The 138483-nt window shown below is 39.6% G+C and overlaps 9 protein-coding genes and 2 non-coding genes across 22 annotated transcripts in view; 5 read left to right on the top strand and 6 right to left on the bottom strand.

Moving 5' to 3' along the window:
* lars2 (leucyl-tRNA synthetase 2, mitochondrial) overlaps nt 1–13427 on the top strand; it is a 38042-nt gene extending 24615 nt beyond the window's left edge. For all 5 annotated transcript variants that reach the window (XM_027002105.2, XM_027002114.2, XM_027002095.2 and 2 more), the window contains 12 exons: nt 1–99; nt 661–776; nt 1257–1540; nt 4473–4571; nt 5713–5850; nt 6063–6166; nt 6736–6918; nt 7332–7501; nt 8669–8746; nt 9333–9444; nt 10967–11094; nt 12986–13427. The exon at nt 1–99 is cut by the window's left edge and continues 6 nt beyond it. In XM_027002105.2, the coding sequence (XP_026857906.2) occupies nt 1–99; nt 661–776; nt 1257–1540; nt 4473–4571; nt 5713–5850; nt 6063–6166; nt 6736–6918; nt 7332–7501; nt 8669–8746; nt 9333–9444; nt 10967–11094; nt 12986–13198 (1724 nt within the window). In that variant the 3' untranslated portion in view covers nt 13199–13427. The remainder of the gene's footprint in view (nt 100–660; nt 777–1256; nt 1541–4472; nt 4572–5712; nt 5851–6062; nt 6167–6735; nt 6919–7331; nt 7502–8668; nt 8747–9332; nt 9445–10966; nt 11095–12985) is intronic.
* Nucleotides 13428–17546: 4119 nt separating this feature from the next.
* On the top strand, nt 17547–37497 carry limd1a (LIM domains containing 1a). The gene is made up of 9 exons (XM_027001733.2): nt 17547–17940; nt 18149–19439; nt 24424–24525; nt 30643–30710; nt 31121–31183; nt 32033–32163; nt 33769–33820; nt 35582–35650; nt 36471–37497. The coding sequence occupies exons 2-9, from the start codon at nt 18191–18193 to the stop codon at nt 36585–36587; spliced, it is 1851 nt and encodes a 616-aa protein (XP_026857534.2). The 5' UTR covers nt 17547–17940; nt 18149–18190; the 3' UTR covers nt 36588–37497.
* Nucleotides 37498–37881: 384 nt separating this feature from the next.
* trnar-acg lies at nt 37882–37954 on the bottom strand. The gene has a single exon. It is a non-coding gene; the product is annotated as a tRNA-Arg (tRNA).
* Nucleotides 37955–38735: 781 nt separating this feature from the next.
* Nucleotides 38736–38808, bottom strand: trnar-acg. Its single transcript has one exon. It is a non-coding gene; the product is annotated as a tRNA-Arg (tRNA).
* A 463-nt stretch (nt 38809–39271) lies between these two features.
* echdc1 (enoyl CoA hydratase domain containing 1) lies at nt 39272–43901 on the bottom strand. The gene is made up of 5 exons (XM_027001556.2): nt 43367–43901; nt 43152–43294; nt 40097–40149; nt 39932–40012; nt 39272–39853 (listed from the first exon to the last, which is right to left on the bottom strand). The coding sequence occupies exons 1-5, from the start codon at nt 43593–43595 to the stop codon at nt 39445–39447; spliced, it is 915 nt and encodes a 304-aa protein (XP_026857357.2). The 5' UTR covers nt 43596–43901; the 3' UTR covers nt 39272–39444.
* Nucleotides 43902–45079: 1178 nt separating this feature from the next.
* soga3a (SOGA family member 3a) lies at nt 45080–55413 on the bottom strand. Of its 2 annotated transcripts, none has more exons than XM_027002254.2 (7): nt 55221–55413; nt 53145–53312; nt 50282–50533; nt 48731–49198; nt 48476–48555; nt 46772–48371; nt 45080–45882 (listed from the first exon to the last, which is right to left on the bottom strand). In XM_027002254.2, exons 2-7 carry the CDS (start codon nt 53247–53249, stop codon nt 45670–45672), a joined length of 2718 nt encoding a protein of 905 aa, XP_026858055.2. In that variant the 5' UTR covers nt 53250–53312; nt 55221–55413; the 3' UTR covers nt 45080–45669. The 2 variants fall into 2 exon arrangements, with proteins under 2 accessions (XP_026858055.2, XP_026858047.2); XM_027002246.2 differs by lacking the exon at nt 55221–55413 and adding an exon at nt 53405–55191.
* Nucleotides 55413–60042, bottom strand: LOC113572576 (protein SOGA3). Its single transcript, XM_027002262.2, has 7 exons — nt 59956–60042; nt 58242–58986; nt 57928–58152; nt 57533–57691; nt 57142–57213; nt 55785–56972; nt 55413–55543 (listed from the first exon to the last, which is right to left on the bottom strand). Exons 2-7 carry the CDS (start codon nt 58941–58943, stop codon nt 55433–55435), a joined length of 2457 nt encoding a protein of 818 aa, XP_026858063.1. The 5' UTR covers nt 58944–58986; nt 59956–60042; the 3' UTR covers nt 55413–55432.
* A 2557-nt stretch (nt 60043–62599) lies between these two features.
* Nucleotides 62600–69274, bottom strand: elovl4a (ELOVL fatty acid elongase 4a). Of its 3 annotated transcripts, none has more exons than XM_027002882.2 (7): nt 69022–69274; nt 67932–68022; nt 66409–66596; nt 66158–66238; nt 65487–65658; nt 64884–65011; nt 62600–64181 (listed from the first exon to the last, which is right to left on the bottom strand). In XM_027002882.2, exons 2-7 carry the CDS (start codon nt 67996–67998, stop codon nt 63870–63872), a joined length of 948 nt encoding a protein of 315 aa, XP_026858683.2. In that variant the 5' UTR covers nt 67999–68022; nt 69022–69274; the 3' UTR covers nt 62600–63869. The 3 variants fall into 3 exon arrangements, with proteins under 3 accessions (XP_026858683.2, XP_026858701.2, XP_026858692.2); XM_027002900.2 differs by having other exon boundaries at nt 67932–68014; XM_027002891.2 differs by lacking the exon at nt 69022–69274 and adding an exon at nt 68378–69002.
* A 614-nt stretch (nt 69275–69888) lies between these two features.
* dctn3 (dynactin 3 (p22)) lies at nt 69889–72880 on the top strand. The gene is made up of 7 exons (XM_027002808.2): nt 69889–70025; nt 70593–70677; nt 70761–70847; nt 71605–71688; nt 71978–72036; nt 72173–72232; nt 72486–72880. Exons 1-7 carry the CDS (start codon nt 69930–69932, stop codon nt 72570–72572), a joined length of 558 nt encoding a protein of 185 aa, XP_026858609.1. The 5' UTR covers nt 69889–69929; the 3' UTR covers nt 72573–72880.
* Nucleotides 72881–73604: 724 nt separating this feature from the next.
* ttk (ttk protein kinase) lies at nt 73605–81963 on the top strand. Of its 3 annotated transcripts, XM_027002787.2 has the most exons (25): nt 73605–74766; nt 75285–75374; nt 75545–75767; nt 75892–75998; nt 76227–76370; nt 76552–76666; nt 76766–76844; nt 76932–77032; nt 77134–77230; nt 77359–77464; nt 77587–77809; nt 77907–78013; nt 78155–78298; nt 78404–78555; nt 78919–79058; nt 79147–79249; nt 79532–79624; nt 79734–79891; nt 80062–80213; nt 80322–80446; nt 80529–80603; nt 80805–80981; nt 81090–81186; nt 81335–81417; nt 81578–81963. In XM_027002787.2, exons 2-25 carry the CDS (start codon nt 75287–75289, stop codon nt 81659–81661), a joined length of 2973 nt encoding a protein of 990 aa, XP_026858588.2. In that variant the 5' UTR covers nt 73605–74766; nt 75285–75286; the 3' UTR covers nt 81662–81963. The 3 variants fall into 3 exon arrangements, with proteins under 3 accessions (XP_026858588.2, XP_026858578.2, XP_026858597.2); XM_027002777.2 differs by having other exon boundaries at nt 73605–75374; XM_027002796.2 differs by lacking the exon at nt 76552–76666 and having other exon boundaries at nt 73605–75374; nt 76741–76844.
* A 706-nt stretch (nt 81964–82669) lies between these two features.
* On the top strand, nt 82670–129536 carry bckdhb (branched chain keto acid dehydrogenase E1 subunit beta). 3 transcript variants are annotated; one of them, XM_027002217.2, is made up of 11 exons: nt 82670–82876; nt 83553–83630; nt 85562–85630; nt 87754–87887; nt 89085–89240; nt 92607–92715; nt 94779–94876; nt 97013–97123; nt 117569–117655; nt 123161–123308; nt 126507–129536. In XM_027002217.2, the coding sequence occupies exons 1-10, from the start codon at nt 82678–82680 to the stop codon at nt 123299–123301; spliced, it is 1182 nt and encodes a 393-aa protein (XP_026858018.2). In that variant the 5' UTR covers nt 82670–82677; the 3' UTR covers nt 123302–123308; nt 126507–129536. The 3 variants fall into 3 exon arrangements, with proteins under 3 accessions (XP_026858018.2, XP_026858027.2, XP_026858038.2); XM_027002226.2 differs by having other exon boundaries at nt 126453–129536; XM_027002237.2 differs by lacking the exon at nt 126507–129536 and adding an exon at nt 125170–125749.
* The last annotated feature ends 8947 nt before the right edge of the window (nt 129537–138483 follow it).

Genomic DNA, 138483 nt, shown 5'->3' with positions numbered 1-138483 from the left:
TCACTGAGGTCACAGCCCTCAACATGTTCACCGGCCAGGAGATTCCAGTGGTCATTTCTGCTAAGGCAGAGTTTCAGGGACACCTGGATAGTGTGATTGGTGAGTGTTTTCGTGTGTCCAAGACTTCACTTTAGAGATGGAGATTACTTTTATTTCAAGTTATCCAATCTCGCTGCACTAAACCATTAAAAGAACACACAATAAGAATGATAATTAAGAACATTAGTAAAAAAACAAACAACAAAATAAGGATAAACAGTAGAACAAAAGATAAAAGAAACACTTGAATGTGTGTGTGTGGATGTGTGTGTGCGTTTGGATGTGTTTGCATGTGTGTGAGTGTGGAGTGTTATCCTTGTTATCGGTATTTGTGTTCTCACAGCACAGAGGCAAACATGTCACGGGTTTCTCATTACACCATTTCCCAGCATGCCCGGCTTTGTTTCAACTGGATCTCTTGCTCGTCTCCCTCGAGAACTGTTTGCACAGCTCCTGTGTGCCTGAATCACTTTAATCATGTAGTTTTTGTGTAAAGCTGTGTGTGTATGTGCGTGCGTATGTGCATGTGTATGTGCGTGTGTGCACACGCACATGCGTGTGCACCCGCATGTGTGTGTATGTGTGTGCGCGTGTGTGTGTCTTTGTGTCTGTGTGATGCAGGCATCCCTGACAGCAGTGAAGAGGACGCATGTGTGGCCAAGGCTCTGGGTGTGAGCTGGAACCCAGTGCTGAAGGCTGAGGAAAACGGCGCTCACACTCTAATCAACTCTTCTGAAGTACACACTGCTCACATACACCATGTCCCAAGAGAGGCATCTTCCCACTCACATATCGACACATACAAACACAGCCACTCCTCCTTGTTGTCCTGAGGTCCATGTGCACTCAGTCACAGTCACACACACCATCACAACCTTTCATACACCCACTCAAAAGAAGGTCACAGGTGCAGTTGTTGCCCATGCTATAGGACATAGTATTTGGCAAAAAGGTGCTTCACAAAGTTTCATATTTTTTTTATTGCCTGGGAATGATTTTGTAGAAGGTTTCATATGGAGCAGACAGGCAGGATTTGGCCTTTCCTGACTGGAGACAGTTGTGAGATTATCTTTATGAATGCTTTAAGTACCCTAAACTATCCTATCCGCCATAGACAGGAGTCTGGTGCTATCAGCCATCAGCAGAGAGCTTTGCAGTGCTCAGTCCAAAGAATTCAGTTCTACACATTAGTAATCTACAGTACGTCTGCTCTGTAGTTCACAGGTCAGAAGCGAGAAGAGGCCTTCAGTTCCATTACTCAAAAAGCCAGAGAAAAGAATCTTGGTGGTTACCTCACCAGTTCAAAGCTGAGGGACTGGTTGATCTCGAGACAACGGTACTGGGGTACGCCCATTCCCATAGTGCACTGCAAGTCGTGTGGCCCTGTGGCGGTTCCTGTGGAGGACTTGCCAGTCATGCTGCCCAAAGTGCCCTCCCTGAGTGGAAGGAGGGCATCACCCCTGCAAGCTGCCCACGAGTGGAAGGACTGCCCATGTCCCAGGTAAAGCTCTACTCCCATGGCTCACTGTAAACATGCCCTCACATCTAGCATTTTTTTTTCTTTTCTGTCATCTTTGTGGTTGATTAAGACTTTTGAAGTTGAGTTTTGGACAGCTGCTGGCCTTTTGGCACCTTGGACCAAGAAAGTGAAAGGACAGGGGTGTCCCACACAACCTTGCCACTTTTTCTCCCTCTACATCTCCGTGTACATCCTTCTTGTTTTTAGTCTCTTTCATGTGCATGTATGAAGATTTCTGCTAGTGTGCTTGGCCTCAGACCAAGGTCAACCACAGCCACCACTAAGCCACAGTTCAGAAGGCTGTGTGGTGATATGAATGGAGATTGGGTTAATAGACCACGAAACATACTTATGCAATATGTGTTGGATCTGCAACTTGCTGGGATATACTAGAATTGCTTTTTAAAATAACTGTTTGAGACCCTAAAGAGATGAAAACCAGTCTATGGGGGCTTAGCCTACCTCTACTTCAGACAGAATATGCACTAAAGATTCACTAATCACGCTTAAGATGTTCTCTCACGGTTTTTCTTTTTAGCCATTTTCTCTTTATGGCATTCAACATCTTCTGACCAAACATTAAAAAGAGAACATGGCAAAATGTCCTGTCTGTTCTGAGAGAGTGAGAGAAAAAGAGCGTGAGAGAGAGAGGAGAGCTTTCTGACTCATCTTAGACACATCCCACACCACCCTCCCAAGTGCTACTCAGCTTTAAATTGAACCAGTGCATGTCTTTTAGAAACTGTTCATTTTGAAACAAGTCCTTGTTTGACACTACTGTGTCATTAAACTAAGACACTTTTTAAAAAGTTTCTGCTATTGAAGTCCCTTGATTCCTGTAATGATGACCAGCCTGGAATGTCTCTTATCTGGTCAGGGTATGATGGTGACAGTTTGAGGAAAATCACTTTGGTGTTCAAACTCATCCTCTCACATACGATAAGGCGAGCGTTGGAGCAAATAGATGTTGGATGAAAGATTGAGTGAGAGATGGGCCTTATCAGCCAAGTCCTTGAAAGTGGCTAAAACAAAGCTGGAAGTCATTTCGTGAGCAGCGATATTGTCTGTTCTCAATGTTAGCAGTCAGAGAACAAAATGAAAGCTAGAGACCATTCTTCGTAGAATTCCCAGTGCTGCCATGTCCATTGGGAAATTGGTGGCATGTCCATGACACTGAGCAGGTTTCTGAATGACTACCATCAAATCTTTGAGTTAAAGCCATGACTTACAGATATCAGCATTTATAGTCAAGCAGGCAAGCAGTCAGCCTTGTTGAGGTCATTGTACATGTGCTCAGCAGTCTAGGAGCAACTCATCACTTCAGATTGCCATAATGACTTTGAAAATGATTCAAGCAAACCCGACGGAGCCAAATCTGGCTCACTTCAGAGAAGTACCATTCTCTCCGAGTGCCAGCAGTGTGGGCAGACATTACACATACACACACAAATGTTTAAGCCTCCTCTACAGTAGTAATGTTATCTCTCATCTGCTCGCTGGACATATAACAGGCTTAATCATGGCCAGGTACCAACAGAGTACTTCAACGTCTGATCTGTATGCAGTGAATCTGCTGAGCTCAGACATGAATTGGAGACCACTTCCACATTCAGAGGAGCTTAATGAGAAAGAATGGCTTGGAGATGCCAAAATCCACCCTTGTTACATCAAGAATATGACCCCCCCACACCCCCCACAGATTCTCCATCCTCTGTGTGATGCATCAGCCACTGCAGTGAACCACTTCATTATGGCTTGTATTGGGGATTTTCATCCTCTTAAATGGCACCTAGCTTTCAAAGAATTAACCTGCTACACCTTAGGCTAGTTGCTAGGCAACACAGGCGCTAGGTTTGTCTTGTGAGTGGTGGAGCGGGTAGAAGCTTGTGTGAGCACAAGGGGCACCGAGCTGATTGCCGGCACTGGGCTTGCCTCTCCACCCCCTGGGGGGGTCTGGCTCCGGGCTCGAGTCTGCCCTTTAAGCTGCACATGCGACAATAACGGCCAAAACCCCTTGGTCGTATACTTTTGTGTGTGCGGGGAGGTGTCATTAAATTGCTAGAGGGACTTCTGTCGATGATGATCAGCTGTCTAAATTCCAAAAGGCTTGTTGCTGAGAAAGTGAAGCAGACACAGATGCTTATGAGGTCTGTCTGTATGTGTGAGTGCATGTGTGTGTGACTCTTTAGCACTCTTTATCTCAAGCTGTGCCAATGTTTGGTTTGGGTGAAAGAGGCAGACCGTGACACTCCAGTTTAAACACACAGGCATGTACACACAGTAGGGGGAGTGTGAGGGGACGGTGGGAGCGTGGAGGCAGAGGGAGCTGCTGTTACTAGCGGCAGAACATCTCCAACCCACGCACAGGGCCAGCAACCCAGCAGCCCACGCACACAGCCAGCATGGCAGAGCAGGACCAGCCCAGTGAGACCTGCTATAGGAACCCAGGCTGCTGGCATTTCATATGTTGCAGCTACTTACAGGTCTCCCTGATTACACATTATGCATTTTTTTTATTCATGGTCTTTAATATGACTGCAGTGTAAACCATCAGGGACACTTGCTTTGACAGAGCGTATTTAATAATATATTTAATCAGGTGGAGGGACCGAGTGAAAAGACCGTGAAGCTGGTTTAACACGAATCGCTTTGGTGATGCAGTGTCCTCCCTGGGAAAGGCGGCAGTGGAAGCTGCATGTCTCTCGGACCAGTGGGAGGGTGGGAGTGCTCCTCGGGACACTGCTCTTGTCCCAGATTCCTTGCTTTTTCTTCGGTTGTGAGATATCGTGTTGCTTCCTGATGTGCTGATAGATCTTTTAGTGGTTGATATTTTGGACATGTTCAGTTGAGAGTCTTGTTTCTCTAGTTTGTCTCTATTAAAGTCCTGCCTTCTCACTTTCCATTTCCTTGTCAGGTGCAAAGGTCCTGCTCAGAGAGAGACAGACACCATGGACACGTTTGTGGATTCAGCTTGGTACTATTTCAGATACACAGACCCGCACAACCAGCTGAGGTAATGTGGATAGTCTGTGAGTTCTTTATCAAATCCATTTTTCCTCACTTCCTTCCTCTCCTGCCTAGATGGAATGCATCTGCATTTGTGAGGTTTATAAGAGAGAAGCAGAACACCTGAGAGACTGCTAGTCCATCTGTCGAGGGCAGTTTGGGTAAAGAGCAGATATTAAAATCATTGATATCGTTATTGTTTTGTTCCTGTAATTTCCTGTATCCAAGCACTCACTAGGCATACAGTCTACCACCCACATTCTCTCTCTCCCCCCCCCCCCCCCCCTCATTTGCTCTTTCTATCTCACTCCTTCTCCCTCTCTCTGTACCCCCCAGCCCATGATGCACACACATACACAATGTTCTGGCAGTGGAGATTATAATCTGTCAGCAGGCACCTCATAGTGAAGCAGAGATCTTGACAAAAGAGATTAATTTGCCAACAGCAGGGCTTCTCCCCCAGCCGTGACCTGAGAACACAGGCACAAGCATGCTGCTATGCCCAGCATGGGCAGCGTATCTTGCAGTGGGAAGAGCAATTATGCTGTTTGCGGTGAGCGGCTGGTACAGGGCCCCGAGGCTCAGCATTGAGGCTCAGCGTTAAGGCCGGTTAGAGCTGCAGTGTCACTGTCTCAGCGTCCAGGCACAGACAGGCTGCAGGGGGCCGGGCCAGGGTAACCGTACAGCGCTCCTGAGGAAACAGCAACACTCCCCGTGTAGATATGTGAACACACATGTCTGCTTATCCCAACATATCAACTAGGAAACATTGTGGTTATTACCAGATCATCTTAAAATCATTGGGTTGCTGGTTGCTTAAATGCCCATAATGATGGATATTTATTTGAGGCAATTTAATGTCCACCAGCAACAGTATGAGCAGATAAACATGAAAACTTTGAACGTCTCCATCTACCTGATATTTTCAGGTCAATGGATTTCAATACGAACTCTTTCAAAGAGTGGAGAGGCACACCTATAGTGCATGCAGCACACAACTACTAACCCAGCATTAGCCCGCTGTCTGAATGCCATGTAAAAATATGCCTGTGCAATGGTGCCCCCTAGTGGCAGTTACTATCTGCACTAAGAGCACTGTAACTCTGTGCCGTGCCTCAGACAGGCTGACCCTGCCCTCTGCCCTGCAGGCCTTTCCAGCGTTCTCTGGCTGACCACTGGATGCCTGTGGATGTTTATATAGGCGGGAAAGAGCATGCAGTCATGCATCTTTATTATGCCCGCTTCCTCAGCCACTTCTGCAAGGACCAGGGCTTGGTCTCAAACAGGTGCACCACACACACTCGCACTCATGCACACACTCACCCTCTTGTCATGTGACATTATATGATTGGCTGACCATAAGATAAAATCAACTTTAACTCCTAGTAATAATAACTCTTAATAGTAGAAGTAATAACTCTTAGTAATATTGTGTGAAACCTAGAAGTGTGTGCTTTCTTTCTTAGTTTCTGTATTCACTCAGTCTTTCCTCCTGAAGGGAGCCCTTCAAGAAGCTGCTGGTGCAGGGCCTCATAAAGGGCCAGACCTTCAGAGTAGCTGAAGGTGGACAACATCTGAGGAGAGACGAGGTTGATTTCACAGGTGTGTGTGAGAGAATGTGAGCGTGAGTTTTTCGGAGTTGTTAGCATTACATCTCCTACAGTTCCAAGTGTGTAAGCTTAGGCAGTTACGCCCTGTCTGTTGCTGTGGTGGAAAAAAGATTATGCTTCCCACTGCCACTCAACAGCAGTCAGCTTAGTCATAGAAACCACAAGACAAATGCTCTAGAAATCTATCTTTCCATCTCTTTTTCTGTCTGTCTGTTTCTCCCTCCCTCTCTCTTATGAGTATTGGACATTACATGGTTTTATTGTTACCAGGCAACCAGGTAAACAGGGAATTTATGGCTAGACTGTGTATTATGGGTATCAAAGGGAATCTTTTTTTTTTATTGGTTCTGTGTCATGGAGCAAAGAGACGACTTGATTGTGTATGTGTGTGTTTGTATGCATGGTTAAGTCAATAGTTTCCACATTTATTGGATTCTTGGACTGTCCCATTTTTGAAGAAGCGTGTCAGAACAGACTAGATGGCCCTTTCACGCACCCAGCACTCCTTTCCCTGCAGCTCACCATCCTGTCTCTCCTTCCCACATGCTCCCCCTCTCTCAGGCCCCGAGCCCGTCCAGCGGGGCACTGGCAGGCAGGTAAAGGTGACCTGGGAGAAGATGAGCAAGTCCAAACACAACGGCCTGGACCCTCGCGAGGTGGTGCAGCAGTACGGCACCGACACCATGCGCCTCTACGTCCTCTACGCAGCCCCGCCAGAGCAGGACATCCTGTGGGATGTGAAGAGTGAGCGCTCAGAGCAGTTTGCCTGCCTTTAGTTTCATATTTAATGGGTAAAAACAGGAGATGGACTATGGTGGCAGGTTCTGAACTAGTGTTAAAGAGCAAGTTTTCTCCTGCATATTGACAGAACACCACTCCTGAAGTAACTTATACATGGTTGCAGGTCTGTGTAAATTTAAGATAAAAAGCCTTTATTAAGAAATTTACAGCATTATGTATTTCTGAAACTAGGAGAGACTGTACATACTTAATAGCTGTACACTCTCTACAGTCCTTTATTTGCAATTCACATAGCTAGCAAAGATCATGTGTCCTCAAAGCAAGGCATGTTGCATTGATCATGTATCTGCTCAAGCAGACTGTGTGTTATGGGTTTGTGTTTGTGTGTGTGTGTGTGTGCGCGCGGATGTGTGCAGCGGATGCAATCCCTGGCGTGCTCCGCTGGCAAGCTCGTCTGTGGGGGCTGGTCACTAAGTTAAGAGAGGCTCGTCAGGGTGGCGAGACACCCAACCCCTTGACCCTCAATAAGAAAGAGAGCTCGGAGGCCCGGAGGATCTGGGAATACACGAATAAGGCCATTGCACAGGTTTGTGGCTCCTGATTGCAGTAGTAACTATGGCCATGATGAACTTGGCTGTGTCATAAAATAGCCTAAAGCACCCTTTGACCAGATGGTGTCGCCATTGTGAGGACCCCAGATCAGTGTTCTATTTTTTATTTCATGCTTTTGTTTTTCCAGAATTGAGAGCTTTTGTTATTGTTGGGTTTTTTTTTGTTTTTGTGTGTGTGTGTGTGTTTGTGTGTGTGTATTTGGGGGGTTGAGTGGGGGCTTCACAACTTGCCATTACACTAATGCTCTGTTATTAACCATTAGAACACTAAAGACATTCTTTGCTGGCATATTTCATACTTTCAGTACCAGGTGTAGTCCCATTCTCTCCCAGTGTCTCTCCCCAGTGTCCCACTTTATTCTTGGTCTATGATCAGTAACCTGAGCATTCTGTTGCCTCCGGGAACAACAGAGAGAAGTGATGTTAAATCGAGTAGCCAATGTTTTAGTGCACTATAAATATCCCCTTCCTGCATCTGGTACCCAAGGGTGTGATTGATTCGGCCAGGGGCCCGGGCTAGTTGAGGGCCTTCTGCCTTGCGGTGGCTCCACCCCGCAACCACAAAGCCACAGTAGCTCTTTGATCCTCAGCCTGGAAAAGCCTTTGTCATAAGCCATGGCCTTTCTCCCAGAGGCCCTCTGTGGGCACCTGTGGAACCCTCTGGCAGCAACCCGCCTTAGAGCAGGCACCCGTCTGCATTCAGATCATGGCAAACCCTACTTCTACTCCTCCGCCTGAATATGAAAATGGAGCCCTCACATTCTGCTTTCTTCTCAGCTGGATTAAAGGAGGAATGTTCACATTCTTTGATCCCTTTCATTAGCAGAAATGTTGCTAGAAGGGGAGCATAACCAAAGCATAGAGGAATTACATGTGCCAGGCCATCGAGTAGCGCATACTCCATTTAATCTTTTTTTTTTTTTTTTTTTTTTTTTTAACAAAATGTCAGCTATAACCTTTTTTGTACACATCCTGTGTCTTATACAAGCACCTTAAGTGTCCATCAGTCTCTCCAGGCATTTAATGCAAAAGTTGGAGGCATAAGAGAAGAAATGGAGTAAGTGAGAAGAGTGCATCATGAGAGAGACTAATGATGTACAGATCCAACTGAATAGTACTTATCTGGAGTGTTTGGTCATCAGGTAACCAGTCATTTCACAGAGGACTTCCTGTTGAATGCGGCGATCTCACAGCTGATGGGTCTGACCAACACACTCTCAGTGAGTCAACAGCGCATACACCGCCTCTGTATACAGCACTGAACCCATACTAAACCCATATCAGTAACTAATTCATTCACATAGCATTTACCTGGCATTAAGCTGTATTTGTTAGGAATACACTGTTGCCAGTGCTAACGCTGTAACAATTGTGTTTAACAACATCAGAATAATGCAGATTAACAATTTTTTTTATTTTATTGGTTTTACACAAGAATGATCACAAGTGGACAAATAAGTGCAAATATATAATCTGTGCCCTTAGCCACTATGCTTTGGACTGTGGCATATATTTGAAATAAATATGAACATTAATATATGCAATTAAACAGGAATAGTTGCATTTATTATAGGTATTGATAAAGAATATTGGCTTTATTTGATCTTGCATATACCTTGTGGATAATTTAGCATTATTTGACATGCAGGTCTTCAGTTGGATTTCTCCAGCTCTGTAGCAATTTCTATAGCTGTGCAGCCGTATTCTGCATGTCAGTGCCACACAGTGCAAATGCTTCATTAGCTGATCACCTGAGCCCCTCATTCTGATCTCTGTTCCTGCATGGATGTTTGCCACGGGATGCAGCAAGCCTCACCTCGTGTGGTCCTGCACAGTGTGGCGTTTGAACAGGCCCTCGCCACTCTCTGCCTCTTAACTGCCCCCATGGCTCCTCACCTGGCCTCCGAGCTCTGGGCAGGTACGTGGGACTCCACATCTAGTATTTGGGATGTCATTGGAAAGGGACAGATATCAACAAATATCTGGAGATTTTGGACAGTACCCAACTGTAATTGTCAAAAACGTTTAAGCAGTATCTCGCTACACCTTCTGCATTTGACTGATGCTCTTATCCAGAGCAACTTAGACATTTATGAGGATGATAGTACATGTGCTCCCTAGTAGTTGAACCCATGACTTTGGTGTTACTAGCACCATGCTCTTCATGCTCTACCAGCTACAATCTGCAAAAGACTGTGAATAATACCCATCACTATGCAGGAATACCCAGTGTATACCTGTAGTTTGGATTTTAATTGAAGGTTTTGGATGGGCACCACAGGGAGGAGTAGTGGATTCTTTTTTTTTTTCAGGCCATGTGGCAGCCCATCTAGTCCAGAAATATACACAAACACAGGCGTGCACACCCCCCCCCCAACACGCTGCTGATGTAATAACACAAGTCATGTGAATCTGAGAACATGTATCTATCTAAAGAGATAGTAAGAATTCAAATGCAGTGCTCTAGATTTCCAGAGAAACAGGACAGAGGTCTTTCATCAATTGTGCCTTAGCATGCTTCCAGTTCCTATTAGTGGACTCACCACGGCTGAACAGTAACAAAGAAAAGGGGGTTGGCAGTCAGGCATAGCACCATTTAAAAGTGAAAATGTGTTGGTCAAGAGTTAAGAGTTGTAGAAAACACCGGAAGAAACAGAGGAAGCAACTGTCCAGCACTTAATCACATCCAGCTATTGTCAAATGCACACACTATTCAAATGTGCTGTGTGGACAGAAGACCTGAGCACCTCTCTCTCTGCCCAGGCACGTCCTCAAGCTGATAACCACAGTCAACAGACAGGAAGTGTGTGTGAAGGGATGTGCATGTGTGTGTTTGCACATGTTAAAGCTGGGCTAGGCAAAGCATGAACACGAGGAACATAGTGTGAGCCGCACCTTTGCTTGACATCCCCCCCCCCCCCCACCCCCAACATGGTCACACGCAAGAATACAAGCACAAAGGCCTGCCGGAAATGAACATCCTTCCTGAAGGCATGTGGGGGTCACACAGAGGATTCTAATTTTACTAAGTCCCTGGGGAAATGTTCTTGCCTGAGGACATATGGGTGTTTTTATTGTAATTCAAATCACAGGCAGCATCCATACAGGCCTGTGAAATGTCAGTTTAAACCAGAGGTCCAGTCTTACCCACAAAAGGGACACTGTGCCTAAAGGTTTTGCTCCATCCAAGATGGAGCACACATCATACAACTAAAGACAGACCAGTTGATTAAATAGGTGAAATCAGGTGTGCTCTTTGTTTTGTAATGAAAACCTGCAGCCCTTTGGGGATAGCACTGACCAATCCCCATTTAAAAGATTCGGTTCGATAGTGCTATCAATACCTTCTCTCTCTCTTTCTCTCTCTCTCTCTCTCTCTCTCTCTCTCTCTCTCTCTCTCTCTCTCTCTCTCTCTCTCTCTCTCTCTCTCTCTCTCTCAGGGCTATCTCAGGTTCAGAGCCCTCTCACTGCTTCCTTCTCGAGGAGTGGTGATGTGCTCCAGCAACCTTGGCCCAGCGTGGATCCGGAGTACCTCCAAACCCCAGACACACTGGAGGTGTCTGTACGGGTGAGACGCTCTAACAGCTTATATTATGGCACAACCCTACATCTGCAGTGCCTGGGATGCCAGTGCACTGTGCCCTGCACTGTTAGTCATAGGCAAATGGTTTAAGATTACAGCACACCATGTTGTTTTACAGATCCTTTCTTCTCTGTGCTGTAGTGTAATATATGTGTGTTAAGGAGCAGTGACAGGAGTCATCCCCAGGCTGCTCACTCGGAATGATGTGCTGTCACCAATGCCCCTCTTCATCAGCACTCCTCTCTAGCATCTCTTTGCATGAGGTCTGGAGCACAAATATGGGAAATCCACTAGATTGGCTGCTGGAATGCAGGAAGTGAATGTGTCTCCTCCTAACAAGACTGTCTCTTCTTATAGCATGTGTGTAATTAATCCTTCTGATGAAGGGGTTTTGGTTTAATGTGACTGGTGAACAGCAATTAGAGGCTGTTTTGAATGCTCTGGGAGGCAGATGAGTGAATTCCTCTACCCAAGAGTGTGTGTGTGTGTGTGTGTGTGTGTGTGTGTGTGTGTGTGTGTGTGTGTGTGTGTGTGTGTGTGTGTGTGTGTGTGTGTGTGTGTGTGTGTGTGTGTGTACGTGCATGTGAATGGATAGCCTGGATGTCTGCCTGGCCAGTGAAATCTATCTGTAGAGGCTGGGTCAATGAGTCAGCTGCACAGAGATCAAAGTCATCCTTGGAGACTGTAAAAGGAATCAGAGATATGCTTACCCATGACCTTTTAACCTTTCCTTAATTTACATCCTTCACCAGGTTGCTCTTTAAAGGAGGGGAGACGGCATTACATACAGCTGGTACAAATAAGTAAATAAGTAAATCAATCGGTCGACCTGTAATTCCAGATAAGATTAATGGGTTCTGAAATGTAGCAACCAAGTGTGTACCCAAATTGGACCAATCCACACAGTGGAATATTATACATGTAGGCATTATTGCAGGACTCTCTCACACACACACACACACACACACACACATTCTCTAACAAAACTCCAAACCTAAGGATCAGTTTCAAAGCTAGACTGTAACCAGTTACATATTTCTTTTTCTAAATTTTGTGGTGCCCCCTTGAGCAGTTTGGATGTTGTATTAGCACACACAAAAGACATAAGGAGAGCAGAGCATGAGAGACAGCACCTGCCTTCCATCAACTGTGTTTCTCCCTGCTCCACTAAGCATGGGATCGCCCTCTTGCTCTCTCGCTCTCTGTCAGAGAGCCCCCACTGCGAGTCTAAGTGAAGTGTGTATCCAGGGATTGGCCTTATAAAAGGCTTGGTCTCTCCTGTGGTTTCTAATGCATGGCACCATGCAGCTGAGGTGCCCTCCACCCGTGGTCTCTGCCACGCTGGTACCTACAGGGAGGGATGAGTTGCCATCCTGGGCTGCGGTATATGCTGTGGTATTCTGGGAATCTACTGCCTAGTAGCAGAGGTTAAAGAATTCCAACACCCATAATGACAGGGTGGAGCTTGTGTGACTAAATCTAACATGTACTTATATGTACACACACAAGGCAGTTTTTATCAAAATTCAAGTAGTTGCACACAACCATGTTTACACACAAATGATCTTGGCAGATGTAGAGGCACGAAACGCACTGGCAGAACATGGGCCCATTCGTTTACACACAAGAGCTTCGATTGAGAATGTTTTTGTTTGAAGGACTGGAGACTTGTGTTTACCTGGAAGATGAAGTAAAAAGAGCTCCTTATCGGTGGGCCAAAACATAAATGTAATTGTTTCTGATACGGTTAGAATTGTAGGCTTTAGTGCTGCTGGTTTTGACCATTTTTGCCTTGCTGGGCTTTTCTGCTCAATAATAATTGTATATCCTGCTTTATTTTAATGATTAATCTAAGATTTCTCTTTTTCCTCTTCAGATTAACAACAAGGCATACGGGACTGTTACCGTGCCACGGCAGGTGGCTCAGGACTCTGAGAAGGTGCGTGAGCTGGTGCTGGACAGTCCTTTGGGTGCCCGCCTTCTCGCTGACCGCATCATTAAGAAAGCCATCCTCTCCCCAAGGACTGCCCTCATCAACTTCCTGGTGGAAGACACGGGGCACGGTTCTGGTGCTTCAGTGGTCAAATGAACTGTCAGTCAAAAGCTACAACTGAGAAGCTGTGGCTTTCAAAATGAAGAGCAGAAATGAAACAGATCGTGCACACACTGACTTTACTGACTTACATATTTTACATTGTTTTCCATTTGTCCGATGATGTATTTAAACTGAAAGTGAAATTGGCTTTTTAGTATCTTGCTAAATGACAGGGAGTCTTTGAGAAGTGATGACAAATATTAAACTCCAAGCTGGACTTTGCTCTTTGTCTCTCCTTCTCTGTTGTCATTTCTAACAATAACCCATTGGGCTTAGGCAGTCATGTTCCAGGCTGTTTCTGCACGCCCAGCCTGATGCACTGCCACTGCCCCACAGGCTAGCGGTCCTCCCACCATCCCCTGCCCTGCTTTAAAGAGGTGCACAGTCTGTTCTACTCACACACGGCAGGTACATTCCCGCTGGCACTTGGAACTAAATGCAGAGCCTTGCAGCAATCACCAGCCTGTAGGTGACTCATTCTGTCCTGGTTGGATTGTTCTGTTTAGTTCTGTATGTTCTGTTTAGTGGATACAGGCTGTAAATTGTCCTTTTCCACATGTTTTCAAAGGCACAGAAGTAATGATACCTATGAGAATACCCACTGGGCTGAAAGCGAAAACTATACCGATTCAGTGTTGCTCATATACTGTGTCCCAGAATGCTATCTGGAGAACACTGTTGAAAACAGCATTGTCAAGGTCCATTTAACTTTCAAAGCATCTCGATTCAAGTGTCAAATTATTCAGAACTGATATTGAAATTTCAAGCTGTTTTTCCACATCGGAGGCAAATGGTCTGCTCTTACACAAGAGGTATTTGAATAGAATGTACTGATTGCTTTGGCTTTTGAATCAGCTGAGTTCCTGTTTGTGAGCTTTGGAAAAGTCTATCAGCAGTTCCTTTTTAGGGCTGGCAGCAGAGAGAGCTCAGTCATCACACTGCAGCACCTGTGCAGTTCACCAGCCCTCTCTCCCTGGCCCAGCCCTGGCCAGGGGGCCAGCAGGCACCAGTGGGAACGAGCATCATGCTGAAGCCATGCCTGACGAATTGCTTGACTTCATTAATAGTGTTGTAGGGTCATTCACTTAGCTCTTGGCCAGGAAAAAGAAAAACAAAAGCTGAGTAAAGACATAAAGCCCTGCTTTCAACTTAGCAGAGGAGTTGAACCTCCTGGGTATTGAAGTCCCAAGAGGACTCCAAAATTTAACAGTGGGTCTATTGTTTGAGAATGTTTCTTAACAAAGCCAGGCATCATTCTCTGACTTCACATAACTTACTCAGACCATCAGATCGCCAGGCTCTGAAATCTCTCCCTTCCCCCACTGTGTCATGGAAGCATTATAGTGACTCACTGAGTTATACTGCTGAATAATAGCAATAAAAGTGTAACCCGTTTACATTCCTCATATGTGCTGACTCTTGTCTGTGAATATGTTCTCGCAAAACCCAGTAATCTGACACAGCCAGTAGCAGATATTCTTTTAGTGCTGCTTATTATATCCTGTCCTTAGACTGTAATGTATTTGTGTGTTGTCATCTCTATTTCCATAGAGGAAGTGTTTTCTTTCCCTTTTTCGCCTTTTGCTGTTAAAATTTGCTGAATCTCAAGGTCCTATTTTTATGTATGTTAATCTAGTATTCAAGGTGGAGTACTGTTTCTGCATCAGTTTTTTGTTTTTGACATACTTCATGAGCAATATCGATATGTACTGAGCTGATCTGATACTAGAACAGAACTCCAGTATAAGTCCAGTATCAGTATTGACATATATGTCAATGAAATGATCTTCCTCTGAGTTGAATTCTTAAACAGCTGGCCTTTTGACTTGTCAATGCAGTTGTGTCATATGACTGTGGTTTCAAAGATTCACAATTCATGGTAGACATCTGCTTCAGTCACTTGTATGCTACCTTGTATTTAAAAACATAAGCACGTGTTGTAGGCAAAGCTAGCATATTGGAGCACAGGATGTTTGAAACTGCAAGGCAGTGGCATTGTAGGACTAGGTTTGGGGAATGCTAATATGTCAATAGTTTAGCCTTTTAAGCATCATTTTGACACAGTGTCAGTTATGACATGGAACAGATGTGCTCTTTCCAGTGATGCCATTGGTTTTTGTAGGCATTTATCTGGTTGATTGGCAATGATTAGGTTCCACATCCATGACATTAGATGAATTCATTTAAATAGAAAACACATGAACCCATGGCAGTGTTAGAGGCTTTGTGGAAAAGCATAGATTCGCATCTACTATACCCATTGTAGAAATCCAAGTCTGGGTTACTGCTACATGACTGTGCTTGTTATCCAGGCTCAGTGCGAAGCGGACTGTTTCATTAACCTAAACCATTTCCTCTGCTCCAGTGGTTGTCTGCTTTCTTTCTTGCAGATGTGTTTAACAGCATTAGCGCCTTTTAAAGTTGAGGCCCCAGACTCAACACAGAGGAAAAATCAACACAGGACAAAATGGCAGCAGGAAGAGGCATATTTGCAAGCAACAAATGTACATTTATAAATATGTACATGTACATATACATATGTAAACTAGGTTAAAAAATAAATAAATAAAGTAAAACATGTGAAGCATATATATGCGTACAACTTTGACGTAGCTATTTTAAAAATCACATCAATATGAATGAACCTACCTAATAATACCTTCTCTCTGTGCTTTTACAGTGGTAGCTCCAGTGCAAGTGAAGCAGTGCCCATGCTGGGCCTCCTGCTTGCGGTAGTTTGAGCATGTGTTTTTATCATACACAGGCATTCCTCTCCGCATTCACTCAGCAGATAGGGCTTCTGGAATGTGTGGCTTGCAGCTGCAGTGGTGTGTGTGTGTGTTCCCAAAATGCATCATGCAAAGCTCTGCTGATAATGGGGGCATGTAGGCCGTTGCAGTTACCTGACACCTGGCTCTCCTTCTCATGCAGTCATGCACTGGTTCATTTGGGATTCTGTGACGTCCTGTTTGCACAACTGCGCTCTCTCCTGGGTCAGTTTCTCTTGTGTGGTGTCTGAAATCTGATGTGGAACTTCTCCAGTAGAGATGTAGTATGCTAATGTGAAATTATATAGTGTTGTAATTCAACTACATACATCTACAGTCTACATACGCCTCATTTGTGGAATGATGTTTGTACTTTATAAATGATGAATAGAAAATATTTGAACAGTTTCTTTTAATGGATAACTCTGTGTTTGTAGTAGTTTTGAGATTTCAGGTATGTGTTCTGTTACCGTGGCTACAGGTGGAATAGTCTGAAGCACTTAACAACTACTAGTCTTGCTCTTTAAAGGGGAAAAAATATTTTTGTGTTTTTTGAGGCATTGATTGTGTCCACAATACAACTGAGTGTGGGGAAAAATACAGGATGATGGAGCTACATCTAAGTTGAGTAATTTAGCTGTCCCATACAACATATTTGATATTTTATTTCTCAGTGGGAGAACATAACGAAAACGAGGCACTATCACAAAAGCCATCTCAAAGAAAACTGAATGTTTGTGACATCACAGTGACTAAATCATTATGCTGCTTTTGTTGTGCTACCAACACTAAAAACACACATGAAAATTACACCCATATCATAAGTGTTTTTTTTAAGTTATTTATTTAATTACACCGAATTAACACTTTACTTCCAGTATCTCTGGCAGAACTATCCGTAATTACACAGGCATTTTATTTTTATTTTTTTCTACAGCATTAATTATATTTTCTTTGTATTTCACAAGCAGGCAGCTTATGCAAACTTTGACAATTTCCTAGCATTTAAATACTAGGAAAATTTGTTTCCAAGTTATAACGAATGTTATTTTTATTTTAATTTACCGTACATAGGGACGTAAATTTGTAAACATAAAAGAACGATGAGGCAGAGGCCATATAAAGATGTGAGGGGTCAATGAAGTGAACTATAACTAGGAAGCGTTTCTCTCCGTCTTATGATGTCCAGTCAACATAATTACACACGCTGGACCCAAGCCTAGATTCATCACGATAAACCAGAGAGCCGGGGGAGGGGGAGGCTGACGGAGTTAACTGGACGACGTCTAGCAGAAATGTTACAGTTGTTGTTACAGTTAACTTAGATTTATCTGAACTAATTTACGTTACGTTTACCCGAGTCACTTGTTATGTCCAAAGATAACTTGACAGTAAAAGATTTGTTGTATATTCGTGTGGGTTGTACGTGTGTAACGGGGTGAGGCTAGGATATTTTTAAAATGGCTTTTAACCGCTATAAACAGTACGCTGTGCTATACGTGGACAATATTCATTTCAGCGTTGGTGTAAAGGTCTGCCTTGTTCTAAGAACAGCCGCCTGTCATATTTAGGTTACTGTGTCTTTAAATAAAAAACCAACGCGAGTTGCGTGGTAGATTGAATATAGTTTAAGCGTCCTGGTTGCTGTTAAGCCTCTGTATGAAAATTGTCGGCGGTAGTGCAAGAAGCTAGAGCGTTTGAAGTATTAGACAAATTTACTAACTAATACTCCCAGATAGTTTGTTAAGAAGTTGTACAAAACTTTGAAGAGGAGATCTCGAACTGCGCGCCTCAAGGTTTGGAAAGAGGACAAGCTGTTCACGCTTCACGCTCCTCAACGGCGCGTGCAGCATCCTGCTGTAAGCACAACTGAAGAGAAGTCGCCGGATTCTTCTATCATTTCGTTGGCTTTTTTTTTGCACAGGACTCTTTCTCGACTTTGTGGTTGTAAAGTATTTGATTTTTAAGGTAATACATCGTTTTCTGACTTTTCCACGCGGCTTATAGTTGGGTACATCACAGAATCTGAATTTTTACTATATGTAAATATTTCTCCTCGGACTTACCTGTGCTTTTAACCTTCCGTTTTAACTTTCTTCAATGGCAAAAGTAAGGATTTTGAATTGACTTCTTTCTAACAGCCTAATCAGGATTTGTCGTGTTCTCAAATATATAGGTTACGCTCATTTGACATTGAACTTTGAGTACATTCGTCAACATGGACAAATACGAAGATTTGGGGCTTGAAGCAAGTAAATTTATTGAGGATCTCAATATGTACGAGGCGTCGAAGGACGGATTATTCCGAATTAAGAGGGACGCGGGCAATAATCCTGATTTTGAGGAAACTAGGAGACTGTTTGCGTCCAAAATGACGAGAATTCACATGCAGAAGCATCAAGAAGAGATGGTAAACAGTCTGGCAGCAAGCCTAAATGGAGGCCACTTGAAAGTGTCAGACAACACATTTCACACCAAAGACAGACCACCTATCAATAACTACAAACAGGGGTTTGAAGCAGCAGCTAAGCCACCCATACTCTCGGGGCCTATGCCAGGCACAGCCAGTGTTCATCAGTATTCATTTTCTGAAGGACAAAAACATCATCCAGCCACCCAACATGATGCTCCCAGCAGCAGGGGCTATAGATATGGGAACAGTTATGATGACAAAGAGCGTTTGGATTCCTACCATCACCCAACTGTCAACACTGGAAACATGTACAACCATGCTCCCCTGCCTTTTCATGCTGTCCCCCCCTCCAGCTCTTCTGCTGCTTGGGCCTCTAGGAGTGATCTTCCATGTCAGGCATCATCATCATCTTCCTCCCTTAGCAACAGTCCAAGTCCAAGTGCACCTGGAGCCAACCACAACCGGGGAATTACTCCTCCACCTCACCAGAGCTCACCATCCCAATCCTTCCCCAGTTGTGGGAAGCATGACTCTGTCTCACCATCCCCTGTGGGTACCCGCAGGGCCTGCGTGGCTGACTCCTACCAGCCTCCTCTTCTTCCTCCTCCTCCTCCTTCTTCTCCACCTCATGTGAGCACCACTCAGCACTTCCAGCCCATCTCAGCTCAGAGGCCCGTCCCTGGGAACCCTTGCCACAATGGGCTAACACAAAGCATTGGCTCCAGTTCTTGTGTCCAGGTTACCCCAGCAGCACACAGCCAGCCAGAGCCGCATCAGCCGGAAGCCTTTCCCCCAGCTGTGGGTCAGATGCAGGGTCATAGTCAGGGGCAGGGGAGTCTTGCAGAGGCAGACAGCCACGCAATCCCTTCCCCTCAGTTAGCTGCTGCAGAGCCGGTTGGGAGTGAAGCCCCCAGCCCCCCACGGGTGCTCAAACTGCCATGCCAGACTCTCCATATACAGACAGAGCACAGGCCATCTGCAGCTGAAATAAAATTAGAAGCTCTAACTGAACGTCTGGAAAAGGAGATGGCCCAGCCTAAAGCTGACTACTTCGGTAAGACCAGTGTGATCACTCCCAGTGTTGTGGGGTTTTTCTTCTACTAATATTTTTCTCCTAAGTAATTTTTGAAAAGGAATGGTTACATATCAACCCACGGATTGAAAAATATGCTGGTTGTTTCCACTTGACCTTCACTTATTTGTGAGTGTGTGTCTGTGTGTCTCAGCAGCTGAGAGAGAGAGAGAAGTGATTCAGGCATTGACCAGATTGAGAGTGGTATAGTCAAGTGTGTGTGTGTGTGTGTGTGTGTGTGTGTGTGTGTGTGTGTGTGTGTGTGTGTGTGTGTGTGTGTGTGTGTGTGTGAGAGAGAGACAGTTAAGCCATTTCTTCCTGCCTAAAGTCTGTCTCCAGCCTACGGAATCATGGCTCAGGTTCAGTGTTAATCATTGTCTAATTTGTTTCATCATCCTTCCTCAGTATCTTGCTTTTTTTTTCCCTCTGACCTTTGGAATAAACAATATGTAATAAGCCTTTTTAATAAAGATGGCTTCTTATTACAAGTATGACACAGACCCAATGCCATAGATAAATGGCTTTAACCTTTATAAATCTCCAAAAAGGTGACCACTTTTTATTAAAAAAGTTTGATGTTTTGGATATTTTGCCCATTAGTCTTGTTTGAATTTCCTGTATGGCCTGCTCCATGATGTCCAATGATGTTATTTAATATGTTACACTTTTTAAAAATAGACTTTGGTTAGTCATGTAACAAAAATAGGCCCTCATGAGCTCCTCTACATTTTCATGGAAACAGATAATGATTATGATAAGATAATGATAAGTGTAATTCATCACATAGATGTATCACGATGCCCACAATAAAATTAAGTAGGCATTAGGCAGCTGTTAAAAACAGCCTGTGAGAACGAGCATGTGGAGTGCTCATGCATCCCACCAACAGATGACATTTTCAGGGCGGGGACCAGATTGGAGTCATCATATCCCCACTTAGCAAACTGACAGTATCACCACACTTCCATTTCCTATTTCTAAATGTCTCTTGTAAATGTTTCAGTTTGCTTCCTAGATATCTTGTCACTGCCAAACCGCAGAAACTAGGGTTTGAATCCTTTTGTTGTTTGTAAATCTACTTACTTCATATATTTTTGTCTCCATAATGGTGTTCTGTTTTTTTATCTTGTATTTTTAAGGAAAAAAAACAAAAGCATTCCAGAAACACTGCACTCCCAAACGGTCCTCAATTTAAGGTTTTGTTTAAGAGATGTCCAGAGATGGTTACATACTACTGCAGAGTCCTGCTTCTTGGTTAATGTCAGTGAGAGCAGATGTAATCAAACATGTTAACCTAAGTTTCTGAGGTTGAACCTCTAGCAAGAGAATAGCAAAGTAGCATCAGAGGCATGATGTCATTCTCACTCAGGTCCTCCTGACCCATGACGTTTTCCATGAGACTATAACTCCTTCTTCGATTCACACAGCATCTGGCATGAAGATGAACTGAATTATGAAAGATTTTAGCCTTGTAAGTGCATAAGCATATTTGAAGGCTGGCCGTGCTTTTCATGAAGCTCTGTTTCTCCACCAGGGAGTAGGTGAGCATTGAGCTTCGGGTCTTTGGCACTGTGGAAGTGTGAAGAGGGCACTGGCGTCAGCCACCACACTGAGCTCTTGTCTCGCTGCACAGGAAACTCTTACAATACAGAGCAGTCAAGAAATCTGTGGTTCTTTTGATGAAACAACTCCAACTTTTACAGAAAGGGATTAGCCTATTAGAAAAGTATCCTGTTTTGTTTTACTTCCCCTCCCCCTCCAAAAAACATTTTTAATCTCAGCTACACATGTGATCTTTCACACAGAAGCTTTCATATGGGTTATTTCCACCCATGCAGCGTGTGCTTCTGTGATTGGCAAGCCCTGGAGCAGAGGTTCTGGGAAAAGGAAGAAGGAGCCAAACTGCTGCACCAGGGGGACATTGAGGAATGTCTGGAAAACTGGCTCTGGAATTTATGGAGGGCTCGGGCCAGGGACAGAAGATGATGATAAACAGGGATGAGCTATAGTGGAGCCCAAGTGTGAGACTCTCCCTGCTGACGTCCAAGTGGAGAGCTATTGTGATCTTTCCTCTGTCTGGAGTGCCTTAAGCATGCAAGCCCCTCCCTGCCAGTCCCTTTTGTTTTGGGAGAGACAGTGGATGAGATATGAGGTGGGGGAGCGGGGAGCAGGAATAGGAGGGGACCGGTGGAGTGGCTCCTGGCTGCACGTGTAATGCAGCAGATGCAGACAATGGTGCTGGTGTGTTCAGGGTGTTTTGATTAAGGATTACTTAATCTGCCTGTCTACTGAGTGGTTTTATCCTAATTATTCCTCAGGTGTCTTGGCTTTTTCTCTTAATGTTTGAGTTTCAGTTAAATTAAGCTTTACGGCACATGCGTGCATATGCTTGTATATGTATGTACACTATATATGGTCATTATTGTTCTCCAAGTGTTTGATTTTATTAATCTGCTAGAATAAATTATGTCCGCTAGAGCTGAAGATGTGTATGACCACTGTACCACTGTAGGTAGCGGATGATGCCAAATGTTCCAATAGATCAATGAAAAGTACTGGATTTCATTAACAACTTTGTTCCTCCTAGGGAAGGTGCCATATAGCCATTCCGAACTGAGAGTGCTGACTGGAAGCATATTGATTTTGTTTGGCCAGTCTGGTGGAAGCAATATGTACAGCCTTCTAGAGCCTTAGATTGCCTGAGAAAGGCCTATATACTGGACTGGTGATTGTCATGCATTCCTATGGCAGGTTCCTCTAGGCACCTGTCTGATATGCAAGTGTCAGTGTAGATCACTGCAATCCAAGGCTGTCCAAATCTTTCTCTGCCTTACAGCAGGACATGGACTGAAGACATCCTCTTATTGAGAGATAGTGCCGAGATTTCATTAAACAGGAAGTTGTTTTTCATTCTAGGAAATTAGTATGCGACGGCTGGGCAAAGTCTTGCCAATGTAAAATTGACCATGAGAAATGAACGGTCTTGGTGCTCAGTGAATTTCTAACTGCCTTTGTGTAGTCACACAAAAAAAGATAGCAACATAGCTTTAACTGACTTTAACAGCATATTTACTTAACAAATGTATCACCTGGATGGAATAATGTATGTCTTAGTAATTTAAAAGTATAAATGTCATACACTGAGAAAGGATGTTTAGCACCACCACAACTGCACTTGCTGCAGTTTCCTTTGGGATCAATAAAGTGCTATCTGTCCTACATACACTTGACTTTTTAAAGTAATACTGGTAAATTTTGTGGAGTTTTGAAACGTTTGGACATAAGGCTTTCGATATGCAAGTGGTAGTATGCTGCAGTTGGCGTGTAAGTTTTAGGGGTGGTTGGATCCTTTAAGTTCTCCCTTTTAGTGTGTGCTTCGAGGGAGTAGGCTGCGGTCAGGCGCCTGATGATTGCTGGATACCAGAAGGAACAGAGGGCGCTTTGTGAGTGTCCAGCCTGGCCATGTTGTGCTCCTCTTCCTGTGAGGGGAGCTTGCTGTGGTTAATGCTGTTAGCTCAGGGCAACTCTGCTAATTGTGTTGATCTTTTTTGCTCTTGGCACACTTGCCACGCAGACCTACACTCCGAGCTAAGGGTCTACAAAACTCTTGTTAGTTCTTCTTGTCATTCCAAAGGCACTCAGGTCTTGCAAGCCAAGTTCCATTCATGCTGTTGACTGCAGTCTTTTAAAATGTTATATTACTGTGTTAAGGGGCTGATCATTTGTGTCTAAATGGCAGTTAATGCCCACACAGGGCCACCCAGGAAAAAGGATCTAAAAATGCACAGTGCTCTTCGTGGGATCACAGGTGCATTGAATTACCATTTCAAATCAGTTTTGCATTGTCAATAACAATGTGCATTGTAACCCACAGGAGAGTCATTCTCTTTACTGCTTCATTATCACAGCCAGTGCCACCACTGCTTTTTCTGGGCTCCCTGCAGTGGTTGCCTGTCAATTCCAAGAACACTGAGAGTGGTGCATTATGAAGGACTCTATTTCTCATTGCTCTTTTGGATGGTTTCACTGTGCACTGAGTGACAGTCATTACTATGACTGGGCCATAATTATGTCTGTGCTTCCGTTCGATGCTGGTCCGCCGTCGCTGTGGAGGAGGGGTGGGGGAAGTTGCAGGGACGAAAGCATCAACTGTAATCAGGGGTGTGTTGCGTTGGTGAAGCTCCATGCTTCCCCTGCCTGTGCTCTGGCAGTAAACATGACAGGAAATGTCACAACACACAAGTCCTTCACACTGCCCCTCTTTATATTGGATTATAGTACAAGACCACCCCGCGCTCTCTATCTGTCTGTCTCGCTGTCTTTGCTTTTCTTTTTTGAATTTCACTCTCTGCTTATTTGTACTCTGTATCTAATAGTGAGAGAGAGAGAGAGAGAGTGTGTGTGTGTGTTTCTCTAGCATGTTTGGCACAGTTAGCTGGGAACACATCATAGACTGATTGCACTGGTCACAGGGCAAAATTCTGAGCTTGTTTGCCAACCCAAGCACCCGAAATGCATTCAGTTTCCATCTATAACCACACAGCGTGTTCCCATTCTGCTCTGCTTCTCACCTCTCCTTACTCTCTCCTCCTTCTTTGTTTTGATTTAATACCCTATATTATATTCCATGACATGAATATATTTGTTTTTAGCTTGGAACACATAAGCATTGATTTGTGGTGCATGCAAAAATGTATCCTAAATATTGCTGGAAAAAGTACACTAAACTACAATAACGCCTCCATGTGTGGTGCCAGTTGTTGCATCCCAGGAGAGGCTCGGTGTTAATAGGACATGCTGTACCCCACACCCTGCAGCCCAGTAGGGCTGCGTTGTTCGGTGCTGGCTATGTGGTATGGAACCCACAGTTCTCCAGATGCTGGTCTGCAGCTCGTATCACTGCTTTGTGCCCTGGATGTGGTCAGTACTTTTCTTTTTATGACTCCGGTGTTCTGCTCCTCTGCAGGCAGCTGTGTGAAGTGCAGTAAGGCTGTGTATGGATCTAGCCAGGCCTGCCAGGCCATGGGAAGCCTCTACCATGACAGTTGCTTCACCTGCAGCGCCTGCAGTAAGTACATACTTATCCAGACACCTCTCTCCCTCTCTCCACCTCACTGGGGATAATGGTACTAGGTGTGGTGTTTACTTACACTTCCCATTTTCCATTATGGATGGGAATGGATACCTATTTAAATTAAATTAGGCTACGGTCTGTTCTGTATTATTTATTCTAAATTAATTGTAATTAAAAGAAATGCAACAAATTATATAATGCTAAATTAAATTAAATGTGTTGCATATTTGTTTTTATGACACCACTGTCATTTATTAGCATTCATTTCACATCCCCTGTCTCCATGAATCATGGGAGGCCTTGGCTAAGGCTACTCATAGAGGCTCCATGTCACAGGACAGCGGGCAGAATAGTGGAGTGATGCATGGCTGGGATTCTTTCACTAACACTAGAGATTCAGTAACATGGAATAAAGCTTGACCTACTCCTTTAGAGATGGAAACACTGAGTCCAAAGAGCACCATCTGTAACTTCAGCCCCAAATGCCCGTGACTAGCACATGCAGTTGTAGTTGGATAGCAACTTTTCAAAACATTCTTTCAGCAGTTCCTTTTCTGACACAGAGGAGAGACAGAGGCTGCCTGCTAGAACAGCTCATAAGACACGAACTGTGCAGCCCTCTAGGAAAACAGTGGCAAATAAGTTAGCCAAACAGCTTCCAGTACCTGCATATGTTCCCAATCTAAAGCTGTTTCAAATTCATTTTGTATTCATTCCATTAACATGATACCTCAGTACTTATCCATCAGTTCTTGCAGACACTCATCCTTTGTGCTCTTTTTAGTAAAAAAGCACCCATCTCTGTTTTCCACCAGCCTTCTCACATTCTTGTCTCCCTTGGCCTCGTGTGAGCATGGTGAAGTGGTCGCACTCACTATTTGGTTTCAGGGTGTGTCTGTGTTTAAGCAGTGCCAGGAAGGTGTAAAAAGTGGGGGGGGGGGGCATAGAGGAGGGGCCATGGTTTGCTGAGTGGAGTTGCACTGCAGAATATGTGTTTGGTAAGTAGTATAGATGTTGATATTGTGTTTGGGTTAGGTTATTATGTTGTTTAACCATCGTTTAACATTCGGAATATAACATCAGTTTGATCAGCTTTCAATGACACAGCTACAAATTTACAATGGGACAATGTCACACACAGTACTGTTGTGTGTGTGTGTGTGTGTGTGTGTGTGTGTGTGTGTATATGTGTGTGTGTGCATGTGTGTTTGTGAGTGAGGAAATTGGCGGTCAGAATTTGATTGGTGTTAGGGTTTCAGGGTTAATCTGTGTGTTGGCTGTAATGTTTGTAGGGCTAAGCACTCCTGCTGGCTGGAGGCATGTGGCCAGGTGTAGCTGGGACCATATGTGTGATTTCACACAGCGTACCCATCCTCTAATCAAATCACCCTTTGGGCTTGGCAGCCAGTCACAAAGTAGGGCCTAATAATTCTTCAAATTGAAAGTTGGCAGGGCATTTCTAAGCTTCTCACCTGCATGACTGGTGCTCTCTGGTATGCCTCTAATTAAAATTTTGCCCCTAATTACTTGGGTAAACACAGAGGCTCGCAGATGTCTGCTGTTAGCTATTAGAGAATACCAACAGGCCAGACCTTTAGCCTGAGCCATCACTCACTGGGATACCTCAGAACCAGTTCCTGTGTGGCTCTGTGTGTGGCCCTTCAAGAGGTCTCGTGCTTTGTGTGTGTGCTGTTTAAGTATCCATGTCCACCTGAGTTCACTGTTTCTAAGCTTCTGGTGGTGGTAAGAATGCACAATGTAGCTTCACTTCAGAACTTGGGGGTAGCAGAGTGGAGGACAGAGACGTGAGTGAACCCAGGGGAGGGGGGGGCTCTGAACCCAAGGGAGAGGGGGGCTCTGAACCCAGGGGAAAAGGTTGTAAAGGAATGCAGCCAATAAGTGGGGTCCCTACTCCATGGGTGGGATAAGCAGATAGAAGCGTGCTTGGTGTGTTATGTCAGCTGGGACCCAGGGGGGAGGGAGACCCAGAAGTGTATTACAGGGTTGGCAAAGGGGTCTGATCTCCTGACAATGATGTATGCACAAGCAGAAGCACACGTTAGACCTGTCAACAGGGATCAGAAATTACATATACATTTTTCTTTTTAAGTTCGATAATGGGTTCCATTTCATTGTTAGCATCATGCAATATATCTATTGCTTGTAGCCTCGTTGTATTGTCTGTGGTTCTTTAATTATTTTATTATTTCAAATTGTACTGTAATCTCATTTGTGTTGTATTCATGTGCACAGTGAATACAACTGAATGAAATAAATTAAATATGTTTTACAAATGATAGGTTAAACAAAAATTGTTAACCATCCATTTGAAAAAGCTAGAAGTTTTAGTGAGAATTCTAAGTTTTAACTCAAATGTTAAAATGTTAAGCTATAACCTATAATACAGAAAGCATTTTAAAGACAGAAGTGTAAGATGTTCATTCTAATAAGGCATTTTAATATGTAACTAGATTTTGCATGACAGGTTCGGTCTGAGGTATGCAGCATCTAGTTTACCACAAACTTTCCACAACCATGTACAGTACAACAATCTAAAACTTCCGGTCTCTACATCTAATGCAGCACATTCAATTGTGTTGCTACTTTGTTGGACAGAGTCTTGTTTTATGGCCTTATGTTTGGTCTAGAAATAGTATACTCAGTAAGTTCCATTAAAAAAGTAAAGCATTGAGAGAATCAGTAGTAGCATGACAAGTATTGACAAGGAATTAAGTATCAGCAAGTGATAGAGGGACATCTGAGATATTAAAGCGTTACTTTCTAAATATACCAGGTGGCAGAACCAGGACAGGAAATAATTAAGTACTAGCCACTGGTTACAGCAATATTCTTTTAATGTCTGTTTTTACCCACAGCTGTAGTTTGTCTCATTCAGAGTACTTTTGAGAAGGTGCTTCAGACCTGGCCAATGAAACAAATTACATAGGTAAAGGGCTGTATATCTACCTGTTGACAAGCTTTGGATACTCTAAAGTGCCCATTTTGGCTTTGCTTGATATTCTTTATAGGCTTACTGTTTGCTCTTCGAATTTGGCAGTTGTTAAATCAGGCCTCAGCACCAATTAAAGCGCTCTGTATCTGAGCCCTTCTCTGCACCCTTCAGTCAGGCTATGGCACCCTGCAGCAGGAAGCCAGCAGTTTGACTTTCAGCTTCTCAAGAAAATTAGATATACTTAGTAAAAATTTGTAAATGGTTTGGAATGATCTGGTTCTTGGCAAGAATAACTCCTTAAATGTAATGTTCATCTAAGTCATTTAGCAAACAGCTTATGCTCTATTTTATATTGTCATACAATTGCTGAGTAATTCAAAATAAACATATATTTACAAAATAAACAAGGTCAATGATGGAAGAAAAGGATAATAACCTCTAATGCATTACAGTTAAGTCAGGTGTGGCTTTAACCTATACAATATACAGTTTGGCTATATAACCTTCACAACCCAACTTTGTTCATGTTCAGTACAGCTCAGTAAAAAAAGGTATTTAATTTATTGAATTTACCAGTGGAAGAGATTCGGCACTGTTTCTACTTCTAGGCAGTAGGCAAAGATCAGTGCAAAGGCTTTGGCGCACCACAGAACTCTCAACCAAGTTCCAAAGATCCCGCAAATTACACAACTACTCCCCACAAAAGTAACAGAACAAATGAAAAATAAATCCTTTGCTCAAACACCATTTTCCACAGCACCATTGGAGCAGTGTTATATGGACAGATAAGTCAAAAGATAAATATTCGGTTAAAATGTACTCATTGCTATATGTATGGAGATAAAACTGCATACCAAGGCCTAAACCACTCTAAGAAGGATGGTAGTGGTAGTGTACAGGTGTGGGGTAGCTTTGCTGGCTCAGGACCCTGACAGGAGTAATTATATACAGGATAGGATGTCAAATATCCTGTGCCAAACCATTAGATTCACTTCACACTTCTTAAAAGCAACCACAAAATCACAACTTCCCAGTGAAACACTGTGGTATTATCTTGAACAGTCCATTCCAGAAAGTTTTCTCAAACCTGAAGTGCAGTTTTTGTGAGCGGAATGGCCAAAAATGCATCCATTACTGTGCAGCACTGAAATCTTCTGTTAGAGCCTATTGACACTAAAGAATGTTCTGATAATTACTTAATATAACACCTCCTATTTATTTTCTAACAATGACATTAATTATTTCAACCATTTGTTCATTAAAGATATGTCACTGTAAAGGCTTGTTATTAAGACCATTATTCAAGATTCAGTACTCATTACAATACATTACCAGGTTGTTAACAATTACCCTCAGAATGATTGAGAGAGAAAATATGAAAAACACAGACATAAAGCACAACATAAAAAAATTAACAGCAAACAAGGAATGAATGTGGAATGGAAATGGCGTGGACTGGGCATGCTTGGCATTCCAGTCTTTTATTTTTTTTCCTGCATGAATTAAACATTGCACCATGTTTTCATCTTTTAAGGAAAAGGGGATCAAGATTCAAAGTCTCCAGTTCTGAGAAAAAATATAGTGTATTTGGAATCAACCCATGACATCTTGCTGTGTCAAACTACCAGAATGTCACATAATGCTACCAGAATGCAACCAAATGCTTCCAGAATGTCACATAAGGCTTTAGGCTTTGGATTTTCATTACCCATGTGGATTCTACAGCTAGGAAAAAGGTCTTCATCCTTTAATTTGTGTTTCATGATTTCAAACCCAGCCTTGACTGCCTTTTTCATGATGACAGACAGAGGGGAGTGTGAGGAACAAGAGCGGTGCATCCAGTCCTTAGTCATTTATCCTCCTGTTATAAGAAAATTAGAACAACAGGTTTCAGAAGGGGAAACATTTCTCACTTCTAAGAAATCTGATGTGTGGATAAACCATTTCAGTAGTAGGAAAGAGATGATACTGCCAGAGAAAGAGCAAGGCTGAAACGGGCTGCTGTTGTCAAAAATAATAATACCAGGACAGCCAGAAGGGTACTGGCTGGGTACTGAATCTGGTCAGATGAATTCAGCTTCATTTTCTCATTAACTTGTTCCTGTGGGATTCCAAGATCCATGCTGAATATCTTTAGCAGCTGCGCGGCTGAAGCCTTTTAACATCTTTGCATATATAAATCTGCTGAGAAAATATTCCATTGAAATCTGGCTTGCCTACTGCAGTGTGATGTGTGGTGATGTTAATCTACCATGAAGGCAGTCTTTACATTGCTTTGTGAACATGTGGTGGTGGCTGACTGATGCTTTTCTGTATTTGTTAACATTCTGCATGATTCAGACTTCAAGACCTACAGTGGAATGAATCTCCCCAAAAGAAATGTACCAGCAAATCTTTCGAGGCTGATTTTTCTTAGTTATGTAAGGGTTAACTATATTACTCTGTACCCCTGCCTTACAAAATGTGTGGAATGTTCCCCTTTCCTGTGGGACAGGGGCTGTGTGAATGGGAGGGGTGTGCGTGCGCGCGCGCGTGCGTGCGTGCCTGCCTGTATGTGTGCTTATGGAAGAGGGTGGGCCAAAAAAGACCCAATTCAGGCAGGAAGTGCTCCCAGTAAACTCTACCCTATGGAGTGATGGAAACCAGTGTCAGCCTGAGTTCCATATGGTTTCTTACCTTGTGCCGTGTGCCTGTATTCTTAAATCTAATAAACAGCCCGTTTAACCATTAAATACATATGGTATAGAGCATACAAAATTTTAAAGAAATTGCACAACGATAAGTGAATGTCTTGTATTATAAATGCAGAATAAGGCCAGAAAAAAACCTTTAGAATTACAAAGTGTATAATTTTAATATAGCTATGTGTAATGAAATGCATTAAACAATATTTTCCAACCTTAAATTTACCTCTGATGTATACAATCTGGTATTTATATTCAAATGATTTGCATTTGAATTTGTAATGGAAGTATTCATATTTTTATCTCCCAGTAAATTTCCCTTGTCAAATATAGATTTTTTTTGTCTTGCAGGGATGAACAGGAGCAGGTGTAATGGGAAAGGGTTTAAGAGCTTTAGTGTATGCTCTAACTGAGGCTAGCTCGGGTGCTGCTGCACAGATTTTCATTTGTCTGGGTTGTCTACCTTGGCTGCAGGTCGTAGGCTCAGGGGGAAAGCATTTTATTACGTCTGTGGGAAGGTGTTTTGTGAAGAGGACTTCCTGGTAAGCCATCTACCACTTTCAGTGTTTATGTAGCCACGTATGAGCCCGTGTGGACCTCCTTAGTTGTGTATACTATTGAAGTTTATATACTACCAGTATGTTTTGGTCTGCTGCATAGTCCTCAGACATTTGTTAGCATCTATGCAATTGTTAAACATTTCTGATTGATTTTGGTTTTAACTAGCCATCACATTTTTATAGTTATTACATGAGATTTCATTATGAAAACAAAATTCTTCCCAAAGTGTTGGTTTAAGGGTACCCATTTTTATTTGTTCAAAGTAGGGAGGTGGGGGTGTTAGTTATGTTTTTAGTCAGGTGAAACATTAGTGCTTCTGATATGATTAGCACAGGAGAAACATGAAAAATATACTGAGAAAGCCCTACTCTGCTCTCTTTGACCATAACAGTACTCTGGCTTCCAGCAGTCAGCTGACAAATGCAACGCATGTGGTCACCTGATCATGGACATGGTGAGTCCAGTACATTGTGTGCAGTACCAACGTCCAGTGATGGACAGTGGGACAGGTGGATCCAAAACAAATGATAAGAATAGTGCATGCTACTGAAGAGGTAGGGGTTCTTCTGTAGGGAGGTGCAGGTCCAATAATATCCTCACACATCACTACTGAATCAAGCAGTTATGTACACACACTCACATTTATGTATTTTGTTTGGATAGTTGTAAAAGAGTTTTGATTAGAGACTGGTTTATGATAACCATGTCTTTAACTGGGTGTTGGGAATTCACATTTTTAGCTGGATGGTTATAATGCCCAAATAATGCCCAACTGGCATTATTTGGCATTCCATTAGACATGCTTTTACACAAAACTATACCTCAGTTTCCCTGGAGAGACATCTGGAAACAGAGGAAATGGTTCTTTCTATGATGGGTTCAGAGATGCACACCACACAAAAATGCACACAGAGGAAACGAACACAAAGTTAGGGTGAGAACACAGTATCATGTCCACATCCATTCAGAATGGAGCCTATGCTGTGGATTCCTCATCTTATGAATCTTCAGAGCCACTGCAGATATTTGGAGGGAATGTTCCACTCTGACAGTGTGAAGATACAGTGCAGTGCAGCCTGCTCTGTGTGCACTGTTAGCACTTACTGTAAAAGCCAATATTTGGAGAAAGTCAAAATAGTTAATTTAAATAGTTTAATAATAGGTATAAATTAGGCTTATTTATGGGTATAAATGACAGTGCAACATATGCCACAATGAAGTGGGAAAGTGTGGCCAGATATGTCACCTTTACTGGCCGTGCTGGGGTATGTTTACATAGTAGTAACATGGAGCTGGTTGTCAGATCCTGCAGGCACTGGGTAAGTCCTACCACCCAGGCTGCTTCCGCTGTGTCATCTGCAATGAGAGCCTGGACGGCGTGCCCTTCACAGTGGACACGGAGAACAAGATCTACTGTGTCAGAGACTATCACAGGTGGGTGTGTGTGGCCATGCATAAGTTTGCTATAATGTGTGTGTGTGTGTGTGTGTGTGTGTGTGTGTGTGTGTGTGTGTGTGTGTGTGAGAGAGAGAGAGAGAGAGAGAGAGATATTTAACCTTCTCCACACACACAACACAAAGTTCTCTTTTGCAAGAGTGCATCAAGGTTCAACTGTGAATATAGTGACAAGTTACTTTGTTTGATAGCCTAAAAACCTTCGTGCTTGGTTCTGAATGCTAATGTTACCACTTCCTTAATTAACTGCCTTCTATTCAGCTAAAAGCCACTGTCTCAGCAGTCTGTTGTGTGACTGCTGGTTCCTATGAGCTACTGATCTGTTTGGTGCCTGTACAAATCTTCACTTCTTCTAGGAAAGCTTGCTGGTATTTAGAGAGGGGTGCTATATTAATATGAACAATAAGAGGTCTAAGGGTTTAACCAGCTGTTTCCCACTTTTACCTACAAGTTTGCCTGATGTTCAACTATAGGTGTGTAAGTGACTGTATGTGAGTAGTGATCTTTATACCCTCTAGCCCCCATGGTGCTACCCTCACTGTGTTCTTGCGCTCCCATAAAGATAGAGAAACACTTGGAGACTCTGCCCCCTGCAGTGTTCCCACTACATCCCTATTATGGCACCAGAGATTGGTGGGCCCAGATCATAGCCCTGCACCAGGAACAGGCTGTGATAAGCCAGATGTGACTCATTTGTGTTACATTTCGGATTTTCTTTGGAAGGATTGTTTGAAAGAAGAGAAATGCAAATAAGACAAGGGGCAAGTGGCACAATTCCTTTACCAGGGTTGAGCTCAATTTCTTCTCAACAGCTAAAAACATAAAAAGAAATACACTGAAATAATTCATAAGGAACAATAATAAATTGTCACAGGAGGATATTGGATATTTGGTGAGAAGTTCCATTTATTGACTTGACCTAGAAGTAGATCCTATTTTCACAAATCCAAAAGCTCTTAGATCTAGACTTGGCAATCGGCTGTCACATTATTCCATAATCTTGGAAAGATTATTGTACAAGGTTTAAAGATGGTAGCAAAACAAACTGAAAGGAGATTTAAGAGCCCTAAAGCTCTTTAATTTGTTTAAAAAGATGGGCTGCCCTGACCAGAGCTATACTGTTTCAATGTGCTTTCATTTTGCCTATTTTAGTATAATATTCCTAGTTTTCAAAAGAAGAACGGGAAGTGTGTGTGTGTGTGTGTGTGTGTGTGTGTGTGTGTGTGTGTGTGTGTGTGTGTGTGTGTGTGTGTGTTAGTGTCTAATGTTCATTCATTTATATGTGTGAGTATTGTCCATTCCTCCTGAAGAAGTTAGTGTGATTTTTAAAATCTCAGGCAGTCAGGCAGCAGCCCTTTGTAGAGAAACCCCAGCAGTGGGCCAGAGCTTTTCCTGCGCTCATTCACTCCCGAGACAGGGGAACAGCCAACACATCTGCAGCTTGGCGCAGCACCTCCCGTCTCTGGCATTCTAGGAGCCATACCCAAACCACGTTTTAGCTCTGAATTTTCTTTAAAAGGAATCTGCCACAGTGAGAATGTGACAGAAAGATCATCCCATATGTTTCTCTAATCTTATTCATAGGGTCCTTGCACCTAAATGCGCAGCATGCAGTCAGCCAATCCTACCCTCTGAGGTAAGCCCCATAACATTGTACATTTAAGGATACATAGGTTTTTTTTTTAAACCTTTTTTAATCCTTGCCACTGTGGACAGTTTACCTCAGCCACAAAAAGACAACTGTCCACAGCATGGTGTGGAATCTGTGGCTCTCAGGTGTGCAGCTCTTAGCATGTGTAAAAGTTAGACTGCGTAGAATGTGTGTTAGACTGTGTAAACTGTGTTACACTGTGTAGTAATGGTCATCATCATTGTGTTAAACTACAGCATTGATTTGTCTTATATTGCTCTACCTCTCTATCAAAGATGACTGCTATTCTGAAACAGACTCTTACCTCTTAACCTCTCTGAAGTCATGCTCCAGAGTCTGAAGAGGGGACAGGTGGCTGGACACGTGGCCAGTGACTCTAGATGCAATCCAATCATCCTAGTAGTTCTCTGAGAAGAGATTACACATGGAATTTGGCAATTTTAAGGGAGATTCCCAACCGTAGGGAGTGAAAATTTTGAAGGGAACTTTAAACTGCACAGGGAGTAGTGTATAACGGTATTTCACTATGCAGGAATTTGACATGAAACTTTATCCAGTTATTGCATGTCTCATGAAGATCTTCTGGTGAGTCCATCTTGATGAATGGCTGTTTATAGCAGCAAATAAACAGAAAGATGCAGGCATTTTCTTTTGTGTATGGATGCTGTTAATATTTTAGAACTTTTTGCTGAAAACTGTCAAAGATATGGTAATATCCTATTCAGCAAGTTTTCCAAATCAGCCAGAAAATTATTTTAGCTTGTTAACTTTTACCTAGTCAGCTCATGCTATCATGAGTTAAATATTAGCTATAGCAAGCTGTCTAGCCAACATCAAGCAGATATTCATTTGCAAAAAACAGGGACAATGTTACATAGATACAGTTCAGTAGTTGTAGAGGGAAACAAAAAACACGTCTTATTGCCAGACATTATGAATGAAGGGATTTAATCAGCTGCAGGTCTCTTGACCCACATCATGTGATTAGTGTGTAGGGAAAATGAGGGCACTACCGAAATAGAATATAGCATCTTTGTCAGTTTCTACTTCACTTTATGCAGACTCTCATTTGCATTTAATTGCATTCGCAGCACTTGTCACAATAACACCAGATGTCCTGTATCGGCGCCATGTATTTTTCTAACTGCCCATTAATGTTAAGATATTTGGAATGCTGGTAGGCTACCAACCAAAAACGACAGACTTATAATTGTGTACTGTAATATTTATTAGTTAAATGGCCCATTAATAAAGCTTAAACAGCTTTTTAATATTGAGTGAGATGAGCTCACTTTCGTGCACTTGGAGGTGAGGTCTTCAAAGGAAGAACTGAGGGAAAGCTTTGCTCCTTACAGTCTTAGTATCACCCACCCCCCTTTTATCCCCACCAGACCATAAATAAAGATGACCTGTGAGGAATGCCCCCTTCCTGAGAGCCCCAGGGGCTAGAATGGAGAGCAGGGGCAGATACCTGTTGAGAGCATGAGAGCACTGAGCAAACTTGAATGGAATTTCACATCCCCGACCAAATGCCCAGAGCATTAGCAAAGGGTTTGATTGTGTTTGGGCAAGTAAGAAACTCTTTATTTCTGCATATGTTCTGGACACCCAGGGGGTTATAAATAAGAGCATTAGTCTCCCTTTTACACACTTTTCCAAGCTTCCAAAGTTACCCACAAAAGAAGGTTGTGACTGTGTGTGTCAAAGAGCAGGGAGTGCCATTTTACTGCTTCCTTGTACTTTCAGGGGTCTGATGAAACTATTCGAGTGGTCTCCATGGACAAAGACTATCATGTGGAATGCTATCATTGTGAGGTGAGTTTTATTTAAGGAGTAAACATCAAAAATATCAGTGCACTGAACCAAGTTGACACCAACCAAATATTATGTCCCAGGTTAATCACCGGCTAGGCCTGATTTGCTCAATTTCTCTATGCATGTGGTCAAAATAAAAATTGTGGTCAAAATAATAAATTTTTGTGCCATAACTTAAAAACAAATTTTCAATAATCAATCTTGTCGATATTGCACTCAGTACAAAAAGAGCTGAGCACATGCTAGTGTCTTGTGTCATATTTCTGTCACCTTTGCCACAGCTTAAATGCCCCCTAGACATACCAAAGCTTGACTGATAGCTGTTGGTCAAATAGATCCACATAATCAAAGGCCACTGAACTTGCCACATGTTTGCTTAAGTATGCCTATCTAATCTTTACACTGTAGTGGCAGCTTTAAACATATTGCTAGAGCTCTCATGTACTGTGATCTTCATTCAGCTGCTTACACTGCATTCACTAGGTGAATTTAACCTTAATTCAAGGAAACGTCTCCTTCTGGGAATCTCTCATTAAAGTTTGCAACCACCTGAAGGAAAAATATATAGTTCGGCAAGTCAGGTATACAGCCAGCTAAAAATCCTTGCTTGCAAGTATGAAAGCAGTCACATGAGGTTTGTTAAAAGAATGATACTTCTTCTCTTTATTGGTTTAAATCATATTCATACAGTTAGTAGAACATTCTGGCTGTTGTACAAGTTTTTTTTCTTTTCTTAATCCTTTAACTATGAACAGACATAACAGGAATCTTGGCTTAAAACTAGTCTTGTCACTCAAGCCTGTGGGACCCTTCTGTGCAGGACTGTCAGATGGAGCTGAATGATGAAGAAGGACATCGCTGTTACCCACTGGATGGGCAACTACTGTGCCATGCATGCCACCTCAAACACATTGAGCCAGTCTGCCCCTCAATCTGACACCAGAATGTCTGGATATTTGCTGCCCCCTTGTGGGAATCAAGAAACATCAGCAATGCCAAAAGCTCATGCCTAAAAACTTACCAGCACAATCTAAATTGTATGATTTAAGAATGAATCTTGAGTTACCCCAAGGATCATGTGTGTATGTGTGTCCTTGGATATTTAATATGTAGCCTAATTATTTTGTTTGACATATTTTAAGGACCTTTCATAAATTATTTTTGTGTAAGAATGTCAGATGTACTATCTTTCATATTTGTCTGATGACTCATTCTTCATTCTGCTGCGATTCTGTCAGTCCTTCCTTTCACACATCCTTGCATATCATGGGGAGAAAATGTGTCCAGAGTGATAGCGGCTGGGTAACCACGGTACTTTCATATGACCAAAACATACAATGAAGTATACAATGAAAGGCTGATTTATGAAATCAATAATGCATAAAGATTTTAGCAAGGATTTTAGCAAACTCCAGAGCCATAAGAACCGTTCCTCGCAGCTCTTGAATTAACTTGTAGTTTTGTATGTAAATTCACGAAAGTGAAAAGCTAATTACTGAGTTTAATGATGTAATGCATCTGCTTAGTTTGGATATTTTGCAGAACAACACCTTTATTGCTTATAATGTGCAAGTGGCACAGAGTGACCAAAATAAATGGAAGGCTCACTATGGATCACCATTCTGCATAAAGTGTCAAATACATCAATCTACTATTATTATTTTTCTCTACATTCTTGTTACATAAAATTATCCTATGGTGATTGGACCATAAGTGTAATAGAATGCTAACATACAGTATGTATTTTATTTCTCAGTCAAATACACTCTTTAGAAATGTCTGCTTGATGAACAAAACCTTGGATTTTATCTTGTCCTTTTACAGTATATAAACTGGTATTAATCTCAGTAGTACTTAAGTTACTGGATGAGAGTATGGTTTAGCATATACTTTGATTTATTTTTTTTTTATTGGTTTCAAAATTATGTGCTAGATTTTCTTTATCTCCCTTTTCCATCATAGTTTAACCGATTTATCAAAAACACAAGAATGAATATTTCATTCCGCAGTAACGTGAGATACACGTTGTTTAGTTCCGTTATTCAGGACATCACAGAACACTGGGTGATTCAATTAATGCGTTTCTTTTTATGTTCTTTATGCACTGTAGGGTTTTCTTGACCATCTAATTGTTAATCAAATAAGCAGAGCTTAGTTTAAAACTATAAATAAAGGCCATGTTATCCCAGTGATGGTGCCAAGAAATGAAACCCAGAAGTGGGAAAAGTTTGCGAGCCAGCCAGGAGTCGAACCTAGAATCTTCTGATCCGTAGTCAGACGCGTTATCCATTGCGCCACTGGCCCGGTATGGTATTGTCGCTGAATTTAGTCAATTTTAGCTACAGAGGCGTTACCTGTAGATGTCACTGTTTAACAATTATTTTACTAATTTCTATATTAATGCCATTTTCTTTTTTGATATTAAGATTTTACTGTTTACACTAAGCAAAATGTAAACTTGCTTTACAGATGATACAGTGTTTCATTTTGAAAAGGAACTGAAGAGAACAGAAACGAAGAGGTAGGCTTTGCCGACAAAGCCAAAAATGGACCAGCCCCTTCATACATGAGGTCAATAGTCAAAGCCCGATCCGTACTTCGAGTACTTCGAACCTCAAGTCCAGCTCAGCTTGGAATACCGTGCTTCAGGTCTCATGGAAAATAAGCATCGAGGCTATTCTCTGTCCTGGCTCCAAGATGGTGGAATGAGCTCCCATTTGCTGTGCAGACGTCAGAGTCACTTGCAGGCTGAAGACCATATTGACTGATTAATTTGGTACTTATTGTAGGGTATTGTTTATTACAATGATGTTGATTAACGATCTAGCACTTATTGTTTATTACACTTATTGTTTATTACACTTATTGTTTAAAAGAGACCTTATGTATTTTGTAGCAGTATTTCTACAGTATTCTAGTTCATTGGTATCTTGGACTCTAACCTACTCTACTGGCTAGAATTTTGGTATTTTGGACTCTAAACTACTCTACTGGTTAGGATGTATTCCTTGAGTAAATGACAAAGCACTTATTTAAGTCGTTGTGGATAAGGGCGCCTGCTAAACGCCGTAAATGTAAAAAGACACGAGCCAGCCAGGAGTCGAACCTAGAATCTTCTGATCCGTAGTCAGACGCGTTATCCATTGCGCCACTGGCCCAGTGCTTGTTTGATAACACCTAATGTCAGTTGTGAAGTGGAACGATAAATGGTACTATATGTCTGCATTATATTTGTATACAGATTTCAAAATGTCCAATAATCGCAATAATAACAAATTTCTATGAGTAAATGACAAATCTATTTCGTAAATTGCTCTGGATTAACATCTTCTGCCAAAAACCGTAAATGTAGCTAAAACACAACAAAAAAAGATTCTTTGCACTTTCCAAAGCTTCTGAAGTTAACCAGATACGAGGCTATCAATCATGCAACTAGCTAACCTAACTAGCTAGCAGTTAGGTTACCTACTTTCCCCGTTTGCTACTGAGTGCAATGATTACAAAATCGACCAGGAAAGTTTTAGCTAAGATTATTCTTCTCAGCAATCATCCAATCGCTGTCTATTGGCACATATTTTGCACGTGTCTGCTTTTCTGAGTAGACTTTAAAAAAAACTAACGTTGTTATTACTTCAGTTTATTAAGCCAGATGCACAAAAATAATTTGTTACTATCATTCTACAATTTGATAAGTTTTATGTAGCTTTCCATATTCCTTTTCTTTTCTGTGTTGAACATTTTATTGTTTAAACAGTAGTCTTCACAAAAGTATATCACTTTTCAAACAATTTCTCTCACTTGTGTTTTGTTCTTTGTGCCAAAGCTTCACAGTGGGCTGGCCCACCCCAAACTGTCCCAAATATATCTATTTCAGTCCTTAGGGCCTGCTCCAGAGATAATTCACTTCCAGATATTACCACATTCTTTATAGCCCTGATAACAGGTGCAGACCCCTTTGTCAACTGGCTTAGCCACTGCTCTGCCTCCACTAGGACATTCCCTCCACCTTGGGGAGAACTCAGCACTTCATCGATTAGTCCAATCTGCCTCCCAAAGTCTGGATCAACTTTCTTTGCACCAGCAAGCAGTTTCAGGGCATGCTGTCTGCCGACAATTCGGACAAGCCTTGCAGAACCACCCCATCCAGGTACCAAGCCCATGTTTTTATGGACAAACTGGATTACAGCATCAGCGGTCATTACCCTGCCAACAGAAACTGAGTTTCAGAACCAAACTGTACTGAATGTATGATTTATTATGGACAGTGCAATGTAATTTTACCTGAAGTCACAAGCAGTAGTGAGTTCTGCACCTCCACCCAATGCTTTTCCTTCAATCAGAGCCACAGAGATGAGTGGCAACCTAAACTGAGACATATTACATATTACACCTTTAGTTCCATGTATAAGCTACACTGTGTCAAAGCTATGATTAAACAAAGCCCACCTGAGCATTCTTGTTTGGATCCTTTGCATGAACATACACATCTTCATGCCATCCTAGGGAAAAGATCAAGAATCCAGTTTTCAATTCTTGGAATATAATGCTTTTTATTCATATAAATAGCCAAAAAGCAGCTTTACAGAGCTGAACATAATTTAGAAACAAGGCAGACTGCACCTTGACAAGATTAGGAAGACACCTTAACTTTAAGACTACTGGTGTAGTACTGGAAACAACTAAACATAATTGGGCCATTCCACTGAATGGGTTCCATTTGCATGTTGAACTTCATAAATTAAATTTCATTTTTAAAAATGTTTTTTTACAACACTGAACTTAATATATTTAGCTATTCAAAATATGTATTAGACAATCTAAAGCATCTTTATTTAATTTTTTACAAGGCTTTTAAGCAGAAGTTGGCCACATTTTTCTCAGTTCTGTTACCAAAACTTGTCATTTCAAAAGCCTGTTAAATGATTCCTGTTTTCCCCTCAAGAAAGTGTATTTTAAAGAAATGGTTGGTTACATGTTCAAATAGCTGACATTTGTGACAAAAAAAAAAAATCACTATGAATGCATGCACGTTGTATTTTTCTAAAAATGCAAAGATTTTTCCTTTTAAATGAGATCTAAACCTCAAATGTATATTTTTACGTCATTTATTAAAACAATTAGATAAATGATGGACCATATTATGAACACTGGGTAACAGGAATGAGTGTCCATGTGTGTGCATGCATGTATGTGTGGTTTTGTGTGTGTGTGTGTGTGTGTGTGTGTGTGTGTGTACTTTTCTTCCTGCCTGACTCTAGGTCCTTCTTGTATTTCTCACGTTTCTTCTCTAAATATTTCTCTCCCCCCTCTGGGTCAGCATCACGTTGAACGCTACAGTGCCACTGTTTCTCTGTAGCACTTAAAGGATTGGCTCCCTGTTTTCACATTTTAAAACTAATCAGAAATATCCAAAGACTTCAGTTATTTCAACTGCAAAATTTAAACTTCAGGTATTTAGTGCTGTATTGACTAATATTCTCACTAATAAATCCATAACACAGAACACAACTCATTCCCATTACTCTGAGTAACAGGACTAAAAGAAACAGGACTGAGTTTTTAGCACATAATTAAATACATTAAATAAAACCACATAGCTTCCATGCTAATACAATGAGTTCTCTGAGCACATTCTAACATTTTACTAAAAATTAATATTTGTACAATAAATAAATATCTAAGAAATAATTTTTGGTAACTGGAAAGTTTGTTGAAATTAACCTTCTCAGTCAGTTACAATATCACCCAATATACAAAAGGAAAATGTGACATCTTATTTTTGGTCTTCCCTCATCCTTAAGTAAATCCAGAAGATTAACATGTGACTTTTGGATTGTTTCAGATGATTAAGAAAAGGGACTGTGTTAGGGTAACTGAGTGAAAACCTGGGGACATGACTAAACTGCATTTTTGCTAGAATATTAAGGATTTCTTGTGACAAACGCATAAAAAGCTTAGATGGGATATAGAGTAATGCAACAATGTAAAAAAATAATTTTCCTAAAGGATTTTAATATATTTCATGGTAAAGTGTCTAGTTGGAGAGCAGGGACAGGTAAAAAGTGTTATTCTTTCAGTGTTGTATGTAGTTCATTATTTTTTTAAATTATATATCTTAAATTTGCAAATGCACCAACACATAGGTCACTTTGCTTAACACAAATGTATTGTAGTTAATTTACATGCATATTTATACACTACGTGCACAATTATTAGGCAAGTTGTATTTTTGAGGATCACAAATCAAAAGTTGTATTGAGAATCAAAAGTTGTATTGAGGATCATGAGGATATGAGGATCAAAAGTTCTATTGAACAACTACAGGATCAAAAGTTGTATTGAACAACTACATTTCTGACATTTATTTTTTTTAAAAAGCAAAAAAGAACCCCCCCCAAAAAAACAAACAAACAAAAACAAACAAACAAACAAAAAAACAGTGACCAATATAGCTACCCTTCTTTTCAATAACAGTCATTAGCCTTCCATTCATGGAGTCTTTCAGTTCTGTTGATGATAAACTTTTTGTGCAGCAGCAACCACAGCCTCCCAGACATTGTTCAGAGAGCTGTACTGTTTTCCTTCACTGTAAATCTCACATTTAAGAAGGGCCACGTTCTAAATAGGGTTTAGGTCAGGGGGCCCATGTCATTATTCTTTCATCTTTAAGGCCTTTACTGGCTAGCCATGCAGTACTTCGATGCATGAGATGGAGCATTGTCCTTCATAAAAATCATGGTCTTCCTGAAAGATGCAGACTTTTCCCTGTACCACTGCTTGAAGAAAGTGTCTTCTAAAAACTGGCAATAGGTTTGAGAGTTGATTTTGAATCCCTCTTCAACCCAAAAAGGTCCAACTAGTTCATCTTTAATAATACCAGCCCATAGCAGTACCCCACCTCCACCTTGCTGGCATCTGAGAAGTACACCTTGTACTTCTGGGCACTTCAGGTAGGTTGGAGTTCTGGAATATGATGGCAATGGGTTCCTGCTCGCTTCATGTTTAGCTCTTCTCAAAACTTTAGAAGTTAATTTGCTTTTTTTTTCCCTCAACATGTTTCTTGCGACCCTGTTGACTATTTGCAACAAAACCTTTGATGGTTCTGTGATAACACCCCAATATCTTAGCAATTTGAAGAGTGCTGCATCCCTCTGAAAGACCTTTTACAATTTTGGACTTTTCAGAGTCAGTTAAATCCATTTTTGGCCAATTTTGCCTGAGGAAAAGAAGCTGCCTAATAATTATGCACACCTTGATATAGGGTGTCAATCTCCTTAGGCCACACCCTCCCTCATTACACAAATACACATCACCTGATATGCTTAAATTCACTAAGCATTCAAGTTTATACAGCTTGGAGTTGGAAAATATGCATAAAAATGATATAGTCAAAATACTCTCTTGCCTAATAACTGTGCACACAGTGTCCATATAATGTCCTTAGGACAGAAATGGCCCCCATTAATGCAGATGGCAGGGCTGTCACAGTCCAAAACCATACCTGCGGGTTTGATATTGCTCTGACTGCGTTTAGATCAGATCCAGAGCAAAATGTTCCAGCAGCCCCTTTCACAATGAGACCTCTGCCTTCTGTCCAAGTCTCCAGCTCACGCACCCGCTCCTCCAGTTCTAGCATCATGCTGCCTGGAAAAAGCAATGCTGATTAATTTAATTCAGCGTGAAACTTTAGGTCAGACGTCATCTCACGTTACGTACCCGAGAAGGCATTCATTCGTGTAGGATTATTAATTGTCATCAGTGCGATCTTCGACTCTTGTTTATGAAGATCTATGCAGCCTCCGGGGAAGAGCTTAAATTTCTCTCTAATCTGTTCCTCCTGAGGGTCATTGTTGCTGCAGCAGAACGTCCTGTTGTGTTTGAAAAACGTTCGTAAAGCATTTCGTGGGTGCTGAAGTAAGAGGCGACCAGCACCACACAAAGCCATTCTTCTAGCTCCAATAAAGTAGATGAAGAAAAAATGTCAGCTGTAACACGTAACGTATCCTAGCTAGCTAGCTACTCAGCTAGCTTACACAATGAAGGTAGCTAGCTAGAGCTATAGAATGAGAAGCCAGCTTTGCACGAGATATAAAAAACGACGATCAAACCACCAAAGAAATTATAATTCTTCGGTAGTTTCTGACAACTGCAACTGGCCGTTTATGAAGCTGGCTGCGCAATTTCTAACTAACTATGTGGTGCGCAAATCTTCAGAAGAGGACAAGCAATTTGGGGCTGTGCGTGATCTTAAAAATAGTCCGGCAGGGACTCGAGTGCTGAAATGTAGATCCTGCCTCTATTTTAGCGCAGGCCTGATTTTGCAACATCCAAGCTATGACCTAATAGACAAGGATATGTGGAACATGCAATATTAACATACCCTTACAGAGATAAAGATTTTATGTGGCAGTTAAATATGTATTTTGAATTGAGTGTGTGACAGTGTGACAGATGCCCTTGATCCCCATATTGGTGTATCTCTGGACCTCCTGAAGGGACAGGACTAATGGGGAAAGGGCAGGATGGCAGAATGGTAGTGGTGGGAAGAGAAGAGAAAGAACCAGAGGGCTCATTCATAGTGAAAAGGTGTAGGCTGTACTAATTGTACTTGTACTTAGTTGAAAAATAAGATGGAAGGTTAATCTGTAGGTGTTTTTTTTTTGTTTTTTTAGGATTTTTTTATGTGGTGAAACATAATTATATATAAATATATTAATAATATAATATATCATGTAATAATATAATAATATTATTATATTAATTAATGTTCTCTGAAGCCGATATATAAAGGAAAATTGTTCTTAAAAATCACAATGGAACCACATAATCTATTTGACAATTCTGTGGCATACTTGTAAGCATGGTTTTACATTAGTTCCCTGAAGCCTTTTTATTGATTGCTAATATAGCTATGATCTTCCTAGCTAGTGTTGCATTCTATATTGTTGTGAGAACCTCCATTCTTAAAGACATATCAAATGGAAAAGGGGAAACTGTTTACATCTCCACATCAAGAATGGGATGTAGTGTATATATTACCATCGGGATAGGATTTCTGGCACCAAAAGGGTCACACCTGCTATTTTTAGTCAGAGGGTACCACATAACACCCAGGCATTGGGTGTCTCAGTAGTCAGACTCAGCAGAGCCCATTCACTCCTGACCATTAAAATACCTCTAGACTGTCTACTAATGTTGGTGACTGGCCAAACTTGTGTCCTTGATGTAGAATTCAGAACCCCCTTTAAGATGACTGATTTCATGTGGGTCTGTCAACAATCACATTACTATGATAATGTCAAGGGAAGATATCAACTCTTAGAATGCTCATGGTGTCTGTCCAATGAGAGCTGTTTCTTTGTCTGGAATTAAATATTAATATAACTTTGTAAAACTGTTGAACAATCAAGTAAAGAAGGGCTGGGGTGTTTTACTGTTTTATTTGTGTCAACCTGAAAAAAATGTTGCAATTGTATTCAGTATAGATAGGAAAAACAGGTTGAAAAGGGTTTACTTTTCAGATAGAAGATAGAGTGGGTTTATAATTCATGTATTAGTGATACAAATATGCTTGACCAGAGTCAATTAAAGTTTAAGGAATTATTCCAGTGATGTATTCATCACTACAATTTTTAGTTATGATCAAAAAACCTGGGACTCAAAAATAGGAGGCAACTAAACAGAACGGGGAGGAAAATCACTAGTTATCAGATATAAATACAAATCACGGGTTGTTGATCACAGCCTTTGGCATGAATCATGAGAAAATTGAAAGCTACAGTTCATGACTTCAAGGGAAATATATACACAGATATTCTTGATATGCTTATTATACAAAACTCAGTTAATTAATACAATGTAAAAGTAAGACAGACTGCACCTTGAAAAATGGGTTGTATTAACAGTCATCGATGCTATATACAAACATAAGTAGGAGATGATTCAATATTCCTCTAAAATAGTATGGTCTGTTAGCCTGCTTCTGTTAACTCTTTAATTAAAACTGTAGTTTCCCACTCTCACATGATGACTGTCTCAGTGTCAAAGGTAGAGTAGGTGAACGTTTGCTGTGGGGTGGAATCTGTTGCTAGTGTTGTTGGTGAAGGAGAGTGAGATGATGTAGAAGATGTGGAAGAAGAGTGGTTAGCCCAGCGTGAGGGTAGACGTCTTTTTGCAGGACAAGCTGGTCGTGAGAAACCCTTCTTGATGATTACTGTGGATTCTTTGCTTTGCTGTAGAGAAAGAAATCTCATTGTTTTATATGTAGTATATAAGCTTACAACCATGAGCAACCTGTGTTGTGTTTATACAACTACTCTTTAAGCATTTTAGCTTTTACAGAAAATGACTATTCAATGCATGTCCAGCCATGTTTGTTGTGCATGCCCTATTTGGGCCAAAGATAATGTTTATTCTAATCTCAGTGTCTGATGCCCTTCAGACCTACTAATTTTTCAGTAGTTTGTAATGCAATCTGCAAAAGAAACCTATGATGAGAACTGTTTCTCCACTGGCCATATGTAGATATTTCTGTAATTGCATTATAAACCTGGCAGCCTACAGCAGCTTCCAACAGGTCCAAAGATTAAAGGTTTAGATTTAAAACATTTTGCCAAAATGTGGTACTACTACATTTTTGGGGAATTTAAGAAATGCTTCATTTCTGTAATATGGAGGTAAACTATTTTCTGCACATGCCAGGATTCCTAGAAATCATGTGTTTGGCACTGTATTATCTGGAAATATTTTCTGATGGAATTTAAAATTAGGACTTTTCATTGGGATTTTTTAAAGGTTTTTTTGGAGAGAGGGTATTTTCTTTGAGAAAATATTTCCAGATGGATGACCCTCACTCCAGCATTAAAAATAAAAAGGATCTAAAATATTTTCCTTTATACTTCAAACAATGACAAAAAGGTTTGTTGACTGGGGGTCGATGGATTTGTGTACATGCACAACATACACATACACATAAAAGACAATTAGACCTGCACCTAATATGCGTCCCTTATCCAGTGCACTTTTTAATGCTCACAAGGTTACTTGTGGGTTACTTGTGGGTCCGTATGAGGTTTTTTAAACTGTTTTTAGACATGTATGTCTATGTGTTGGAATACTGACCTTCACCTTTACATGTGTCTCTTTGTGACCTAAAGCCTGGTGCTGAGGTGTATGTGTGTTACTGGATCTAGACTGGTGCTGGGTTTCCAGCATATCTAGGAGCTCTATGAAGTCCTCCTCCCTCCCTGGACTCTGCTGTAACTGCTTGTCTTGCTGGGATTGTCCCAAATTTTCATAACTCTTCAAAATCCGTTCTACTGCTCCATAGTTGGACCGGGAATCTACTGGTCGAGGATAGGCTGCCAGAGTTGTAGGTTTCCAAGGACTTTCATCTAAAACTCTGCACTTGGTGTTAGATGTATTCTGTCTTGCACGTTCAGTTTCTTTAGACTTTGTGTCAGCAGAGTGTTGATCTGAACCAGCAGACTTTGCTTTACTGGACTTCTCTGTCTTTAGTTGTGGTGGGCATATATCTAAATCCATTTGCTCTATTTGCATTCTGGGATCAAAATGTGTGATGGAAGATGCCCTGTGCTCCAGGCACAGAGGTTTTAGTTCCTTGTCTTGTGTGTGCACTGACAGGCATTTAAGGTTTGGGTCCTCATACTTCACAGCTGGAGGCTGTAGGTCAGCAGTTACCTTCTTCAGTTTGTTATCTGACTGCTGAGGTGGAAACTTGGACTCTTTTGTTTGGCTCTTTAACTGTGGTGAAATCTGAGGAGCAGTCTCAGTGAATTTGCGCTCTGGATACTGTACCATAAGATCAGATAGCGCATCTCTTGAATTGTCCTCAAGACACGGTGATGGAATGGCAGTGGTATTATCAAATGTGCAGTGCATATCCACACAGCTGGAACTGTCCTTATTGCACTGAACACCCATGCCTGCTTGAAAGAGCATTCGGTTAAACTCAGCCGTCTTTCGTTCTAGCATCTCGTTTCTCTGAGAGACTTTGGTACTGATGTAAGGTGAGGTAATGTCTAGAGACTTTGTTAGTGAGTCAGTAGCCATGCCCTTGTGTAGTGAATCCATGAAATCAAGCTGTGCCTTCAGGTTTTGTTTATTCACTGCATCCATTTGGTTTTGACTGTACCCAGCTCCAGAAGCCAGGATGTTTACATCTGAGAGGCATTTTTGGACAGGCACATATGTGGAGGACTTGCTGCTGCCAAACCTGCTTCCATCACAGGACCATTGGCTCTGGCAGCAGCTGATATTGCACTTGGAATCAGGAGGCACTGAGCAGGAGACAATCCCAGAGTCTGTCAGAATTTTTCCCTCATTCTCTTGTAACATTGCCTCAAATTTTCGAACTATGGAGGGGCTGCTGCACTTTCTGTGAATGCAAGGACTTTGACACCTTCTGTCAGATTCTGTTGCACTGGGCTCTGTTTCTGTGACAGAAGTTCTGTTCAGGTACCAAGATGTGCTCCGAACGGGGATGGGAGGGGCTTGTCTTTTCTTCACTGGTGGCTTAGAATCACTTTCAGGACTAGTTGATTCCTTTTTAATACACTCCCAGTTGACCTGTTCCTGCTTGTCCAGGACTTGAAGATTTTTGCACCACTCATTCAAGTTGAAATCCCTGTCACTTGTCTCTGACACATCTTTCTTAGCCATGTCAACCTCTTCCTGAAAGAATGTTGACTCAGTGCAGCTTCTGTGGTTGAAAACCAAACAGGAAGAATCCAACATTACATGAAGCAAGTGTATAGAACATTTCCAGTCAGTGAAGAACTGCTGGTAATTATTATGAGGACTTACCTCTTAACATCAGACCTCCTTCTGATCTCATCCTGGTAGCTGCACAGTTCCTCACTTACCCTAGCTATTTCTTTAAGAGCCTAGGACAAATTAAATATCTCAGTGGACAAGTTAAAATAACTGCAAATCACAATTCTCTCACAGATAAAAACAAGGGTTGCATAGTCAGAAAGGTATAGATGCAACAATACAGTGCAGTATCAATCAAATCATACAATTTTTGTTTTTTCAGCTATTGTATACAAAAACACTCACAGCATTGAGAGCCATTGTGTTTTTCTTTTTATCACTTGCCCATCTGATGTCCATGCTCTGAAATCCTCGGGAGGGGCTGAGAGGATCCTCTTGTCCAGTAGAGACAGTGGACTTGTTCCCGAGTCCTTCACCCATACATCCAGGCAAAATGCCCACCAGTTCTGCAGTATTAATGGCTTCGATTTCCCTATGCTCATACTTCCTGTAGCTGCCCTGGTTTGATGGGCCACTTTGCTCTTGGCAGTACAGGTCAGCAGGTTCACTGCAGTTATGAGTGTAGTCAGCGCTGTTATGACTGTGCGGGGTGAGAGGCTCAGAGTAGCTGCTGCTGTGAGCATCTGAGGGCTCAGTTAGAACACTGGACACAGTGCTGGCAGAACATGAGCTGAGTCTTGTGGCATTACTTTCTGTATTGGTGTGTGGTCCAGCACTATTTCTCTCTCGATGGGCCTTCACTTCATTATACAGCTAAGACAAACAGGCAGATATGCAAGAAATACAGTTTTAGGCTATAAACAAAAACTCTCTTGTGATTATATTGCTAATCACTAGTGATAGGCCTTGCAATATCTTAAAATATTGAAACTTTGATGTGACATGGTTAAAGATTTGGATACATTTTTTAAATCAATTTTTTAAAATGTATTTATTTGATCATGCTGTGAAAGCTCTGATTTATTAAAGCATCACAGAACACTAATTTACATTGTCTGACATAGGTACAAATTCTAACAAAACACAACACAAATGATGTCATTCGTTATAGAGCTCATTTTCATATTGCAGCCTTCTGGGACATTAATATTGCAAAAGCCAAAACTGTGATAAGACTTAAAAGAAAATAGTGCAGCCCAAATTCACTTACAAAGATAACAATACCTCAAATTTACCAAGTGACATCAAATATTTTTATAACAGTTTTATGACTGGTAACTTTCACATTTTGTTTGCTCTTCTGTTGGCTTTGAAGTTGCATTAAGAAGACAAAATAGCTCACATGTTTATTCAAAGCAGATTGTTCCACTGGGTTGGCTCACAATCCATGTGCACCCCCTCATTAAAAGGCTAATCTCTTTTCCAAAGAGAGTCAGATTTAAGACCATTCTACCAGATCTCTCTTTGGGTTGAGTAATTCCATCTCCCCCTTCTTTCACCACCCACTAAGAGCATGTCTTTGATAAATCACATGGTCCGATTCTTTCTCATCTCTAATTGAAAAAATAATTGAAATAGCACATTGGAAATACTACTAAGGTTTATAATTTTTCAATCCTTGTGAAACATAGATCAGAATGGAATGTTGGGTCTAATGCTGTAAACAGTGTTCGCACTGTAAGTTGTATAAGTTAGACATGTTGGAGGAAAATCCCCTAATGCATGTCTTGTGACTTTAGCCATCACTGTTTTTGGCACTTTGCAGAAATTTGCCATTAGTAATCAAGTAATCACTGAGTCCCAGATTTAACAGGACAGCAGTATGTTGATTTAGATGACCTTTGGGTGTGGCAGGGCTAAGTGTATCCTGGGCTCAGTGTCCATCTGTGGACTCACCTCCTCGATTTTGCGCTGCATGTCCCTGAGCTGGCTCTCCCACTCCTTCCTCTCTGAGTCGAAGCGCTCCAGCAGCTCGGATTTTTCCCTCGCCCAGCCCCTTTCGCTGTGCTCCAGCCAGCAGCGCAGGTCCATTGCTGCAGTATGGGTGTCTGCCAGCAGCCTCCTCTGCTCCTCTTGCTCCCTTAGTGTATCTCCAGTCTCAGTGTTCCTCACCGTTCCTACCTCTGTGTTATGTCCTTTGGCCTCCAACTACAGGGCGAGAGGGTCAAGTATTTGATGTATTTGTATTTCAAGGAAATATTTGTTTCCACAGGGAAACAAAGATGCATGTAGGATACTGAGAGGAAAAAGAAATAACAGTTTTGAAGGGAAATGGAAGTTAAGGGGTTAGGAAGGCAGGAAAATTCTGGATGTCTGGCATGCTCATAGGATATAAGAGACCATCTATCCTCACGCACATCCCATAGGATACCCAGCCTAAGCTTCCTCACGCACTGATGGGTACATGCTGAATGTGCCTTGCAGGGGCCACAAGGCCACAGTGGCCTGTTGACCTTCTAGTGAGCACTTATACAACAATATCTGTGTGTACTGCAAAACTTTAATGAAAGAGGAAATGCATGCCATTGAGACACACAGTTCTGCAGTTAGGCAGTAATGTCTGGGTCTGATGCCATGCCACATTGGACATGCAATCTACAGTAGCTCTAGGAATCTGCTATAGGTGGAAGATGACTGATTGGTAGTGTTATGCTGCAGCGTTTATATAGTTTTAAGTAACCTCTCTCTGTGTTCTTAGAGAAGATTGCTATTTGTGTTATAAATGGTATCCCAAGTGTCAGTATTGCATAGAAACTGATGCTAATGCTTGTATATGTGTTATATATCAGTAACCAGAACACACTTATGAATAAGGCAATTTTATTATGGCAGTTTATTTATGTATTGTAGTTTTTGAATAATTGATGAATATGAATATGAATTTACTTACCGTAGTTTTTAAATTAAGGCATTTGAACCCATTCACAATTAAACTGTTACATGTTGACATAATCTCTTCTTACTATACACCATGATATTGTGTCTGCAGCAATGGTAGATGCATGAACAACTTAGTTGTTTTCCTTGGTTCACATGTCTCTTTGAGCTAATCTTGAAATGGAAACCTAAAGTCTAATTTGACTCTCCCCAAGCACACAAACCATTTCTGTCACAAACAAGTAATATGACACTTGTGTCTTGAGGTTGATAACTTTACTAGCATACTTGTATAGAATATATTTTGAATAGTAGTGCAAAGGAAAACAATAATGAATACAATACAAGAAATGCAAGGATTGTTCTTGTTCTAAATTTTAAGTCACTGGCTAGGTTTTCAGGTGCTCAGGTTAGCAACAAAACCAGATTTAAATATGGTGTGTATAAACAATAACCCACTGGACCAGTGAAGTCAGGGCATGGCTATAAACTGCATGCATTCTTTTAGGTTTGCCTCAGTATATTTACAAATCGGTGGCATGTAATCAGGCTTGAAGAAAACAGGGCTGGTTTAAAATATGATCATTGCTGTGGGTGTTATACTGAGACTGTCTTACTGGGAAAGAGTGTCAAACTGCCATTTCTCTATAAATAGACAGCAAGACCAAAGCTTTAGCATCTAACATTCCTAAGGGTGCGGCCACAGGGACACACACAGTACACCACCTCTGTTTTAAAAATATGCAGGCCAATATGCTGACGAATACCAGGTCACGAATGCCTGCTGATAAACCTGGGATGTCTTCTGGAGCTGCAGCATAAGCTGTGGTAGGATGTGGGTTATAGAAGAAAAACTTTTACAGTTGCATTCGACTCCTCCCTGAATTCAGCGCTCTGTGCCAACCAATTCTTTGGCTTGGTTTGTGCAGCTGAACACACATATTTTCCACAGTTCTTTGGAAGAAACAAGTGCAACTGTGTTGTGTGTGGACTGATAGACTGTGGAAATTCTTGTAATTCTTTATAGCCCATTTGTCCACATGTAAATAATCTAGATTAAATCGTGCCTGCAAACTATAAATCTTATCTTTTGTAACATATTGGCCACGGATGTGGGGAACTGTTTCAAGTCAAGGCTCAAACCCAGTATACTATACTATACTATACCCAGAAAACTGTGTAGTGAACATGACAGAGTGTCCTGGCCAAGAAGCATACAGCCCTCCAGCATTCCTTAGTTCCACTCCTCGCTACCTCCTCTGCCCTGCAGTCTTCACTGCACTACTGTATTAGGAGAGTCTAGCTCTAAGGTTAATGCATAAACTACCGGGGGGGGGGGTGTTTAAAACTGCTCTCACTGAGTATGATAAACACACCAGACAGTCTGGACTATGTCTCTACAAGGGTGTCCCAAACAAGAACAAGAGTTCAGTGAGAGAGTGACCAACCAGACATAGAGAGGAAGGTACGGAGCAAGTCTGAAATGGCACACTGCCTTTCCCACTCCTATTTTTTGGTACATAAATAAGGAATGACTTTTGTCAGTGAGGTAGCACAAAGTCACTTGTGTTTAGAAAGTAATTTTGTACATTTACCATAATCAAATGTATATATTCCAATGGACAGTAGTCATACCGCCTCTCACCGGACAGTTTAATGGAAATTCTAATGGAGCTGGAAGCTTCTCTGAAATTATAGACAGACCTATATAGTACTGCTAAAATAAAAGTTTCTCTGGGATGGGCTAAATGTAGACCAAATGTTTATGTGATAATTATGAATAAATAGACCACTCTTACCACCTGTGATCAGAGGTTTGCGATCTCTCTGATATCTGGTGCTTGAGTTATCTGAGAGCAAAGATATCGAAGAGCAAACATACCTGTGCAATTCGATATTTTAACTCGGCTCTTTCTAGCTCCCACGCGCACCGGTCCTTTGTGTACTGCAACTGAAGCTCGCTGCGTTTACTCTCTTCCCGTTTCATGTCCACTTGAACCTCTTCTAACAATGTCTTTAGATCCAGCAATATGCGTCGGTTCTCTCCCCCCTGTAAACGCAAAGCAAACGATAAAGCTTACATTCAACCTGATCAATGAACGTAAATCCATGTCCGGTCTTCGTGATTCATTCGTGCATTACTTGTATGTCAGCCACTTCTCTCAAAAGAATTTCCTTCTGCCTCATCCATCCATCCCTTTCTTGCCCATGGCGCTTCTTTAACTCTTCAAACCTCTTTTTCAGTCGTGAGTGATGGGACTGCAGCTCTAGCCACGGAATCTGCCCACGAGCTCCATCGGATGGAGAAGCTGTAGGTCCAGGTAAAGACTGCTCGAAAGAATGACCTACAGAGGCTGGAGACGACAGAACGCGTATTGCACTCTGGCTCCGTTTCCCGCCTCCTTCCATCTCCAGCCTGGACGAAGGGATAAATTCCCAGCCTTGTGCCTTGCTTACACAGCCGCCGCCACCGTGTAACCCTGACCCATTTCCAAACGCATTCCACATCTTTTCCATCACTCTAAATACGCAATGGCAGACTTGTTTCGACTTGTATGCCGGTGTAGTCCTTATTTGAAACTAACAAATTTCCCGAAACCAGACATTTTCCCCGACTCCGGCTCCATCTCCGCGGCTCGAGCAGCGCTCTGCGTGCGTTTGTTCTTTCCATATCACCGCAGCAACAACGACAAGGTCAGGCTGTCATTCTTATCATGCTACACGTTTGTACTAAATACACTCACAACTTGTACTATTGCAAAGCATGCGTTGCTCAGTCAGTCTTTAACAAGCTACATTATTTCCCCTTTCCGCTAACTTGCTGGTAACGCCAGCGATTAATCCATTCGCCGAACAGAAAATGACACCGGCAGACAGGGGTCAAGAGCTCAAAATACTCTTAGCTCCACTGATGTAAGAGTTTGGGTTTATTTTTACTCCCTGTAGCTATCGGACGCAGCCCACCCATCTACAAGACCGAGCAAAATTTATCTGAAGTGTGCCATAGTTAAACTATGGAAACTACCAAGCTCATAATTAGCGTCAGCAATGGCAATACTGGTTGAAAACATCATTACAAAGGCTATAGACCACAATGACAAGATGCTAGCGAAACAGGTTAATGGACGGCAGCTGATTGATTCTTGTGCTAACTTGCAAGCCTTCTGCCTTCTCGGATAAACACAGCCCTCTTTTATTTACTACTGCATAACTTAGCTATACGTTATTAGTGTAGTCCGCTAGCTAACCATATTTAAAGCAAATTTTTCAAAATTGACCTTACCTTGGCTCAGTCTGCATTCTTTGTAGAACCAGAAAAGTTGAAAGTTGATTTAAAATTAACGGAAACAAAAACGCTAATTGAGACAATAATGAAATTCCAGTTCAAACCTTATTTTACCCCTCGAATTGTAGCGCTTCTGCTGGCGAGTTTCTGCGTGTCTTTCTCACAGCTGGTTATAATAGCCTATATGACGTGACTATCCAGAGGTTGTCTCGACGCACACTCCTCCCGCCCCAAAACATATGGCCATTGGAGTTTAAGATAAATCCCTCAATTTACAGGACATTCTTCAGAATCGACTACAAGATAGCTGTGTTCCTTTGAGCTTCTGAAAAAATGCGTTTATCCTAGATTTTATTGCTGTTCATGAAACGGTTTTTTGACAGGCATTCATTAAGTAAAAGCACCAAGCATGGATAAAGATTAGTTCTAAAATCTGCGAATTAATGTCATGTCCAAAGAATATAAGTGCAATAATCGTGTTTGAATGTCTTAAATTTGTTAGTTGTGTTATATTGCTCTGAACTGGAGTTGCACTCCTAATTTCGTTGTAATTAAAATAAAGGCATCTTAATCTTAATATATACATTATTATGTATTATGTACTTAGTGATTAGGTTAAGCAATTGAAGGTATAAGTGTAGTTTTACATTTTAAACTATGTTTCTTACTTACCAAGTAAAAAGACTGTAGTAAAGCTGATTTGAAGTCATTGCTGTTAGTTGAAAGCTTGTGTTTTGGTGAGTATCTGCAGCCCGTGTGTAAATGGGTGAAAAACCTCCCGTACTTTGTATAACCTTAATGAAATGTCCCAAATAATTTGGAAAACAAAACAAAACAAAACAAAAAACATAACATAACAAAACAATGTCACTTAAAAGGGGGGCTTACAGAACAAAGAAAAGGGTGAAAAGAAATACCAGTTTGAATATAGTCGCATATGATAGGGAAGAGAATAAAACAAGAATGAGGATAAGCAAAATGATGGGCTGAAACATCTGGATGAGGGTGGACAAGAATGCAGAATACAAGCAAGAAAAAAAATTAATACATTTGTAAACAGGGTATAAGTGAGAAATCGTAAAGCACAGATATAATTGATGAAAAATGCTGTTAGCCTTATTTAAACTCATTGATAAAGTGATTACATGTTTGAAAATACACTAACACATAATGTTATGAATGCATGTTAAATAGTGAATACAAAAAGACAAATGAAATAAATTTGGGTAGACTTACAGAGAGAGGCTCTTCATTTTCCCGATCTTCTGGTTTGGGAACATCCAAGCGGTCAATAAAACTCTGGAGCTCCTTCCTAAAAGCTTTCATCTGGGCATTAATGCGGTACAGAAGCTCATGCTCACGTATTCGGTTGCTCTCATCATCTTCGTCCATGCGACTGAAGAGTTCACCATTTGTCACATAGACCCGTGCCTCAGCAATGATGGTGCTTGTGTCAGCAATCAGCCTGTCAATGGTCCTGCTCAAGCGCTCTGCCTCCATGCGAATATCCATCATCTGCTGCCGGTCCTTGAGACTTCGGGCTAAAAAACGTCCCTCGGGAGAGTACAGAGAGCGGGTTGGAGTGAGGCAGCGGACATTGCGGACTTCCTCTGAGTCACTCTCTCCACCGATGGGGCCCTCACGTTTGCGATGTGGAGGGAGGCGTGTGGAATCATCATCGCTCTCACGGCGGCCTCCATCACTCTCTGCGTCGCTGTCTCGAGGGCTGGGACGGATGCCCAGGTGTGAAGCCAGGTCATAGCGCTGCATGTTGGACAGCAGCACACGGTTCTCGTACTGCAGCTGCATCACCTTCCCGCTCAGCTCATTGATCTGTAACCGCGCGCCCTTCAGCTCCTCCTGAAGGGCCTCGGCCTTAGCACCGTCAGCCGCTCCACCACCGAAGCGGGAGCCCTCGTGCCAGCCTGCCTTGTACTTTAGCTTGTTGAGCTCGCCTGTCACCCGCTTGTTCTGCTCCTCCATGTCAGCCAGGTTGCGTCGGAGCAGCTCGGCCTCGTCCTCAACTAGCTGCAGCTGCTGCCGCAGCTCCGATAGTACTTCACTCTGCTCCCGCGACAGTGGCTCCACCGTGCCTCCCACGAGCTCCTCTCCTCGCAGGTCATCTAGCTCTGCCTTCAGACCACGGTTCTCCACCTCCAGCTCCACAATCTTACGGCCCAAGATGTTAGCCTCCTCCTCCACCAGACGCAGACGTAGCTTCAGCTCAGACTCCCGTGTGGTGGGGGGACCACCAGCCTCACCTTTGGGAAGAGGACTGTCCACATCACCATAGAAGGAGCGGTACTTCTGCAGCTCCTGTTCCAGACGGTCCTTCTCTTTGTCTATCTTAGCCATCTTCTTCCTCATCAGTATGGCTTCTTCTTTAATAAGGGACAACTGGCATTTCAGATCCTCATTTTCCTCCTGCAGAGACATGTCTCCACATTTTTAAATTGATGGAAATTACGGTGTATCACAGATGATTCAGATAATCTGATTATATTGTATCTAATGGTTACATTTAATGACTGTGTTCACTGTGTTATGTGTTACAAGTGACAAGGTCCATATTCAATACAGTTGTGGTTTTTACCTCTGTTGGGGTCTTTGGAACTTTTTTTTCTGATTTCTGTCCGTCTTTGCCTCCTCTTCTTTTCAGAGATGCCTGATAGAAATAGTATATAAAGTTAAAGACTGTACAAGGTATTGGACAGAACCATTTTGTTCCACAAAGCATAGATGCTTTTACAAATCATGTATTTCAGAAACAGGTCTGTTCTACTTTTTATATGGAAGGCAAAGACCTATTGGGTTTAATAGCGGGTCTGTTCAGGTATTTTTTTAAAGATGATCCTTATGCATCCTTATGATATGCCTTTTTTTTACTCTTGGTACAAATCAAATGATATTTATTGTCACTTGATCATCTTACATGTTTCCATTTACAGCATTTAGCAGCTTCGTCACCTTGCTAAGATGCTCACCTCTTTAGCTTTATCTAGCTCATTTTGTAGAGCCTGTTTTGTCACTTCCACCTCAATCAGTAGTTGTCTCAGTCTCTCATTTTCCTCCTCTGTTTTTGTCCTTTTCTCCTCCACATTTTCCAGCTCGTTGTGCAGTCTCACAGACACATCCTTTGCCACCTGGGAAAAAGTAAGAAAGAATTGAGGTTAACTATCTTAATGGATGGCACTGCTTGGACAGCAGCTTAAGATCTTTGTTAGGTATGTCTGTGTATTTATGGATTTTTGGAAGCATTTTATAGAGACTGACCAAAACACCAAGGCCTTTAGCCTAAAAAACTGTTCATTGAAATTATTTCTAAATTAATTAAATTTACAGAAGACTAGACTCTCCTAAACCCTTTTAGAATATTTACCTTCAAATCTTGTTCCAGACTCCTCAATAACTCCCCATCGATTTCACCTGTTTCTGCATATCGCAACCGCTTCCGCTCTGCTTTCCGCACGCGGTACTGGAGAATTCGACAGTTCTTATTGGCTCTAACCAGCTCGCGCCGCATGTCTTGCAATTGGCAGGCATCTTCTTCATAGAACGTATCTCTCAGCTCATCCATCTCCGCTCTCATTTCATCTATTTCATGCTAGTATAATAAACAGATTGCGAAATCAGCCACAATGTTTACGAAACAATTAATTGTTTTATGTCGTATTCATGACTCCCGAGGCCTACCTTAAGATAATCGTTTTCATCCTTTAAGCTATCAATTTCGTCCCGCAAATCTTGGTTGATTTGAGTCATGCATTCAGCAGGCCTATTCGATGCCTCGCGCGGGACTTCCATCTCCGTGGATGCAGAGCCGGCTGCCTTCGTATGAATGTTCCCTTCTTTCTTTAAGCTCTTGTTCATGTGAAATTGTATTAACTCAGACTGCAAGCATCCTTCTCTCCAGAAGCCAGGGCCACATCCCATGGAATGTTTTGCGGCTTGTTTTCCGCCCGACACTCCCTCTCCTTTCTGATACTTTCTTTTCCCCTGAGGGGATTTCGAAGAACTTGGCTGATCAGAGACTACACGATTGGTATCGCTCTTTAAAGGAGAGTCGTCCGTGCCATACGAGTCTTCGGTGGAGCTGTTACGCTCTTCTACTCTTTTGCCTTTCTCTGCCCGTCTCGAAGTGGGACTTTCAGCACCACAAGCATGGACAGCTGCTGTAGATTTGGTAGGCTGTTTATCTTTGCCAGAATTCTGTGTGACGGGAGAATTACTTCGACTGTTTTTACCGCCCTGCTTTCCTGAACCGGGCTTCCCTGCAGGGCTTTTCGTTTTTGGTGTAACGTCTTTAAATCTGGCTGGGGAGGATGCTCGTTGCTGTTTCATGTTACTATTGTCTGCCTGTCGCGGGTCGGCAGCGCCGCCTGTGGCGGGATTCATGGTGTCATCTGCAAGCAATCAATTGTCGCCCATCGTCCGTTCCCTTAGTTGTACAAATGAGAGATACCATATAACCTATAACCTGAAATAAACCTATATAACTTTTATCATTTTAGCACAAAATACTGATTTTTCTACATGTAAAAACAAAATACGTATAACCTAAAATACGCAGTCTAATATACACGTACATATAGGCTAGTTCAATAGACAAGGATTTCACATGGTCGATTTCATTAAAAAATCCAGTTACTTTAAACATTATAAAATCTGTTGAAATTAGAATATCGAAAATGCAGCAAATTTACAAATTACAAATTTACAAAGTCAATCAGTTTGCATTGGTGTCGCGAGATATTGATATTCTTAGCCGCCGTGAATGGCGTGGCATTGTCATCTAATTACATGGTGGTGCGCAGCTGTTCATTATAGAGGCACAGATGTCGTTTTTAGAGCGTCTTTTCCTGAATAACTATAACATTTCCGCGTTATTTGGGTGTACGCAAGCCTCATCACATTTCGTAAAACAAGGCCTATTTTGTTTGAACCATCTTACATTCGTCCATTTCCTATCCAGTGATTAGAAAAATGAAAAGAAAGACAATGGCTTACAGATAAACTAACACAACCCTCTTTGACGATTACATTTTTCTTCGAAGCATGCAGAATTGACCAATTCACACATTTGGGATTTGTGTAATTTATGTGGTTATAGGCTAAGTATTAATATCCTGTTCTTTCTAACGTCTTAATCTTTAGCCTACTGGTTAACAAGAACATTTTCTTTATTGGCTATTTAGCTTGTTCCACTAACATTCCATTTTCGAGATGTTAAAGACCGATGTAAAGAAAGCCGCGTTGTTTATAACCTTTCCAAGGTGAATGTCTAATACCTAATAAAGCCCAAATGACTATCATTCAAATGATGGATTCCATCTTTCTTTGTCGCATAAATAGTCCTCTGACAAAAAAACAAACCTACGCAAAGTTATAATTAAAAGAGATGTCTTACCGTTTCAGCATCCTCATTTGTCCAGCACTGATGTACGATGGGGAAGATGCATATAGGTATCCGGCGCTGCAAGACCACCATCGAAAATCGCCGAAAATAAACGTGCGTGGTGATGTCACAACTGGGCAAGGTCTTAACAATACTTGGAGCCGAGAGCAAAGTTCCATTTTACCTGACCTGTTTCATTGATCTTAAGATAAAAAAAAATAATCTATGTGAAATTGCTAAAAGCAATTGCTAATTGGTAAAAGAAAGAAGGCAAAAATGACCACCTTTGTTCGGAATGAAATTTTTGGTTTGTCAGAATTATTTTTTTAACGTCACTTCCTAAAAGTAGGCCTATATAAAATGTAGAAAATATTGCTGTTATCCTTTTTTAGAGTATATAATAAGCATTTCTTGTAGTGTTTTGAGTAGTGAGTCAGCATATTAGCATACAGCGAGCAAAACATTTGTATGTGCACGGTACTCTGAGAGGATATCTTTAAATCAATGAATGGTCTCCTCCATTGTCTCTGCACGCACGCGCGCGCACACACACACACACACACACACACACACAGAGGGTTGTGGGGTGCTGGAGCCTATCCCAGTGGCACAGTGTGCAAGGCAAGAACTGACCCTGGACCGGGCATACTCCATTGCAGGTCTATAGAGGGGCGGGGTCAATGCTGTACTGCTGCACCCTGTGCACATACTCCCCGTCTCAGATGATATCATGGGCTAAGATGGATTTCAGCCCTTTATCTCCACTGCAAGCATAGTTATGTCAATTACATTTATAATCTGGCACATTTTGTGTTAATAAATATTATAATATCCAGTGTGTATAATAATGCAAGGGGGAAAAAAAAAAAATAATAATATATATATATATATATATATATATATATATATATATATACACATACACACACACACACTGCTATATACTATATATATATATATATATATATATATATATATATATATATATATACTATATATATATATATATATATATATATATATATATATATATATAGTATATAGCAGTGTGTGTGTGTGTATATATATATATATATATATATATATATAGTATATAGCAGTGTGTGTGTATGTATATATATATATATATATATATATATATATATATATATATAGTAGTCCTACAGCATGAATTAAAGTCTGATTGTGTACACGAAAATAAAATTATAAAAGCAAATGAGAAGAGTCACATGGCCATATGTGACGGAGAATGGCAGCCAGCTGGTAGCTATGATAATGGATCTACAGCAGCTTGGAGGTGTGAAGCACTCCACCTTTATGAGTCTTAGAGACTCAGTGATTATTACATATTTCATTTTTATCATGGCCATTTGCAGTTTTAATACAAATGCTAAATGAACATAAAACTATATACAGAAGGATTATGTGTTTCATAGATTTCAGATATCCTGGTTTGCATGTACTTTATGAAATGTTTTTCATATTTTTAGCAGTGCTGATCTTCATCTTATCTATACTAGAGAAATGCGACACTTTCTCAATTTGTTATAGAATAGGTTACAATGTCCAAAATTAACAGGCTTACAAAAAGCTTTAAAAAAGTAATTTGTCTAGTTTTCTGATTTACAAAACTGCCTGTGTACCTATACCTTTTTCTGTATTATTCACTGTATGTAAAAGTGAAGGCAGTAACACTTAGGGTGCAAATGATATGAATGGTGTAGTATGGAGGTCCATCAAATGATGGCTCTCACATGAGTAGACGGGGTGGGGTTGGGTGGGGTGGGGCAGCCAGACGGCTGCAACAGCTGTGTACAGTTGCCATGGGAACCTTTGTCTCTGATGCATATGAGGAGGAGGAGAGGTAGGCCTCTCTGATTGGTCCTTGGAGACCTTCATATTCTTTGAGTGATAGACATAAAAGAAGTTGGCTGAACTCTGGGGAAACAGTGCAGCTGCCTTGCTGGATTGGGGTTTCCTTCTGGCAGTTCATACAGGAAGAGAGTATGAATAGTGAAGAAGTGGTCATTTACAGAGTTGCAACAAAGAGTGGGATTTAAATTGAGGGTTGTGACCTTTGGAAAAGAACAACGGGTAAATAAGAACTTAAAAGAAATATCTAATATAAATGCATATACATGTAGCATAATCTTAATATAATGTATTTTAAAGACATTTGCTGAAATATAGTGATGGATGCTTTCTAAGTTAGGTTGTATAATGAGAGATGTGGTGTTGGGATGCTGTACTGATACTCCTCCTTTAGCAAGATTTAATAAGTCTTGCCTCAGTTGTTTTTAAGGGAGAATAGCAAGTATGAAAAAAATAAAATACAGAAAACAAGACATAACTGTAGATGTGGTTGCTTTTAAGAGCATTTTTGATGGCTGGCTAATTATCACTTAAGATATTTACCACAAATGCAGTCAGTCAAAATGGATCAAACTCACTAGCCCAATAGTAGGACTACACCAAAGTGTCTGATGTAGACACTTACATACCATACAAAAATTTAAATTCCAATCCATTTGAAACCCCATCTTCCTTCAGAAGAATGTTCAGATACTACTGGCATCATTTATGCATATATATGTACAGTGGCTTCTGTTACAACATATTTCCAAACTCTGTCACTTAAAAAAAAAAAGGAGATGTCTTTTGGATTGAGAAATATTTCATGATACCCATTTTATTTTTAAAAGCACAATGTACAAAATAGCACAGCATATACAACATGAAAAACAATTATTTGAGAACAATAACACAAGTGCACTGCATTTTTTTATATTTAAAATGGAAAAATTATGACAAACAGCAGTTTAAAGACCTCACTGACATACAATGGGATATTTCAGATGAATGCAGGCTTCAGAGTGCTTCTGTAGATATTTTTCACCCCAACTTCAGTTAGCCCACCTAAATATGACAACAGTAGCACTTCTCTAAAATATGTATGCACATGGTCTGATCATTTAATGTGAAAACATTTCCCATATAGCTTCTTGGAAAAATGTAATTTTACAGGAGCCAAGTGTCACATAGTTCTTGTTAAATAAAACTAAGACAATAATGTAATTATGCAAAAAGTCTACAAGTAAGTAAATAAATAAGTAAATAAATTAAATAAATAATATGGAAAATCACATTTGCTGAATATGTAACTTCTAGATATAAAACACCACAATTTAATACTTAATTGTAAATTTTCTGATTTAAATATTCCATTTGATAATGCTCGTTTTACCATTTTTTTGTACAGCAAAATTTCCCAATTGCACAGAACCCTACAGTGCACAGGGTACTCCAGGGCCGGCATTACGAAAAACTCCCCATATATTGTAGGGTCACAAACATTTCTTTGAAGGAGTTCGATAAATAATCAGCAAGTCATTGAAAATGTTACATAATAAAAAGCAGAGATTGTTGCTACTGAAGCATGTGTATAGGGGCATGTCAATGTTTCTTACATCATACTGAGAGACCGGTCTGAAAATCTAAGATATGAGGATTAATATGACAAAAGACATAAGGCAGACACACAGCGGCAGATAATGAAAATGACAAGAAAAGTTACCAAAATTATATCATGCTTTAATAGAGAATTGAAGCCCTGTTGCTCAGGGGTTAGGGGTACTCCATTCTCCTTACAGTACTGCTTATGCATCAGCATAACACTGTAGGAGGAGGGAACATAATTTGTTCTCATCAAATATTTCTAATCAGATCCACCTGGTCTGATACTGGCAAACACCTCCTACATAGTGCTGTAAACCTCACAGCTTCCTCCAAACAGGCAGGTCCCCATGCCAAGCATCCCTTAGCAGTTACTAGTTTTCAACCTCTGTTCCATTCCTTCTCAAGGTTTATGGTCCTAGCAGCATGTGTATGGAAGCCTGCCTGTTTCTACCTCTCGTGCCCCCTCTGCTCTAGTCACGCTTGGCCCTGGCCTTCCTCTTCCTCCTGCCATTTTCTGCCACCAGAGGCTTCTCAACCACCTTGCCAGTCACTCCATTACTAGCCATCAGAATTCCATTAGCAGCCCCATTAGACAGTGCCTTGCCTGACTTGGATGGAGCTTCACGACGAGGTTGACGACGGTACGTCTGGTAGTAGAAGTTTCCAAAGAGGACAATGAAGGTCAGTGCATAGCCAATCAGACACCAGTGCATCCATTTAGGGAAGGGGCAATCAGTATAGAGGGACAGAGCAGTGTGGCCAATGGTAACATGGAACTGGATCTGGGGAAAAGGGTAACAGGTGCAAAGTTAGTGAAAACTACTGAACAAATGACAAACATTAGTTGTAGAATGAAATTGTTGTGGTGCCCCAAAATAGTTTAGAACTGCACTTCATAGATGATGGGTAAAATATGTTCCAGTGAATCAACTTGAAAATGAAGTCCCCACCATGAAATCAGATCTTTCATTAAACATTTGACCACTGTTTGCAGCCTTCTTTCAGCACGGCTATGCATCAAACAAACCTAACACCTCCAGCTCCCCATCCCCACTCTGAAAAGGTGCCGTTTCTGTTTCTGTGTGTGCACGGATTTGTGTTGCCACTACTCTTATAAATGATTGTGCCTGTTACCAGTGAGTCAGCATGGTTGGAAATTCCATGTGAAGACTCCCTGATGTCTTGTAATAAAGGTATTTAGCTGAACCCTTTGACTGGTTTTGAGTTTTTGCTTACTAAAGATAATTTCCAATTTGTTTAATGAGTCTACACATAGTCAAAGTCATTTATAGTTGTATTGGTAATTAAGCTTATTGTTTAACTGGTAATCTTGTGTAACTGGTGTAAGTTCTTAAGTAAATGTTTAGATTCATCAATAGGGAAAAAAAGGAAGTCACAACTGGTAAAATATCAAATCTTAGTGATTTATAGAGCATAAGCAATATTGGACTATTTCAGTCAGAACAAACAATAAAATAAATTACCATTTGGATAATTGTCAGATATTTCTTCCACCACAGGTATTTCTGGATCTTTGGCCCACAAGCAGCCAGCCCGTAATAGAGATACATAAGGACATGGATAGCTGCATTCATATGAGCACCGAAGAATGCTGAGCGGCAGAGAGAGAAAAAAATATTAAAATGATATTACAATATAATACCAAATGCAATCTAGAACTCTGTTGTAGAAATTTTCTTGCAGTCTACGGTAGTATGGTAAAATGTTTCAAAAGACTACTACAAAGAGCAAAAGTTATTTAAAATGGCTTTTTTGGAAATTAGTTTGCAGGGATCACTAAACGCTTGCTTGCTCACACAGACACACACAGACAGATGGTTGTGGGGTGCTGGAGCCTATCCCAGTAGGCAGGAACTGACCCTGGACCAGGCACCGGTCCATCACAGAGGGCTCATACATGTCATATGGTACTGCACGTCGATTTAATACTTTTTACACCAAGCTATTAATTGGCCAGACTCCTATCCCATCAATTACTGATTTTACTAATGCCTTCACCAAAAGAATTGCACAGCAGTTATAGATAAATATTATATTTAGAACTTAGATGGTTACTGAATACTTACACTGGCCACCTGCTACCCACTTGATGCCAATCCACCAGAGAGTGAACATGGTGCAGTGGTGATAAACATGCAAAAAGCTGACATGATTGAACTTCTTACGAAGGATGAAAAACACTGTGTCCAGGTACTCTACTCCCTTTGAGACAAAGTACCACCATAGGGCTGCTGCCACCTGTATAGAAAACATTAACAATAAATAGAAAAAATACACAATGTACCTGCCATCTCATATCCATTTCATCAAGTTTAGTTTGTATTTTTACCATCAAGACAAATACATACATTATCCACAATAGTCTTGTACTCTTTAGACTTTTTTAAGCCCATGAGGAAACATCTCGACTTACAATTAGTGCCATTTAAATAACATAGTAAAAAATAACCACTGGAAACTATGATGACCCCTGATTAATGCAAGATGGATAATCTGTGGCTCTGGCAGTGCCAACGTGTGTGTGTGTGTGTATCTATGGCAGTACTAGCGTGTGTGTATCCATGGTATCACAGATCACTGAAACTGAGCTCCCTTCCACTGCCACACTGAATACTCTCATTCGCCAGAGAAAGAGGGATCGTATTGCCTTGTTTCCCATGGATGGCTCACCCATGGTGACAGTCATAGGATCGCTGTTGTTAATTACATCAAAGCCCCTCTGCAGGAGCACACTCACCCTCACTTCATTTGGGTCATCTGAGTAGTCCACTGGCTGACAGAGGTAGCTGTAGTTTGCTGCCCGTGCTGCCAAGAAGAGCTGAAACAGAAGTAAAATAGACTCAATGTCAATGAAGGTCAAACACAGAAAGACTAGTTTTAGTAACTAGTGCAGATAAGCAAGAGGACTATAGTTAGAACTAGAATTGTCATTTCATCTATTGCCTTAAATAGTTAAGACTATTTATAATACTCATCCAGAGAACTCACCTCTTTGAAAATGAAAAAGTTAAGAATGACCATGCTGAAGTTGTAGACAATAAGGGTCTTCCTGAGCTGGAAGGGCTCCCTGTTCCTCATGAACTTTGGCCCAAGCCAGAGAAAGAGTAGATAGGAGGAGCTGATGGCCAGCGTTGGGAGAGGGGAGTCCATCAGTGGCCATTTCTCCACACGTTTGTCTGGAACCAGCAAACATTTATTATGACTTCACTTATTACTATTCCCCAAGATGGGGAAGCCCCATTTTATATATGGAGTGTGAGCTGGTACAGCTTTTGATTTAAAGGTATTAATATTCCATGTGTTAGGCAGATGAATAAGAATTTGCTTATTGGGAATGTGTAGGCTATGTTTATCTGTTTTTCAGAAATGTAAATTTGGATAACTTACAGTATCCTGCCTTTCAGTAAATGAAACACAAGCCTTATATGCCCATGCCATGTTTTATAGACCATAACCATCTGTTACCTGCCCTTTCTGTTTATGAGGCTTACAAAAGTGACTGCATCTTGAGGTAATCCTTCTGAAGTCTCTTTATGATATTTTTGAACACATCTATACCTACATCCTGGATAATGTTCTACATCTATTACACAGTGTCTTCATTTACAGCATTTGGCAGATGTTCTTTTCCAGTGCAACATTAAAAGGATGGCAGTATGTGTGCTACCTGGGATCTGAGCCCATGACATTGGCATTTCTAGCGCCATCTACATGTTACCAGGTGAGTTTCAGGAGCTATTGCTATAATAATATCTTGGATAGAATCTGGTGGATTTGCTCAAATTTCCAGCCACCCGTTATCTAGCTTTACTAGCAATGGCACTTTGTTAGTCTTCTGCTTAAGAGAGCAGCATCAGTCTCCAGATCTAAATGCCACATATAGAATCAACTCTATAACTTTATTTATTCTTCCTGATAAACTAATAATACCTCAATATAGCCAATATAGCCATTAAAAAAAACATTAAAAAGCCAATTGTTAGATTACTTAGAGTCCCCTAAAATGGGCAACAGTGTATACAAATAGCTATTTCTATTTTTTTCCATGCGATATTGGTGTAAATTTAGCATAACAGACATTGTTTCATTCAAACTTTTATAGGGTGTCAGATGCATGCAATCACTATAAAATAGTGCACTGTGGAAAGCTAATGACTTAAGATATACTGTCTATCCTCTACAGGTAGCAAGGGCTCATTTAAGAATTGTTCAAAGTGGTCACATACTGTTATTATGACAATCAGTGACAATAAGTGGTGAGGTATATTTGTTCAAGGAACAGAAACATAGCCTATAATTACTAACTGATAGAGATGGTAAAGATTGCTTACTTGTTTCAGCAATCCTTCATAACCTATACCTTAATAATACATCTACCTAAAAAACTTCATAGCAGTCTCACGGAAATCCAGATAGTAGTAAATTATTTCCTTATTTGTACTCCCAAGTAAATAATGCATCATGTTCGCTGCATTGTACGAGTTCATGAAAAAGAAGAAAACAGTAGTCACCTGCAATAGTAAGGCTCCATTTGTAGAATTCAATAGTGTCATTGATGAGGTGTGTCACAATATCCATCTTTGTAGCTCAGGTCCTAATTATCTTTCAGTGAAAGTGAACAAATAATAGGATAGATAGTTAAGATACCCACAGAACTGCCGCAGTAACAGTAACGGCCCATTTTCTCTTAATGGTTGCACCTCATGTGTCCACAAATTTAGCTGTTGGTTAAACATTTTGGATGCATTCTTAAAAAGTCTGAGATAGAACTCTCTTTGTTATGAACCTTCTGTTTGTATTTTGGAACTCTGTCATACATTATTGTCTACTTGTTCAGTCACAGCTTGTACCACAGGTTCTCTTCTCATTCACTGTATGGTTGCAACAGGAAGCCTACAACTTCATGAAGAACGAAAAAACTTGACCCTGTAGGCAATTAGGCCTATAATGTAATTACCTGATGTTCTCCTACACACAAGTAAAATGTTTGTTTGGTCACAAGATGGATATTTTATCGCGAGAGGGAGCCTGATGGGGCCTGCAGCACAAAGGCAGGTGAAGCATGTGTCAGCAGACAGCCGCAAAAACCTAAGGATAAATACAGCTCAAGTAATTACTGAAAATCCGTAATCCCGGTGAACGTGAGGTCTGGTCTTATCCTTTATACCGGCGTTTTAAAGGCAATGAGATTCAAGTCGTTTACAAATAGAAGACGTTGGCTGGCTATCCCATTCCTATTTAAGAGGCCTCCATAACCAGAACCAGACGGAGTCCATGCGTTAAAATCGGCACCAGCTATATGGCCCCATATAACAAATTACGTGGTCAAGCTGCGGTTTAGAGAACCTCTTAATTTAACACGCACTTAATGAAACACGCAAAAGATATGATAAAGCCTGAAACAAACGTGATGGTGATAGATTATATAATGCTATCGTTGCAATCGGTTCAGTTTCATCAAGGTGGTTGATTCGCCTGTGTATTGACCACTTGACAAAACGGTTCCTGTAGAATTCGGCATTATAACGGAACCTAGCAAAAACTAATAACGGTCGATTCGTAGCCGATGGGCATGTGTTCTTCATTTAATTTTATCCTTACCGTACTGGGATTAAAATCCTGTAGTAATGACATTCAGCACAAGGTCATGCGACGCAAATATTCCGTCGATGTTGAGAAACCAAACGTCACAAATAAAAGAGGCTCTCACTTAAATCCGGATCACTGAAACATTCAGCACAAAACCAATGTAAATGTGCAGAGCATTCATTGTAGATCTAGACTGACATCACTCAGCTTGCGGCTGCGGTTCTCCCGTCGGTCCTCTAGAAACGGGCAGTGTAGAAAGGCGAATTGCGCATGCGAGTAGTACTGTCATTAGAATTGTTTCTCCAACTCAAATCCTAAGATTAACTAGCTATTGATATAACCTTTAAAGTTTATTCCTAGACTGCATCGAGCAACCCAATGACCGGTACAACTGTATGATACGACACGGCCCTGTTCTACCTGTTCTTTTTAATATAGCCTTGTTCAGATTTCATAGTATGACTAATCTGTAAGCCTCCTAAATAATATAAATAAAATTAACGAGTGATAGCTAAATCGTGTGCATAATTTTAATTAGGATAAATGTCGACGGCGTGAAGCAGCCGCGTTCTATTATATTAGTTATATAAGATACCTGTCTGGGAATTATTTTGTTGCAATTGCTATTGTTAACGTTATTGCTTAGTTTTTCTATTTATGCCTCAGTTTATAATGACCGTAATAATAATAGCGACCTAAGCGTAATATTGCTTTTCTTCAAATAACGATTGCTTTTTTAAAGACAAAAACTGGTCTAGAACACATAGTAGGAAGACATGAAAATGCAAATTAAAGAAACAAATATGAGAACAAATGTGGGAGATGCACTTAAGTGTACACTGTGGTGCATGCGATGCAGAGCGATAGAAGAAGAAAAAAAAAAAAAAACGTCATTTCCGGCTTTGAGTACCAAAGGCAAGATGGATGGAAGCAATATTGATCATTTGGATGCTCGTCTTAATGTTTTAGAAAAACATGTTTATGGTGAACGTGTACGAAGTAATAGACCTTTCAAGGTAATGTGGTGCAAGCTTACTTACATTTTTATTTCTGTATTGACAACTTAAGATGTTACGAATCGTTTCCCACGTAGCCCCCAGAGGCTAAAAATAATGTAAACAGCCTAGCTAATCTAAGTAATTATTCGCTATAGTTAACGCTAGATATTTGGTTCCATAGTTTCTGTATTATTTCCTTCAGTTTGGGTAGTTAGCTAGTTATACATTTCAGTCACAGGTGACAAATGTATGTAATTAGCTTTTGGCGAAGATAGCTAACTAGCTAGCTAAGGCCATGATCCGCTAGCTAGCTAAAAGGTTGCAGTTGTCAGGGCGTGGTGTAGCTAGCTAATTATACCACTGCGATCTAACTTGGTAGTAAAAGGCTAGTTAACTTTCTAATTAGTTACCTGCATAATTAAATCCATACATCATGATTAACTAGGAACGGCGTAATGACGAGGTTTTCTAGATAGACCTTTTCCGTTTTGGATGACTTGCAGGCTATGCTACAGTTGTACTAAACAGTGCTTCGCATGTTTGCCAACGGTGTTTATCCAGACTGGCGTATTTTCCCTATTTCAGTGTAATGAATCTCTGTCGAGAATAAACACTGCACTTGCAAACACGGCAAACAAGAGGGAACGTGTCAAGATTCTTCACAAAAAAAGTGAGGGTAGACAAATTTGTTACTCATTACCGCTTTAACTTTCTCCGCCGCAATCGTTACATCTTTTTATTTCTACTTACTAGTTGAAGATCTACTGAAGTACCTAGATCCACAGTTCACAGATTATATTGCTGTGCCAGATGCCATGAAACTGGAGTTTATATTAGCAGGTGAGTGATTTGTCGTTCTAAAGCATTAATAGGAGAGGTACTGAACAAAACCGTCATTTTCTCTTGTGAAGTCACTGTGGTTTGGTAGTGTTTCATCATTTTCTTAGAATTTAGGGACAAATTGACCCATGAGTATATAACAGTAAATATGCAGACAAGATGCATGTAGATATACTCGCCTGAATGATTATACATTTGCCCTATTTAGTTGTATTAACATTAAAGATGAGAAGCTACTTGCATGACTAGGTGTGGCACTGCTCATCTGTCCTGGCTGCTTTGAAGCATGAGCTGTGCATCTTGTGGATTGCTTGTTTTTGGTGGGAGATTTGCATTTTGTGGCCTTTTATGATTACACTGTCAAGCAACATTGCTTTGCAGTACTTTCTCTTTTTGATTTTCAGTAGCAGATATTTCAAGGCTTTTATTCACATCTTTGATCTTTTTTTTTTGCTACTAAAGTATAGTTGCTTTCTTCAAGTAAGTTGGTCATTACTAGCTTGTTATGCTAATGGTTTCTTCTTTTTCAAAGTAATTTTTCCCTCATTGATGGCACTCTGATTCCAGTGAATATCTTATTTCCTTTTGTAAGTTGCTTGCTGTCCTTTCAGAAAATTATAATAAAAAAAATACATTTTTGCAATGCTTATGGAGGTTAAACATCATGTGGCATATTCTTTAATGTTGATTAGTAATTCATTTTTTTAAACATCAGATAAAGCATGTTAACACCTCTTTTTTTTCCTGCTGTTTGCAGAGGAGGACTTCCTGCGTTCCCAGGCTGCCTTGCTGGAGCTAGTGAATAACCTACAGCCTTTGCTGGATAGCAGTCACATTAAAGGTATGATGACCTTTTATCTGTAAAGCCGTTCATACCTTTGATAAGAGGCATGTCTTTACTCACCAATCAACTCTTAGTGCTTCACTGTAAAAACACTATGGCTTTTTGTACACACAAGTACGTTTTTTTGTTTGTTTTTTTTACAATGACTGAGATTTTATTTTTTAGCATAGATGTGCTGTTCCTTTTTTGTATATTTTTTAATGATGCAATGCTATATTTTAACCCATACAACATATGCAACTGATGAAACCTGAACTTCAGAAATGCTTTTGCTTGGTTAACACAGCTGTTCCAGAGCTTGCTACCAAAGTTCAACGCCTATCTGAAATTCACATCAAACAGCAGGTAAGTAATGTGCACAGTTAGTCATGGAGGGGCCACAGCACAATTTATTTTTATTGCCAAACTGAATATTCACTGTGGAGTGTCCAGTTGAGGTGCAGTAGCTGGCTTTTGGGTATATGCTATTTATGTTTTGTAGGACCAAAATGAAGAACTATCTGCAGAAGTGAAAAGGTTGTTTGAAGAATATAACAAAATGGTATCCTTGCTTTGTTTGCATAAATATCTGTGTTAATGTTAAGATTGTGAATAGCAAATAATACAAATGTGAAAACATACTTTATTCCATATTATCCTTTTTGAAAGCACTTGTGGTAATCATGTAATTGTAGAGCTGCGGTTACAGACAGCATTATTTTTTATACTACTGATATTTTTGTATGATTTATATTATTTAGATATAAATAGTAAGAAGATATAAAGGCAGCCATCATTCCTTAACACTTGCACAGATGTTTCTCCTGTCAAAACAGTTTACCCAGTGGGATGAAACTCTACGGAAATTGGAAGCACCTAAACAAGGCCAGCCAATTGAATAGTGTAATAATACTAAATGTTCCATAGTCCTAATTTAATTCTGTCTTTTCTCTCATACAGTTGCTACTTATTTTGCTTATTTGCAACTTAGATGTGTCTTGTACTTACTCTAGGTCATTGTCTTGAGTAATAAAGCATAAATATTACTGAATTAGTCATTACTGTCTTGTACTTGCATGCTTCTTGCTTTATACTCAAATAGTAAATTACACTAAAGCACTGTAATGTGAAATGTTTCCTAGACTTTGAGTAGATTGTGTAGAACCACTTAAATGTCTTGTCCAGATTGTCCTAAATGTCTTGTTTCTGATTGATTTGATTTTTGTCTTTCTTTTCAACTCTTTTTATTGATGAAATACCTATGCTGCAATGAGGAAAAATATTTAGAAAAGGTCAAGTTTTTCTTTTTGAAAATTTCATTTTATGACTAATTCAATTTGTTGAAACTATATGATTTTTCGTTAAGCACAATGTTTAAAGCCTTCTTACATAGGGCAAACCTTTTTGTTAAAACCACAGAATGCCCAGTTTTTCAGTGCAAATTTAATCTACACAGTTCTACAGTTTTGAACTAGACAGGCTGCATAAATTGTTTTAAGAAATATATTAACAATTTGCAGTTGTAGGTACAATGTATCGAAAAGAATAAGGATATGGTGTTTGGCTTTCTGCTGTATTGATCCTTAAAAATGTTTTAGGAGTTGTTGATCACTCATTTCCATCATTAGTCACTGACTTCTGTGTTTGCAGGTACTGGTTCATTAGTAAATTTACCAAGAAATGCTCTTGTTTGGAGGCTAAACCTAGGCAGTGTGGGAAAGGTTGAGCCCTTTCTTCCACATCTTTGCCAGCTTTGTGCTTCTTTTTAGATCTGTACTTTGTGTAGGGTGCTCTTTTATTTTCCTTATAAAATTCTCAAACTATGGTACCATTTATAAGTGCATTGCTGTGGTGATCAAAGGTTTGACTTATTTACAAAAACTACACATTGCTTAAGTTTGAGTTTTTTAATAAGAATGTGGTTGAATATTTACATTACCAAAATTAATGGCAAAGTAAAAAATAAATTTAATGTAACAAATAAGAAAACTGAAAACAGTAATTAACTTCAAAAATGAAAGTTCCAGTAACAATCATAAAGCTCTCAAAGCTTTATTTTTCCTACCTGCTCTGAAATCTAGAATTAGTGAATCACTGATACTAGGGAGGAGTGGTGTAATTTGAATCAGTTTAAATTAAAAGCATTTTGCTTCAATGTAATCATAAAATAATTATCATTTACATTGAAAATCTAAATGGTACAAGCTAGGCACAAGTACAATTTTTGATGACTGTATTTTATAATAATTTTACCAACTCTTAACATGTTACTTATATTAGGCCCTGACTCAGACACTTAAATGCACAAAACATTTGAACATATACATTGAACATTTAATACCAGATGTATTGATTCACATGGTAGCCATATTTGTTTATGAAATCTTATCAAACGGGTAGCAGTTTTCTAAGCAAGGCTGTTTTTAAAGAAAATGTCAATACACTACAAAAAGAATTGTCATACGCACTCAAATGGGAATACGGCAAATTCTGTGGCGATAAGTACACCTCTCTCCATTCACTCACTAGCTAAATTCAGAAATGTTATATAACGTTATATTAACTTCAAAACATTTCACGTAGCCCTGTGTTTCTGCAAATATCGGCTCCTGTACCACAGGTTACACAAATATCCCATAAAGCTGATGGAAACATGGATTTACATTTACAGGGCGTGGCACTACGTCCCATGCAGTACTTGTAATGAACAAAATGGACTGAGAAGTTTGTGCTATCTAATCATTGTCGTCATATTGTGTCGTTAACTTTTTTTAAAACAACAAAAGCTAAAAACTAATTAGAGACCAAAATGTATCTGTGGCATTTTAGAGTGATTTGTTCACGCAGTAGATATATTTTTGTCTGCTTGTATTGGTCCACTTTTTCAGAAAGCCACTAGATGGCGTCTGTATAAGTGGAGCAAAAACAAGGGCGGAGTCTCCGATACAAACAGACCAATGAAGAGGCGAGATGTGAGGACGTGGGCAAGTTTGAAAGTTTTGTTGAACAAAACAGACTTGTCCATACGTCTCGCATAATACTAAATATTGTTCACACGTTACATAGATATATCTTTGTGAAATACTCCTAGCAGCGGTAAGTTTGTAAAAATGATAACACTAGTACGAGCATTTGTTGTTATTACCACTGTGACTGTTGGCTAGCGTTAGTTGTGTCAGCAACGAGCACCGTTCAGCATTCGCTAACCTAGCTAGTTATTTAGCTACATTGTTAGCGTTAGCTCGGTAAGGCTTCTGATTGAGCCTCTGCTATGTTAAAGGGTTTGGTTATGCTCCAAATGTTTATGTGGGTGACCATAAACAGCTAACTATAGGTTATGTTAAGTGGTAGCTGAATCTGTCCCAAGAAGTCAAGACTCACCAGCTAGCTTCACATAAATGGTCGCGCTAGCTACCACATTAGCGGAGTAACGTTGGCTTAGCTACATTTTACTGATCAACGTAGATTCAAATATATTACAAACTGCAAACCAGTCCTCTCTATTTAAAGAGGTTTTTTTGTGTATATAATATCACAAAGACACATCAGCAAAAAGTGATTATGTCGGTGCTCGATGTGCTGATGTAAGGGGAGAATGATTATTCATGTTTTAGGCATGGATGATGACGAGAACACTGATCGACAGCTGCAGATAGCCAAATTGTATCAGAAGCTGGAGAAGATGAAAAGATATTATAACGATGGTGATTATTATGAATTATTCCAATTGCACTATTCGTTCAGCTATCCATAATATCATGTTGTTACTTGTTTTGCTTCAGAAAAACCAACGAAAGCTGAATAATATAGTTAGGTAACTGGCTAGACGTGTTAGCAAAATTCCTAATATCGTAATAAATTTCTTTCCTTATAGATGACACAGACAATATTAACCAACTCATCAGTTCAAATTCACCAGAATCTTGCCGCACTTTTTTGAGTAATCTTGAGAAGAAGGGCAATCCTCACACAGATCCTACATTTCTATCCAAATTAATTGATTTCTACACCCGAGTTTTTTCAAGCATGCCATTAGGAAAATTCAGCCAGAATGTAAGCTATGCGAGGATGCTGGTGAAATTTGCAGAGCTAAAATCGTAAGTCACTGCTTGTCTGTCCTAAATACTATTTTATTTCACAGTATATAGTTTGAAAAGCACATACTGTTGTTGAATCTAATTTGATTTATATTAAGCCAAAGTGATCTCCCCCTTTCAACAGTATTCAGGATGTTAACGAGGCACAGGATAGTTTTGAAATAGCAAGATCCCATTGCAAGGATTTTGCCTTTGTCCACATAGCTTATGCTCAGTTTGAGCTTTTGCAAGGTAAGAAAATATATAATGTTGCCATCAGACTAATGAACTACCATACTTGGTGTGTCATTTGTTAAATGTTACTTGAAATTAATATAATAAAGTATTAATGTGATCATAATTTCAGTAATGCAGCAAGTGGTGGTGTGCATTTTTGAATTTAGCATATTAGCTTTCAGGTGTGTTTATTGCAGAAAATCATCATATGGAGTTAATAACATTTGTGGAATGAATGAACAGGTAATGAGAAGAAAAGTGCTTGGATTCTTCAGGAGGCTTTTGAAATGGGGGCTAAACCATCAGAAGTTTTAGAAGCTGCAATGCAAAATCTGAAACTGGGCAGACGTCAACTGTTTTCCCAAGAGAATAAAGAAAATTTAGCAGGTTTTTAAGAAGAATTTTATATCTCTGTCTATGTAGTAATTATTCATTTTAAGATGTTTTTAAATGTATTTATATGCACAGTATTGTGTATTATTTATGCAGTGTATGTATGTGTTTAAAATAGGATAGGAAAATCTATTGACATGGTGTTTAAATAACCACAAAAAATACATATTTTCAGCGACTGCACTTGAAAATGCAAAGGAACCCATGAAAAGCAGATTAATGTCTAAAGGCATCTCCAGAGCATCAGATGAATCAGATGATTTTCATCTTGCCAGTGGTTTTTCTCTAGGGTAGGAAACAAATCAAGATATTATCTTGCATAACATTGTTGTAATTATAATGTTTTTGTTTTTTCATTTGTAAGTTATTTTGCAAATCTGGAATTACAGAACTGAGTATAAAAACAGCCCCCAGGATGACCTCCCTGTCTGGCAATATGGCTCAGAACGCAAAAGAGCAATGGCCATGGTAATGTTGGAAATGAGGTTCGGTCTTATTCAAAGAAAGAACTTGACATGAGGATATGCATGCTAACTGATTGCTTTATCTCTTTAGCCTGGGAGGATACCAATGGTGCCATTATCTATACCTGAAAATGAGAATGTTGACATTGTTTCCAAACCTGAGGCTTCCAGCTACAGCAGCAGTTTGTCTAGGTGAGAATGTTTTACATCTATATAATGCATCATCTGTCATGTTAAAATGTTTTTCATTCCATTTTGCCCAGAACTGACAGATGTTTTTTTTTTTTCTCTAGGTCAACATATCGCTCAAATGCAAGCTTTGTTTTGCCGCTGTCTTCTGCAAAGAAGAATTCTGGAGATGGAGACTCTTACAACCTGCTATGTCTGAAGGTATGAAAATTCAGCTATACTTCACTTTTCTAATGATGACAACTGAACATAAGGATGCTGAATAGTTGCACCTAATACCTGTGAAAAGGTTTGCATGTAGTTATGGAATGACGGATATTTTTGTGCAGCCACTTATTAGTCCAGAGCCACGGCCTTGGGAGGACACTAGTGACGTGGACTCCACCACAGCACTCCTTAATAGACCAGAAAGGAAAATAACCACTAGATTGGATGGTAATGCTTTAACATTTTTCTTTTTGATAAATGTCAATCTGACTAGGTCTTTTTACTAATAACCTTACCATTGCATTATTTTCTATTGTTGATGGAGCGATTCTCCCTGTTCCTCTTTTCAGACACCACTGACAACATTAATCAAATCATAAGCTCAAGCTCTCCCGAGGCATGCCTTGCGTACCTCACAAACCTGGAGAAGCAAGAGGACCCTCGTGCAGATTCTGCTTTTCTCTGCAGGCTGCTGGAATGCTACTCTAAAGTGTTCTCTAGACTTCCCCTTGCACAGAATAGCAAAACTGAAAGCTATGCTCGCATGCTAGTCAGATATGCTGAGTTGAAAGGGTATGTGACTGGAGCTTGACTGAAAAAAATCCTTGTGTCTTTCCATGCTCGCATGCAGAAATTTCTTGTAAATCTATTGTTGCTTGTCTTTCTGTAGAATTGAAGATCCTGATGATGCTGAGGATAATTTCCTTATTGCTAGAACCAATAGCAAAGCTTTTGCCTTTGTGCATATCGCTCATGCTCAGTTTGAGCTGTCACGAGGTTGGTGTAAATAAAATAGTGATTTTGCTAGGCTGTTTTACATTATACAAATGTAGTACTACATATATTTATGACCTCCATTAGTATCCATAAATAACATAGTAAAGATGTCTCTCTTTTTTCTACATTTTGTTTGTGCAGGTAATACTAAGAAAAGCGCTTCCATTCTGCAGAAGGCTTTGGCATTAAATGCCAAACCTGCTGAACTTCTCCAGATGGCTGTGAAGAATTTGAAGTCTGGAAAAACTCAGCTGCTCCCTACAGAGGATAAAGAGGATGTTGCAGGTTTGTCACTTTTAGCTCCATGTACTATAATCAAAAGATTATCAGATTAACAGATGCTTTATAGCATGCTTTGGTAGATGTCAGTTTGTTTTTTTTCTTTTACAGATGTAGTAGCCACTCACAGTGATAGAGTGGGAAAGGAAGAAGAGTATCCGCTAAGAATTTCCAGAAATGACCATCAACGGAAGTCTTGTGCTGCGGAGAGTTTGTCAGAATGGAGGATTCCTGCACGCATCAACAAACATGCATCTCCAGAGGTGTGATTATGGAAGTGGACTTTCATCACTGGTTTTCCCAAATATGCTAAAATGTCAAACTAAAGACCAAGCATGAATTGTGATTATGGTCATTGGTCTTTATTGTTTGTAATGTAAACAGTTTTATGGTTTTATTGCTTCTTTATTGTTTGTTTTAATTATTACAGAACAATTTAAAATATGTAACAATGTGCCCAATGAAGGCCCAGTATAGGAAGATAAAGGAATAAGATGTCTTCAGTACTACCTCTGTGTAATTGCTGTTAACTTTATAACAAAAAATATTATTCTTTTTGTGAAGTTAAATTCATGTGCTTTATTTTGGGGACTTGTTCATTTAAAATCTTGTGTGGCTGTCTTTAGGAACATAAGTCGCCTATAGATCATATTCCCACTCCACGCCCTCTTAACTCAGTGAGGACTTCCTCTGTGGCTGTGCCACCCAGGTTAAACCCAGCCACCGGCTTCCAGACACCCAACTGCAAAAACCCCCAAACAAACAGGTGTGAACCCAACAGGGCTTTATTAAATTGTTTAACTTTTTAAAAAATATATTATTTTAATCTGGATGCTTTCATTTCTTCTTCCTAGTTTTGTTACACCAGTGGTAAAGCAGACACCAGCTGTTGTGTCTGTTCCATCTACAGCTCAAAGAGTCTGCCATGCTTCGTTACCCTGCACACCACAGAGTCAGGTCTCTGTTGTCCAACAGTTGTCACAGGGAACAGCCGGTTTCACACCTAAACATTTAATTTTGCAATAGTAGAAATCTCCTAATTTCTACACTGGGTGCTCTTAGATCTTTACAATCTCTTTTTATTCAACATTTTTGTTAAAAAAGTCCTGATGTAAGATTGGCAGACACTGTTAACTTTCAGGAAGAAACGATCCTTAATATACACTCCTCTCTGTTAAATTTCAGTTAGTGCAGGTTTGGGGATGTATATGTTCACCACAAATAATATCTTACTTTCAGGGACCTGTCAGTGCCTTCTCCAATGAGTCCATCACAATTAAAGGCAGACAGTTTTTCATTTTGAAGATGATAGGCAGAGGTGGTTCCAGTAAGGTACTGTACCACCATACCACCATAATACTACCTTTTATTTATACATGTTTATCATGCTTGTGGGACTTTACTTTTGGGTGAAAACTATGGCATGTGGCATGTGTTTTAGGTCTATCAGGTTCTAGACCAGAAGAAACAGCTGTATGCAGTGAAATATGTGAACTTGGAAGAAGCAGATACTCAGACTGTTGAAAGCTACAAGAATGAGATTGAGCACTTGAATCACCTACAGCAGTACAGTGACCAGATCATCAAGCTGTATGACTAGTGAGTATGTCTTCTACTGCCTTCATCCCGAGGGCCCCCTGTAGGGCTACCGATATTGGAAGATGAACATCTAGACCCTGTTACCTCTCTTCTCAGCTCAGCCATCATGGAGCCTATAAGACTTGGCACCATCCCCTCATGCTGCATTTTTTTCCTTGCCTGAATTTCAGTGAGATCACAGACAGCTACATCTATATGTTGATGGAGTGTGGCAACCTGGACCTCAACACCTGGCTACGTAACCGCAAGAGTGTCAGCTCACTGGAGAGAAAGTTCTACTGGAGGAATATGCTTGAGGCAGTGCAGACCATTCATAAGCATGGTGACTATGCAAGAGCAACACTTTAATATTGGGGGAAAAAATGTACACACTTGTGTTGGTGCTCTTGGTTGTCATAAGTTTTATTTTTTTTTTAAACTTGCTTCATAGGTATTGTCCATAGTGACTTGAAGCCAGCTAATTTTGTGATTGTGAATGCTTCCTTAAAGCTCATAGACTTTGGCATAGCCAACCACATTCAGCCAGACATGACAAGTGTTATGAAGGACTCACAGGTTAGTACAGATACTAAACTGATACAATGAGTTGCATGTGGTGTGTGTACAGTAGGTTCAGGATTCTGATGCTATCCTCTAGGTGGGGACATTAAACTACATGCCTCCGGAGGCCATTAAAGACACGTCATCTAATGGTGGAAAGCCAAGGTCAAAGGTAAGGTTAGATGTACATTTTCAAACTGATATTGTGTGTAACATGGAAAATGTAAAACTGCGGTATTTACGGATGTTGTATGAGTATTCTTTAGTACTTTGTACAGGTGTTATGCTATGTATTTGTGGCATATATAAACAAGAGAATGATCATTTGCCCAATACCCAATAAACCCATTTACCTTTTTTATGTTAATAATAGATCAGCCCGAAGGGTGATGTGTGGTCACTTGGGTGTATTCTGTACTGTATGACCTATGGGAAAACACCCTTCCAAAACATCACTAACCAGATCACCAAACTACATGCCATTATTGATCCGTCTCATGAGATTGACTTTCCTGACATTTCTGAAAAGGATTTGCTAGATGTACTAAAGGTATGTGTTTTTGTTGGATTATATTTTAAAGTACTGGTTGACCAGTATTAAGTACATCACAGTTTACAATGATAAAACAAAATTAACAAAATTGTTCCCTGCATATAGCGGTGTCTGGTACGGAATCCCAAAGAACGCATCTCCATTGCAGAACTTATGGATCATCCATACTTACAACTGCAGCCTCAGCCACCACCTGAGCCAGGTGACCACTTTTTTTCAGTAGTACACACAAGCAGATCCATGGAAAAAGTCACTGGACATAGATAAAACTGAGTAGTGTATATAGTATACAGTGCGCTAAATTAGCATTCTTTTTCATGCTCAGCGTTGTCCAATGGTCTCTCTTCTAGAACCATGCAATAGTGACCTAAAGAGAATTCTAAATGAGCTGGCTGCCTTACAGTCTCCCAACAGCATTGCCAGAGCTGCTAGTGTGAGTATTCTTCCACTCATTGATCTGTAGTGTGCTATGGTTAATTACACAGATTCATTTCCATTCCAGTTGATTAAAGATGCTTGAACTGCACTTCGAATTCATCAGATGTTCATCAAATATTCAACATCTACATCTAATTCTCTTCTTTTTCTTATAGAACCTAGCAAAAATGTGTAACAGTGGAAGAAAATTGGATGTTTCTGAATGTGTGAAGAGATCTAGTCAATCCTCGTGGAAGTGAAGACTGTTCTGTGTGAATCATTATCTTGACAACATACACCAGCCAGTGGATTGGATATCTTGAGAAAATGGGAGGAGTTATGTTTAATTCTGCATTGGATTTTGCTCATTTCTTTGACTGACACAAAAATGCTAATTTAAGACATTTATTTCTTAAAAAAAAAAAAACCTGTCAGTCTTGATTTTATCCTTAGCAACTTTTGTCACCTAATTTTAGGAGTATACAATTCTCAAATACAAAATCCTTTTCATATTTTTTTTCTCCAAATTTCACCTCCATTTCTGTCTGTACATTTATATATTATGTTCTCATGAATAAACTTACCTTTTATGGTATATTAAATGGGCGTTTGTGGGATTATTCATTTTAAGTTTGAGATCCACTGAAGAGATGAATTACTTTTCATGTTTCAGGGCAGGGTACTTCTGACTAAGTTCAAGGTAAAAAAGACAGAGGAGACAGCACAGTTGAGCTAGTAAAAATGCTCTTTGTTTGTTTTTGTTTTGGTTTTTTTTGTTGTTTTTTTTTTAAAGTACTTATTTCTGTTTGTCTTTCAAAAAGTACAATTTTTAGTAAAGTACAATTAATGATGACTAATCTTTAACAAAAAATGGGTTGTTAAACAATAAAGAGATAACTGACATTGGATTTGATCCCCAAAAAGTCCCAACAGCATCATATTAATTACTAAAGTTTCGTGTTGCTGCATGTTGTAGGAAACTATCTATGCCAAATCTTCTGTTCAAGACAATGTTTTTATAAAGTAAAACTGCAGATCAAACCATACTGACCCACATTTTAAAGGGTCAACTTGCCACTGCTGTGCTGATTTACTATATAAATAGGCTAATCAAATGGAATGACAGTATGCAGTAATACACAGAAATTCTTGTCCTTCAGTAAAGGCTTCACTGGGTGCCGCCACCCACTTTTTTCAACCAATCAGGTCACCCCTTACGTCAGTTTCACTAGTGACGTTGTATTCAACTTCCTGGGTCGGTAATCCTCTTCTTACAATGGCGGCGGCAGCAGCACGGTTACTCCTGAGGAGCGTAAGCTCTAAAGACCCTGTCACCAATATTCATGCAAGTTTGCACAATAGTTTTGGAGTAACACTACTCAAACTCTTCCCGAGCTGCACATTTAAGCCGAAAACGCAAAAAAGACATGCCGCGCACTTCACCTTTCATCCTGACCCCGTCCCAACTAAATATGGTAGGCTAAAGGTCCTTGCTGTATGCCTTAGCTAGCTGGTTAGCTAGCTGTTTGTTGTATACATAGCTCCTTAACTACAGTCTGATTATTTAAGATACCGAATTACCTTCCAGGCCTGCATCTTCACAACTCCTTCGTATAACAGCTGGCTAGATTGCAAGGTTAGGTTAGCTAACAAAATGCAAGTTGTTTGATGCCTTAACCTTACCCTGTGATTATACTGGTTAGCTTGTCTAGAACTAGCCATCTTCCAATAAATCAACACCGTTTAGGGTATTATTTTAAAGTGCCTTGCGCTGGTCCGAAAGCAGATAAGGGCTTTTAGGTACGCATCTGCAAATTATTTAGAGACTTGCATTGGAGCAGTTAGCTGACATCAGTCCTATTGCTGTTTTTTTTTTTTTTTTTTTTACGAGAACCTTTTCCTGTTATAATTTGCAACTCCACATACACAACCGCGTAATGAACCGTTTCCAGAACAGCTAATTATATCCCTAAGATATTTGCTAACCAGTTTTACATGATGCTTCTTTTGTGGCGAACGGCGAAACTAAACTAATGCATTCTGCATTCACCAGAGTTCAGCTTTGATTCGCATAGGTTGAACAGTCAGGTTTTGTGCAAATGTTAAACTTTTGTCTATGGCCTAGATCAACTACATATTTCTTCTCTTCAGGCTCCACCATGAAGATGAACTTATTCCAGTCTGTTACCAGTGCTTTGGACAACACCCTTTCAAGTGACCCCACAGCAGGTGTCTATTGTTCATATATTTGTTTGTTTTGCTGAAGATGCTGTTAGATCTCTGGGCAACAAAGTTTTAACTTTTTTTTTTTGCTTCCCAAACTAAAATAGGTGGACCCTATTTTATGAAATTTAACTTGTTTTTAGAATCTTTCTTTCATGTGGTATTTAAGTGTTTACAATTTACATTAATTACATATTAGTAAGTCTCTTATTAGACTTAAAATTTGTACAACCTTGCTTCTACAGTTTGAGTTTTGCCTATATTTGGCCTCAGGAACATCCCTCCAGTATCCAGCAGTAATCTACAATTATAGAGAGGGGAACCACTTTCCGTGGTACCGTTTTTCCATAGTATATGTAATGATATACAAGTATACAGTGCTGCTTGAAGTTTGTAAACCCTTTAGAAATTTCTGCATAAATTTGAGCTAAAACCTCAGATTGTCACAAGTCATAAACCAAATCAGAAAAATGAGAAAATATGACTAATTTATTTATTGAGGAATCTGATCCAATACATATCTGAGTGGCAAAAGTATGTGAACCTTTGTTTTCAGTACCTGGTCTGACACCCTTGTGCAGCAAAATCTTTCCGGTAAATGTTGATTAGTCCTGCACACTTCCTTGGAGGACTTTTAGCTGATTCCTTCGTACAAAACAGCTTCAACTTGGTTGTTTGTGGGTTTCCTCCAATGAACTGCTTGTTTCAGGTCCTTCCACAATATTTCTACAGGAGTAAGGTGAGGACTTTGACTTAAAATGTTGCCTTTATTCTTCTTTAACCATTTTTTGGTAGAAGAACTTGTGTGCTTAGGGTTGTACTTTGCCAGATTCCTGTTCTTTAAATAAAACCGGGTGCCCACTCACATCTGATTTGTCATTCCATTGTTGGCTCAAATTTCATCTTCAAAATATCTGCTAATCTTAAAGGTATACATACTTTTGCCACTCTGAGATATGAAATATTGGATCATTTTCCTCAATAAATAAATGACAGTCTATTTGTGTCTCATTTGTTTAATTTGGTTCTCTATCTCCTTTTAGATAATGATGATGTTTTATGTCAAATTTATGCAGAAATATAGAAACTTCTAAAGGATTTATACATTTTCGATCTCCACTGTAATGGAACAAAAACCGGGCAATTGTGAAAATGTATGCAAACATACATAATAAACAGGTTGTTGTTTTTGTTATTGTTGAAGGAAGCAAAATGGCCAATTATGATTTTTGGTTCCAGGAGTCTTATCATGTCAAGATCAGTCATGGTTTGTTCATGTTGTTACTAGGTCTGAACAATATATAATTTTAAAATTATCCCAGTAGAGGTTTTTGCAATAGTTATGTATTGCAGAGCATTTCAATAGATAATTGAGCCATCTATGAAATCATGTCATGTCATGTGCTGAGTATCCTGCCAAACTCAGATGTTCCTGTGTTGTATACCTGATTTGATTAATGAAGGCATTGACATGATACAACATATGTTGGTAATGTTGGTAAAAAGAAATGCCTGGACACTTTAGTTGGGTCATATTTCTAATATATTTTAGAGAATATCACAATGACCATATGTTGCAATACAATAACAATATAATATTTTGTCTGTATTGTGCACTCAGTCATTGAATTGTTTGCACTGACTTCATGATTCATGACTTTTTAAAAAACATTTAAAACATTTTATAAAAAATGTAATTAGGTGCACAAGCATTTATACCTTTAAAGAATTACAGGTGTTGCACTTTAAAGGTCTTTGCACTTGCTGTTCAGACAGCAATCATAAATGAAAATATTATGTCAGTGCACCCCTATATTAATACTAATGTAATTTCTATTGATGTCTGTCTGGCTGATTTGCTGAATGACATGCTGTTATAGCATCAGCAAATGAAACAAAGTTATATTTTCTACATGATGTTTGTCTCTGTTCCAAAGTAATTTTTGGGGAAGACGTGGCTTTTGGTGGAGTGTTTCGTTGCACAGTTGGACTTAGGGACAAATATGGTAAGTGTTTCTCAATACTGATTGCATATATGCAATGTGAAATCTATGGCTCAAGTTGTCATAGGCTGTGCTCGAAATTACCCACTACATTCTGATTGGGCCCCAAATCAGTATGCCATATGGGGTATGTGATCAAAATACGTTTTTCCGTTATGCGAAATGTATGCGGATCATACTGCTTTGGTATGTGAGAGACAGAACATAACTATGTGGCATACTGAATCCTGTCATGCAACGGTGGCAGAAAATCTTTCACAAGTGTGTGGAACCTTCATATGTTCATGTGACCTCATTGTATGGTTTTAGTTTGTTGCATACTGGATACTATGCTGCATACTATTAGTAGGACCAGTGTTCAGTGTACAGTATATACTGAGTGCAGTATACAGTATGTAGTAGGCTATTTCAAACATAGCCAGTCATTAAATTGCATGGGCCACATTGTAGCACTAGATGGCAGCACTGTCCTGTTTTTGAGATGCACAATCATCTCTCGATTGAACGAGATATATGTATTATCTCCTGAAGACCTAGAATTTGGAAATCCTCTAGGCAATATTTTGTGTTCTTATCCATTCATCTGTTGAAACATAATGTTTATTATAATAATGAAATCAAAATTGTGAAGATGATGATATTTACTTTACAATATTTGTGCATGCATTCTGTTTCTGTTTTAAAAAAAAAAACTTTCTGAACTTTATTCCTTACAATCACGTAGGTACTATGGGAGTATTCAAGAATAAAATGGTTTTCTTTTTCTAAGAGTTGAGGTTTTGTCTGTTACATTATTGTGTAGAATACCAAACTCAACTGGGACCCCATTTTTGTCCAGAATACTGTTAAACAGTGAAGTGACATTTTTCTGTATAATGTACATTTATGCTGTTGTGTAGCGCTTTTGTTTGATTTTGTACTTTTAACCTATAGATATTAATGGAAGTTTGATATATATATTTTTTATGCTTCCATTAACATGATTATCATTGCCAGACAAACGTGGTGATTCATGGATTGCTTAGCAACTTGTAGTTTAAATAAACATTAGTCAGGTGCCTTCTCTCTCTCTCTCTCTCTCTCTCTCTCTCTCTCTCTCTCTCTCTCTCTCTCGTTCCCCCGCCTTTTGTTTTCATTGACGTCAGAGGTGTTGACCTTTTGCAAGGGATCATTATTTTCCATGCCATCTTGTTAGATGAGAGAGATGGCACATGAATGGCTACCTGTAAGGGTGACGCACACACACAGGCCTTGCTGAGCAGTGAGTACTGCTGTCCACCTGAATTCCACATTTTCAGCTGTGCCGCCTTCTCCCGCCAATCCACATGGAATATCTTTTTCTGTGAAATCGATTGCATACACCAGCCAGGAAACATTGCATTATCACTAAAATGACTGATACAAACTTTTGCTTGGTATTCCCTTTATTTCTGTTCAGATGAAGTACAGATTTATAATTCTGCGATGAGGGTGGAAAATGTTTGGAGTCCAAGACTCTGAAATGTCCATCAATTCTGTTAAATTCCTCTTTTCCTCTTTCATTTTCATCATTGATAATTTCTATCATTATGTCAATTTCTTTTATTCATCATTCAGTTTTTTTTTTCATTCAGCTTTTAAGAATGTATGCACTGGTTTGTTAGTGTGACCTTTGGGTGCTGGTGCAAATAATCCTGTAATATAGTACATGTATTGCAATTGTTATACAAGCCGTGTTTTCAGATCAGTCTGAATGATCAGCAGGTATGTAGGCCACCACTAAAGATAAAACAAAGGAGCAGCTGGTCACTTGGCAAAAATAAAAATAGAATCTCTGACCATGTCTAGAGTTTAGTTCATGTGGTTTGTTGTTGAATTACAGGATAGAAGTGGAAACCACACCATGTTTTTGTGGTCATGGATGAGTCTGCCATTTGGAATTAGATTTACCTTGCTTTGATTCTTAACACAGATGAGAAATTAACCACTTATGCAGGATCTTTTGTTCAAGGCAGTCTTGTCTGTGGTGTCCTGTGGTATCCACTTTGTCTCAGTTTGTTATTAAAATGGGTTTCAGAATACTAGCTATGAGACAAATACCCATCAGTTTACATTTTTATTTTCACTTACTTTTTTTTTTTGGCCAGGCAAAGATCGCGTCTTCAATACTCCGCTGTGCGAGCAAGGCATAGTAGGATTTGGAATAGGTGCAGCAGTTGGAGGAGCAACTGCCATTGCAGAAATTCAGTTTGCCGACTACATCTTTCCAGCTTTCGATCAGGTGGGCCCACTGGTTTGATGCTTCTGTCTTCTAACACTGATTAAGTCATCATTCAGTTAAGTGAGCCATCAGGAGGTTGTTGTTTTTATGTTGTAGATTGTATTTATTGTGAAGACATTTTGGACAGCTGACTCATTTATTTATGTAGGGATCAATTCCGAGATACACGGTGGAATTCAAGGCGGTTTTCCAGTTACACCGGCAAAATCAGTGTATTAATATTTCAAAATGCATGTACATGATTCAGTTCTGTTCTTGGAGATTACCAGGTCATACAGAATATTCAAAAATCATGCTGCCATTGATGACACAGGTAAAGATGCAGTGGCTTACACACAGCAAAAGATAAATGAGGCATTTGCTGGCTGACCTGCAGAGAGGAGCTAGCTGCATTTGCCTATCTGGTGCTGCATGTTGTCACCTCCCTGAAGATGAATGAGTTTACGTTCCTTTTTCAGGGCAGTTGTGAATATCAGATGTGACAAGGGAATATTTTAGAGCAGAGGTCCTGGTGTTGTAGTGGTAATAAAGCCAGCCACTATGTTCCCTCTTCACTGGAAGAGGGGCCTTACAGAGGAAAGAGCTCAAAACACTAAAGGCATTTCAGAGTTTTCAGTTAAAGGGGAAGATAACGTTTTTTATTTATATTTGAGCATAAACAAAAAAAAATGTTTTCTCAACAAATGATTCTTATAAAATTGAAATTATAATCAGATGGATTTATGAATGTAAACACTAGTTGAGTTATCATCAGTTTCCTCAAAATATAATCTTTAAAGACATAAAACAGTTAAAAAAAAAAAAAAACTCCCAAAGATCCACTTTTCTTTGCAGTAGTCATTAAATTCCTGCTCTGATTCAGTCTGTTCTATTCTTCATGGTTTGTAGTTTTGGGGTGCTGGATGCGGAATAAACAGCTCCAGTTTTTGATTAATTTCAAAAAAGAAATTGCGTCACCAAAATGCAATGAAAATCAACAATTTTTAATAGCAACATGAGGTGCTTTGTTGTAAGCTGTGGAAATGGTCCCTGAGAGTACAAATCAATGTTCATAGCTACATATTTCCCTTAACAAACAACCTTCTGCAGATTATGGCTACAAGTGATGCACAAATTATATATGTATTTTTCAAATGTGAAAAAGGTGAACTTCCCCTTTAATATGTGTACTCACAAAATGTTCTGTTCTTTTTAAAGATTGTAAATGAAGCCGCAAAGTACCGGTACCGCTCGGGTAACCTTTATGACTGTGGGAACCTGACCATCCGAGCACCATGGGGCTGTGTGGGCCATGGCTCCCTCTACCACTCGCAGAGTCCTGAAGCCTTCTTTGCCCACTGCCCTGGCATTAAGGTACGTCTTTACAGAAACTGGTTATAAAATAATGAAAAATAGGATATGAAGCACAGCATTCAGTAAAAATTGGAAATTTGGTCTATGGTTGAGGACTAAAGCTGTGGTTAATTTTCAGCCATGAAAGGCATAATTTGGGCTCTATGAACATTGTCTTGGTGTCTGTTCCTGCTGTACATTTCTCTGTACACCAAGGACTTTTTTCTTTGGCTTTAGAATGGTAGGAATTAGTACGCAGTGTTTTGGGTGTAAAATATAAGGATTAAACAGTATGAAAATGTTGTTATTTATATATTAGTTATATAGTGATTAAATATGTTTGAAGAAAAAAGACTGGTGTAGAAATGGCATAGATCTGAATCCATATGTGATGACTTGCATTGCTTTAATGTAGTTTTGACAACCCAGGGTGGGGAAACAGGTTATGTCTTCTAGTGAGATCAGTTAAATGAGACAAAATGGCATTTTAGCACTGTTCACCACCATGGATCTATGACCAACAGTGATCTATACGTTCTTTAAAAAACAAAGTGTTCCAGTTTGGCCATGAAGTAAAGGAAATTCAGGGTTGGGGGTGGGGGGGAGAAAAAGCAGTAGAAACTTGTTAACAGAGCTGGAGAGGAAAGGAACAGAATAACCAATCAAGTACAGCACCCGCCTTCTGTTTATTCTTGAAATTAATTATTCTATGGCTTTAGTATATTCAAACTGTATGATAAACTGGAAAAACTACAGTTTGCCATTACTCTGCTGAGCCTTTAGGAGGACTAGAAAATTTGAATAAGAAGCTTGATAAGGTCAATATTTAGTTGATGTGGAACTACAGTTGCATTCAGTAGTGAAAAAAAATAAAAATGCAGATGAGCTGTAGTGTAAATGTTAGGAGTCAGTGAGTGAGGCAGTCAAAATAGTGAGTGTGTGTGTGTGTGTGCTGGGAACCAAGCAGGTGGTGATAAAAGCAATACATGTCTAATTAAGAGAGGCTGTATGGAAATTGAAAGGAAAAAAAAATCTTAATTTTTTAATTTTGTAAACAGTTTTTCTGTTTTTATAATTTTATTTGTTTATCTGTCATATCCCAGCATGGTATCTGTAAAACTATCGCATATATAATACATCTCTCACACACAAAAAAATCCCCCAAAATGTTTCACCCAAACAACTCAATTACACCTCCACAGGGTATAGATATTGGGCCACATTCAAATGCAAGTTATTGTTATTGGATTGGTACAGAAAAAATATTCATGTCATCTCTTGGCAGGTGTAGTCAATCGTATGTGAAGTAACTGAAAACATTTGAAAATGATACATTTTTTGTAGTGGGTCACATCTGATTCTGAAATATTTGCATGTGAAATATTATTTCTATGAATGTTATAAATTAGTAAGTGAACACAAACAATTCAGATCTGTAGGAATTAAAGATAAGATTAATGTGCATCAATATTAGATCCTTGGGTGGTCGGTATTCTGTGATAACCGAGAAAAGGCTATGCAAATGTAGGTGTTTATTAGTAAATTTAAACAAAACAACCAGAGAAACAAAGCAAACACAACAAAGACAAACATGCAAATGCAATGATGAGAAATGTACAAAAACAATGAGAAACTTGCAAATATCTCTCTATAAACAGTAGGTAATAACTGATGTTATACATGTTAAACAACAGGGTTTACATACCACACTGATTAGGGATAGAACAAGGGTCAGGTGAAACAAGGAACCAGCTAACAAGGGGGGCATGACAACATGGAGGGAAAGTAAACACATACACATGGTGACATGTCAAACTACCAAAACAAAACACATCATGATACTGAGTCTTCGAAATGTCAGTGCATTTTCACTAGAATGCAAGGAGGACCAACCGTATGACTGCTACCCAGTGTAGAGAACAATATAGAGAACATGACCCAGTTAGGAGGCACTGGATTATTACAGTCAATAACCTTAACTCATTGTGCTGCTATAATCTGCAAAGGTCAAGATGGTTCAAGATCAGTTCAAAATAAGAACAAAGGGAGTGGTCACACATGGCAGTTTTCTCATAGCCTTGTGCTCCTCTGTTTTCTCTGTGTTTACAAACGTCTATTTCAAATCTGCTGTTCATTGAGAAAATTGTTTTCAAGCAACTTACTGGCTTTCTATCCTTAAATTGCTGTCTAGACTAATTTCAATCTGAATTTTGCCCCAATACTTATAGTCCTAACACTGCTGTAATTAAGGTAATTAATTATATTCATTTAAATTTGATAATCATTTACAGACAGTAAAATACAGATGGTTAAATTGACAATTTTATACAGACATTTAAATACAGAATGTATGCATTTTCCTTATGCTTGATCTCACAGGAGCTTTTGAAAACCTTACACTATAAAATTATTAGAATGAGTTAAGCGTTAGGTTGGACTCTCAGAAATAGTAATAAAATGGTTCAAGTCATGCCTAAAATGCAGGAATTTGTCAAAATAGAAAATAAAGTGCCAGTGACCTGTGGTGTCCCCTAGGGTTCAATTTACTCACTGCTCAGATCTAAAGAGCTAGCTTGTAGTTAGCTTTTTGGACACTGATCTCATTTTTAGCACTGGGCACTGGTCTCAGTTTTAGCAGTCACATCAAATCAGTTACTAAATCAGCATTTTATCACCATAAGAACATCAACAAGACTTCTGTAAGTTGCTTTGGATAAGCGTATCTGCTAAATTCCATAAATGTAAACAGGTTTAGAGATTTCTTCACAAAGCCAGACCCAGAGAAACTTGTCCATGCTTTTATTTTAGCATGGATGATTACTGCATTGGTGTCCTAATAGGGCTGCCCAAAAAAGACATTAGTTGATTCACATTTGTCACTAGGAGCAAAAGAAAGGAATGCATTACCCCCATTCTTAAATTTTTGCACAGGCTACCAGTATGTTATAGATTTGATATTAAGGTGTTATTACTGATCTATAAATTGCTTAATTGTGTAGAGCCAGCATCTCTATCTGAAATGCTGAAATGTAATGAAATGCGCAGAACTTTCATATCAGTAGCATCCAATTGTTTAGTACTGCCCAAGTTCAAGACTAAGGATGGAGAGGCAGCATTTATCTGTTCTTTTTTTTAAATGGAACCAGTTGTCAGAGAATATTAGTACAGCCAGACAGTATGTTACAGTGCACTACAATGCACTACAATGTGCTTTATCTCAACACTAGTAACATCTTTGTTACTAGTTTTAGATCTCTCTTTGAAATTTGTTCTGTTTAAATAAAAGTGCTATATAAATAACCTTACCATGCCTTGTCTTGAAGTATATGCTCAATTATTCAGGATTTGTTATTTTTGCACCAGGATAATGTTTGTTTACTCCCTTAGGTGGTCGTGCCTCGAGGTCCTATTCAAGCTAAGGGACTTCTCTTGTCCTGCATCGCCGATAGGAACCCCTGCATCTTCTTTGAACCCAAGATTCTCTACAGAGCAGCAGGTGTGCTCCCAAGTACTATGGTTAAATCCAAAGTATCTGTGATGTCCTGATGAAGATCATTCTATGAACTGATCTTTTATGTTGCGCACACAATGTGTTCATTATCTGTTCATTAATTTTGCTGGTATGAACGAATGTGAAATTAAGGTTTCTTTAAAATTGGAGCATGCAGTTTCAGGCCTTTAAAAGGAAAGGCAATCTCAAAACATCACTACTTTAACAGTCCATGCAGTGGTTGCAGCAGCATTCCTCAGCATAAGATGATGTAAACAAAATGGCAAAAAAGCTAGTCAAGTTAGGTCAGCTTTGACTTTAATAGTGAAAGATACTGTTTTTTTTCTCTCAAATTCTTTATCCCAGCTTGCCATGTATCGATTCAAGACTTTCCCAATCACACTAGGGCCAACAGTTCCAGGAAAGTGATGCCTTATACCTGCCTTTCTCTGCATCAAGAATGGCTAGCAATGGATCCTTGTTGGAACTCAGTATTGTGGAACTGATTCATTTTTTTTTTTAATCTGATGAAGCAGAGGTTCATTCATGCTGGACCCCATGGTGCATACAGAAGGCATGGGTGTGAATGTGTGGAAGATCTTTGAATGCGATAGAACTTTGCTATTAATTAGAACTGATATCCTAAATTTCACAGATTGAGATGCCGAATTGTAGTCAAACATCGCAAAAATTGCATTTTACCCTATATTGACAAGCAAGGCAATGAAACACAATTAATGTATACCTGCTTCTAATTTAGTATTTTCTTAGCAATGATGCCTAGGTAAAGTTATCGCAGTATATAAAATTGTCATAAAAGATTTACCCAAATACATACGGATTGGGAGGAACAGTAAATAGAACAGTGCCTTTGTTCTGCTCTTCTGATTTAGGCAAATCACATCATGATGAAGTTTCTTTTGTATGAGTGGGTCACATTCAAGGACTGAACCCTCTCCTCCCCTTGCACAGAGAAGACTGTATACTACAAGTCTTACCTTTTACCCATCAATTTTCTTAATCGCAGCTATCATGAGTCATTAAGGGTTTTGTACTTGATCTCGGAGGTTAAATGATACTTAATTATAGACCGTTTTCAGCCCTTTTGTTAAAGCTTCATTTTACCTTATTGGCTCATTTAGGTTCTTTTGTCCTTATCTGGATCTTATTGACTGTTGCAGCAATATGGACTAAGAAAACGTAACAAGTCTCTGTTGGATGGAGATTACACATTTGGTACAGGTACTTAGAATTCTTGAAATGAGAACAGAGCATTGTGTTGATCCAGCATGCAGAAACAATTTTTGTTTACACATTAAAGTATTTCCTTTTTTTCCTCTCTGAATTAGGGATTGAGTAGGACTTGTTTTTAATTTTCTGTATGTGTGCCATTTCCAGATATGGAAAGTTTGCTTTTTTGAATGGAATTCGGCATTAGGACATCAGCAATATTGTTACCCTTATATTTCACCAAAAACATTGCCTAAACACATATATAGGCATATTATTCACATATTATTGGTTATCTCTACTGTCCAGTGTCACAAAATGCAATTATTAACTAATTACTGTTTTTTGAAAGGGGGGCTGTGGTTAATGTACATGATGCTAAACCTTCCTCAGGCATATCGCTTCTTAACTTTGAAACGGTCACAAAGCACAACTTCTGACAATGAAAAGTAGTCAAGTCCTGTCAGCTTGTAAATGTATTTAATTCCACTCTGCAGTTCAAAGTATAATTCTGCTTTTGTTTTAAATGCAAATGAAAGTGTCTGTAGTTTTGACTCATTGGAAAAGCTGAGACTTGCTTTTGGGGTAGGTTTTCTTGCCCTGAGGAAAATATGACAACCAAGCAGTTGTCTGGATTCAATAGCTAAGGTGCATAAGCCTTCTTTGAGAATTACTAATGCAGCCAGTTGTCACTGTTACTAATCCATAGCTTTGCTATGTATTGCTACATTTGTTATCTCCTATAGCATTTAGAGATAGAGCTGGGCTGGATTTTTTAATAGCATTGTTTTTTTTAAGAGAGTGTTTATGTACTGTTTCTTGTTGTTTCATTTGTGCAGTGGAGCAGGTCCCTACTGAACCGTACCTCATCCCCCTTTCCCAGGCTGAGGTTCTGCAGGAGGGAAGTGATCTCACCGTGGTCGCTTGGGGCACACAGGTAGGTCACATAAATGGGTCGGGAGAGTACACTGATTCAGGCGGAGGAGTTCAACCACAATAACACATATGCAGAGAATCAGCAGGCTGAATGGACTCTTTAGACCCTGATCTTTGTGACATTTCCAAATATAAAGAACCATGGATTAAAACAGGCTCCATCAAAAAGGCTCTGCTCACTTAGCAGGGGAGCTCCAAGGGATCTTGTCACCAGGCCCTGGGCTGACCTCTCTCCCACACCAAATGCATTCCCCTTCTCTGTGTGAGCTGTCTGTGTCCTCTCTGCTCCCTCATGTTCTTTGTCATTCTTACCTTCTGTATGGGCAGGATGGGATTATGATTTCAATAGCTCTCTGGGGGTCCTAAGTCATGGCTCAGCCATTCAACAGGTTTTTATCCCACCTGCAGTATAATTTACCTTTACCCAAAGAGCAAAGGCCAGTCAGGAACCAAGGGAAAGTGAGGAGATAACCTTCACGTTGGACAGAGAGGGGGAAAAAAAGCATCTGAAATTGTGGAAATCAAGGCCCTCTCCCCTTTCTCACGCCATTAGGCCCTTTATCCATCAGCACTCCATGAATGAGGAAAATAACTGAGAGGGCTATGCCAACACCGCTCAGAGCATGGGGCTAAGGCACTTAATGAAATAAAACAGAAGAATACTTCACTGCATAAAATTCTCTCTTCTCTTAAATGTAGCCAGCCAAAACATGTTGGGGGTCTTTGCTTCTTAATTGTGTACTGGATTTATGAGCCTAATGTAGGTTTCAAGTAAGACACAGTCTGTTGGTGTAATACAAATTACACCAACATGTTAATTATGATAGCCTTGCATTTCTGACACAAAACTAAAAAGGGAAATTAGGGCACTCGTTATGTATTAGCTGATTGACTACATATTAATGGTGAAGGTGGGGTTAAGCAGAGGTTGGGGAAATTTCTTGGTGGGGGGGCACTGAACCTTTAAAATAAACTTAAATACATGTGTTCAGGTCCTTCTTCCTTCTTCCTCTCTGTTCATCATAATTACATATTTGAAATTAATTCCAAGAAAGAATCTGTTAATGCCCTAAAAGTGGCTTAGGTTTAACTCTGCACTGCAGCCTTCATTCAGTACATGTAGATCTCTGAATATGCAAATATCCCCTGCTTCCACTCTCCTGTAGTGCGAGCATACCTGCGGCTCAATTACACAAAACTTTGCTTGATTTCTGTATTGCTATATACTTTGTGCTATACAAAGGCAAGTAGTAATATTGGAGCAACATGTTTGAACTGGAAACCATCTCCAAAGAAGAAAAGTGAACTGTACAGGATTGCTTCGATGTATCAGAAGGGTAGTGCATTTTATGTATAGCTCTACAATATTAGAAATGTAATGATAACAGATAACATGAGCTTTGCCTTCACCAATATGCTGGCATGTACTCCCTGTGTCCCCACTATAAATGGAATGGTGTCAGGCTTAAATATAAATGTTGTGGCAAAGCCCATCTGTTTTTGAGTAAAATTTTCGAAACAGTGCTCTGGAAAATGGCTACTGCAAACCCACATTTCCTCTGTAAGTTTGGCTGGGACTGTCTGATTTTTCCAAATAAACTGCACACATTTATTTCTGATATTCAGATCCTTTGGTAATACACAAAGGCTCACATTTTCTCCTTTTGCAACTTTTGCAACTGAAAACGGAACATCTCTGTGCCATCATTTTGAATACTGAAACTTCGCTTGCATAATACAAGTTATCTGGCTTGCTTTTCTGATATCCTTCATTTCATAGTAGCATTATGATCTGGAAAGCCCCACCCCACAAGTTTATGGAATTGTTTATGTTTGTGATGTATGAATCCCTGGATGTCTGAATCCTTGTTTTTGAGACTCATAGATGCACTGTGGTTCCAAAACAGAAATGCTCAAAATGGTGTTGACCACTTATTTCAATCAAATATTTTCTAGTATATAAACACCTCATGGACCAGTTTAAAAATCCTTTCATTGGAGGGGGTCTTTAAATTTTATGTATTAATAAACAGAGCTGACCTGATGCCTTTGTGGGACCCATTTGTAGATTTGCTTTTTCAGGCCTGTGACAATATTTGGTGTAGCTCATGAATTAATCTTATACTTTGGTTTGTAGGTCCATGTAATGAGGGAGGTTGCTGCTATGGCACAGGAGAAGCTTGGTGTCTCTTGTGAGGTCATCGACTTGCAAACCATTTTGCCCTGGGACATAGAGACTGTGTGCAAGGTAGGCCATGACTGTACGCACAAATACAAGAAAGGCTACTACAGTTCAAATGCAACATCAGCACACTCTTGAGCTGTGTTGCTAGAGCTAAAATGTTTCAGCAGTTGAGCTGGCATATATTCACCTTTTTTTAAAAAATCTTAAATTAAAGCAGTTTTACTAGAAACACCCAATCTCTGATCTGCCCTTTTATATCAAAGATTTTATGGGTTTTCCTTTGATAAAACTAAGCATGAACATATCTATTTTTCTCATGCTTGAGTTGTAGGCCACACATAATGTGAAAGTTTATGTACGACTTCAAGAACCACAGACCTGCTTTTTATGCAGCATAAAGGGCTCTCAGACACTAAATTATAACTTCTTACTCAGTAGTTTTGTATGTGAAATATGTAGCATAACTTAGCTACACCCCTATTCAGCTATGTTGTAAAGCCTGGCGTTCTGAAATTGTCATCAAAATGCTCTGCTTATTGTTTTCTTTTCAAACCAAGCAGCAAGGAAAATGTCTGGTCAAATCCTATCCCTGTTTTAATATTGCCCATTTTATCATGTATATTTGGAGGCAGCACAAGGTAAAACTTTGAGGCTTCCTGAGGCCAAATATACTGTTAGCGAATAGCTCTGAAGCTGTGACAGGGTTGCAGTGAAAACTGGAATCTGTCGCCTGTGTTATTGTTTTGGCAGTGAGGCGAAGGAAGTCTGCTAGCCTGTCATGGATTATTTGTTCACAGCTGCCTTTTCTAATAAACAATGTAATATTCAAACGTCTCGGTATTAAACACTCTCCATGAAATTGAATAGCATGTTTATGATGATATGCTTTTTGGCACTTGTATGGTATTGGAAAGCTGACGTAATAAGGAGAGACTCTTTCTCTAAACAACACCTCTCATGTTTCCTCTTTTGTCTAGCCCATTTTTTCCACTACATTCTTTATAGCACTCTTCTTGTGTTTCCGATTAAGAAGGTTTAGTAACAGCAGTGCAACTTTCAAATTTTTCCAAAATTAAATGGGACACATCTTTCATTGTTGGTAGGTAGGAGGAACATCTTTTGTATCAGGCAGTCAGCAGTGAACTTGGAAAATGAATCAATGGGAAGGTAATAGGGCTGTTTGTTCCTGGCCCCAGTCATGCATTTGTATTATTTTGTATCAGAGATCAAAGCCAAATATTTTGTAGCCATATGTATGATTGTGGTCAAGGAAAAACAAATGCAAAAATGGCTAGAAGCCTGTATAAATCACTGAACCAATTTTGTAGAGGGTTTATAGATTTTGTGGCCCTAGGTGACCAGTGGGTGAAAACGGTGCTCTTCCAAAATACAAGGAGATTGCTGATGGTTATCCTCATCTTGGAGGTGCTTTTTTTTTAGACATAGTAACGTCTGTGTACTATGGTTGTATCAAGAATGCTCGCATTGTCTATGCCATATTGTTTTGTTTTTTTTCATGGCCATTTTCAGATGGCAAAATGAAGGGTCACAATCAACCCATCATTTAAATAGGCTGGTAGGCCAGCATAGTGGTATTACTCTATGAACTAGAAACAGATGCTAAGACAAAATGATGTCCAACTGGGTCTGCCGGAGTGTCTAGCTCAGCGTGAGTCACTGTGTACTGATGCAGGCTCCCTGGTGTCCTATGCATGCATGCAGATCTGGGTCTCATCTGTGCGTCATCATTCTAGTCATTAAAACAGGACTGCACTGGTTTTCGTGCTGTTTCTGGTTTTCGGTTACTTTCTCTCAATGATCCACAAAACTGATATTCAACATATATATATTTGCTGTTTGTTGACAAAAGAAATTGTCTGCAATTGCAGTAAAACTGAGTAGCTCCCCCTTTGCTTCCTGGAACTGTTAAAGAAATGTAATAGTCGTTCATTTAGGGGATAAAGAAAATGGCCAGTTTCCCCATGCCAGACCAGTGGCCTAGATGATATAATGGGGATTCTTTCTCTTTTCCTATTTCATACCTTTTTATTTTTTCCCCCTCATTTTCTTGCTTTTTTATTCATATTACTTACTTACTATAGTTGTCAAAATGTTAGGAAATTCCATAATTGTTTCCAGTGCAGGATGAGTTTAATATGTTTAGTGAACTTTATTTACATTGCACTTTTAACTCTTTTTAAATGTTATGGGGCTGTAAAATATTAATAAAGCAATATACAATCAGTAAAATGTTGACAATTTTCATCTCCACTCATCTTTGCCTGCTTGTTATCCTTGCCCTTTTTTGTTCATATTCTGATTGCTGATGTATATCTGCACTACATTTACAGTAATTTGACTGCTTAAATGGTATCTGTTTTGAACTATATGTATGGAACTGTGTTAAGCTGACACACAGGTGGGGTGTTTATGTAGAGTAAAGAGCTGCTAAGTTTATGCTGCTTAAATGTGTAATAAATATTTATATAGTTATTTTTGTTTCATATGCTCCTCACAAATTCAGAAGTGAATGACATGACTATATGTCTTGCATTAGTCTAATTTTACTTATTTTGATCTCAACATAGATTTTTAATGGATCTCTTCAGTGATGGCTCTCTGTTTTCATAAGATTCTTGTGCACATTCTCAAGCCACTCTTCAGAATTAATGATTAAACCAAATTTTTATTATCTTATAGCAAAGCAGTTGTACTGACTGAAGGCTCCTTTATGGCTTGTGTAGGTAATTGTTAAATAGTCTGTTTTTAGGCTTAACTATAGTGGAACATGTGACCTAACCATGAGTACAGGGCACTTGTTTATCAATCTGTCTGTCCGGACATTTTCACTGGCGACGGCATTTCTTTTATAGTGAGAAAGCTGGCAAGCAGTTAGACATAGAAGGGCTTAGTTTGTTCTACAATGGGAGTCCTGTTTGCATCTTGAGGCTAAATGCTGTGTTTTTAAGGCTACTTGGTCTGCTCCCTATTCTGTAAGTCGCAACGGTAAATAGGCCCTTCCTAAGCAAGTGCTCCAGCTTTGCCTGGTTAGCGTCACCAAGATGTGCCTAGAACCCAGAGCTTCCCTGTGCTTGCATTTCCCTTGAGTTAAATGCATGCTAAAATGATTCAGTAAGTTATGTGTACAGTGGAGCAATTCAGCAAAAGAGATGCACTTTAATGTGTCTTATGGTCCTTAGCTCATTTATAGTCCCTACAGTTCTGTTTCTTTGTTAAGATGTGATGTTTCACATTTTATGATTGACGTATATATCAAGTTTTTGGATTTTTTAGTAATATGACAAAAAAAAGTAAAACATCCCACCACAAACACAAATGCTGAACACTTTAAGCTGAAGGGTCAATCTGTGACAGTTTTAGTGTAAACACTGAGCTAATCTTCTTGTTTTTTCTCTTCTTGTAAATTCAGTTTCTGTCCTCTGATGTTTCTTGAATTTTCCTCCTCCTGATATATGATGTCCTCAGCTTACCCTTGGAGAATGTCTGTATGAGTATTTCATTCCTATCCATTCCAGCTACAGGGTGATAAATTTGCCCAATCACAGATGTTGAGGACTAACCTCAATGCAAATGCTGATTGACAAATCAAATTACGTGCCAGTGCTGCAGCCATATTGTCTGTAACGAGTCCAGGTAAATTTTTTAGCAAAGGTTGTAATGTACATTTATAATTTGATGGGTCATGGCTACTAGGATTGCATTTGGGCCCTAATGTTTCAAGTACTGATCTCATTTGTTATTGTTAAGAGGCATATAGCATGTGGAGTTTTCCCCCTCCCCCATCTCTCCTTTCTTTCTTGCTTTTTTCTTGTGTTCTTTCTTTTGTTGGTTTGTTTGTTCATTTTTTGAAGGCTGAGTTTTGGGGTCCTGCTGTCTAAAGTACTTCAGGGAAAGGACTTGTAACTCCAAGTCAGTCAACTAAAATGAGAGCTTCTATTGCATCCGATTTTTCTGTCCAAGTTGGTGATTGAGAAGGCAGTGCTGTGTTCAGATTATGTCCTCATCCTTTCCTCTGGCTGCCACTGGTATACAGAAGCTCACCTGCGACCTGTGGAGCTGTTTTTTTGAATAGTTATTTTGTCATTCGATGGGTAGCCATAAACAAACATAGGATTGACTGTACATTTGACAGTAAGTTTCTTATTTCATCTCTAGTTATTGGTTGGTCTTTTAGCTCATGTTGGAAGAGCGAATGAAAAATTGAAGCAGCTGCATCCGTGGCAGAATCACCTAGCCTGCCTTTCTCTGCACAAAGCTCATCTTATCAATCTGTATGCCTCATTTACTAAGTGCTCCTGCACTATAATACACATTCTATGGAAAGCTATCATAGACCTGTTTGTCAGGAAGCCATGTGGAAATAATAGGAAAGCATATTAAAAGACAAGGTTATTCTTTAATGACAGCCTCAAAGTTCTTTTGTATGGGGGAGTAAGTGAAAACCTCATGTTATATGGAAGTCCTCCACTAGAGTAGAGGCAATTAAACCAAAACCATCTGTTATATGATATTAAAGGAAGTGTCTTACTGTCCTTTCCACTTAAAATAAACGCTTATGGACACTAAAAATCTTAATAAAAGGGTGGCTGAAGTCTTACTGCTATTAAATGTTTTTTTTATTCTTTATGTAAGTTCTGCTCTGGCTTGACAAAATGGAAACCTAAAGATACTGACTGCCAAGGTTCCCCTATTATGAAACAATCAATTGCTACACTCCATTTCAGCAGTCCCCACTATAATTTTTCGGGATCGCTGTGTGCATGTCAGTATATCTGCTGAGTATCAGCATGTGCAGATGTGATTATGATGGAAGAATAAACAAGAAACCACAAAATTTTGTAATGTGCATTTATAAAGTACATTATGTAAAGCTCTGCAAATAAAACTTGATAGAGATAATGCTTTCTTTAAACACTCTCATCTACCTTCAAAGAGCTGCAGAGTAGGTACATTTCAAAAAGTCAACAGCACCTCTATAGAAAAATGACTTACATTTTATTTTAAATACGATTTGAATTAAAATATTGCTGATTTGTTGTTTTGCTTTGTTTATTTTAGTTTGTTGTGAACTGAACTTGGTTTGTGCATTGCAATATACATGGTGTCTGTTTTTAACAAGCACTGGGCCAGCCCTCTAAACATGTTGCATTTAATTTTAGTTGTCTTCTAATTGGACAGAGAGCCCTGTAGCTGAACTCACATCATACCCACAGCTTCAGCTTGAAGCCAGGTTTTTTTTAAGGGATGAGGCTCTTGAGATTCTCTGGTGGGGATCTGACCGTGTCAGTGCATGCTCAATCTTCCTCACTTCTGACTCATGTTCTTTAGTTGTTTATGTTCCGTTGAATTACAATGTGGTTTGCCTCTAGTCTCCAGGTCTCCAGGTCAGAACAAGTGCTTCATTGTTATAAGCAGCGATGGACAAATAAAATTAATTAAACTATTACATAATTAAATAGTTTGAGAGAGCCAAAGGGAACCATTTATGCATACAGTATGTATGAGTAAGTGGGTTGTGGTCATAGAAGTTCTTAAAGGTATGCTAGAATGCATTTCCTCAATATTTTGCTATAATTCTAGAATGCATTTACTCAATAATGTATTGTGATGGCTTTATAGATACGTGACTTTGGTCAGGGCAAATAATGCGGTTTTACACACCTTCATGTGGTTTTACACACCTTTTTACAGCCCTATGTTTTGCCCCAAGCTGTTTCTTTTTTTACACCGCCTTTTTTGTTGGGCTCATAAATAATTGAGGAGCTCTGCTATGATGGGCTGATTTGTGGGTGATGTACCCCAGTGGCTCTCTCAGAACTGTCAAAATCAGGAGTGAGTTAGCTAGGTTAGCTATATGTCTAAGCAACCAAACTAGCTAGTTTGCTTCTGAGTTATGTCTTATTGATTAACTGATTAAAGTTGATTAAAAGTTAAAAATGTGTCTGTTAAAGGGATACATTTTATAGTGTGGATTTATGACATCACATTTCTTTTAGAGGAACCAGGCTGGAAAATAAAATTAACCTCTAAATAAGCTTGGTCATCATACTATTTAGATAGCTAGCTGGCTAACTATGCTAGCTAGTTACTTAGAGCATGATAGTGGCTAACATAATCCAAGTAGCTCGTACAGGTACAATTTTGACAACAACATAATGTAAAAGAAAGTTATTAACTCACTATAAAACCCTCTATGTTATTAACTCACTATAAAACTCTCAATCCAAAAAGTGGATCAAATCCCCCAGCATCGCTAGCTAGTTACTTACAGGTTGCGGTCAGGCTTGTGATGCCAATAAAGTTGGAATTGCCCCTCTCCACTGTCAGAGTGAAGCCTTCTTGAAGCTTCAATGTCTTGAGTAAAAATGTGCAAACTAACATGAATGTTAAATATGAAATGTGAATATTTACCATGCCCATTGCTCTGTTGTCATTGTTTTGTTCTTCACAATACCTTTACATTTTAGGCAATCAAGACTGTTATGTAACAGGATTTTGGGAATTGGTCCATTTTACAACCCTGTTTATCTTATGTGGGATTTGCATTTTGAAGAGGTGACAACAGAGTTTGAGGTTCAGGGTATGTCAGTTCCATGTGCTGTGCTCTCCTTAGTCAACCATGCCAAGATAAAGTTAGTTTTCCATTCAATGGAACCTTTAAACAAAATGATGTGTAAATGAAGAATATTGCTTTTTTTGGAATTTGGAATTCAGCTTTGCTTCTTTGTGTTTCAAATCTCAGTTTTTGTTGGAAATGCTAGTCATTTTTGTGGCTTATATTTAATAGCACAGGCAGGTTTTGAAATGTACTCTTATTGCGTTGTTCTGCGTCAACCAGTAAGGTAACATCTGTCAATGTTTTTTGTGTAGATTGTTTAACATTAATGTTCACTTGTCCTAAAGTCAAAAGAGCGAAGGCATGCCAAATAAACATCTCTTTAGTAGGTTATATCAGTGCAAAGATGGCTTATTGCTTGGGGTCTGACAGTTCATGAGTAGAAGAGAGATTCAGACTGACAGAACTCTGTCAGTTTTGCATCTTCTGCAGAAAGTTTTGTGCTGTAGTTCAGAGAGCCTGTGCAGTACTGCTATGGAAATATCGATTGTGAGCCAGTGCTTTTTTTGTGTGTTTTTTTTTTTCATCTGACTGTCTCTCTTTATTCTATTATCAATTTAATACATTTTTATTGCCTTACGTCACGCTTTAATATTACTAATTAGACTAAAGTCCTAATTATACCATATAATTGGACTTTATATATTTGTTCATTTGTTTTTAAATTCATTCCGTCATCATACAGTGGAGCAAAGATAGAATGTAAGTTTCCCTTTTCTCTTTCTTTATGCTCTTATGTTTGTGGATTGTTCATATCATGATAACTGGTCCTACTTCAAAGTAACAAGACAGCCAAATAAGTATTTTGCTTGCCTTTTCAACTTTTTTTTTTTTTTTGCGCATTAATGGCTTGAAGATGCAGTCAAGGGATCTGTAGTTAATGCTGAACATGGATATTGGGTGGGAAACAGATTATGGGTTAAGAGTTTGTCAGTCAGCAAAATAGTCCAAACAGTTGTTTGTTTTTTTCCCCACTCATAGCCTACATAGTACTCATTGTGTGTTAAGAGTGATAAAGCAATATTGTGTTCTACTGCTGTTATACAATTGCAACGAATCTCTAAACATTGTTTCAAACAAAATCATATGTTTGCTTACTTCTGGCATAAGACTCAGACATTGTGATATTAATCTGAAATAAATGAGTGAGTTAGAATTACATGTTGTATTATTATTACATTTACGTTTACATTTACGGCATTTAGCAGAAGCTCTTATCCAGAGCGACATACAAAAGTGCATTATTAAATATATCTTTGTTATTGGGTGAAGTGAAGCTTTACAGTTGTTGTGTTTTCAGCAACCATTGAATCTCCTGGCAGGGCTACTCTTTAGTCTGGATATCAGTTGATTACTTCATAACAAAACTACAAACCTGGCTCTGACATTCAACAGGAGTTTTGTAATTTATGATCAGCCTGTACTAGATTTCCATCTTTGTCTTCCATCGTCTTCTGTGGACAATGAAATTCTAAGTTGATGATTGTGAGCCAAAAATACAGAATGATTTCCTGTACCAGAATTCTGATCACAGAAGAAGCTTTATTTAGAAAATATCAGTGAAGCTGCCTTTTGTGCCAGTAGACCTGATGCTGAAAGTGTGGTAGATTGATAAATGTAATCTGTTGTTGCTGTTGCAAACATCACAGTAGGACAAGTTGCTTTTGGATCAGTCTTATGTATATTTCTTCATAGGTTAAAGAGCATAGGTTGTCATTTTGTTCTCTTAGGGCTCTTTGTGAAGGACTAGGGCTCCTACTTATTTAAGATGGCCTGGTAATGATTAGCAGTCGTGCTTTCTCCAGTGCTGATGCTCACAGGATTGAAGTCTATATCTGTTGACAGAGATGCCGAACTTGTAATATGTTTGGCGAGTTGCTTTTGAAAGTTGCTGGAAACAATTGGGTGAAAATGGCAACAGAAGAAAGACTCGTGGCTTGGTTTTCATCATGTGTGTTTTATTATTGAAGCTGATGTATATAATTACACTTTAAATGCAGATATCTTTGGCTGGTCTAGTTGTACTGAGCTGAGCTTGGGGGCCAGCAGGGCATGTCCGTTGGTCAGTGTATCATAACTCTGTCATGTGTTGTATTGCGGTGTTGCTTTGGCGGTTATACCAGTGGAAAATTACTCATGGTTGTTTTTTGGTGGCTGATCCGGGCATCAGCTTTGCTAACGGGAGGAAATGTGGAGTAACCAGACACCTGGCCTGAAAAAATATTGTTTCAAGTTTTTATGTGGTCCATGCATATAATCTGTATTCCTCTAAATTCCTGCTAAAGACCTACTTAGTGGGCCTTAAGAGCCTTGTGGCTTTTGTAAGGTTTCCCTCTGGGCACTAGCAGTAAGCTAAGGAGAGACAGTCTAACTTAAAATGAAACTAATCACAGGTCTCTAATTGCAGCATGCACAAGATCCTTATAGGGTTTGTCCATTGTATGCAGCCAGATACAAATATCTGTAATGTGTTTGGCCCTTGAATTGTTGCTTACTTTTGCCTTTCCTGTGCTTTTCTCCTTTTGCTTTCCATTTAGGTTCTTTGTGTTATTCTGCCCTGAGCTCACCTGCACACAAACCTCCCTGGCTTGGCACACTTTCTTGCACTCTGTCTTTCTCCTTTCCACGTTCATCTCATCAGATCTGCTTTTCCGTTCACTCCTTCAGCTTCTGCCAACACTTGCATTCCACTGTTCAGCACTCGTAACATTTCTAGAATTCCTCTTTGTGTTCGTGTCACTGGTTGCAAGTGAGCAGACCCTCCACACTCATAAAAACAACTACAAAAGGAATAGCGGTTCCTTATTCAAGATTTTCATTTCATTGTTTTCTTCAGGCTTTCACTCAGTTCAGTGCATGTGTACTGTGTTACCGTATTGATGTTTACAGTGATATTGCTCATACTAAAAGGGCAACTGTGAAACATATGAGCTGAAACGCATGCATGCACATGCTCTTTCTCAGAGATCTGCTTTTTCACAACCGCTCTTTTCCTGCATGTGCTGTTAAAAGAGCAGGCAAGATCAGGAGCCCATAAATCAAAAAAGTCTTCATCAATTCGCAAAGTACTCATATTGTCTCAGGTGTGTGTGAGAGGGAGAGCCAGGCAAAGCCTGGTTGCTTAGCAAGGACACAGGACACTTAGCTGGACAGTCTTCATCAAGTCCCATCACATGCAGCATTTAACTAGACGTGCTGCTTGTATCGCTGTTTTCTCCCTCAATGGGTAACTTTTTGGCCATTGCTTTGGACAGATTGAGAACATTGAGGTCATTGTTGAGGCAGATAGCAGGCCGTCCTGGAAAGCCAGGAACCCATTATTTGTGTGGATGATGTGATCCAGGAGGGCTTCAGTGAGATCTGGCTGTGTCATTCAGTTGGGCAGTGGTGCAAATGGGACATATGCAGCATATGCTACATGTAGAAGTGCTAGATAGGGGTGGGATGGTAAAAGAGGGGGGAAAAAAGTTTAAGCACTGAACATAACACATACTACACATTAAAGTGATATTTATATATTGCTTATCTTGCACAGCTGTGTGTGCGAGTGTTTATATATATATATATATATATATATATATATATATATATATATATATATATATATATATATATATACTTTTCATTGACTATACATTGTTTGAAAATCTTTGTTGCTGAATCAGTGAATACAGGGCACAGAATGGACAACGTAAAAACATTTTATTTAAACATAAAAAAGAAAGAGGAAGGTTAAAGATGAGGAAACAAACATTTTGTTGGCAACCAGTGATCACCTGTAAGATAGGGAATGAATTTTGGATTCACCAGGGTTTGGCATTGGGCTAGGTGACTACTTCAGCAAACCTGAAAGGCTACAGTAACATTACATTTATGGCATTTAGCTGAAGCTTTTATCCAAAGCGACTTACAATTATGACTCAGTACAGCTTGAGCAATTGAGGGTTAAGGGCCTTGCTCAGGAGCCCAACAGTGGCAACTTGGCAGTGGTTGGACTTGAACCAGCAGCCTTCCGATTATAAGTCAAGTACCTTTACCACTGCCTTTGGATATTTATGCTGAAGCCACAGAAGCCATAAAAGAGACAAAACCTAGGTGAGGACAGGGGAAGTAACAGGTTGCCTACATATGACGGCTCTGCAGGCTACATCAGTGTCAAGTTCACACAGACAGGACTGAACATGATTTGAGCATGACATGTTAGTATACGTCTTAACTCTTGTATAATAACATTGATGATGAAATTTGGGAATCTTGAATAAAACTATCCCTGAGCTGGCTAACAAATAGGAAAATTAATTTACTTCTAGATACAGTGGAATTCTTTTGTAGATTTATAGTCTAAAGTTCTAAACACTGTAAGCTCTTCTTTTTAAAATCAGTTTGAATGTTGTAACAAGGGCATTAAATTATATCTTGTGTAGACCGGAAGAAATGGGTAGTTGTGCCCATTCATGTGGAGGGTGGTATTTGTGTCCTAGGGGGCAGTGGGGAGATGGGAGGGGGGGGGGGGGAGGGCAGACGTTAAAGAGAGGCTCCATTTAGCATGAGTGAATGGAGTGAGGCGTGTGTTGGCCCTTCTCTGGTGTAATCATGGGCTGACTGAACTACGTTCCAGGTCACGCATCAGAACCCAGAGCTAAAAGCATCCTACATGGCCACCATCCAGACCCTCTGGAGTTAGTGTCTGAGGAGTTGGCTACAAAGCTAGGACATTTCAGTGTTTTAAGGTGTGCATGTGTGTGCGTGACGCATTTATGCTGTTCCTAAATGTCCTAACACAAAGAGAAACTCAACACAAACCAAGACCTCAACTGATATATTCCAGATTGCAAAAAAAAAGACAAAAAAGCAACAGAAACAAACACAGTAATCTGATCTGTCATTCATGCTTTTTCATAGTCTACTGCTGTGTACTTTCAGTGGCTTCTGACAGTTCTTTTTAACCTAAATCTGCTGCATTCAGTAGCTCACAGGTTTTTAAAAAGCATTTCTCAATCCCAGACTTTTTTCTTTAGCATGTCCGTTATTTAGAGATTGTTGCTGCTCAAACCAAGGAATAAAAAACATCAACAAGGAAAACATCCCATATTTTCACTGTTTCTCTAGTGAGTGGCAGGGGAAAATTTTATGCTGTTATAGTGTATGTTTAGTGGATCTGTTCCCCTCTCAGGTCTATGGTGTAACTTGGTGGGTGGTGATGTACTCTATGAGCTAAAGGTAGAGCATGTCAGGCTTTAACTGCCCTCCGCTTACTTTAATAGGACTTTATGGGATGTGTGGGCTTATTTTTGTCTGAGGTCTCTCCTGGCATGCAGACCTCTCAGCAGCCAGGTTTGGCTCTGGGCCCAGGGCTCTGTGTGTGTCTGTTTCTGTCTGTTGGCTGTGTACATGTGCACAGTAGAATGAATGAGTGTGTTTTCTGTGCTGTGATTTATCTGGCCTTTTGCGCCACACTAATTTTCCCCTCCTGCTTTAAAGAGACTTGTAAGAAGTCAAGCTGCACTGGGACTTTATTTGTCAGGGAGGTTATATTGTGGCATGTTAGTTATGGCTGTGTGCTGAGCCACCAATTCAAGGCATGCAGACTGCTCATAGCGAGTGCTCTGCAGGCAGGCTGACTCTGCGCTGGCAGCAGCATATTTCATTGTTCACTTCCTGTCGTGTTTTGATGAACTGCACTCCTGGGGAGGCCTAGGATTTAAGCTCCTCTCCAAGTCAGTGTGATAGGCCCCAGCATGTGCAACAGTGCTGTCTATCTTCTTGTTTGTCTTTTTGTTTACCTGTTACTTTAAGATCTTTAAAGTAGTACGTGTACTACTCGGCACATTTTTGTCCATTTTGAGACCTGAGGCCTAATGTTTATGGATGGGAAAATGGCACAATCTGCATGTGCACACACAAAAAATCACATCTGCATATGTGGACACACATCATGTCCTAAGCACCAATTCCTTTATGAATCCCAATCAGCAAAAGACACATGCTTTTAGTATGTCATATCTCCTTCATGAGGTAACCATTAAAAAACAAAATCTTAAAATATAATTTTGGCTATTCATGAATATATATCCATATAAATAGACCTGAGATTTCTGATTAAAAGATTATACACCATCATATAAGTTTACATTATGCAAAACGTCAAATTCATTCTACATTGATGCCTTAATTGCAATGTGAATGCATTCTGTTGCACTTCTTTCATTTTGAAAAATGCTTGTTGCAGTAAAATTGACTTTTGATGTTGGCCTGCTCACTCAGAGTGTAAGGAATCTGGCTGTGTTGGAGTGAGATTTGAATAAAGCCATCCCAGGAATGGCCTGTGTTCAGAAAACAATTCTTAGAGTGTGATCCTTGTGAAATTTAAAAAAATGCTTACATCAGCCATCATGTACCCAGAATTCTGCTAAATTTTACCAGTCAAAAACAGTGCTCTCTTTATAGTGTGTCATTGACAAGTGCCTTCTAATACTGCAGCACATTTGTTGACAGTTATGCTGTGCATGTTTTTATGACTCGTTGAGCATGCACAAATTTAATGGAAAGGAATTTATGCATGATTATACAAGAAACACAAATGAAGTATGCTTGCATTTCATATGTCTTCATATGATTCAAGTAGTCAAGTACTTTTCACAGGCATTCTACTTGTGGTCTTGATGCATTCTGCTCAGTTCATTATCTTGCCTCTGGAGTCCCTAAACTGCACAAACCAATACATGGCTATAGCACAAATTCGAGCATATTTTGTTTGTGCACAGCATTTATCATGTGGCCCCTGATGTTCTGATACCTCAGGTTGTGGTTTTTAAGTGAGTGTGTATATGAGAGAGAGAGAGAGAGAGAGAGAGAGAGAGAGAGTCACCTAGAAGGCAGTGGATGTCCCGACGAAGGCCCGCCATCTTCTTCCCCTGCTGCCGTGGCATGGTGGTAAGCGTAGGCAGAATGAAGGCGATGCTCATTATGTTGGGTGTGTATGGGAATGGCTGTAAACATGACATTCCCCTTGTGCAAGCAGCCTGGCCTAATCACAGCCCTCTGGAACTGAGCAGTGAAGGGAAGCCACTGCTACCTCCGGCTTAGAGCATTGGCGCATAAAGGCCCAGTAAAGCCTAGCAGCACATACGTCAACCCCTCAGTAATCCCACTGACTATTTACACCCTACAGCTCCTCTTCCACTCTGTCTCTAGCATCAGCTGTCCTCTCCTGATATAATGATACAAGTCTCATTTGTTCTAATCTGGTTTTAATTTTGTAATTTCTTTCTTTTTGATCATTGCCTGCTTTGTTGGAGCTTTTACTGACACTGATGCTGCCTAGTTCTCAGTAGGTATGTTAAGCATGTCAGGAACAACCCTGTAAATATATTTTTAATTTTGTGTTCTATTTTGGTTAAAGTAGCATGTAATCTTGTGCCTGATTACTGTGCTCCTTTTCTCATAGACTGGTACTTGTGACTGTCTTGCAGTTTCCACGGTCAATTTACATCATGATATTGTGCCCAAGTTACCCTGCTTTAAAGACTGCTTCTCAAGAGTATAAAAAAGCATACTAAACCACACCCTGATTCCTGAATCTCAGAACTCTTTCCCTACTCCAGAGCCAACAGGGTTAAAGAAGTGCCCACAATTAGTATGTTTTGAACTCGCGCCTGTTAACTTCCCTCATACTAAAAAGTAGAAGATGAAGTGTGTGCCCAAGAAAAAACTCCTTTCTGTATTCATGCGCAGTCCCTTGGGGTTAGGCAGTCTGTAAAGGAAGCAGTGGCATTACGAAGCCAGAAGTAAATAGGCTGTTGGCTGACAGCACCTGCTAGCGACTGTGCCTTTTTTATGAATATTGTGCTCTTCATATACCTGAGAGAGACAGGTACACAGAGGTCATTTCCATGTAGTGGCAAGCAATAGATAAAGATCGAAGCACTGGAAAATGTTTTGAGTGGTACGCAACAAATATTGCTGTAAACACATCACCTTAAGCACGGGCCCTGATTAGTGTCAGCACGTAAGCTCCGAGTCATCACAAGGAGGATATATGTCTCAGCCAATGGATTCTGAGTTACATGTAATTAAAGACTGTAGGGTTCTCCTTTTCCCACTGACTTCATTACTCCTCCTAGTTATAGCTCAGACTGAGGGTAGTCAGTTTCTGGCATGATGTCATGAAGACTAGGTCAGTTGTGGACAAGCATAACGTAATGAATTGGGAGATGGATTTGACATTTATTGTAACAGGTAGCTTTAGCTTTGTGATTCCACCCTCGCTAAGAGCAAGTAATCGCTATCACACCGCACACATACGCATGCTTGTGCATCATCTCATGCTGTCACTTATGATGATCTCATTTACAGCTTTAACTTTAATCATTCAAAGCAAACTATTCATGTCCAGTTTAAATGATTGAGCCAGAGCAGGTGTGGGTTTTTAGCCATTTAGCAAATAAAAAATTCAGATGGAAGTTCCTTTGATGAATTGACTCATTTCACTATTTAGTAAAAGAGTGGAGAGCTGGGAGTTTGATGGATAGACTAAACAGTGCCTTGTGCTCTCTTATAAGATTCAGAGCACACAGTCCAACTTTGCAGTCTATAATTCATGGTATAATTGGCTTCAGCACATTCATATGTCACAGCAGCATTACTGGAAAACAAAACAAACAAACAAAACAAAAACTTGCAGCTGATCCTCATCTAGGCCAAAAGATTCTCTCACATGCGGGAAATTGAAATTCCCTTCCACAATACCGTAATAGCAGTCCTGGATTCTGTGTGCCAGAGGAATGTGTTTGTGTTGCTGTGCGCTAAGGTTATCTCTGGGCCCCACACAAATTAAGCCCTGGTTGTCACCTGGGATTAACTAATAACATGTGCTCACAACATAGTGGGCAGGGGTGTGTGTTCAGCTTCATATAGTGTACTTCTGTGGGTGGGGGTGTATATACTCATTCCACATTTATTGGTTGGCAGCTTAGCAAGTAAGCCTCTATAGTAGGTGTATATTTTTGCTTCATGTGTTTTTCCCTTCATACAGTGCCTCCAAGTAGTATTCAACCCCCTGCAGATTTTGCAAATTCAACAAGTTGCAAATAATTTAGAACCTTCAAACTTTGAACAAAAGTAGCATTTATTAACAGATGCCTAAATATTACAAACAAAAAGTATAAGTTGCTCAATTAAATTATAATACATTTTAAACATAAAAATTAGAGTCAATTATTATTCAACCCCTAGGTTTAATATGTTGTGGAATAACCTTTGTTTGCAATTACAGCTATAAATCTTTTTTTATAAGACCTGATCAGGCCGGCTCAGGTCTCTTGAGTAATCTTGGCCCACTCCTCCATGCAGATCTTCTTCAAGTTGTCTAGGTTCTTTGGGCATCTCTTGTAGACTTTGATCTTGAGCTCCTTCCACAAGTTTTCATTTGGGTTAAGGTCAGGAGACTGACTAGGCCACTGCAACACCTTGATCTTTTCCCTCTTAAACCAGGCCTTGGTTTTCTTGGCTGTGTGCTTGGGGACGTTGTCCTGTTGGAAGAGGAAATGACGACCCATCTTAAGATCCATGATGGAGGAGCGCAGGGTTTTGGCCAAAATCTCCAGGCAGACTGTGCTATCCATCTTCCCGTGAATGCGGACCAGATACCCAGGCCCCTTGGTTGAAAAGCAGCCCCACAGCATGATGTTCCAACCTCCATGCTTGACTGTAGGGATGGTATTCTTGGGGTCATATGCAGTGCCATCCTGTCGCCAAACGGCACGGGTGTGGTGGGCACCAAAGAACTTGATCTTGGTCTCATCAGACCAGAGAACCTTGAACTAGTCTGCCTCAGAGTCCTTCAAGTGATCATGAGCAAACTTTAGACGGGCCTTGACATGATGCTTTGAAAATAAAGGTACCTTATGGGTTCGCCTGGAATGGAGACCATTGCGGAGGAGTACGTTACTTATAGTATTTATTGAAACCAATGTCCCCACTGCCATGAGATCTTCCCAGAGCTCCCTCCTTGTTGTCCTTGGGTCAGCCTTGACCGTTCGGACAAGCCTGGCCTCAGCACAGGAGGAAACTTTGAAAGGCTGTCCAGGCCGTGAAAGGTTAACAGTAGTTCCATAAGCCTTCCACTTCCAGATGATGCTCCCAACGGTGAAGACAGGTAGGCCCAACTACTTGGAAAGGGTTTTGTACCCCTTGCCAGCCTTGTGACCCTTCACAATTTTGTTTCTGATGGCCTTGGAATGCTCCTTAGTCTTTTCCATGTTGACCATGTATGAGTGCTGTTCATTTGTTTTGGGAGGGACTTTTATAGTCAGAAAAGGTAGGAAAAAACAGAAAATTAATCCAAGCATGTGAAGCTCATTGTTCTTAATACCTCAATTACTTCTTAATACTTGAGGGAACTTGAGAATTCTTGAGGGTACTTGAGAATTCTGGTGGTTTTGAGGGGTTGAATAATAATTGACCCTCTGGTAAACTTTGCAAAATTAAAAAAACAAACAAAACAAAAACAGAGAAATAACAATCTTTTTTGCTGCAGTGCATTTCACATGTCCAGGCCCATCTACAGTCCAAATTTCACAATGCTGAGAGAACTCCAAATGTGTAAACCTGCAAATCTGCAGGGGGTTGAATACTACTTGGAGGCACTGTATGTAAGTTACTTGCACAAGGGATTACATGTAGAATTTATTTGGTAGCTGTGACTAACTCTCCTAATGCCAGCAGCAGCAGTAGACAGCGTTTTTAAGCCTCCTGCTAGTTTAGAATTGTGTAACAACATTAGTTCATCAAACCACATAAGGATATTGCATCAGTGATCCCAGTTGTCTTGCCTTGTTCACACTGAGATCTTATCATTTAATTAGCATGTAGCTTCATTATTCCGTTAGCGCACCTACCTAGCATAGGCTTAGTTATGTCAGTATAAACCTAACTGGCATAAGAACTATGAGCATATGTCCCCAGAACACCTGCAGTCCTTGGGCCTCAGGAGGTTCAGTCATTGTCTAGATGTGATTAGGCTATGGTGGGAGGTGCTGTCAGATTGCCATGAAGACATGCAGGGTGCTTCTTTTGCCTTCATGTTCTGTGTCTTGGATCTTCATGGTGAAGCGTCATGTGGGCGACGGACTGGCCAAGGTCCTCCAGCTCCTGTTCCTTCTCCATCTGCATAGGCCATTATCAGAATGGAGACAGCGCCCTCACACCAGACCTGAACAATGAGCCTCTATTCTTTTGGGATTATGAGCACACTGCGAATGCTGCTAAGTCTCAGGAATGGAGTCACAGCACATTATACTAAGGAACCACACTCATAGAATGTGTTCTTGTGTTTTGTCCATCTGTTTTTCTGCGTACAGAAGTAAAAGATTTGTGTTTGATCATTGCATTGTGTTTTTTGTCCTCTCAATGTTTTATGCCATTATTGTTGCATTTTTTAGACTGTCAAATTAAAAAAGTTTAACTAATCAATGTCAGTTCTGAAATGATGTTACCATGATTTGGGGCAGGTCAGTGTTCAAGCAGCATGTTTACAGCAGTGAACTGTTACAGCTACTGTAACGACATAATAACCTTTCTACAGTTCTGTAAGCAATGACCTTGAGAACATAGCAGTTGGCTGGCAATATCATGGGCTGTGATATCTTAAGTAACAAAATGCAGCTTGATACCCCCGGTGTTTTCTGTTGTTTTTCTTGCATTGCAGTAACCTGATTTAGAATGCAAGAGTGCTTTCTGTTTGACCAGGCCCTAAGAGGGCTTCAGACTGCAGAGGAGAAGCTACGTTGCTAGCCTCAGCTCAAACTCTGCTGCACTGCTTGGCATGGGAAAGCGCCGCATGCTGCACCTGCTCAGTAACACGTGCTCTCTCATCAACAGCCTTGCCCACACATGGATGACAGCTCATTAGCCCCCACAGTAAATGACTCCTGCAGTATACAGTCTGACCTGTGCAGTCCAATGTCTGCCCTGTCTTCATAAAAAAGAGACATCAGCCTGTTGTAGCACAGTGAGCAGATGATGTCGCTGAGGCCAGCAGTCTTTCACTCATAAGTCAGCCGTATCACCAGTGCTGTTTACAGCTCAACAGCTTGTTCTGACATCTACTATTTGTGGTTTGAGAATGTTGTCTTAACAGTCTGGGTGGTTCTTGCCTTCCTTTTCAGACCATGCTTGTAACCAGTGTTATTGTCTAAAGGAAAATTTCAACCTGAAATGGCAACAATAAATGAAAGCTTGGGAATGGCCATTCTAAGCACTCAAATCGTAACTTGGACATTAGAGTTGGTAGTTTAAATATTCTTGTAAGGTGGAAGAGATTTCATTTCAGATTTCCTTGTGACGGACAACATGGAATAAGAGACTGAGTGAGAAAAGCGGTGTCGATGGAGGGCAAGGTGGAGTGCTGAAATGCAGTAAAGTATACGTGTGACAGCAGAGTCGTTGTGGTACATTGCGGGTGGAGCCTCTTCCTCCGTCAGTAATGTGGGGCTTCAGTGGAGTTGGATGAGATGCCTGCTGCCCTTGATCACTATGTTCAGCTGACTATATAAGCATGTGGGACTCCCTTGCATTCACATCACATCATTATCTGCGGTGGACACAACACTTAAGCTTAATATCAAATGAATCAACGATGCGTTGCCTAGCTATTTCGCTGCACACACTGTGTGTGTGTGTGTGTGTGTGTGTGTGTGTGTGTGTGTGTGTGTGTGGATTGTCTTCAGTGTGACTCAAATGTAAGATTTTTATGGGAAGGAAACACTGTTCAGATTTTAATTACCTAGTTTACAGAATTCTGACTGAAAGCCTTACCTTCTCTGAGGAACAGCCATTGAGGTGTGCTTGACCTCTCTGCTTAAGTGTAAAGTGACAAACAGTCTGCTTGGCTGGTGGCAGGATAACCCTTTCCTGCATGGCAGGCTCTGTCTAATCCTGTGTGGGCTTTTGTCCTGGACCCACAGCTGTGGTTTCATGTTTATTTTTAACAGGCTAAGAGCAACATGGTGCGTTTGAGTGGATTTGTAATCTGTATTTAAACACTGAGACATATGGCCATTATAAGGCATTACGGTTGCCCATGGCAGAGGTTGAGGTTGTCATGGAAACCACTGTGAGCTTTTTTGTCTGTCCAAACCAACACTTGGAGCGGATGTTACTGGTGTGTGCCATAAAGAGTCTTAAGGTGAAATTTCGTTTGAAATGTGAATTGTGTGCTTGGAAGGTTTAAAAGTACACTTCCAAATATCCCGTGGTAGCATTTAAAGTGATAGCATTGCTGCTGGTCACAGGTATGAGAAATGCTGTAGAAGAGAAAGATTAGTGCATTATCTTTAGCTTTCACTGTACCTGAATGCCTTATTTATAAAGGGTCTTTGAGCAAATTCTAACTTGTTTGATTAAGATTATACATACTAAATTGATACATTCATATTAATTTAATAGGAATGTGAATATTTGTCTTAAATCATGCTTAACTGTGATTTGATTAAAATTGCAATTCAGTCAGGGTGATTTGATTCACAAAAGCTTTGTTTGGAAAGATTAGATTAAAAAAAAACAACAACAAAAAAACCAACTATGATTCAACCAAAACGCTATCATGTGTACCAATGTCAGATTGAATCAGATTGCTACATCAGGGTGGTTTTTCTCAACATGTCATCAAGGTCATTTTTAGTTATAAAAAGCACAATTTTCTTTTCATTTAATTGAAATCACTTTATATGTACAGTCAGTGCTGGAACAGTCCAGTGTAATGCTGCCATTAGATAATCAATCATGCACTTGATTTGGCAGGAATTTGTCAAGTCAATTTGAATCAATAAATGCTATAACTAATGTGTTCTACTTGATCTGTGCTATTGTAGTCGGTGGTGAAGACAGGCCGCCTACTGATAAGCCATGAGGCACCAGTGACAGGAGGCTTTGCTGCAGAGATCAGCTCCACTGTACAGGTAAGAACCAGACAGAACCATGGGTGAGATTTTCTGGCTGCTCTACACTTCACATTATGTCAAGGTGAAAAGTCCAGAACAAGCACCTAAAAATTATATAAATGGGACTGTGAACATGCTGTATTTATAGATTTTTAGTTTACTTACTACACTTTGGGTTGGTTTGCCAGACATGAATTAATCCCAGTTTTGGAAAAAATTCCAGTGACAATAGGGAAACACCATTAAAATTCTTTCTAGTGCAGGTTTAGGTTAATCTGGGTTGTTGGAGTTGACAGCCTCAGAAGCATATGTAGAGAATCAGCATTTAGAGCTATGTAGAACTATAAAAAGTGTGTAGGGCAATAACAAAAGTTATAACTTGTATGTTTCAGTATACATGAGCTCATGTATCATCTCCTGAGAAGAATGAAAGTAAATAACTAAAGTCTTAAATAACTAAAGTAACTAAAGTCTTAGTCAAACTGTGCTAACAGTGCAGATTTCTAGTGCACCATGTGCTTGTCTAGATTTTGAGAAACAATACATTTCAGAAAATGAACCTTTCCCATTTCTGTTGGTCTTGTATCATGCCCTCAATTATGTTTTTGGGGGCCGTGGTTGCTTGTGTGATCTGCAGTCTGCAATCTGAAACCCACAGTTTGCCCGTTCATTCTTCCATGATGATTCTTCAACTTTTAACTTGTTTAGCCTTATTAAAGACTCTCTCTCTCTCTCTCATTCTCACACACACACACACACACACACACACACACACACACACACACACACACACACACACACACACACATGTCTTTGTCTCTCACACACCCACTCTTCTGTCTCTCTCTCACTAATGCTGTCTCTCTCTCACTCTTCCTCTTCCTCTAGTCTTTCTGTAGTTGTTGGTGACATTTTTAGTAGGCTATGAATCATCTTTCTCCCTCTTAACGTATTTTCATTATTGTTATATTAACCATATTAGAAACCAAATTAGAAATATGCTATAAATGAGCATTCAAGTTTCAATATTTTTATTTTTAGTGATGTTTGATTTGACTAGTCACTGGAGCATAGGATTAAAGGTACTGTAGAACTAGTAAATTGTGTATGCTAAATTGTAAGTTCATGAACTGCTTCAGCAAGGCAGAAATTTTATTAGGCTTGCTAATCACCCAGAATGGATCGCATTGCAAGCATTGAACAGGCAAACATGTCATATGAACATCCTCCTTGCCTGTTTGAACATAACTGTATGTGAGGAGGGGAGCAGTGACCGCAGCGTGCCCTGGGTTGAGGGCATGTCTGCCAGAATGGTGACAGGGTGGTGAGGGTAGTGAGTCAGCAGGATGGTCCTGCTTTGTGTACAAATACTAGAACAGAGCAGGAAACGTGCTAAAAATAAGGCCTTTAGCAGGGCCACATTTCAAGGGTCAAGTTTTTTCGGTCTACAATAATACCATTAATAAGCACAAGAGCACCAAGTCCAAAATGAACTTGCCAGTCCTGAAGAACTTGCTTCTGATTCAGTAACCCAGCAGTTTTCATTGTTTCATTTAGTAGTGTTAGTGTCATATTTATCCATGGATACTTTCTTCTCAGGTAGCTTCACTGGAATAGTGGAGAATAGAAAGCAATATCTGGTCCTGACATTCCCTCACCACTCCTTTCAGTGAATCTTAGTGATTCCCTGCACCAGGGAGTGCTGTGTCCTGTTATTTCTGGATTCAAGACTGGAACAGCGGGATTTTTTTGGGTCGATCTGGCTGTTCCTGGACTCCTCAGTGGAATAGTTGGATTATTATTTCTCCCTCTGCTACTCATGATGCAGTTGGAATTGTGTGAGGGACAAAGGCATTCTGTCCTTACTGAATCTGTGTTTTGAACCATTGATTGACATAAATGTTGGGGGTTGTGCGTGTGCATACGTGCTTCTGTGTGTATGAGGAAAACAGCTATGCTCACATAACCGAGTTGGTTTGGAGCAGCCAGAGAGGGGTGGTGAAATTCTGATACATTTCATGAGACAGTTAGTATTTTGTGAAACTTGCTTCCTTTATGTGCATCTGCTGACAACATGCAGGAGTGGTAAATTCTGGTTTAGATGCCTAAAAAATCATTCATAGCATACTTGCCTACGAATCAACCATACTATAAGATTCAGATTTTATGGACCACTCAAGTTGTCAGAAAAGATCTTTATCAGTGAAGGTATAGAAATGAGAAATATTTAGGTGGGGCAATAAACATTTCATCTTGTGGCTCATATTAATGAGCCATGTAAACAACCAAAATATTGCTGTACCAAAGGTTCTCGTACATTCCAGAATGGCTCCACTGGTTCTAGGGAAATATTAAATTCATACCACATGCTGTATGGTCTTGCCATAACCATCTACTTCTGAGCACATGCGGCACTGCTCCACACAGCCACTAAAAGTCAGTTAACCCCCTTCACGCCCTGACTCTGTGCGTTGGTGATGGAGGGCAATAATTGTCATTACCGACAGACCACCTCATAATTTGTGCTGGAGGCGTGCATCTTTTGTGTGGTTATTTCCCATTCTTTTGCTCCAGTAAGGAAGTTGCATGTCTTTTTAAAGCTGGTTGTTTATGGACAAAGCTTCTAAAATGCTTAGTGATTTTGTTTGAGATTTACAGACCTGTTGGCTCAGTCTCACTTATCACAACTGCTTAGTCCACCAGAGAGATTCCCATCAGAATTCCTCTGGATCGTGCATGTGGAAACAAGTAAATGCACCCTTCTTGATTTATTCAGTTTGACATGGTAAGTTTATGATTGTAAACGTAGTCATGAAGTCTTTGTAGTAGTGTAAAAATAAGTAGAAATCCAGTCAATTGATCTAAAGTTTATGCTGGAACATATTTTATTAAATGAAAACACACCTGATCACATGATCACACCTATCGTCTCATACTGAAGCATAGCACAGATTGTGACAAATAAACCAAACTTGAAACTTGATTGGGTGTGATTTTTATAAAGCACATAATTGTCGTGTTATGAGCTTTTTAATAACATTTTCATTCTCTAAATATATAATCAGACCTTTCTCAGCATAAAATCAACCTGAAATATTGCATCTTATACTCTTCCTGAATTAGTGTTTTTTGGTCTCAGCAAGTGAGGTCTCTAGACACTAAATTGTATTCAAGAAAAAAATGCCAGACAGAGTGTTCCAGAATATAGCTATCCTCATCTGACTCTGGGCTCCCCAGGGAGACAGCTCTCAATTGTCTTTTTTGGCTTGCATAGTTGGTAACACTGGAATTTCCATGTCACCCTACACTTGCAATAATCTCCCATCTGTGGCTGTCCCTGACATAGGGTGCTCTTTACTGACAGGAGACAAACTTTGAGTGCAGCGTTTACTTCTGAAATCATATTTTTAAACCCAAATCCTCAATGCAAAACTATTCATGTTTGCCTGCCATGTTGTTATATTGTTCTTATATTTTGATACTGATATTTAAAGTACATTGCATGTAATCATGCATTTCCTGTAGATAAACACTGATTTGAGTAAAAATGTGGTTTTAAGGAACGTCTCTCGTCCTCTTTTCCAGTAACTGGATTTAGATAGATTTCTTCTTTTTATTAAAGAAATATAGTCCAAGGTGTGAGGGGGAAAAAAAAGCTATTTAAAAATATACTAAATTATGGTTAGCTTCATCTGCTTTGGAGCCAAGCTGAGACTTATGACACCTGACTACAAATCTTGGAGCTGGCCTCTGGCTCATGGGCTGGTATTATAGTCAGAGAACTGGAGAAATGCTCTTTGCCAAGCTATTTGAGGAAGAGCACATCTTCTGATAATGCTGTGTAAAGCACACTCCCATCTTAAGAATGTTATAGAGCAAAGCCATTCTGTACTAGCAGCCTGACATTTCATCCAAAACCAAATGTGTGTCCATAAATATCTAGGCTTGACAGGACTCACCTATGTATTCTTTAAAGACTGATAGGATTCTGCTTTTGTTGAGGTATATATTTTTCAGCTGCAATGTAAAAATTAGTGTCTGTCAGTATTGAACTAATGCTTTCATAATACTAGTCCAAGACTTATCTTAAGTCTTCTTGACAAAAGCTGGAGTGTTAAGGGCACAGAACACAGTGGTCATGGGGTTTTATCAGAAAGGTAATACTGCATTTATCAAAAATTAAATGAGGTCACTCAGCATAAAAGGGCTATTATTCCTCTGTGCTTCACCCAATAAAAATATATATATTAAAGTATGCATTCTATACTTTTACCTTAAATACATTGTTACTGTCCAGTTACTTACAGGCTGTAGTCAATTCATTCCAGCACATGAGGTGATGAGCTTTGAAGTGGCTGATTAATTTCACACCAAATTTAGAACAGCATCCTAACAGAATATTTATTTGAAGCCTTATTATCAGATGCCTTTCACTGAAGGAATGTCTTCTTGAAGGTATTGATGACAATAACCCAGCATTTGAAATGTTGGCTTAGAAAAAAACAAAAAAAACAATAAAAAAAAACAAAACAACAACCCAAATTGTGACACTGTGCCTCATTAGATATTAGCTCAACCACAGACTACAGTTCTACTTTTGTCTGTGGTTGAGCTTTGTGCGCGCTGAGGGAGAGCCTGCTATTTTGGCTTGACTCATGTTGCCAGTAAAAAGGAAATGAGTAAAGGGGAAGAGAACGCTAGCAGCTGTGCCCCACATCCATCAGGCATAATCACTGCTAATTAAGTAGGCAGGGTGGGGAGGCTGACATTTGGACTGCAGGAAGTGAAGAGCTGCCTAACACTAAGGAGCTGCTGTGCCAAGGGGTTCATGCATGGTCTATGTGACACAAACTGGAGGAGATTAGAAAACTATACCCCCATGCCTCAAATGTGCCAAACAGTACATTGTCATTGAGTCTAATCGCAAGTGCAAATATCTTTGAAAGCTTTCAGCTACACCTAATGGGCCTTTGTCATGAAAGCTTTCAGCTACATCTAATGGGCCTTTGTCACCAAGAATATTAGACTGATATGTGGCTGGAGTATTCAAAGAGTACATTGTACAATGTCCCTGGAAATGAGGACTGTCCCCATAGACAAAGACTCAGCAACTTATCTCCTAAAGGACAAGGGACACATTGGCCACATTTTGGATAGAATTAGTTTAAAAGAAGTGAAGAGGGCCATGATTTTTATAAGGTTTGAAAGCAAATTGTTACACAACAAAGCTGAAATGATAAAGCTCCTTGGATGAATTATGAAACATTTTCAAGATTACCTCACAATCTATTCGCCCTGATTCACTATAACTAGGTGCTTTTCATGCACTTATCTCAGAGGAATGACCCCATGGACTTTCTGTACAATTACTAAGAAGAAAAAACAATGATATGGTAGCTTCCTTGACAATGGATTAAGTATACCTCTAGTCCTGTTTGGCTACTGATTTAGGTAGGTATGTACTTAGCACACCTATGCTATACAGGCAGTTGTGACTGAATGATGTTATGGTTTTCTATGCAGGAGGAATGTTTCTTAAACCTGGAAGCACCCATCACCAGAGTTTGTGGATATGACACACCTTTCCCTCACATTTTCGAACCCTTCTACATCCCAGACAAATGGAAATGTTTTGATGCTGTAAAACGAATGATTAACTACTAATGCTCAGGTAAGGTTTAAAATATAAAAAGGAATAAGATGTTTTTTTGTTGTTGTTGTTTATTTGAATCCACAATATTTCAACAAGTTTTTTCCAAGAGCTTTTGAAAGGCTCGTTGGTCTGGGGCTGCAGTTATATATGTTTATACATTTTATTTTTATATCAGTGATTGTTGTACTCTGTAAGTGGTTATATTATTAAATTCATAACACCTCTGCTTGTTTCTCCCTCTGTATGGGTTAATCAATATTTAATTGCTTGCATCATTTTGAGTGCCGTTAAACCATAATTAAAACCAGTGTCGGGGATGGAGTCAGTCAGGCCTGCAAGTATCTCATTGCAGCAGGGATTCCAAAGTAGATGTGTGAATTAAATCCATATGCAAGTCTTGGAACTCTGCTCTCAAGCCACATACACTCAGGAGCTAAGAAAATTGTCGATGCCCTCCACTGATCTATAATAAAGAACTAGATTGCTAATGATGGAATATCTTGAAGCAGTCCTGCCATACTGGCATGCCCAATAATGAATAAAGGTCAGGCTGCATCCACAATCTCATACTTCTATGCCAAAATATAACTTCTGGGATGGTTAGTGTGTCCAAAACCTTAGTATTCACAGTTAGTAATCAAAAAAGTACCTGGATTATACACTATATTGCCAAAAGTATTCACTCACCCATCCAAATCATTTGAATTCAGTTGTTCCAATGACTTCCATGACCACAGGTGTATAAAACCAAGCACCTAGGCATGCAGACTGCTTCTACAAACATTTGTGAAAGAATAGGTCGCTCTCAGGAGCTCAGTGAATTCCTAGTAACGTGATAGGATGCCACCTGTGCAACAAGTCCAGTCAAGCAATTTCTTCGCTACTAAATATTCCACAGACAACTGTCAATGGTATTATAAAAAAGTGGAAGCGATTGGGAATGACAGCAACATAGCCATGAAGTGGTAGACCACATAAAATGACAGAGCAGGGTCAGCAGATGCTGAGGTGCATAGTGTGCAGAGGTCGCCAACTTTCTGCAATCACTACAGACCTACAAATGTCATGTGGCCTTCAGATTAGCTCAAGAACAGTACATAGAGAGCTTCATGGAATGGGTTTCCGTGGCCGAGCAGCTGCATCCAAGCCTTACATCACTATCACAATGCAAAGTGTCGGATGCAGTGGTGTGAAGCACACCGCCACTGGACTCTAGAGCAGTGGTGACATGTTCTCTGGAGTGTCTAATCACGCTTCTCAGTCTGGCAATCTAACGGATGAGTCTGGGTCTGGCAATTGCCCAGAGAATGGTACTTGTCTGTGTGCATTGTGCCAAATGTAAAGTTTGGTGGATGGGGGATTATGGTGTGGGGTTTTTCAGGAGTTGGATTTGACCCCTTAGTTCCAGTGAAAGGGTTAATGCTTCAGCCTACCAAGAGATTTTGGACAATTTCATTCTCCCAAGTATGTGGGAACATTTTGTGGCTGGCCCCTTCCTGTTCTAACCTGTTCTTTCTGTGACTGCTCACAAAAGACGAGTGAATACTTTTGGCAATATAGTGTATGTTATGGCCAGTGGAAATTCAAAGTGTGCGATCACTGGACACTATTCATTCCTGTGAATTCAACGACATAGGAGGTTTCTGAAGTCAAACCAAATAATACCAACATGGATGCTGACGGTGTGGTTTTAAAGAGTACATATGATGCCTAATAACATAAGTGATTCTTGTTCTGATTATTCATTTATTATATATCTATAATAATGAACAGTTAACAGCAAACCAAACTATCTAAATATAAGATGGCTAACATTAGTTAGCCAAGTGAAGGTAAACCTTAGGAAGAGTGAATGAATCATGTAATTTTCTTGCTGTAGCCAGAGGAGATGTCCATCATGGAGGTAGAGAATGTCGGATGGATACCACATCACAGACATCATCACAGCTATGGATTGTGTAATGTAGGGCTTTCCAAACTAGGGACTCCACATTCTGTACATTTTTATATTTAGTCATCCAGTCTACCAAATTCAATTCTTTAACTAACAAGCACTGCATGCTGTATGTTATCTCAAATTTATCACAGGAGCCTACTGTGATCGGATCACACATTTAAAGATTACAGAAGTGGAGAAAGACCAGATTCTGTCCCCCTTGATCTTTTATTTCCTTACTGTACAAGGCATGCACAGTTTTTGGACCATAACCAGTACCTAAACATTTACTATGTTTTTGTTTTTTTTTTCCTTTTCATTTTTGACTGTTAAAATGTAATAAAAATACAGGTTGTTTGATGACGGAAACTGTAATGAATATTTTGAGTTTTATTTGACTTTATTAGTAAGATTGTAAGTTTGTGTAATGCTGAAAATATGTACTTGTACTATCACATCTGTGATTAGAATAGCCAATCCTGGCAGAATAGCCAATCCTGAAATAAATTTATATTAAACATTGGTTAAACAAGTTCATTGTGTTGAAAATCACTTAGGCAGATAATCTTCAAATGGCTACTGATTTATGAATTTATACTGACAGTTTAGTTTGGTCACACACTTGTCCTCACAAAGAAATGTCAAAAATATGACACTAATTGAAACTTGACTTTTTCAGAGGATGTTTGTTTGCTTAGAAATGTCATGGGTTCCAAGTTCATTGTTATTCTTTCTTGGACTTCACTGATCACTATTTACAGTTGCTCAGTAGATACCACAGGTTTTAAACATTTACTGCTTATATAAATTTAAACTATTTTCTTACAAAATATCCAAACTTCCACATATATGTATCATATGTAAAGTCATATAAAAGTACACTCTTGCATGGCTACACCCCAAACATTTAATTGGCCCTGAATGTATATGGCTTAAAAGTGGACTTTCAGGACTTGCCGTTGCTTTATGCCACACATCCCCTGTGGAATCCTTACTGGAGCCAAGCCCCTCTGAACAATCCAGTAATTTCACTTAAATTAGAATGAGCAGAAATGACAAAAGAGATTGAAGGTTTCCACTCCAGCTCTACGCCAGGGTATATTCCATTATCAATCACAGCACTAAAGTGTCTGTTGTTAGCTGTTGAAATATACTGGCTGTTATGTTTCTGATGTCCAATGTAATGGTTCTTGCATGTACATGTTTTACCTTATTTTCTGCTGCAGACTTTTAAGACATTTCAACATGGAACTCTTTCTCTACTGCTTTTTCGTCTCCAGAATCTGGACATGATGAATTCATCGCAGAGTTGGTTGCTTCCCTTGTTCACTGGTAGACTGTTACTTGTGGGGTTCGTGAATGCAGTTGACTGACTCTTATACTATGAATGAACATTAACTTGTAGATCTCCAGTGGGTGCCCTTTCATTGTCATTGGTGGTGTTTTCCCCTTTTTTTGATGTTAAGAATGTGACCCTCTCACATTTTATAAAGCTGATATATGAAATTATACAATTACTGGTTTTTACGAAGGAAATTAAAGGAATTCTGCTGATGTGACTCCACCGATTCTTCTCTGACTGCCCCTGGTGATGTGCAAGGCATAAACAAGGCATTTAACCAGTATACACAAACTGTGCTACTCAGTTATTTATAATTTGTCTTGTTCGCATCATAGACACTGTAAGGTATGACCAAAATGGAAGCTGCTTCATGAGTTCCCTATTTCCCTGCAGAAAGCTTATTCCTTTCCTATTATTAGATATGTTTGTTTATAATCAAAAATGTGTTAACAAATATAAAAAGATTATGATGGTTGTATGTTTTTTTTTTTTGGGTGGCGAGAGCAGACTTGATTTATACATACTGGGTGGAGACTGATCGGATATGAAAATGCAACTTTATAATAAGATAATAGTTAAGCTCTTTAGGATTGATGTTCAAGTCCATTGCACATATTCAAAAGGTAAGCTGTTCGATAAAGGCATCTGAAATGGTTAAGAGAAAATAATCATTGCCATCTGCGAATTAGCATAACAATACTTATATGTTATTTTCAAGGTACACAAAACAGTTATGCAGTGTATGTTCCCCATTTTAAGACTGTCATTGAGAATCTTGGAGTATTTCTTGACCTCTTTTGTGTGATGTCCAACTTGCTCTTAAGTGGCAAATATAATGGGAATGAATATAATGTTCATTAATAACAGAACTGTAATACTCAATTGGTCCATAGTACTAACTTAAATTTGCATCAGCAACTGAAGGTTCATCTATAATGCACTTGTAAAACAATAAGTATGTGTTAAGAAAGTTGATCTGTGGACTAACTGCTGTTTGATCTTTGTGCTTAGAGAACATTGCCCTACTGGCCAGTTCGTTTGGGCTGTGCCATTTACGTGGCACTACAGATGTATTGCCATGTATATTTTGACGTCTTCTGTAAGGCAAATCCATTTTTACTCAGTCTCGCACATCCTTGTGTGGAATATGTAGAACTTCCATCATACATTTCTACGAGGTGGGCTTCTGTGTTGTAACGTAAGTAGACATGTATGTGACACCTTCCCTTGCCACTATAAAACTGCATGTGATGCAGGGACAGTGTAATATATTTGATGTCAGGGATCAAATCGCACTTCATGTATAAGGTATTGTGTGGTCATGTCTATGGTGTGTAAACTTATGTACAGTTTTAGGTCTGTACAGGTTTTTCTATTTATGCTGCTGGCCTGCACTTACAAAAAGCATTTGCATAGAAAGAAGAATTTAAAATGCTACTTTGTTCATGATTGTCCTGACGTGAATACACACATCTTTGATGTATGTAGTATGGTCTCGTGCATGCTCAGAATCTTCCCCATTTTGTCATGTATCTTTTTTTGTTTTTTTTTGTTTTTTGTTTTGTTTTGGTTTTTTTTCAGTGGGAGGTTGTGGCTTTGAAATTAAACTCAGAAAGCAAATAAAGAAACTAACCCCCACCACATAAGGAGATAAACTGAGACAAAGCCACTAATCACAAAGTATCTACTAACATCATAAAAACATCTGAGAAGGTTCTCTGTGCTCTTAAGCCTTTTGACCGCAAATTATGGACAAAATACATAGATAAAATAGTATCTGTCATTTTGGTTGAAGGGAAAATGGCCCAGACCACAGTGGCAGCAAAGGGCCCTCCCTTCAGCGAGCTAGAGGAGATGACCTCTGGTTAAGATGGTGTTATAACACTTTTCAAGCAGACATGGTGCTGTTAGATGTGTGATTGGTTGAGAGAGTTCGCGTATATGTTCATATGTATATTATAAATATTTTCAATTTGTTAAAAAAGACTACTTGGTACTTAATGTATTTGCTGATTGTGGGAGAATTTTGGTTTTAAAGGATTACTGTATCAAAATTTAGATTATTAATGATTTTAAAGAATTAAAGCTTGAGTCCGCAAGACTTGCAAGTTCACAGAGCATCATAGAAGTTTGCAAATTTACCATTTATGCTACAAATGTAATTACTTTATAATGCTCATTCATCAAGTGGTTTCTTTTATATGGGTAGGTTATATACAGGGCCACTACAGAATTCATGATTGATATTGGTTCATACCCATAAACTGTAAATCACTTTACTCTAATGGAATACAGATGTTTTAATGGATTTCAGAAATCCAGCTGTTAGTGGATTTACATGTTTAGGTTTGGCCCGCATGACACACACTATTTCGCAATGTGTTTCCTACTAGTAAGTGCATATGGTGGAAACCATGATTTATTTTATCATTTTTAGATTCATACAAGAAATCTGAATGAATCATGTCTTGGAATTCCTGTCCTTAAATGTCCTTTTTTTAAAAAAAAAAGTGCAGAATCTGTTATAAACACAATTCATAGCCTTTGTTTGTGCTTTCCTTAGTAGATATTTGTTATTAACCTTGTATTAACCTAGTGTGACCCAACAATAAACCTAGAGGAACTAGTTATTTTAGATACTGTAGTATAGGATGGATGCACCGGAGCTGCTGGGGCTTCTGGCGAATTTAGACTTCATTTTGGAGCTTCGTTTCCTCACTGTGCCGTCTCAGCCTTTAAACCCTCCCCTGGGGCTTCCTCTCACAGCTCCTCTTGCTTCCACATAGAAACCCTGCACTCTGTGGTCCAAAAAGAATAATGATGGGAAATTGGTCCAATGTTTTGTCATGTTTTCTGACTTGTGGGTGAGAGAGGTTTGTACTACAGAACTGAGGAAATTATTCTGAATTTACCAAAACATTGCATAACCGATTCAGAAAGTTAAATTAAAAAGTGCTAAATAAATTCATTGAAGGTGTGCTGTTTTGGTGTTGACACGGCTTTTTGCAATTTATCACAAACTGCTGTCTGACTTGAAAGATTATTGCTTTTTCCTCTTCCATTCCTATTAAATGACACTAGGATGGGCAGCAGGAAAATCTTTGAAAAGTTTAGGTTTTTTACTATAGTTCTCTAACACAGTGGAATCATTTTTACTGCACGCACAGAAGTAAAAAATGCATTATTCACTACTTGGAATGTCCTTGACTCGCTATGGTTGAGCACATGGATTCCCAGTGGTCAAGTGTCAAAATCATCAGTGTATGAAATGTTGAAGGTGTTGTTTTAGCATAATGTTAAATGTTGAGTTTTCTTAAAACTAGTGTGCGATTTTTGACCAACACAAAATTGTTAGCATAAAATAATATTTGAGACATTCCCTCGTGAGTATTGTGGCTTCCTGAATCACCTCTCTGTGCAAGACAGCCTGTGGTGCTAACGAATGGTTGCAAAAAGGAGGCAGAAAAACACTGCTTAATGGAGGTAATTTAGCTGACAGTTGGACAGGGCAATTGTTTATATACAAATGCCATCCCATTGGAGTCAGGGAAGCTCAGTATCATGTAACGTAAGAGATGCTGATTACGGGTGCTGGCGTAATAATTTCCATCATTTTTTTAAGGATCCTTTCATGTAACAGGCTACACTCACAGCAAATAAGACATCAGGTTTCCAGTCCATAAGAGCTACGTGCATGCATGCTGGCTATTGGCCAGACAGTCACCACGATCTTTGCTTTTTATATTCCTTTACAAATGCATATCTTTCTAAACCTTCCAAAGAGCTCCCGAAGGGCTGATATTATATGCATGCTATTTTTTAAGGTGATTAGCCAAAAAAAAAAAAACCCCTTTTTTAACCTGTAATGGTATAAACATTATGAATGGTTTTTAAACTAGAATGGGTTTCATTATATATATGGTCAAGACAACCTGTTGAAGTTCAAACCAAGCATCAGAACAGGGAAGAAAGGTGATTTAAAAATAGAAGATATCCAGTGACCAGCAATTCTCTAGGTGAAAATGCCTTGTTGATGCCAGAGGTCAGAGGAGAATGGCAAGCTGGTAGAATGGCAACAGAAACTCAAATAACATTCGTTACAGCCAAGATATGCATAACATGTCGAACATTGAATGTTGGACTACAGTCGCAGAAGACTACACCACATGCCACACTTTTCAGCTAAGAACAGGCAACTGAAACTACATTTCACATGGGCTCACCAAAATTGCATAATAGAAGTTTTGAAAAACATTGCCTGGTCTGTTGAGTCTCAATTTTTGCTGCAACATTCTGGGTCAAAACAACATGAAACCATGGATCCATCCTGCATTGTATCAATGGTTCAGGCTGCTGGTGGTGTAATGGTGTTTGGGATATTTCTTGTCACACTTTAGGCCCCTTAATACTAATTGATCATAGTTTAAACACCACAGTCTACCTGAGTATTGTTACTGATCATGTTCACCTCTTTATGACCAGTGCACCCATCTTCTGATGCCTTCTTCCAGCAGGATAAAGCACTATGTCACAAAGCTCAAATCATCTCCAACTGGTTTGTTGTACTTGACAGTGAGTTCACTGTACTCAAAGACCTCCAAAGTCACCAGATCTCAATCCAATAAAGCACCATTGGTATGTGGTGGAATGGGAGATTAGCAGCATGGATGTGTATCTGACAAATTTGTAGCAGCTGCATGATGCCATCATGTGAATATGGACCACAGTCTCTGAGGAATGGTTGCAGCATCTTTTTGAATCTATGCCACAAAGAATCAAGGCACTTCTGAAGGCAAAAGTGGGGCCAACCTGGTACTAGCAAGTTGTACCTATTAAGTGGCGTATGTGTGGCGGGGGCGGGGTGGGGGGTGGTGTTTAGAGTACATGCAATTCTGAGGAGTAACCTCAAGCAGTATCCTAGCTACAGATGCATGTTAAGGGATGAATCTTAGTGGAATATGTATTGCTTAAGCACATACATAAACAGCAGTGGAAGATAGAACACATGATGTATTCATTCAGTATAAAGGCTGACAGCACATTTCAATCAGAAATTCTTCAAACATGACTCTCACTCTCACTGTGTTATCAGTGAATCCTATGGAGCTTTTTATATGCATTCACATGCTGGCAACCATATGAAAATAATATGAGCATATTTACTTAATTAAATGCAGTGCTCATAGTGACTGATGTTACTTGGCATGGCCATAATGTTTTCAGGGTATGCTCTAAGAGGCTTGGTATATAAGAGAACTTGCCACCACTTTCAAAACGCATTAAGCATTACATCCACTCATAAGACAGAATAATGTGGAAACATGAGAAAGGTCAAAAATTCACTAAGATATAGCAAAGGAGATTGTTTTTCTTTTATATTGCAGATTTGTTGTAGTTGCTATGCCATATCAAATCTTCACTTCAGCCATGTTTCACATTGTTCTATGCACATATCAGTCAAAGTGATGTTTTCTTAGATATTGTTTGTCCAGATGTGAACTAGAACTATTACTTCAAACCAACCTTTTGTATCACTCCCTCTACTGATGCTTTTTGTGAACCCAGTCATAAGTACTTAAGCCCTGCCTGAGCAGCACGTTTGTCAGAAATGGCTGCAATGGTGCTGAAGGATCCAACACTGAGGAATTTGGGTGAAGAGAAGGGATGAGTCATTTGAGGTCAGTGAGGGGAATAATTTGAGGGAAACATTCCTCTCTTCCCTGAGTACTGAGGCACACACACACAGACACACACAGACTTCGATCAGAGATGAAAGCTGGACAAGCCCAGGCAGTTGGGCACAATAGGAACTACATCTTGCCTCTTGCTTGTCTGTCTGGAAAAAACTAAATTAGGGCTGTGCTCTTTGCAAGACTGTCTGATATCACTTCACTCATATTGATGCATGGGGAGGCAATTCTTTTGCAATAAAGTGTTCTGTTCAAAGTAGAAAGACAAAACTGTGTGTGCTGAACTGCTGCATACATTACTAAACTGTTCTTAAATTGTCTTTTCTTTTGTTAAAACCGTGTATTCTATGGCAGTTTTTGAGTTATTGTAAGATGATATTCATGCTGCAAATCAACAAATTTTAAAGGTAAAGTGGCTGGATGAAGATCATATAGACTAAATGGCCATTTTGTTTACACTCTTCCAAAACTTTGTATTCTTGAGTACTGAACTACAAGAAAGTAATTCACATTTGAGTGACAATCACAAAATGTTCTTAGGGGATTTCACAATGTGATTCTTCAGGATTTGTAGACTTTAAATATTTCTGTAGTTAACATGTTTATTTCAGAAACCCCTAGAAAAATATTAAATAGTAACGCAAGTGCAGAAATATGCTCATACAACTTGTTAATACTTAGATATTGTGGTATCATTTGGAAATGGGCTAATTTGTGGGTCACTTGAAGTTGACAGTATAGCAAATGAATTTCTAGATCATTTACTTCATAATAGAACAATGAATAGATTTAGTATGCATGTGATTGCTAACATTTTAAAAAACTGCCTTCTGAGACATGCTTATGATGGTTGTGCAGATAATAGAATTCAGTGTTTTTTTTAAGTCTTTTCCTTTGTTTTCTAAATTATTTTCAATTATTCTTTGCAAATATGTTTAAAAGATAAGTATAACATTATTTATTATATAAAATTAACATTTCTTAATTAATGATACTGAGAACCTCTGCAGCAAATGCAGGCATGTTTAAAACACAAAGCCCAAGATTGTATAAGGCATAAAATAACCTGCCATGCACTGTATTGTCTTATTTTTGCTATTGTTAAGCTTTGTTCAGTGTGTAACTTTTTTTAAATAATTTTCATTTGTTTTGTTTTTTATTTTTAGCCCTTCTTGATGTAGAGCTTCGTTGCCCAGCTGGGAGAGGCAGTCTCTAATTAGAACAGCAGAAATACATATTTAGAGTTCTGTGTGGCTTTTGGGAAACTCTGTATTTAAGTCTAAGAGGGGACAATGAAGGAGACAATGTCTTATGGAAAGCTTTATTTACAGAGTGAGTGAGTGGCCTGCTGTCGGTCAATATGAAACAAGATATGAAGGCTATGAACACCATACCTTGTAAAAAATCATATAGATTATGCATAAGAAAGCTGCTGTTTATTATGACTATAAAGTGGCATTTATTTCACAAGTATACAAGTCTGCCCCGAAGAAATGTTTGTTCTTCCCCTAATAGAATCAACACTAACAAAAGAGCATTTATCATGTGTGCGAAAGCAGATGTAGTGTGTGGAAGCCCTGTCTTAGTTCTGATGGTTGTTTGGGGTTGGTGGTGTGCTCTGGCAAGGCAAGCCAGCACAGGAAGTATGGGTGAGTCCTGCCAGACATTTCCCTCGCCTCATACAGACCATTTAAAAGCTAAATGCTACCTTTGATAGATGTCTCTACTCATAGACTGTGGTTACATATTTAAATTACAAAGCAGGGGTGACCTCATCTGCAATGTAATTGGCCAAATTACTCATTTTAATTTACACCAGTTTAATTTCCCATGCAGCTTAAATGCAGTTCAACAAGTAACCTACTACAGACTTAATCAGTTTCACTTTTAAATCTTGGGAACTTGGTCACTGCTAAATCACACTGACACATAGCACCTAAAAATTTTCAAGTTACTGGACAGTGGGCAATGGATTGTTTCCCATCTCTGGGAGAGTTATTCAAGGAATGCCCATGCTTTGAGGAGAGGAGGCTCCTTCAAGAGTATGCAGCTGTTCGTTTAGTGACCCTCTGAGTCACCAAGGCTCTGTTGGTGCTCCCCCTGCGCTTATTGGCCAGGGTTCCTTACTAGACAGGATTAAACATGTCAGACTGCTGGCCAGAGTCTGGGGTAGAGAGAGCAAGAATGAGGAGGATGAGGTTGCTGTGATTGGAGAAGAGGAAGCAGATGTCAGCTTGTCCTAAGGTCTGCTGTGTTGTGGTTTTTGGGCCACTATAAAATTTGGGAGTCTGTTTTTCCTTCTACTATGGCCCATTCTTGCTTCCTTGAGTCACTGTTACAAACTCAGTTACTAATCAGTACTCAATCCTTATACTTTTCCTTATCTGCAACCTCCATCATTCCCTGTATCTCCCAGTGTCAGCTATGTCTCTGTCTCTCTGCTGCTTCATGTTTCTTGCTGTATTTCTGTTCCACTGTGTGACTGCATGTGTTTATTCACTAGCAATGCAGTGTTCCTCACTCCAAAAGCACTACTTCATCTTAGCAAACTATGTTTGACAAGGCACTAAATACAGCTGGCCCCCGTTTCATGTTATAGTGCATGCTTTGTTCTTGCTCAACAGCATCTCTGCCTTGCTGTGCCTCTACTCTTGACTCCTCAGCTAAAGAAAGTCAGTCCCAGCAAACAAGGCTTCACTCTACTTCCGTCTATGGCATTTGTTTATATTGCAGTATGGCAGAGAAAGTGGTATCTTTTGCATCTGGCTAGAGCAGTGCCCATCCCAGCTCAGTGAGTAAACTACAATAATGAGTACTGCTTATTAATACATGGTCTGCCATCTAGAACAAGTGCCCCACACACATATTTCCTGCATGCCTGGCATTTCCTATGGTTGTTGCAGAATAGGTGTCAGTCACATTTTTTTCCCTTTAAAAAAAAAGGGGGAAAAAAAGCATTTTTAATTAAAACGGATATGCCAGAAACCTTTGGATTGGAAAGGAATAATACTAAATGAAGTTAGTACAGGACTACCAGCATAAGGCCATGAGGAGACTCATAATATTTTTTTTTGTGCTTCTCTAAACCACATTTCTCTTAAATATGTCTTTGTGAATGTTGCAAATGTTTTATTTCCCATGTAATTTAAGCCTCTTCCAAAAGAGGAAGACACTGGGAAAAGGCCAGGAGCAATATCTGAGAAAGAAATCTAACTTACAATGACAACAAAACTCTCTGAATATATTTTATTGATGAAGATATGATACCAAAAGGTGACCTGTAACTTCCTGCAATGAACATCTAACATGCTGCTAAATTAGCTGTAGCCCATCTGCTGCTGATAGTACTTTATTGTGAATGAATAGGTCTGCAGGTGCTAATTCATTGAGTATGTTCAGGAGTGTATTCATCGTTCCTGAGACACCCGCTGGCAGATCTGCTGAGAAATGTGATTGCACATCAATTTCTTACAAGTTTTGAGCAAGGGAATAGGAGGCTCTAAGGGCATGTACAGCAGTGCCAAAGTTTGTTAGATGATTACTAGGAATTAAATGCAGAGTGTGATGATGAGACACTAATGGTTTCTACTCTCTGCATTGTGGTGTTATTTATTAGCATCTTGGGCGCAGATGGCCATCAGAAAACTCAGTCCTGTGATGTACTGACCTGTGCTGTCTGAAGTGGCACTTATGTCCAGACAACTGACAGCAATAAAGCAACAAAGTGATGGCAAACATCTAAATTAATTTATTAATAAATTTAACTACAGTCTAATTTAATTGTAGATACATTACACTAGCAATCTATATAGTCTGTAAATGGAAGATATGGGTTAATGTAATCTACAAATGTAAAATTTATATGTAAATAGAAAAAAATTCAGTTTATTTTATTTTTTCTCACCTTTTTAGGTTTGACATCAAGGGTACATACACAGAAAACCACCCATAATGGTTCCTTTGTGAAAACACAAGCTTTGGCTGACTGAGGTAGTTTAAAATCTCACCCAACATTCAAAGCATTCACTGCATATGTATGCTGCTGAAAGCAACATGTTTGTTTCATAGGAGATTATATGCAGTCTTGTGTATACATTAGCAGACTTTACCTCAACATGCCTAGTGTGTGCAATACTAGCCACTTGTGGCAGCCAAGACTTCTGCCATCTGAACAGAAACACAGCAGGGCTCATAGTAAGATCATAACTAACAGCAGGAATGGTGACTTGTGTTCCTCAGCTGCCTACATTTGATCTTAAAAAATCTACTGTGACCAAGTTCCAGAATTTTAAAAGTTTAATTTTAACTTTGATGGTGATGTTGATACTGTGTAAACACAGCTGAAAACAGTTTGACTTAATTTATTTTCCTTTTCATAGTATAATGTGACAGAAGCCAAGGATATATGGTACTGGGTATGATGATTTTTTATAGGCACTGTTTTAAGATCAGTCTGACTATCAGTAGCCTGCCATCTGCATGAGCTCACTTATAAAATTCCTGAACTCAGAAGGCCACAGAATACCCAAGGAACATATGGTAATGTGTTGTTTTGTGTTGTTTATCATTCCATGCTCCACTGTTATTCATTTGTAATGTAACCGAAAGGCTATTTCAATAGCATCAGTGCACTGTACTGAATGATGTTAGTCCAACTGATGGCCCCTCAAGTTTTATTTGTACTAGCAAAAATGCTGCAGAACATGCTTATGTTCAGCTGGGAAGCCCCTAATGAGTCCCAAGTTGATTCATGCAATTCATATTGCTATGTAATGAAGATCTTTTGCTTGCCTTGTGATCCAACATACCCAGCAGTTGCGAACCACCACCCATACCCCAGTTTATACTAGAGTAGTCCACCTTTCCCAGTAAACAGAGCACATCTCAGTGGACTAGGCCCAAGGCATCTGAACACCAGGCCTCCATAGACCATGCCGCATAGTAAGTGCTCTGTCCTAGAACTGGATAATCCAGATTTTTAACTGTGATATCTACTGTTGATTTGCATGGTTTATTGATCAGTAGCCAATGCACTATATGAAAATTTTATGAATACGCTTCAGAAGGAACTCTTCCCAGTAGAAGAAATGTTCAGTGATTTAACATAATGTACCTTTAATGCATAATATGATTATGAAATATACAACAATACATACAGTGGATTCAGAAAGCATTCAGTTCCTTTTCCTTGTTTCACACTTTGATATTTGCCCATCAATCTACTCTTAATCACAAATAATGACAATGTGAAAACATGTTTTTAAACATGAACTCTCTTATAATTCATACCCTTTCTTTGGTACTTTGTAGAAGCCCATTTGCAGCAATTATAGCTGCAAGTCTTCTTGGATACATCTCTGCAAGCTTTGCTCACCTGAATTTGGGTATTTTATCCCATTGTTTATGCAGATGCTCTCAAGCTCTCTCAGCTTGAATGGAGAACTGCCATTTTCAGGTCTCTCCATAGATAGAATGGGGTTTAAGTCTGGGCTTTGGTGGGGCGACTCAAGGACATTGCCCTGAAACCATTCCAGTCTTGTTTTCCCATGTATTTTGGGTTGTTGTCATGTAGAAAGGTGCACTGTGGCCCTTGTATGAATTTAAGTGTGCGCTGAAGGACATTTTCATAAAGGATGTTCTTAAATTTTTGTGCATTCATCTGTCCTTCAATTACTACCAGCCTCCATGTTCCTGCCACTGTAAATCACCCACATAGCATGAGCCACCATAGGGATGGTATTAACCAGATGTGCAGTGCATGTTTTTTTTTACCAGACATAGTGATTGCTGTTCTGCCCAATGAGTTCAATTTTCATCTCACTGGACCAGATAGTGTTTTTTCACCAGTTCAGTTTACATGTGTAGAAAACTCCAAGTGTGTTGTCATATGCCTGTTACTCAACAGTGGCTTCCGTCTTGCCACTCTGCCATAAAGGCTTGAATTATGGTGTGCTGCAGAAATGGTTATCTGTTCAGAAGATTCTCTCATCTCTGCCAAAGACTTTTGAAAATTAGATGCATATATGTGACTTTGTCCATAGTTGGAGTAATACCCTTAGTCAGAGTAACATATTAGTGTGCATGTAAAATAACTCATTGGCAATCATTTGTGGCATTTATGGCATGGAACATTTAGCTATCTAGCAAAAGTGAGAGGTGGTTGAGACCATTTACACATTGCATATGTGTCTGGAACAGTTAGTAGAACTGATAACACTGAGATAA

Source organism: Electrophorus electricus, chromosome 10 (genome assembly GCF_013358815.1).
Source record: "Electrophorus electricus isolate fEleEle1 chromosome 10, fEleEle1.pri, whole genome shotgun sequence".
NCBI lineage: Eukaryota > Metazoa > Chordata > Actinopteri > Gymnotiformes > Gymnotidae > Electrophorus > Electrophorus electricus.
Note: the sequence above shows the minus strand (reverse complement) of the source record. Positions and strands in the feature narration are given on the sequence as shown.

Coding starts and splice junctions, on each gene's coding strand:
- limd1a (XM_027001733.2), top strand. CDS start 18,191: ATGGACAAATACGAAGATTTGGGGCTTGAAGCAAGTAAATTTATTGAG. Junction 19,440..24,423: donor GCCTAAAGCTGACTACTTCG/GTAAGACCAGTG, acceptor GCTCCTCTGCAG/GCAGCTGTGTGAAGTGCAGT. Junction 31,184..32,032: donor GTCACCTGATCATGGACATG/GTGAGTCCAGTA, acceptor GCTGGTTGTCAG/ATCCTGCAGGCACTGGGTAA.
- echdc1 (XM_027001556.2), bottom strand. CDS start 43,595: ATGGCTTTGTGTGGTGCTGGTCGCCTCTTACTTCAGCACCCACGAAAT. Junction 43,295..43,366: donor ACGAATGAATGCCTTCTCGG/GTACGTAACGTG, acceptor TGCTTTTTCCAG/GCAGCATGATGCTAGAACTG. Junction 40,150..43,151: donor GAGCAATATCAAACCCGCAG/GTATGGTTTTGG, acceptor TCTTTTCCCTAG/GATGGCATGAAGATGTGTAT.
- soga3a (XM_027002246.2), bottom strand. CDS start 53,779: ATGGAAAAGATGTGGAATGCGTTTGGAAATGGGTCAGGGTTACACGGT. Junction 49,199..50,281: donor TGCAGCGCAAAATCGAGGAG/GTGAGTCCACAG, acceptor TGTTTGTCTTAG/CTGTATAATGAAGTGAAGGC. Junction 48,556..48,730: donor ACACAATGGCTCTCAATGCT/GTGAGTGTTTTT, acceptor AATTTGTCCTAG/GCTCTTAAAGAAATAGCTAG.
- LOC113572576 (XM_027002262.2), bottom strand. CDS start 58,943: ATGAATCCCGCCACAGGCGGCGCTGCCGACCCGCGACAGGCAGACAAT. Junction 57,692..57,927: donor GTCTGGAACAAGATTTGAAG/GTAAATATTCTA, acceptor ACTTTTTCCCAG/GTGGCAAAGGATGTGTCTGT. Junction 55,544..55,784: donor AAAATGAAGAGCCTCTCTCT/GTAAGTCTACCC, acceptor ACCCTCATCCAG/ATGTTTCAGCCCATCATTTT.
- elovl4a (XM_027002882.2), bottom strand. CDS start 67,998: ATGGATATTGTGACACACCTCATCAATGACACTATTGAATTCTACAAA. Junction 66,239..66,408: donor ACTTTTTCATTTTCAAAGAG/GTGAGTTCTCTG, acceptor CTTCTGTTTCAG/CTCTTCTTGGCAGCACGGGC. Junction 65,012..65,486: donor GTGGGTAGCAGGTGGCCAGT/GTAAGTATTCAG, acceptor TCTGCCGCTCAG/CATTCTTCGGTGCTCATATG.
- dctn3 (XM_027002808.2), top strand. CDS start 69,930: ATGGATGGAAGCAATATTGATCATTTGGATGCTCGTCTTAATGTTTTA. Junction 70,848..71,604: donor ACTGGAGTTTATATTAGCAG/GTGAGTGATTTG, acceptor TGCTGTTTGCAG/AGGAGGACTTCCTGCGTTCC. Junction 72,233..72,485: donor TTGAAGAATATAACAAAATG/GTATCCTTGCTT, acceptor ACACTTGCACAG/ATGTTTCTCCTGTCAAAACA.
- ttk (XM_027002777.2), top strand. CDS start 75,266: ATGATTATTCATGTTTTAGGCATGGATGATGACGAGAACACTGATCGA. Junction 76,845..76,931: donor GCAAAAGAGCAATGGCCATG/GTAATGTTGGAA, acceptor TTATCTCTTTAG/CCTGGGAGGATACCAATGGT. Junction 81,418..81,577: donor GCATTGCCAGAGCTGCTAGT/GTGAGTATTCTT, acceptor TTTTTCTTATAG/AACCTAGCAAAAATGTGTAA.
- bckdhb (XM_027002217.2), top strand. CDS start 82,678: ATGGCGGCGGCAGCAGCACGGTTACTCCTGAGGAGCGTAAGCTCTAAA. Junction 89,241..92,606: donor CCCACTGCCCTGGCATTAAG/GTACGTCTTTAC, acceptor TTACTCCCTTAG/GTGGTCGTGCCTCGAGGTCC. Junction 97,124..117,568: donor ACATAGAGACTGTGTGCAAG/GTAGGCCATGAC, acceptor GTGCTATTGTAG/TCGGTGGTGAAGACAGGCCG.